The sequence below is a fragment of the Lissotriton vulgaris genome, chromosome 11 (genome assembly GCF_964263255.1).
Source record: "Lissotriton vulgaris chromosome 11, aLisVul1.2, whole genome shotgun sequence".
Lineage (NCBI taxonomy): Eukaryota > Metazoa > Chordata > Amphibia > Caudata > Salamandridae > Lissotriton > Lissotriton vulgaris.
In genome coordinates this window covers 960,483,320-960,627,498 of record NC_141699.1, presented here as the reverse complement: position 1 = coordinate 960,627,498, position 144,179 = coordinate 960,483,320, and the positions used below count along the sequence as shown (strand labels likewise).

The 144,179-nt window shown below is 45.2% G+C and overlaps 1 protein-coding gene across 2 annotated transcripts; it reads right to left on the bottom strand.

Annotated features, from left to right (window-relative positions):
• Positions 1–54,066: 54,066 nt before the first annotated feature.
• Positions 54,067–139,603, bottom strand: TIPARP (TCDD inducible poly(ADP-ribose) polymerase). 2 transcript variants are annotated; one of them, XM_086944126.1, is made up of 6 exons: positions 138,689–139,603; positions 128,380–129,362; positions 75,791–75,953; positions 65,997–66,178; positions 56,448–56,726; positions 54,067–54,772 (listed from the first exon to the last, which is right to left on the bottom strand). In XM_086944126.1, the coding sequence occupies exons 2-6, from the start codon at positions 129,327–129,329 to the stop codon at positions 54,325–54,327; spliced, it is 2,022 nt and encodes a 673-aa protein (XP_086800252.1). In that variant the 5' UTR covers positions 129,330–129,362; positions 138,689–139,603; the 3' UTR covers positions 54,067–54,324. The 2 variants fall into 2 exon arrangements, with proteins under 2 accessions (XP_086800252.1, XP_086800253.1); XM_086944127.1 differs by lacking the exon at positions 138,689–139,603 and adding an exon at positions 136,328–136,456.
• Positions 139,604–144,179: the final 4,576 nt, after the last annotated feature.

Below are 144,179 nucleotides of genomic sequence, written 5' to 3'. Positions count from 1 at the left end.
TTCCTCTTATGTCATGCTGTGCCCCTTAGGCGCTGTGAGATTTCAGAGTACTTCAATCTTTGTGATAAGTCTCTGGTTCTGGTTTTCAAACTCTTGTCACCCTATCCAGAAACATAGTGGCAGTGTCGAGGGCACACGTCCTAAAAAAAGAAGTGGGGGACTGACCTAGTCTGGCAGTATGTAAGTGACATCACGGTGCACAACATCACGGCGCATGACATCATGGCGCACAAGATGCGGAGCACGACATCACGCATGGCATCACAGGAATTGACATCATAGAAAGTGGCATCACAAGCCACGTCTTTACAGGAAGAGGAATCACAAGAAGTGACATCACATCTAAAGCCCTCACATATATGTTTAGCAGGTCTATCATGTGTACGTTTGAGCGCATTGCGAGGATAATAACACAGTGAGCAATGGAAGAAGATATGTGACTTCTACTCCTTGCAGTCCCCCAGTTTTATGTAACACATCCTGTACATTCATTTACAAACTTTTTTATTGTACATTTAACATGTACGTTTTGATGTAAAGCGCTCTGACACCCTGCATTGGAATGAGTAGTGCTATGCAAATAAAAATATTGGTACTTACATTATTTCAACACCTCCTCAAGGGAAGTAAGCTCTATATAAATGCAATTTGCTTTGTGTACATACTGGGAAAGACCAACATATCTGATATTCTTGCAGTGCATGCAAATCTCCTAAACAGGGACTAAACAAAGCGAAAAGGTACCTCTCTTAAGTTTGTTTGAAGAGCTAACAAGGTGTGAGGCTTTGTTTCCCCAACGCTTCATTTGCTTCAGGTGTGAGGCTTCTGACTGCTCCAAGCCAAGAGGCTCAAACAAAAGAAGGCCTGATGACCCCTCAAATTCGGCCTTTGTTATGGGCCCAGCAGACGTTTTAAATGAGAAAGCCCCGTCCCCGCCTGCACATTGTTGCTTGTTGCAGATGGAAAGCAGACAACGTGCAGGAACTGCTGAAAGTGTACCGGGACGAGTTCAGCACATTATTCAGTGGGGCCCAAATTCTTGGCAGGGTGGACGGTGTTCACCCAGTGAAAAAATTGGGTGGACACCGTCCACCTGCGTGCACCCCCGACTTGTGTCCTGGCAGTGTCTAACCAGTAAGGCACGCTGTATTGCAAGCTCTTAAATCCCACACAGGGCTTCACTCTGAGTTCTGCTGAAACTCATATTCGTGTGCAAAAGGAAAGAGTAAATTATTTGGCGAAAATAACACACATTGGATTGGATAACTTTTCCCCAATTCACACTTCACCGCAAAAAAACCTGATAAAATATTAATGCAGAATTTTGTTCATAGAGGCAGAACATGAGGTTATCAGTGACAAACTCTGATTCGTCACTTTATTTCTCATTCTAAGCTGAGAAATTCTGTATACGGCAGTCAGAAAACACCGCACCATGCTGCGGGTTCGCTATTTACTACAACAAAGACAGCAGAAATCACAATAAGCCACTCACCTTTAAGAGCACCAACAGCATCCTTTCACCCAAACCATAGTGGTTATGAATAACTCTCTGGTTATCAAGCACTTTAGTACACCTTTTAAAAATACATTTTCTATTTTATAATTTAATATTTTATAACTGTTCAGATGAGTAGCTCTTGGGCCTACTCACGGTTTAGACCAAGCCTTAACTGTTCACATTATGCCAGACACCAGTTGCAGCTGGTGCAGGTAAGCGCAGTGTAACATGGCTAGGCGGGGGGTGGGTTGTCAACAGAAGATGGGCTAGGTTTTTTTTTTTTAATTTAATTTTACCTATTAATTCATCTGCTGACGCCCTCCTCTGGCCCCGCCCTGCCTCACCACGCTTACCTGTGCCGGCCGCCACTGCCAGACACATTAGTCCTCCGCAAATAAACCTACTCATTAGAAGGTTGCTGTGTCCAATGGAGACACTGGTGGCAGAGCAGTGGGCATTGCACAGGAAAATAGCAACCAAATAAATCATCATGATGCATCTGATAATATGGACTGTGGCAGATGCTTTTCAAGCATACATAGTACGCACTGTTACTGCTATGCCAAGAGCAGTAACACAGATCCAAAGTGCCAGGTCCAATTGAAATAATTCCAATAACGTCAAACATGCCACAGCTGAAATTCTGCCTTTCTGAGAACACTGCCTAGATGAGATAGTACCCTCCAAAAGAACATCCTTTGATGAAAGAATGTTTGTTTTGCTACGAAAATAATACCAAAGGGAATTCGTATGTCCATGATTACTTAACATGCCACCAGATGCAATGTGCCCTATTGAATCGTTGAGACCCTTTCTACATGAATTCATGTGGGAACGAATAAAAAAGCACATTAACTGCGCCAGAGAATATTCATTGTACGTTATTGCATTTACATTTATTTACATTTACATTTATTGCGACAGAGAAAATTGGATAAGAATAACGTAAGAAAATGCCTCTCTGAATTTATCTAGACTGATGTGGGGCCTTAGTATTGAGCAAGGAATATCGGCATACCTTAATATTGCAGCCATAATAATTAAGGACACAAATATTGACAGCCAAGTACGAATTGGCTTTCTCAAATGGAGACGCTGCACTCCCGGAGGCTGCTTCTGCATTTACAAATGATTGATCGATCGATACGTGTTTACTAAACCAGCTTTTTACAGGCAAGGTACCACGATGCATTTCGACATGTTTGCCTTTATCAAGATTTAACGAATATGTATTGCAGAAGGGGCCCCGAGAGTACAGCGTCTCCATTTGAGAAATCAATATTCCAAGGGGTTCATCGTGGTCTTTTACCACCAATGCTGCACTGGCAGTCAGTGCGTTCCGCTTTTAGACACTTTGCTTTGTGAGAAATATATATTAATTTCTTCACATAGGCTGGTGGGAGGAACATGTCCTGCAAAGGGAACATCATGGCGCTTGGTGCAGACACTAAGGGGGCGATTCACAGAACTAACTTAAGACAAAATCCTAAACTTACTACTTTTGGTATTCACAGAAGGCATTTAGTAGTAGTAAAGTTAAGATTTTGTCTTAAGTTTGACTTAAGACAAACTTAAGACAAACTTAAGACAGTCTTAAGACAGACTTAAGACAAATGTAAGACAAAATCCTCACTTTACTACTACTAAATGCCTTCTGTGAATACCAAAAGTAGTACGTTTAGGATTTTGTCTTAAGTTAGTTCTGTGAATTGGGCCCATAGTGCAAACGTGGCGCTACATTGACGATATTTTTGTAATAGTGCATGGTACACGAGAAAAGGTGGAAGAATTCATTAACAAAATTAATGTCAATACTATGAATTTACAATTCACTGCCCATATTGACCATAACGTTGCTAACTTCTAAGACATCAAGGTCTATACCATCCATAACAAAACAGAGACATGTTTATACCGAAAGACCACCGTAGTGAACACCTTATTGCACGCTAAGAGCTTCCATCCCTCACATACCATTACTAGCCTCCCCTATGGTGAATATTTACGTACTCGCAGAGCGTGTAGTTCTGAATCTGATTTACCATTTCACCAAAATGCAGCCACACGGAGGTTCATAGAGAGAGGCTACAGCCCCATAAAACTTGAAATAGCAAAGAACAAAGCCAACAGCAAAGACAGACATATATTACTGAGAGGACTAGACCGCACAATGGGCCGGATGTAGGAGCCCTAATACCGGTCGGTAATGGCCGAATTCGGCCGTTACCGACCGGTATTAGGGTTTCCAGATGTAGGGGGCCTATATTTTACCGATTCTGTAAATTTACCGAATCGGTAAATTTACAGAATCGGTAAAATACCGAATCGGTATATTTACCGATTCGGAAAAACCACATGTAGGTGGCACTCCTAAGAGTGCCACAGGCCCTTAAGAATCGGTATTTTACCACCCAATCCTATTGGGTGGTAAAATACCGAATTCAGGTGTGCATGCACATCTGTGCATGCACACCTGTGCAATGTGACACACAGACATGCCCTTAGGGCATGTCTGTGTGCCACATGTCACACAAGCCTGTACTTGGGGTGCTAGAGGGTGTCAAAGTGACACCCCCTGCACCCTTGCAGGATTCGGTATTTACTGATTCGGTAAATACCGAATCGGTATTTCCCATTGATTCCTATGGGCTTCATGGCCCATAGGAATCAATGGGCAATACCGATTCGGTATTTACCGAATCAGTAAATACCGAATCATACAGATTCGGTAATTCTATAATTAGAATTACCTACATCTGCCCCCTTCCGATTTACCGACTCTTAAATACCGAATCGGTATGATTCGGTATTTAAGAGTCGGTAAATCGGAATTACCTACATCTGGCCCAATAAGTGCTGCATCCAATGATGAGACTGACAATAGCATACAAAATAGGGCTTCTTGTAGACTTATCACATCTTACAGTAGACAGGCCCAAGATATTAAATCTATTATAACTAAACAATGGCCTATAGTCTTGACTGATGCCACATTGAAACAAGTGCTTCCTGACAGGCCTACGTTCACTTTCCGCAGAGCGTATTCCATGTACAATGACCTAGCCAAAACCAGCCCTGAACTTGACAATAAGAACAGCTGGTTAGCTCCCAAAAGAGGATTCTACAAGTGCTGCTCTTGCCGCGCCTGTAAATTTGTTATAAACAGTACATCATACACCACGGCATTTTCAACAGAGAGCATTGAAATCGAAGGTCACTTCACGCGCAGAATGGAATACGCGGTCTGCATGTTACAATGCAAATGTGGACTACGTTATATAGGCAGCACCAAGTTGCAAGTATATGCCCATATCCAATCCAATCCAAAATTCTTTATTTGGCATTTTAGATTAACGCCATAAAAGTACAGATAAAAATGACAGTAATGTACAATTTAAAAAGGATACAGAAGCAATTACTCTTACAATTCATTGGGACCGTCTCCCCCCCCCCCACATATTAATCAAAATTATGGGGGTGTTTTACTCAAGGAGTCCCTCTAGTATCTCTTAGTTTTACTGCTAACCTTAGAAAGTTCATCACGGAAAGTAAGGTCAGGGGGTCTTGGACCATTTGCAAGTGCAACAGGGCCTCCTTCGCATGCCTGAATTTGGCCTTTTTCAGTAAGATTACTAAAAAACTGCGCCTGGGCAATGAATAAAATGGACATAGTAATACAAAATGAAGGGTATCCTGCGGAGATCGTTGATCGCAGCCGCAGGGACCCTTTGACTCAACTGAATTCGTAAAACCTGCCGGATCGGCTAATAAATGATGTAAAAAGTTGAGCCTAAAATGTGTGATTAAAAATCTGTCCTGGGCATTATGTATGAGGGCAAGGTAAGGTTCTATTCCTTCACAGGTCCTCACTAAGCCATGGGCATTGACTGTTTGCCCCCGTCCCTAACTTCTCTGGCTAAGGCTTTGTGTTTGAAAAACATCTCCTTAACCCTAACCTGATACCGACCTGGTATGCCGGTCGGCATCAGAAAAAGGTCCTTACATCCGATGTTTTCCAAAGCTCAATTTATGTACTTCACCCACGGGATATTCATTCCCCTATCTCTTCCCATGCAAGCCATAATTATTTGCTTGGTCAGCCTAGCTCCTGGGTTGACCCAGATCTTTCACCATGCTAGCAGGGGCCTGCTCTCCACCCTGTCTTCTATAAACGCTCCACCCAGTTCTTCATGTATGATATAAGAAGATACACACTGTGGGACTTTCAGGAGCCTTCTCAGATATTTGTTCTCCTCTATCTGCAGCTTGTCTACGTTAGTGATTCCCCACAGTTCTGCCCCGTACGCCGCTTTAGAGTGGCAAATTGAATTGTATAGAGTCATCATTTGCTCTGGCGACCATCGCCCTAGTCTGTGCACCTGAACTAGATATTAGCTTATTACATCGTTCCTCAATAAGTAATTTAAAATGTAAGCCCCTATGAAATAAAACGCCCAAGTACGAGAAAGACTGTACCTTCGCTAAGCTAAATGCGCCTATTCTATAGTTAAAAATAAATTCTGGGTTTGGTCCCCATCTCCACGACATACAACTTAGTCAAGTTGGCAGATAAATCGAAACTAGTCATAAAATCCACAAAACCGTCTATCAGTCGCTGTAGACCCAGTGGAGTGCGTGCCAACAAGACCGCGTCGTCTGCATAGAGCAGGACAGGGATTGCTCTGCTACCTATTTTGGGTGAGTCCAATTTTAAGCTTCTTAATGATTCTTCCAGGCCATTAATATACAGGGAGAACAGGAACGGGGCCAAAATACACCCCTGTCTTGCCCGCTAGTGCAAATGAAAGCCTCGCTGTTACCGCCATCAAGGTTGTACCTAACTTTGTCCGATGTATTCAAATGCAAAGCTCTCAGGATCTTAATAAGATCTTGGTCCGCCCCTAAGTTAGACATTAAGGCCCACAACTTCTCCCTGTTCACACAGTCGAAAGCTGCGGCCAGATCCATAAAGGCTAAGTAAACCGCTTCATTATTGGCAATGGTGTATTTCGCCACTAATAAATATAGGTTTAAGCATTGGTATGTTGTTGATCTATTGGCCCCAAATCCGTACTGAACATCAGTAAGGATATGGTGGTCCTCGGCCCAACTCATCAGGTGATTTAAGACGACTCGACCAAGCACCTTGGCAGTCACATCTATCAAGGAGATAGGGCGATAGCTTTGGGGGCTGTCTCTATTCCCCTTTTTAAAAATGGGCACTATTATGGCGGTTGACCATGAGCGGGGGAGCCCTGAAGCTATGGCAGCGTTTATTACTCTTGTTAGGACTGGCCACCATCGGTTCACCTTACTTAGGAAAAGATCCAGAGGGATCCCATCTGGTCCTAGAGCCTTATTTCGAGTTAGGCCCAGGATGCCAGCGGTAATCTCTTCAAGAGTAAATTCTAGCGCCACCTTCCACCTCCCTCCACCCTCCTCATTCTCCTATGTCTCGTTGTTTCCCCGATTATATATCCCTTTGAAGTGCTCCACCCACTGTTCAGGAAGCACATTGGATGCTATCTGTGAGCTATTTGTGTCTTGGAAGCAAGGATTATTAACTATCTTCCAGAAGGTGGACAGGTCTTTCCGTTCAGTCGCTTCTCTCAGGTCCCCCCACGTTTGAGTTTGGAGTGCGTTTTTGCGGCGCCTTACTGCCTGCTTGTAGGTCAGTCTGCAGCGCATAACCCTCTGTCTGTCCCTTTGCTTATGTTTAAGGGCTGCTCTTAGATTCCTCTGGGCTAATGAGCACCCTCTATCAAACCACTTGGGCTAATTTTTTCTCTTGCCCTGCCCTGTCGTCTGCATAAGGCCATCTATCAACCGCCCTATTTCTTCAAATGCCTTCACTAACGGGGGTCCTTCCGCTGCTATATCTAGGCACACCTCCAAGAGCTGTTTCCCCTCTTCCGCGAGGGACTTATAAAAGCTTTCTCCGTTAAGCCTAGACCATTTCAGGCGCCTGCCTTGATCCGTAACCTTCTCCTTATTTGTCCCCGCCCCGCTCCTTATAACCTTACTAACATTTGTCGCTGCCACTGACAGTGTTAGTGGGTTGTGGTCGCTTAAACCGCTCCACTCTATTGCAAATCCCAATAGCCACTTCTTAAACAGTTGGGACACTAGTATAAAATCAATCTATGAGCTACAACCCCTCCCTTTAAAGGTAGGGTTAACCTGCTTATTAGGTTCAATGGTCAATAAGTCCATTGAGTGTTCCATTGTGTGTCCTTCCATCACCCTGCCTTCCACCGTGTGCTTGAAGTCTACTCCCTCTTCTAAGCTGCATGAAGTCCAGTCTTCTGTGAAGGGTATCAAATTTGGGCACAGGTGACAGTTAAAATCCCAAGCTATTAGAAACAATGGAGCCGTTGCACCCTGGACCTGCTCTCTCAGTAAACTAAGTCTTTCATCCAGCTCTCTTGCTCTATATCCTCCCACATTATAAAAATTGACCAAAATTATATTGAGGTCCCTACTTTTAAACCGTAAACCTAACATGCAGTCCGAGTTCCAGTTTAGGTCAGTCCACACCCCTTCCAGACCCAAATCTACCAGCGTTAGGAGACCACCCCTTGCTCTTCCCGCCGTGGACTTGCTTGCTGGGGCCCCAAACGACTTATACCCAACTAGGTGAAAGTTGGTATGATCTACTTCCCAAGTTTCCTGCATACAGATTATTTTAAATCTGTTAATGTATTTGAGCCACTCCTGGTTTTGGAATTTGGCAGACAAACCTGCCACATTCCAAGATACTAGCCCGAAAGAGCTCCCATGACAGTGTGTAAGGGGGCGAGTGGGCATAATAGACCCATTACTGTTTTGGGTGCCCTCAGGCCTAGCTAGTTTTAGGTTGCACGAGGTCAACTGATTCTCTTTCAGAGAAGCACATTCCAAGTACTCCCCTGCTAGTGTTGTTGAATTTGGCTCCCTTTCTTGACCTAACTCCTCTCCATGTAGTCAGTCCACTTCGCTGAGGTGTCTTTCCCAACCAAGTGGCGCATATTTATTAGATAGCGGGAGCACTGGCCCTCCTCCTTCCCTCTGTGGGGCTGCCTGGCAGTCGTGTGTATTTCCTCCCACTGCAACTGTTTCCAGAAACTCACTCCTCTCTCCCTCAACCTCCCTCTCAGTCTGCCTGGCTGATCATTCCTCCCCCTATAGGTCTCAAAAGGCCCACGGTTAGACCTATAATCTGCTGGCCTGTGGAAATAACTTAAATCCTGCACCTGGATTTTGGATCGTGCACCTATCTAGGGGCCTTGGGTGACATAGTGCACTGCCTTTGGGTCTTTAAAATTAACAACAATCCAATCCCCCGCTATGTTTTTTGCCTATGTCCCACGCATCTCACTCTCCTTACAAAGAGAATCTTACAGTGAACATCTCGGGCAGTGGTCTATTGTTGTTTAACCAGATTATAGTTTTGTTTTTGAGTTGGTCATAAGGTTCCTCTGCACCCAATTCCAGTTCGGGGACCCCGGTCAGGACAGCAACATAAGGCGTACAATCTGGGGGTAAATCTAAATGGGGATACAATTTCTTTGCATTATTCCCTCCCCTATCAACATTACTTGATTCCCCCTGTGACCTGTGGGATTTGGGTTTCCACTGCCAGGGGTTCCCACCTGACTTGTCAGTCCCCAAAGATTGCACAACATGATCCACACTGGGTGGGGCAGTAAGGTTCGAACCGGATGCACCCTCCATTTCTCCCTCCCTTCCTGACTTCTTAGTATGACCACAGTTCGCTATTTTGTCGTTAACGCTACCCAGGGTGTGCATTATCAGTCCTTCCGCCTTCCCAAGTCTATTCTCAATTGCAGAGAGTCTTTCCATTAAGGGCTCCAAGCGAGATGTTAAGAGGGCCCCTATTTTTGGCCAGTACATTTCCTCGATCTGCAATAATCCAGTTGCGGTTTTAGTCTTATCCCTATTCGGGGCACTTTCTACAGACTGGGGTCCTTGTACGACTTTGATAGTTGAGGGGTCAGCATTAGGGGTCTCCTTCTGCGTGGTTTGGCTAGAGGTCCTAGGCTTCTTCCCTTTCTGCTGTGTGCCACCTTGTGTAGCTCCTCACTTCCTTTTCGAGGTGACCCCCTGCAAATGTTCAACTGATTGTCGGGGCTCTTCATGAACTGTTACCACCCCCATTACTGTGTTCATTGGCGATTTTGGCAGTATACTGCTGAGGATGCTGAGATTTCCTGTATACTTGTGTTCTCAGCCTGTGGAACGGTAACCAGAGCGATCTGACCACGATTTTCTGGCCAACACACATTCGTAATGGCCCCTAAAGATGATCTTTTGGAAAATACTGGGTCCATAGAAAGGCGTCGTTCCGTGAGGGCAATCACATGTGCAAGTACTGATGTGGCCCTCGTTATAAATTGATTGAGAGTCCCTGCAACGTACCCCGTTCCAACTGCTTTCCTCCCTCTTCCCTCTCTAGCTGTCATTATGAGTCAGAAAAAAGGGAAAACAATTCAATTTAGCACAAGGACAATGGTTCGGACCACTTACAGTACCGCCGATGATATAGGAAACCTTGCGGGGTGGCCCAGCCTCTACCTGGCTCTAACGGGCTCAAACGGGCCCGCCCTTGGCCCGTGCGCGTCCCGCTCCGCGGGAGGCGCCGCAGTGATTTAAGCGCCTCCGGGCGCTCTGGGACGACATCGACAGTATGCGCAGCCTCCGAGGTCCGGCAGCGTTCAGCTCCCCAGCAACAGGTTAGCCAGCACTAATTATGAGTTGTGTCCCACGCCGCAGGATGCGCCTCAGTGATTTAAGCGCCTCCGGGCGCTCTTGGACAAGGTCAACAGTATGCGCAGCCCAGGGGGTGCTGGTAAATGAAGTCCATGGTGTCCGTAGCAGCCGTCTCCCTCGGCGATAATGCGGCGAAAGAACCGGGTAAAATAAGCAGCCTCCGAGGTCCGGCAGCGTTCAGCTCCCCAGCAACAGGTTAGCCAGGACTAATTATAAGTTGTCCCCATATATAACAACACTTGCGGGCTATAGTCAATTTAGGCCCTGCATACCTTGTAGCGAGACATTTCAAGTTGGAACATGCTAATAATTTAAATTGTCTCCAATATTTTGTCTTAGACACAGTAACAATTCGCAAAAGAGGGGGAAATCTTGAAAAACGATTACGTCAATTAGAATCATGTTACATTATTGAACTTGACACCATGTACCCCCAGGGTTTAAATACAGGAGAAGATATACACAATTACTTGTAACAGATGATCAAGACTATACACACATGGTGGTTTCTGTATATACGTTACCAAGTCATACACAGTGTAGATCATTTGAGAGTGGAGTTTTTCTCCTCTATGTCCTAAAATAATGTATATAGATGTGCACATGATGTTATCAATAGCTATTATGTCACATTCTTATTACAACGTTTTGAAGGAGGCTCCCTAAGGTACGCTCCAGAAGGACAGGTCAGAACAGAATCAATTATTGACATTACAGTATTTCTGTATCTGCCACTTTTTATCATCAGATTTGTAACTTTTAGACACTAATAAGTTTTGTACTTTAGCACATATTTTGCACATAGGCATGGCACTTTGGAGCTAATGGACTGAGACCTAGTAGACCAATCTAACCACATGTGGTGGGAATACTTGCACTAAAATACATTTGCACTTGCGGTATTTACACCCGAAGTATACCAAAGAAACCATATTTATATATTTATTCTATTTATGTGGTTTTTTTTTTCAGTGATATTCAAGTTGGGGACAACCGTCAAGAACTATAGTAAAACAAACAAACCAGGCAAAGCAAAAATTGCTTGTACTCTATACAGCTTGTTTTTACATCATGTTATCTATTTAAGTACAAATCCGAAAATGAATGTTTGTTTGGAACATTTTGCACCAGCAGTATTTGCACATCTTATATTGGCACCAGAAATATATTTATGAAACTATATTTATTTATATATTCTATTTATATGGTTTTTAATCGGAGTCATCAATGAGGTCAAAATCTATTGAGGTTAACCGGAAGAAATGCATAGTTATCAGCATTTGTGCTACATATACCTTATTGTGTTTTATCTTCTGCTAACCTAAACCAAACAAATCAAAATGATTTATAAAATAATTTTCACAAATACTGTATTTATTTTAAGAAATGGCGTTGTCCAAAATCATTGTACTGTTGAAATATTGAAAACTACAGATTTTAGTATGTTTTCCAGCTCTATTGTAGTGTCACTAATGTGTCAGGTGATGGGTGGTGTTCACCCAATAAAATCACGAATTGAGCGTAACGCGATCATGTGATCAAGGGCCAGGAGGCCTGAAACACGTCATAAACTTTGGACTTATCTGTTAAACAAAGTATAAAATGTAATACTGGCACCAGCAAAGAAGTTGTCCGTTCGTATATATATATATATATATATATATATATATATATATATATATATATATATATATATATATATATATATATATATATATATATATATATCCTCACAGCTTGGTTCCCGGCTCCCGACTGAAGGACTGGGTTCTTTAAGACCCAGCGGTGCCAGGGCACAACACCTGAAACCTTCGTGGGTAACCTGCTCCGGCGTACGAATGACAGAGACACGGGACACTTCCTTCGGCGTCAAAGATTCAAGGTTTATTTACTGCAGGGAACACAGATATCACGACAAGTACAACTCGTGCAACTTGGGGAGACTGCTTCAAATTGGTTCTGTGGATCGCTCCTTTTATACAGTTTTTACCCATAGGACAACATGGTACACAAAGGTTTACAACCCGGTTCCCACCATTATCCCCCAGTGGGGTCGCTTTGGTCACTTTGATACACATAAGGTCCGGATCATAAGTGCGGAAACATTTGGCGGTTCCCAACTGTAGAAACCCATCTTCCCAACATTAGTGCATTCCAATCGGCAGTAAAACAGATCGAAATAGGAACAAAGACAGGTGCAGAGGAAGACGGAGACAGTGGGGAGATCCGAAAGGGTGTAAAAAGGGGAGGTATCGGGAAACACGAGATACAGGCATCAAAGGGACGTGCCTAATGAGATGCACGGCTGAGACAATAAACCGGTACGGCAAGATGAGCCTCAAGCGGGGCCATCTGCCTTACAGTATCATCCCCCTCGTCATAAAGACACTTACAAAGAACATGTGTCTTCCGCAAATATCTTGGGAGTCCCAGGGTCGCGAAGCGGACAGCGTCCGTTCGCTGGCTACTTGAGGGCAAGAGACAAAATGGATGCCGTATCTAAGATGGAACCCGTGGGTACAGATGAAAAACCCACCTAACAAACGAACGGTTTAAGTTAGCACAGCGAAACTGCGCACACTTACCAAACTCGTCATTTGCGGTTCACAGATACCAGACTCGACCATATTCGTGCGAGTCGAAAACACCACTGACAATTGTCACGGAACCTCAGACGCTCCTTTTGCCCTCATGTAGGCAAGCACTAGTCGGAATCATATTCGATATTCATCAGACCATCGAGATGTTGCTGTAGCATAGCTCTGTCCAACCGAGTCCCCTTGGTAACAGGTGGCTGTCTCATACACGTTGTAGCACAGAGGCCACATAAGGCAGGACCGCACTGCACACAAAGGCAACACGTGAACAGGAACACCACAACAACTCCGATGATCATCAGAATCTTCCAACCCCAAGTCGACATCAGGCCCCAAAACCATCCAAGTAGCGTCCAATCCCCTACATCCACGTGTATGGATTCGGAGATCTTATGCAACCTCCAGATGGCTTGATAGACAGTTGGAGCGTTATCTGGAATGAAAATGCAGCAGCTCGAATGGATCACCTTACATACCCCACCTCGATCTGCTAAGATGACATCTAAAACCATACGGTTTTGTAACGTCATAAGTCTCTCCGCCTGAAGTTCAGTGGTGATATTACCAAGGGCACTGGCAGTAATATTAGCTGTCGATTCTACCACTCGAGTCAACTGTCTCAGGTTCCTACTATTAACCATAGGTCCCCAAAACGGGAGGAAACCCTTGAAAAAGTCTCCTGCCTCTTGACCGGCAGTATCTTCTTCGCTAATTACGCCTCGCACAACTGGAGTCTTATGATAATCGGCATCTACAGTGAACGTCGGAGGCAACAGATTTGCAATAAAACATGAGCCCATGAAGTCAGCAGGCAACCATGCGTATACACGATCATAACAGATGAAATATGTACCCTTGGCAGCCAGAAACACAGGGGACGAGAACATAGGCAGAATGTAATTTTCAGTGCAAGCACTTGCTCCAAGTCGGGCTTGCGATCTTCGGCCACGACCCATAAGACAAAAATTACCAGTGTGGGGTACGACCCATATTGGAGGCGAGCTTTTAAGCTGCTTTTCACTGGTGAACACACTATATTCACCTCTGCTTAGGACCCTATAGGCTTGTACCTCTTCTTCGGGAATAAGCGAGGGATCATAGATATCGCTATCTAAATCCTCTATTGCTATCGACAAAGGTTTTTGATACGAGGTAGGACCAGAGTAGGGAGAACGTGGTTCTCGAATGGGGTGGAAACCCAGTGCGCTTCGAAACATTGTCTGAAATGCTCGAGCAGACCCTTGGGAACTATACGGTAACACCAGATATGGAATTCCCTTATCCGTAGTATGTGGCATCAACCCACACACCCAACAATTAGTAGTGTTAACCACTAACTGATGCTGATGAAGGAGCTGGATAAAGGAATTATTGCGGAATTCTACACGTCTAGCCTGTTCGTGTTCGGGTAACATATGAAAGGAATGAGGAGAAACGGTGGAGGTAAGTTTAGGGTCAAGGGTAGGAGTAGGTGTAGCAGTAGGTAAGAAGTAAGACATCGTGTAATACACCCCACCCGCCAATAATGCAGAAGCAGTCAAAAACAATACAAATAGTTGGAATATAAAACATTTGGTACGACTGAGTTGCTGCAGCTTGAATCTATGAGCCTGAGCTCCTTCCACATCCTTCAGCTTCGAGAATGCCATTCCCTATGACCGTCCGCAACGTTTCTTGACGCACTTCGTTCTGTGTAGCAATAGTCAATCCCTAGGAGTTCCTAGGAACCGACGGCCTTTAACCTAGCGTCAAAACCTACTATCCAGAAGGAAGTACGCGCGCGGCCCTACGGCCTTCAATGCACAATATATATATGTATGCAAAACAATGTCTCTCAGCTGTGGAAGCAAAAGTGTAAGGAACGAAGTTCAATGAATATGTACAAAATAATTACAATGGTACGAATGTTCAGAACTGATCACGGAAAACGGGATAATGCAGTTGTCAATACAGCAAAGCAGGATCTTTTATTAGTCTTTAGTGCTAGATCGCAAAAAGTATCGGGTTTTCCCAGGACGTGTCTGTTCGTCAAACAAAGGATCCGTTGAAGGGACAGCGTCCTGTTGATCAGCTGAATGTTTTGGTCTTGAGTCCTTCTCTGACGATTGTTCAACAGTGTCTCTCTGCTGCACTGAGGATTCTCCGACAGGTTGTGCGTCGCTAAAAGGTACAAACGCCGGCAATCCTTCGGTTTCAGTTGATGCAATGCCTTTCCTCACCCACGAGTCTGCTGGCAACGGAATGGGGACTTTCTTGGTGTGGGTGGCGTGCACCCAATTCTTCCGCCCCTCAAGACGAACTGCAGTTCTCGTGGCAAGGAGGACCTGATAGGGTCCAGTAAACCTCGGGTCCAAGTTGGTCTTGCGCGAAAAGTTCCGCGTCACCACCCAATCTCCGGGCTGGAGATGGTGGCCTGGACCCTCCGTCTGCGTCGGCAATGCTTCGTGAACCTGTTGGTGAATTAACCTCAGTTTAGCAGTCAAGTCATGAAGATAATCGATCAATATTGGGTACTCAAGATCACAGAAAATACCTGGCCTAGGAACCCCCCACACATTCGCAGGACGACCGAACACTATTTCATAGGGACTGAGCCCTACTCGGGAGTGTACAGTCGCCCTAGTTGACAGTAATGCTAAGGGTAAAGCGTCAGGCCACGAAAGACCAGTCGTAGCCTGAATCTTCGCTAGCTTTAGTTTAAGGGTGCCGTTATACCCTTCAACCAAACCAGCTGACTGGGGATGATTGGCGCTGTGGAATTTCTGATTAATTCCAAGGCCCTTACACACACTCTTCATCACACTACCCACAAACTCACTTCCGTTATCTGACCACACGACTCTAGGCATTCCATACCGAGGAAAATATTCCTTCAGTAGGATCTTCGCAGTAGACAAAGCAGTATTGTCTTTGAGAGGATAAGCCTCGATCCATCGAGAGAATGCGCAAACCACAACTAAAACGTATTTCAGGTTATTGCATCGCTCCATATGGATAAAGTCCAATTGAATCACCTCAAAGGGGCATGAAGGGGGAGCAAAACTGCCAGGAGGAGTTGGGGTTCCTTTGCCAGGATTGTACATCATACACACCATACAATTCTTCACCAGACGTTCAGCACATTTCGTGATACCATCATTCTTCCACACAGGAGACAACAATTTACAAATACCTTTTGAGCTAATATGTGCTAACCCATGCGCCATTGTCACAACGGCCAGCACATACGCATCCGGTAACATCCATCTTTTCTGATCAGACAAATCAATCCAACAACCATTCGCATCCAACTTTCCCGTACTTTCTTTCCACTTCGTCTTTTCAGTCTCGGTGGCCTCATTCTGAATTGCTTTCACACTCTCGATAGTGTCCTCACACATACTTGATTCTGTAGGCCACCTAACCGAACTCGTCACATACATTCGAGTGCTAAGGTTCCGGGCAGTCTCCTTAGCAGTTTCATCCGCAAACGCATTACCACGACGAACATCATCCGTCACCTTACGATGCGCACTACATTTAACAATCGCTACTTGCTTAGGCAACGTCAGTGCTTCCAAGAGATCATTCACAAGCTGGCCATGCTGAATCTTTGTACCATGCGATGTTAGAAAACCTCTCTCTCTCCACAACCGTCCAAAACTATGTGCGACGCCAAACGCATATTGGCTGTCGGTAAACACATTCACACGTTTCCCTTTCGCTAACACACACGCTCTAGTAAGAGCAATCAGCTCTGCAGCTTGGGCAGAATTCTGATTTAATCTTGCAGTCTCAACAACAGTATTCAACGTTACAACAGCATAAGCAGTAGTCACATCGCCATTCGGCAGCTTAAAGCATGACCCATCCACATACAATGTACCATCCGGATCGTCCAATGGGGTGTTTTTAAGGTCCACTCGACCCTTTGTTTCCTCTTCAGTCCTCAAGTAACAATCATGTTCTGCTACTACATCTGACTCTGTGCTAATTGGTAACAAGGTTGCCGGGTTCAGAACATTACAACGTTTTATTTGAATGTGGCTTGCCAACAGCGTCAACTCGTATCCAGACAACCTCGCACTCGTCAAGTGTTGAGTTTTTGTACGATTCAAAAGAGTATCGACTGCATGCGGAACCATCACCGTAAGCATATTATCCATAACCAGTCCTGCTGATTGTCGGATGGAGACCGCGGCTGCCGCTGTTGCTCTCAAGCAACTCGGCAATGCTCTAGCTACCGGGTCCAAGGTCGAGGAAAAATATGCACATGGACGTTGCTTACCGCCAAAAGGTTGCGTTAAGACACTCAACGCACAACCTTCCCTTTCGTGAACATATAATGTAAACGGCTTGCTGTAGTCGGGAGTACCTAACACAGGAGCCGAACATAATGAATCACGCAGTTCAGAAAAACTTTTCTGACATTCGTCCGTCCATGGTAAAGGAGTCGAAACATCCTTGCACGTAAGAGCCACTAATGGTTTCGCTAGCAATGAAAAATTCGGAATCCATTGCCTGCAGTATGACGTGATACCTAGAAAGGCACGCACATCTCTTTGGGTTGTTGGCACAGCCATGCGCGCAATTGCTGCAATTCTCTCTGGGGTCAACCTCCTTCCCTCCTTTGACAATAAGTGACCTAGATAGGTTACTTCTTGACAACAATATTGTAGTTTGGAAGGTGACACCTTGTGATTCAACTCACAGAGATGTTGCAGCAACGACACCGTAGCAATTTTGCAAATGTCCTGAGTATCAGCAGCCACCAATAAGTCGTCGACGTATTGGATTAAGGCCGCACCGACCGGCAACCTAAACGCATCCAGTTGACCCTTCAAGGCTTGACTGTAAATCGATGGACTTTCACAGTATCCCTGAGGAGCGCGTTTGAACCGGAAGCTGCGTCCACCAAGAGAGAAACCGAACAGGTCTCTGCTCTCCTCGGCAATCGGGATGCTGAAAAACGCATTTTTCAAATCAATCACCGAAAACCATGATGCAGAAGCTGGAATCAGAGTCAGTAGCGCCGTGATGTCAGGCACAACAGGGAATTGAGGAACCACAATTTTATTCACCTCCCGTAAATCGATAACAAAACGATAAACAGGCGGTTTCGAAGGATCAGTACGTTTTAGAATGGGCAGTACAGGGCTGTTGCACACGTTTCCCCGAGTCTCTTCAATAACATCCTTCTCGATCAGATCATAAATGATCGCTAACAGTGCTCGTTCACCATCAAGGGAGATACGATATTGGGGAATACGTGGCAATCGTATATTAGATTTCAACTGAACAACATATGGTGAGATATCAAGTAGGCCCACATCGTTGGGACCCGTCGCCCACAAAGACGCAGGAAGAGAATTCAATTCCGGTGGGAGCTTATCGAGGGACAAGTACATGGGAGAGACAACCCTCTCTCCTAACGTAAGCTTTACACCCGCAGGAGAACAATACAAAGTTGCATACAAACGTTTAAGCAAATCCAGGCCCAAAAGATTTTCACCACAACCCGTGGTTAAAATCAACGGAGCTTCTAGCTCACGTAGCCCAATTTTAAGGGGCAAAGGGCGCAAAACGGGATTGCTAACGGGGGCGCCAGAGAATCCAACGGAAACATTTGTTAAGCCAGACAAAGGTGCGCCAGGGAGTTTCGAATGCTTAATGGAACTTTTCGCTGCACCAGTGTCCAACAGAAAAGGCTCAACGACGCCCGATGTAGCAACTGCGACGTAAGGCCCTCTCTGATCAACCGGAACTGATACCACTCCCTCTCCTTGTCTTCGGCTGTCCTAGTAATTACTGTCGTCAGTTCCCTGATCGACGTAGTAATCGTCTACATTGTACTGCGCAGATCGTCCTTGCGACGATCCACGTTGATCAAAACAATTATCGGAATTCGATGAGTTATCTGAGCGATCGTTCTGAGCACCACGACCTCTACCACGTGGTGCCTGCTGCGAACCACCACGACCTCCTCTAGATGAGTTACCACTATTACGTTCGTTTAGAACAGGACAATTGAATTTAATGTGACCCTCTTGTCTACAATAAGCACATTGATTATATCCTAACGAGGATCTTTGGGAAGAGGAATCACTACGAGTTTGGGATCGGTTCGATTGCTGCTGTGATCTATTCTGTTGCGAATTATTCTGGTTCGAACGTGGAGGATACGCTTGCTGAAGCAGCACTTTAGTTTTTAGCTCTTTCGTCTTTTTATCAGCACGGTCGCTCTCTTCTTTCTCCCTATTCTCATAATATTGTGCGCTTTCTGAATTCTTTAATTTATTGCTCAAATCGGGCAGCAAGTTCGAAACAAATTTATCCACGAACAACCTTTGACCACCCTCAGTGCTCATATCCTGACCACTATGATCAATGAAAGCTTCCTCGAACCTCGTAAAGAAGTCGGAAACACTCTCGTCCTTCTTTTGCTTACAAGCTGACAATTTGTCCCAATTTACTCTCATAGCTGGCATAAGAGTTTTCATTAACGTTATTATTCTTTGAGGGAGAGCAGCAATCAACTGTTCAGGCTTAGCACCACCAACTTGCAACCCATCCGCCGCTATAATGGCCGCCCAATCTCCACCTAATTCGTTTGCGTGATTTTCCTGACGAATCTTAGCCCAAACTGGTTGAGGCACGACATTGCCAAACAGCATATCGATATCAGCAAGATTCATTATCGTAGCGTCTACGAGCTGCGATAATTCCTTGTAATACCCTGCAGGATTTTTGCGAGGGTCAGGCAAAGATTGCTTCACCTGTAACACTTCTGAGCGTTTCCATGGGAGATGTATCCATACTCTCTGGAAATGCAGCGGAACAATAGGAATAGCAGTAGCATCACCTGGCATCCATACTGGTGGGACTTCGCGCATAGGAAATTGGCCAGACTCATCTGTCCGTCTTTCAACATCTTCAACAAAAAGGGCTTGAGGTATAGGAGTGGGACGAAAAGATAACAATCGTTCAACGGCTCGTCGAACGTTGGTATCCACTATCAGTCCAGCCGAAAACTGAAGCTGTAAATCAGACAGCGCGGTCAGCACCTCGTCAGGTGCGTCGGCCGATATCTGATCACGAAGGACCTTACACATTTCCTCGAACACAAATCTTTGGGTTGGTATATTGAACTGACAAAATGTGTCGAGTACAATACGAGGTGGATTTCTAAGGGGGTGCGTCATCCAACCCATCGCCATATTATATAGCGAAGCACGTTCCCTATTACCTGGAAGCTGACTACGTCTCTGAGGACCATCGGAACCAGCGGACCCAAGAACAGGTCCGAGCGAATGAAAGAAGCTAGCCGCAAGAGGAGAATTGCGACTACGAGTAGGGGGAGAAGTATAGGACACAGGACTAACAAGTGAAGGAGTAGAAACAGAAACAACAGCAGGGGTTAATAGAGCAGGAGCAGTAGCGTGAGCAGGAGTATGTGGAAGCGGAGGAGCAGTAGGAATAGAAACAGACGAAGGAGCAGGAACAGTCGGAAGAACGGGTGCAGGTTGAGGAACAGGCAGAGGGAGAATAGGTGCAGGAACAGGTACAGGGGGAATCACAGGGGCTGTGGTACCCTGTACGTACGGAGGGGGCGATTTCATAAGATAGGACATTAAAGGATCCTCAACTGCCTCGTCCTTCTTTTCCGACTCCGTAGGCAAAGCAGGATAGCACTTATCTATAGTCATACGCTGTAATCTGTCAAACACTTCCTTTTCCCTAACCTCCTTATCATGCTGGAACTGCTCTGCTTTCTTTACAATGGTACCAGCACTATCTCTCTGATTTCGCTTAGTCTGTCTGATTTCTTTCTGTCGGGCTTCTTTACGCCACAACCGAAAGGCATCAAACATGGCCGGCCTTGACTTTTTCGCGAACAATTTAACCTCTAGATTATCTAAGATCGGGGCCTCGAAGCTACCATGCGGTGGCCAGCGAAGGTCACCATCTTTCTTCGTATATTTGATCCAGTATTCATTAAAAGTAATCGGGCCTAGACCATGCTTACTATACAGTTCATACGTGGGAGTTCCAACCGGAGGTATCGGACACGAGTCCTCCAGTCGGGAATCCGTACCACAAGGTCTGAAACAACTAAACAAAGTACTGCGACCAGGCATCTTGCACACTAGCCGAGTTTCACAAACTTCAAGGGTTACGGGATTTACCAAGTCCCAGCAAAGAACAAAACCCTCGGTTTTTGGCGGCTGCAGTCGTCAAACAACACAACAAAGTACGCTAGCAAAGTGTCACCGACAAAAACACTCACACAGCGTCAACAACAAAAAAACACTCGCTAAAGTGTCAACAACCAAGAACTCTGGGAGCGACCCACAAATACTTAACTCAAAGATCGATGGCGTCTCCAGGAAGGCCCGTCAATCGTCTCGCTATACCAAGGTCTACGCCAGGCGCCAAAACAGGTCTACAGTCAGGGCAGCAGTCCGTCGCAGCCGTCAGGAGGCGGGAATCTTCGCGGGAAAAGTCTTCGGGCCACTTATTTCGACAACAGGATCGATGAAGCGGGGTGCACCTTCCCTCGGAGATTTCACACGAAGTTCCTCACGATCGTCGGGCTTGGACCGGTACCACTGATGCAGCCTCACGTTGGGCGCCAACTGAAGGACTGGGTTCTTTAAGACCCAGCGGTGCCAGGGCACAACACCTGAAACCTTCGTGGGTAACCTGCTCCGGCGTACGAATGACAGAGACACGGGACACTTCCTTCGGCGTCAAAGATTCAAGGTTTATTTACTGCAGGGAACACAGATATCACGACAAGTACAACTCGTGCAACTTGGGGAGACTGCTTCAAATTGGTTCTGTGGATCGCTCCTTTTATACAGTTTTTACCCATAGGACAACATGGTACACAAAGGTTTACAACCCGGTTCCCACCATTATCCCCCAGTGGGGTCGCTTTGGTCACTTTGATACACATAAGGTCCGGATCATAAGTGCGGAAACATTTGGCGGTTCCCAACTGTAGAAACCCATCTTCCCAACATTAGTGCATTCCAATCGGCAGTAAAACAGATCGAAATAGGAACAAAGACAGGTGCAGAGGATGACGGAGACAGTGGGGAGATCCGAAAGGGTGTAAAAAGGGGAGGTATCGGGAAACACGAGATACAGGCATCAAAGGGACGTGCCTAATGAGATGCACGGCTGAGACAATAAACCGGTACGGCAAGATGAGCCTCAAGCGGGGCCATCTGCCTTACAGTATCATCCCCCTCGTCATAAAGACACTTACAAAGAACATGTGTCTTCCGCAAATATCTTGGGAGTCCCAGGGTCGCGAAGCGGACAGCGTCCGTTCGCTGGCTACTTGAGGGCAAGAGACAAAATGGATGCCGTATCTAAGATGGAACCCGTGGGTACAGATGAAAAACCCACCTAACAAACGAACGGTTTAAGTTAGCACAGCGAAACTGCGCACACTTACAAAACTCGTCATTTGCGGTTCACAGATACCAGACTCGACCATATTCGTGCGAGTCGAAAACACCACTGACAATTGTCACGGAACCTCACGGCTCAATGCAGCGCTCAGCGTGGGTGCGATCTCCTGCGGCTGAACCACGCCGCTTCGTATTTGCATACAACTCCTTCCAAGGAAGGAATAATGGGCCGCACTCCTGAAATGATGGTTTGACACTTTTTTTTTATTTTATGATTTTCATTAAATAAAGGGCTTTGTGGGCTTTATATATATATATGTATATATACATATATATATATATATATATATATATATATATATATATATATATATATATATATATATATATATATATATATATAGAGAGAGAGAGAGAGAGAGAGAGAGAGAGAGAGAGAGATAGATAGATAGATAGATAGATAGCTATATATACATATATATATATATATATATATATATATATATATATATATAGATATATATATATATATATATATATATATATATATATAGATATATATATATATATAGATATATATATATAGATATATAGATATAGATAGATATATACACATTACTCCAAAAGCACTTTTCTACCAAAAAAGGTGTGGCGCACACTTATCCGTGGCTTTCAAATTTGTTTTAAAAAATATAGATTACATCTGTTGCTACATTTTCTTTTGTAAAAATTGCATTTAATAACACATTCCAATTTGCTTCTCTCTGTTCCATTATCACGCTTTATTGATGTCATGTCCTGTTTTCTTCTTAGGTGGCCACTTGCATTTTGCTGAGAAATCACACTCTGCCACAAAGTAAATGATAAGCGTGTGTGTGATAGCGTATTCGAAAGCTATAAACTCTGCATGAAGAGCGGTCTGCCAGCTGAGTGCCGGGGAGCCTGACAAGTGTAGTTTAAACTCGCAATAATGTTTCAATAAAGGGAAGAGCGAAATAAGGAAATTCTAAGACATTTGTGTATGGAATACCGGTTGGAGTGAAACATTGTATTTAATTAAAGATCACTTTACAACATATCGGGCAGAAAGCAATAAAGCGTGATAATGGAACAGAGAGAAGCAAAGAGGAATGTGTTATTAAATGACATGTTTACAAAAGGAAATGTAGCAACAGATGTAAGGGCAGGAGCCTCCACAGGGAAAGGAGATGTGAAAAGTAAATTAAGGTCTTGGGAGAAATTGAGTCGGAAGGAAATCAACAAATCCTGGGAACTGATTACTTTAAAAAAATACCTGGAGGTACAACGTGTCCCTAGAGGACTGAGAATAATGCTCATGCCTAATAATCAGGACACAACAAATTAATTACCAAAGGAATGGGGAGAATTCATTTTAAGGTCTTCATTAGGCCTGATAGAAATTTTAGTAAAACATATTGAAATTGGCCTGGAATCTTTTTTAATTCAATTGAAGGAAACTGAAAAGGAGATATTGCAATTGAAACTATCTACAGAAATGAATACATTTAAGGAAGAATTGGAGGGCCGGATTGATAAGCATGAGGACATTGTAATGGAAAGAAAGCATACTAAAGTCATCAGAGACAGCAACGACTATGCTGAAGGTCGTATTTTTACGTTTGCGAGGAAGTTTGATGGCCTAAAGGAACAAAGAAGTAAATGAAGAAATGACTGAAGGCCTTCAAGCAAAGGACTCTGAGGGATATCTGACTCTAATGAACCTGGATGCGGGAGAAGGTGAATGCATCTCACTTCAAACTGCATGCAGTCAATCTGGAGCTGGCTCAAGTGAATAAAAGCCAAAATCAAAATTCTATCCTCAACTGGGCCCGGGAAACAAAATCAACCTATTCCAGGAGGCAGTAATTCAAGACCTATATAAATTGAAATGTCCCAAATTTGTTGACAACTTTACGAAGGATGAAAGAGAGGCCCTGAAAAGTCTATCAACGGACGTTCAAATTGAAATCAAGATAGCCGACAAGGGCGGAAACATAGTTATATGGGAACAAACGGCATATGTAATAGAGGCACATTGCCAATTAAGAGATACCCAATACTATGAAAAATTGAAGAAGAACCCAATGATGGAGATCAAAGGAATGATCGATGAAAAACCTCTACAATGGTCATCACAAGGACGGATTGATGAAATGGGAACGAAAATTCCTAACAGTCACACATCCGATAATGGCCACCATGTACTTTTTACCCAAACTCCACAAGGATCAAAAGAAACCACCGGTAAGACCAATCCTGTCCGCAAAGGGGTCCTTACTGGAACCATTGGAAGACTATACTTGAGACCATATGTAGCCCAGCTAAGTTCCTACATACAGGACACAAGTGATTTGTTGAGAGTATTGCAAAATACTCCGTGGCAGGCATCATATCATTTGGTAACGATGGACGTCATTTCCCTTTATACAAACATAGAGAATGACATGGGAAAACAAGCCTGTAATTACTTTCTGCAAGAGAGAAAGATGAAATACAATGATCACAACTAAATGTTGTTGGATTTGATTTCAATTGTCTTCCACCACAACGTATTTACTTTTGGAGAAGAACTATTCCGTCAAAACAGTGGAACCACAATGGTATTTTCCTTTAGTCCCAATTATGCGTGTTTAACGATGGGTTGGTGGGAGCAAGAAAGAGCATGGAGCGTAATAAATGACCAAGTAATAAACAAAATCGTCAGTTAGAAAAGATTCATTGACGATTTGTTAATAATCTGGGATGGAACAGTAGCAGAATTCCAGGAATACTTTCAAGCCATCAACAATTGCACAGAAAATCTGCAATTTACATACACAATAAGTAAAGAAAGAGTCGTATTCCTGGAAACAGAAATATATATTAAGGATAACCAGATCCCCACAACGCTACATAGAAAATCCACTGCAACAAATGCCACCCTAGAAGCGACCAGCTTTCACCAGAGCTCCCTAATATCCAGCATTCCATATTGAGAATTTTTTAGGAATTCGCAGGATTTGCAGCAAAGAAGAGGAGTGGTTGAAACAAAGTCAAAACACTGAAGAAACACTTGTGAGAAACACTTGTCTCTCACGGGCTGAGTGGTCGCTCCCAGTGTCCCTTGCAGACATCTGGTATCGTAGAGCTGCATTGCTTTGAAAATTGCCATATCATTTCGCCTGCTGTGTGCTTGATTACCGCTTTGCTTCATTTGCGCTTTGTTTATTTCATACTGCTGTTTTAGACTTTGTTAGCGCGTTTGCCTCTAGCGCTCCGCTGTGCTCCCCCCTCCGCCTCCATTTTGTTTGTTGTTGTCGTCCTCGTGTGCCCGCCCCGCCTCCCAGCTGAGCCGCCCTCGCCCCTCCCCCTCCACTATCCATATATGACAGTTCTTTCCGCGCGCAGCGTTCACGCGCAGCGACCGCGCCCAATCCGCGCCGAAGGTGCGCCAAAGGTAAGCCCGTGTACGCCCGTCCGCGCCTGTACCGCGCCCAGCGCCATACCCCCTGGTCCCCGTATTACCTACGATGCCACCACCCTCCTAGCCCTCAACCCCGGCCGCTCCACCAACTGCGTCCAAGCCGCTCCTGGACACACCCATGGACCTTTCTCATGCTACTCCTGCAAATTCATCGGTACCGTCACCAACTCCGCTACGCTCACACCTCAGATTCCCGACCCTAACCGCCTACAATGCATCCTTCTCAACACCCGATCGGTCCACAGGCACGCCATTGACCTATGGAATCTACTAGACACCATCTCTCCAGACGTCGCCTTCCTAACAGAAACATGGATGAACGCTTCCTCCGCCCCAGACATCACCATTGCCATCCCTGAAGACTATAAGATCACACGCAAGGACCGTACCGGCCACACAGGAGGAGGAATCGCTATCGTCCACAAAAAATCAATCCACATCTCAACCAGCTCTGAGGTCAATCTCGCCAACTCTGAACACCTTCACTTCCAGATCCACATCGACCCCAACACCACACTCAGAGGCACCCTCCTATACAGACCACCAGGACCCCGCGCACAATTCAGTGAAGACATCACGGACTTCATCACTCCACACGCGCTCCCCTCCAAAGATTACATCCTTCTGGGAGACCTCAACTTTCACCTTGAAAAGAACAACGACCGCAACACCACCACCCTCTTGGACAACCTCGCCAACCTCGGACTTAAACAACTGGTCACTTCCCCCACCCACATCGCAGGTCATACTCTCGACCCTATCTTCACCTCCAGCAATCACGTCTCCTTCAGCCACACTACGGCTCTCCTTTGGACTGACCACAGCTGCGTTCACTTTACCTACAACAAGCCTAAACCCATCAACCACCCCCAACCAACTCTGCAAAGAAACTGGAACAAAATCACCATCGACCAGATCTCCTCATCGCTCCTTCTAAACACCCCAGCCCACTCTTCTAACCCAGACCAAGCCGCCACCAACTTCACCCTATGGTTATCCAACAGCGCCGACATCCTAGCACCACTGAAAAAACGTCAAAGCAAACCTGGCAGCAAGAAGGCCTCATGGTTCAACGATGATCTTAAGAAGTCCAAGAAACTCTGCCGCTCCCTTGAAAAGGCCTGGAAAAAAGACCCAACCACTAGCACCAAGGACGCCTTCAAAAACGCCACCCGCATACACCACCAACTAATCCGAAAGGCCAAGAAAACAGCATTCAAGGATCGACTAGATAACAACGCCCACAACAGCAAGGAACTTTTCAACATCGTCAAGGAATTTACCAATCCCTCGGCCAACTCCAACGACATCACCCCCTCTCAAGCCCTCTGCGACTCCCTCGCTTCATTCTTCCACAACAAAATTGCAGACATCCACAACAGCTTCGACAACCAACCCGGAGACCAACCCACCCAACCATATGCTGAACATTCACCCCCCTTGAACACCCTTAACGACTGGAACCCAATCTCCACTGAGGACACCATCCGCCTGATGAACTCCATCCACTCAGGATCCCCCACAGACCCATGTCCTCACCACATCTTCAACAAAGCAGACTCCGTCATAGCACCGCACCTCCGAGACGTCATCAACTGCTCCTTCAACTCCGCCACCTTCCCGGAAAGCTGGAAACACGCTGAACTCAGCGCCCTCCTGAAAAAACCCACAGCGGACCCCACCGAACTCAAAAATTACCGCCCCATCTCGCTCCTTCCATTCCCGGCCAAAGTCATCGAGAAAGCTGTCAACAACCAGCTCGCCGCTTTCCTCGAAGCCAACAAATCCCTCGACTCCTCACAGTCTGGCTTCCGAGCAAAACACAGCACTGAGACCGCCCTCATCGCAGCAACAGACGACATTCGAACTCTACTGGACAATGGAGACACAGTCGCCCTCATCCTCCTCGACCTCTCTGCAGCCTTCGACACAGTCTGCCACAGCACCCTTTTACAACGCCTCAGAAACATCGGAATGCAAGGAAAAGCACTTGAATGGATCACCTCGTTCCTCACCGGAAGAACCCAGAGAGTCCGCCTTCCACCATTCAAGTCCGAGGCCACTGAAGTCATCTGTGGCGTACCACAAGGATCCTCACTCAGTCCCACCCTCTTCAACGTATACATGAGCCCCCTCGCGGCCATCGCCCGCCAACACAACCTCAACATCATCTCCTACGCGGATGACACTCAACTGATCCTTTCACTCACCAACGACCCTAGCACCGCCAAAACTAACCTACACGAAGGAATGAAAGAAGTTGCAGAATGGATGAAACACAGCCGTCTGAAACTGAACTCAGATAAAACAGAAGTCCTCATCTTAGGTACATCCCCCTCTGCATGGGACGACTCTTGGTGGCCGGAAGCCCTTGGAAAAGCACCCATCCCGACAGACCACGCACGGAACCTAGGCGTTATCCTGGATTCTTCACTTTCAATGAACAGACAAGTCAGCGCCGTCTCCTCATCCTGCTTCAACATTCTTCGCATGCTCAAAAAAACATTTCGCTGGATCCCCACCGAAACCAGGAAAACAGTCACCCACGCTCTGGTCACTAGCCGACTGGACTACGGAAACACCCTCTACGCAGGTACTACCGCTAAACTCCAGAAAAAACTCCAACGAATACAAAACGCCTCAGCCAGGATCATATTAGACATCCCGCGTAACGAACACATCTCTGGTCACCTGAAAAACCTCCACTGGCTACCCGTCAATAAGAGGATCACTTTCCGACTCCTAACCCACGCACACAAAGCACTCTACGAAATCGGACCAGAATGCCTCAACTCACGACTGTCCTTCTACACCCCCTCCCGCCAACTACGATCTTCCAGCCAAGCCCTCGCCACTGTACCTCGCATCAACAAGACCACCATGGGAGGTAGATCCTTCTCATACCTGGCAGCTAAAACATGGAACTCACTTCCCACTCACCTTCGCCTTACCCAGAACCACCTAGCATTCAGAAAGCAACTTAAAACGTGGATATTTGACAAGTAATCCTCCTCCCCTCCCTAAGCGCCTTGAGACCCTCTGGGTATGTAGTGCGCTATATAAATTTTATGACTTGACTTGACTTGACAAGAACGCTTCATCAGAAGAAAATACAAACCAAAGGTGGTAACAAAATGCTGGGAGAGGACCAACCAAAGAACACAAGAACACTACCTGGCGGTGAAAATACCAGAAGAAAAGAAAAAAGTGGAACAAATACAGATGATAACAGACTACGCCCAAGAAAGCCATCAAATAGAAAAAATCTTGAGGAAGAACTGGGAAAGTCTTCAATTGGATGCAACTGTGAAGAAAATAGTGGGGAATCTACCCTCAGTAACTTACAGAAGAGCCAAAAATCTTAAGGATCATATGATTCACAGTCATTTCAAGGGATAGAAAAAAGAAGACACATGGATAAAAACCAAAGGATTTGTAACATGTCACACTTGCAAAATGTGCCAAATTGCAAAACCTCTTGAGCCTAATGCAAAAGAGTCATCTTCTTCCTTAGTGGGTGTTAGTGCAACTCTGACAGATCTTCTACGGGAATGACCAGTGTCAGGTGTGTATGGTGACAAGGGAGCAAAGACCACTCTATTCGGGGACAAGCTGACAGTAAGAAAACTCACCACACTGGCCGTGGGAAATACGGCAACTAATCACTTGCAAAACGCAATACACTGTGTATGTAGTTGAATGTCCGTGCCCACAGAGGTACGTTGGAAGTACAATTTGTGAGCTGAAAAAAAGAATAATGGAACACTTAAGGGCAACAATCCATAAAGATCGAACGAATGCAATATCAAAGCATATGGAACAATTCCATCAAGGAGACTGGAAACAATTGAAATTCTACGGAATAGAGACAATTCCGAAGAGAGACCGCGGTAGTGATCGAGAAAAGACTCTTCGTCAAAAGGGATCGCGCTACATCTTAAATGTAAGAACATTAAATCCACATGGCTTAAAACAATCAGAGGAAATGTACATTCATCTGTGAAAAATATTTGTCCACTAATGAGTCTGGAGTAAACAAGGTTGAACAATACATAATTTTATTCACCCCACTGGAGGGGAGAAAACATGAGAGAATGTCTATAAAAAATACACACAAAAAATGGTGAACAACAAAGTTGTTATTGAAAAAGAAAAAAGAAACAAAAAAAGGGAAAAAGGTTTAAAATGAAATATGAACTAAGTATCTACATTTAAATAAATTAAGGATAGAAATCAATGTATTAATTAACCTACAGTGACTTAACACAAACCTCTAAGAAATGAAAACTAGGATTGGAAACAACAATTACCAAAATGCAAAGGGCCACCTAAGTAGAAAACAGGAAATGACATTGATATATTTTGAATATTTCGAGGGAGACTTGCTGAGGGGCCAGTTGATCGCGAACAAGGTGTTTGGCAACATCGAAAGACGTCGATCTGACAAGCCCACAAAGCCCTTTATTTAATGAAAATCATAAAATAAAAAAAAGTGTCAAACCATCATTTCAGGAGTGCGGCCCATTATTCCTTCCTTGGAAGGAGTTGTGTGCAAATACGAAGCGGCGTGGTTCAGCCGCAGGAGATCGCACCCACGCTGAGCGCTGCATTGAGCCGGGAGCCGGGAACCAAGCTGTGAGGATATATATATATATATGTATATATATATATATATATATATATATATATATATATATATATATATATATATATATATATTCTGTAATTATCCAAGCATTAACCGCCTCCGCCAGATCGAGAGTTGCGTCGTCACAGTAAGACTCCTTGGATCGAGTCTCTCTCACTCCATCATGCAAACGACCACGCCATGTGAGATTTATCAAAGTTTCTTTATTTGTGCTGGCAGTCGCCAGTAGGTAGTTATAGTTAGGATTGGCTACCATAGGAAATCCGCAACATTCTATTGGGAATAACTCTGGCGCCGGTTGAGGAATTTGTGTGTAATTTTTAAAAATTTTGGCCTGCTCTGCTGCGCTCCTTCCCTGGTAGTTTCGGGGGGATTCGAGAAGTGGGGGCTGAGAAAAAAGGGGGGTCCCAAAATGAGTTTTCTCCATGTTAATTTCCATAGGACGGTCTGACAAGTCTACAGCTCGAACCGCTGAAAGGAATTACGCCAAACTAGGCAAAATTGTAGGGACTGGTACCCAGATGTGCCTTTGCTATGTTTGGTGAAAATGAATCCAGTGATTTTTTTGAAAATTAACTTCATATACACATACATATCTATAGGTGCGCTGCGGGCGCTCACCGGTGCGCGTACCGGGGAGCGCACCCAGCGCGCTACGGGAGTGCGCGAGCGGAAAGCTGATTGGCTGTCGGGTGTCTGTCAACATTCTAAACAGTCCGGAGAGTTCGCCATCTTGTGTCTCTGTAGAATCGAGACACAAGAGGTGAAAATAAAAAGTGAGAAATGATTAAAAGGGGGCAGGGTAGACATCTCCTGACCCCCTAGGTTTTTTGAGGGGGGCCTAAAAAGACCCTGAAGGGCAAAAAAACTATTTTTATTTTTTTGGGAAATTTTCGCGGGGTAAGCGCTGGTTACGTTCCCAGGTGCGCTCTCCGGTACGCGCACCCTGAGCGCACCACAGGGTAAAACAGAGAAAGAAAATAAATAATACAGCTCTTTTTTGAGAATTGGAGGTAGTTCTAAAAAGAACTGTTTTTTTCTTCTTTTTTATGTTTTTTCAGAACAAAAACAAAAACAGGGCATGCAAAACTGCTCAACAGGAGCAAAAAAAGGGGAAAAATTAGGGCTGGGGAAGGCAGCGGTGTTCTTGCCTCTTGCGTGCAATGAGCTTGATGCTCTGCTCACCATAGCAAAGCAATTCATCGCATTTCTTGCACTTTATATTAATGTCACTAAAAACAGGTTGAATGTTCAGAATCATCTCCAATTTCGCTGCACGTCCTCTCCCTGATGTTGTCGCTCCTCCTGTAGATGTAGAGGCACCATCCCTTGGGGGATTACGTGCCAGGTCTCCGGCACTCTCCCGGGCATAGTTCTGGGGGTGCCTGCGTTGGACGTGGCGAATCATTGTTGAATTGCCAAAACTGTACTTCCTTCTTGGGTCTCCTTGGGAAAGCACAGTTTGGCAGATTTTGCATTCAACTTTGGGAGCATTCACCTTTTTTAATCCTTCAGGTATTGAAAAAAACTTCCAAATAAAATGCTCCTTGACCTTGGGCTGAGGTGGCTCTTCCTCAATGAAGCTATCTGAGTACTCACTACTGCTGGATGGTCTAGCTGCCATTCTTTGCACAAAATGGTAGGACAGAAAAAAAACAGGTCTTGCTGTCTCCAAAGTGAAAGAAGAAATGAAGGAAATGGGTCGGGTTTTCATTAGTTGTAAAAAAAACTGTTAACAACCAATGAAAAGAGTTATTTTAAGGTCACATGACTTGACGTGCTTACGCTGCGCACACCGAAGCGCTTCCGGGGGCGCTTACGCGGCACCAACATAAGCGCTTCCGGGGGCGCTTACGCGGCACGTACGTAGGCGCTTCCGGGGGCGCTTACGCGGGTGCTGATGCGGGGCGTCTAAATGATGTTTTGCTAACATTACGAAAATACATTTAAAGTTGTAATACGGGTATTTACAATCAAAAATACTACTTTTATAAGTATGCTACTGAATGTCTTGCATTATGATTTAGTTAAATACATACTTTTTTTTACGCACGAAGAAATGGCGCTCACGCTGCGCTCTCGGGTGAGCTTACCGGTGCGCGCACCCTGAGCGCCCCAAGACAATATGATAAAAAAAATTGAAAAATACATTGAAAAAAATATTCTTGTTAAAAAAAAATAATAATAATAATAGTTATAAAAAACAGGTAATAAAAAAAATCAGTTTAAAAATCGTAGGTTACAAACTCGATATACAAAGGAATTAGCTTTTAAAAAACCTTTGAAATTCACTGAAAAAAACATAGGTTTAACACTCGTTATAGTTAGGAATTAGCATTTAAAAAACCTTTGAAATTCACTGAAAAAAACAGAGGTTTAACACTCGTTATAGTTAGGAATTAGCATTTAAAAAACCTTTGAAATTCACTGAAAAAACCATAGGTTTAACACTCGTTATAGTTGGGAATAAGCATTTAAAAAACCTTTGAAATTCACTGAAAAAACCATAGGTTTAACACCAGTTATAGTTAGCTGGACATTTTACTCATACAAAACCATTGAAATTCCCACGTTATAGTTAGTTGGACTCACTATAACTTGCGCGCCCGCAATCCACTGCTGATGATGTCACATATTACATCATTGACCTGGTTCAAAACATCATAATCACTTCATTCCAATACTAACATTATAAAACCACATTTAAAATCACATGAGAATTAAAAAAAAAGTCTATGCCACGTGAGTTCATACAGACAATGTCCTTTGTCTTTCCATGCCACAATTTAATACTGCCAACATTTTTTGACCAAAACACCTTGTTATCTACCTCAATTTATACATCCAAGGTGATAGATGAACAGTTAAATCTGTGGCTGTGCTATGTGCGTCGACACGTTTAGAAGGTTCAATCCAATAACACCTTCTTTCTCAAGACCGTAGTTATTACTCCCGTTCTTATACAATATAAAATAGTGCTGCCGGGATACTCCCACCACTGTACTTGTGTCACCTACTTAGGCGTACTCGTACCTGTGTGCTTCTTTTTTTTAAATCAAAGTTCATTCAGTAGCAACATGTGGTATAAGTTTAAAATAGTCTCATTCCTCTGGACTGGCATTTGTTTTTATGAGGAGTTAAAATACAAATTGAATAAAGGGACTTAACTCCTAGGTTTTTCAAACACTCAGTAGTGTTCCACTATAAAAAAAACTTTCGTTTTTGGTGGCTGTTACGCACACTCTTCTGTCTGTATATATATATATATTCCATATGACAGAACCAAACGCTTGGAGGCCCTCTGACAGCACGTTTTTCCTTATTCAGCAAGACAGCATTCAACCACAGAATGGTAGGTACAGCAATAACTTCTGCCAAAAGTCCTGGCGCGTTTCAGGCTCCTCTCGCCTTTCTTCATGGGGATGGCTATAAGGAAAAGTAGCTCGCAAATCATGCAGCAAATAGTTAGTCCCGCCCAGTGGGCGTGTGCAGGCAATGCACTCTGGTTGTTGATGTCTTTGCAATATTGAACCTGTAGTACGGCCAGCTGCTATTGTTTCCTAGTTGTGTTTCTTTTTCCACAGTGAGTTGCTGCATCACGCCACACTGTAGAAATGTCGCTATACACCTTGCAGAAACCGCGATGTTCAATACAGCCCCGTACTCGTGACGGCGCTTAACCTGCTCATCCGCAGGGAGGGGCTCTCCGCGACCGTGGCAGGCCGCAATATAATCCATATGATAGAACCAAACACTTAAAGGCCCTCTCACAGCACGTTTTTCTTTATTCAGCAAGGCAGCATTTAACCACAGAATGGTAGGTTCAGAAATGACTTCTGCCAAAAGTCCCGACGCGTTTCAGGCTCCTCTCGCCTTTCTTCATGGGGATGGCTATGAGAAAAAGCAGCTTGCAGGTGTTATTAATCATGCAGCAAATAGTTAGTCCCGCCCAGTGGGCGTGTGCAGGCAATGCACTCTGGTTGTTGAAGTCTTTGCAATATTGAACCTGTAGTAGGGCCAGCTGCTATTGTTTCCTAGATGTGTTTCTTTTTCCACAGTGGGTTACTGCATCACGCCAAACTATAGAAATGTCGCTATACACCTTGCTGAAACCGCGATGTTCAATACAGCCCAGTATATATGTATAGATATATATATATCCAAAAGACTGCTTGCAAAGATCGGGTGCAGCGACGAATTCCCAGCCAGCACCAAGGAAGCAGACACAAGCCCAAAATATGTGCAAAAAGCAAGTAGCGTTTATTTTTTCATGAGTCCGCCATAACGCGTTTCACCACCGGAAAAATAAGGTTACAGTGATGTTATAGTTAGGCTCAGGTTTCACTCAAACAAAACCAGGGATTTGAGCACTTATAGTTAGCTAAGCTAACTATAATTTGCGCCCCGCAATGCACTACTTATGACCTCACAAATTACATCACTCATGACATATTCAGTGACATCACTCATGACATTTTAAATGACATCACCCAGTGACTGTGTTTTTAAAAACGTTATGAGTGTTAAAATATATATACAAAGGTGTATTGGTGACTCAGTGGGTGTATGAGTGCCGGTTTGGATGATTCATTGGGTGCATGCCTGACTGTATCAGTGAGTGATTGAGTCTCTCAGTGAATGTATGGGTGAGTGACTAGGTTCAGTGAATATCTATCAGTCTTTTGGTTGGTGTCTAAGTGACTGTATGGGTTGGTGAGTGGGTACTTGAGTGGCTGTATGGGTGATTGATTGGTTGTCTGAGTACCTGGATGGCTGTATTAGTGTCTGTGTGGGTGGGTGAGGAGGTCTGTGACTGCCTGCATGGATGAGTGAGTGGATGAGTGAATGGATGTATGGGTTAGTGAGTGCATCTGTGAGGGGATATTTGGGTGACTGTGTATATGGCTGTGTCGGTGAGTGAATGAATTGGTTAGTGGTATATAGTTGAGTAATTGCATATGTGAAAGGCAGTACAGGTGAGTGTTGGAGTACATGAGTGACTGTATGTATGTGAATGAGTAATTGTGAGAGTGGCTGTATGGGTGAGTGTGTGCTTGAGTCAGTGATTCTATAGTTGAGTGAGTATGTGTTAGTATCTGTATGAATAAGTGAGTGGGTGTGTGTGTATAATAGTGTAGATGAGTAAGTGGCTGTGTGATTGACTCTAGGGGTGAGTGAGTAGGTGTGTGATTAACTTTATGGGTGACTGACAGTGTGAGTGGCTGTATGGGTGTATGAGTGGCTATATCAGTGGCTGTATTAGTGACTGAGTTGGTGTATGGGTGACTGAGTAGACATGTGTGTGGACCTATGAAGCAGTGAGTGGGTGTGTAAGTACTGGTATGGGTGTGTCAATGGTTTTGAGAAGGGTAGTGTTGGAGTGGGTGTATGGAAGGTTATATTGGGGTGTGACTGGGTGGTTCAGAGATTCTGTGGATGATTCTAGGAAGCTGGCTCTGTATATACTATTCCAAATTAAGGTATAGGGTACACAGAGTCCAGGGAGTCCCCAGAGGTACCTCAGAGGCAAGATTTGACAAACACTAACAGCTCTCTTGTGGTAGTGTGGATGAGCAGTTAGGCTTAGCAGGAGGGTGTGTTAAGCATTTATTGTATTCACTCATTTAAAGCTGATGGCACACACTCAGAAACAGAATCCAGACTAATTAGGTAAGTATACAAAGATATACTTACATTTTATTTTGTATAACCAAGCAGGACTTGGCACAGGCAAGTAAGAAATACTTTCAAATGCAAGGCCATACACAGTAATGCAGTTGTGGATAGTATTGGAATCATTTACAGGTTTGTATTACTTTTAAAACAGGTCAAGATACAGGAAGATTACTTTTGGTTACTCTTGGATTACTTTTCAGTCCCTTTCAGTACTTGAGGTGATATGCCAAGAAATCATACACTAGTATTAGTTACTTACAGGTAAGTACTACAATTCTAAAGTTAAAGCAAAGTTACTTACTTTTCACACAAAACAGTAAGTCAACACAACTATTTAGGAACAAAACTCGTAAAGTTGGTCCCTTTGGGAAAAGAAGGTTATTGGTAGACGGCCTGCAAAAATAGTTTTTGGAGGTTAGAACCAAGGTTCTCCAAGGTTCAGGTAGGCACTCAAATGCACCACCAGTAGCACTAGCGTGGCCGGGTGCAGAGTGCAGGTTGCCAATGTTAACCAATGGGACTAGGGGGCACCTCGGATGGGGGCTGCTCACAGGCAGGCCACTTAGTCTCGGAAGCCAAGCTCCTAGGGTTAAGGTCAGGGCAAAGAGGGTCCCAGGTCAACACCATGTTCATAACACCAGCGGTGCAAGGGTGGCCGGATGGAGAGTGCCTAGGAGGGGTCGGGAGCCCAATACAATCCTATGGAGATTGCTGGTTTTGAATTTTGGCTCTGGTTCGGTCCAGGAAGCCTTCCGGGAGGACCAACAACTTGACAGGTAAGCTGGAGAGCCTGGGGAAAGTAGGTGCACCTCAAGTCCTCTTCTCCAGGATGCATGGTAGCCGGATGCAGGGGTGCTTTTTGAGGTCAGATTTCACCATACCTGGCCACTCCCGGTTCGGCTTCTACATGCAGAAGTTGCAGGCGACGTCTGGGAGTCATGGAGGGGTCAAGTCATGGTGGACTCTGACTCTGCAGTGTTGGTTCCGGGCATTTGGTCTCTTCATCCTTAGCAGGCTCAGAGCTTTTCTCTGTAGTTTCTGCTTAACAGAGCTGCTGTTTGTAGGAGATCCAGTCTTTGTTGAAGGCAGATAGTCCTTCCAGGGATTCTGGAGGCCGCTGCCTGCAGGACAAGTCAACTTTTGGCACAGGATCTCCAGAAACTGGAGATGGGCCAGTAGGGCTGGGGCCAAGTCTGTTCTTCTCTGTTGTCTCCTCTGCTGCGCGACTTCTTCCATCCTTCTGCTTTCTAGGTTGCAGGAATCTTTGGAGGCAAGGTTCAGGGTCCCCCTAAATACTCACTTTAGGGGTGTTTCAGGGGTGTGCAGTTCGGGACCAATGGCTCAATTCCTTGGGATGAGTATACCCCCTGTTATGCCACCCTTCAGTGGGAGGGGGTATGAGCCTATCTCTAATAGGCTGGGTCTCCTCAAGTTCTAGATGGAGGGGCCTCAGATGTGTGCTTCACCTCGCCTCCCCACCTGAGTGGTGGGGTTAGCAAGGCGGCCACACCTCTCCTCCTAACTTAGATTTCCAGGCGATTCTCCCGCCAAAAGTGGGGCATCAGAACTGGTGGGAGCCAGTTGCTGTGGGAAGCAAAATCCAGGAACAGCAAACAAAGGCGGCAGGCCTTTGAAACTTCCCCTTCGTGGATCCAGCCGATCCTGGGGGAGGAGGCATGACCCCTCAGCCCAGGATGTGCTTTGTTCCTGGATCCAGAGAGAGGAGGCCCTCTACCCAGGGGTCCAGAAACCTGCCTAGTGGCAGCAAATGGCAGGCGGTCATCAAGGAACCACACATGGGCTGGCCCTCTGTGTGAATTGTACATTAAATCCCACACTGGCATCAATGTGGGTTTAATGGGCTGAAAGGTTTGCTATCTAACTTCTCAGTTTTCAGTGAAGCCATTATGGAGCTGTGGAGTTTGTAATGACCAACTCCCGGACCATATACTCTTTATGGCTTTACTGCACTTACAATGTCTAAGAATTAACTTATACACTGTAGGGGTATAATGTTCATGTAACTGTACCCTCACCTGGGGCTTAGTGCACCCTGCTAGAGAGGCAGCTTACCTAGGCCACAGGCAGTGGTTTGCAGACCTGGTACACGTGGATGTGTGCATGTCAACTCTTCACTGTTCTGTGCACCAACACACGCAGTCTGCAAAGGCAGGGTGTGGAAGTTAAGCTGCACGAACCCTAAGGGTGGCACAATAAGTGCCGCAGCCCTTAGAGGTCTTCCCTGCTCACATCACCCTGGTATCTGCTGTACCTTTTACAAGGGGCTTACCTGGGACAGAGATGTGCCAATTGTGGGTACAAAGGTACAGTTTTGGGAAGGAGCACACGCCATGGGAACCCGATTGGCAGGAACCTAGGGCACATCAAGTCAAAGTGCATCAGAAACCTGGCAAAAAAGTTTGGGGTTGTAACTGCAACAGAAACCCACTTTCCTACACAGATGTTATCAGTGACGTCTTTTGAGATGTCATCATTAAGTCACTGACCATGTCATCATTGATGTTATATGTGAGGTCATAAGCAGTGCATCGCGGGGGCGCGAGTAATAATTATCTCAGCTAACTAGAACTGCTGACTTTCTCTGGTTTCTCAGTGATTTTCTAAGGTTTATTTTATTCCATTTCCTAACTATAACGTCCCTGTAACCTTTGTTGTTTCCAATGAACTTCTAAGGTTTTTTTTAAATGCTAACTCCTAACTGTAATGTTCCTGTAACCTTTGTTTTTTTCTGTGAATGTCTATATTTTTTTAACTAATAGTTGGGTTTGCAGAGTGGTGGAGAAAGGGGGCTGGTCCACCGACCAGCTCTCAGGAATCCCGCGGTGAAGGACTTACAGTAGACACCAAGTGGGAATCTTGGCCTCTAAGGTCCCTCACTGAAGTAAAGTGAACTTCATCCCCCAACCAGTAGTGCACCACGAGCCATGTTTGCTGAGTGGTGGAGAAAGGGGGTGTGGCCTCTTACCAATCCCACTGCGTGGGACTTATTGGAGATAACAGGAGAAGTAGTGGGCCCCCAAGGACGTTCTTGGGGCCAACTACCCCTCCTATTACCTCCAGTTAGTCCCACACAGCAGGATTGCCGAGACCTCATAGGAGTCCACAGCCCTTTCTCCACCACTCTGCAAATGCACCTCCAGGTGCTCTACTAGTAGGGGGTGAAGTACCTGTAGCTATTCAAGCTCCTAGGGGGCCAACTACCTCTCCTGTTACTACCAGCAAGTCCCACACATTGTGTTTTCCGAGAGGCTTTTGGTGGCCATGACCCCTTTCTCCACCCCTCTGCAAACGCGCCTCCTGGCAAACTACTAGTTGGGGGATGAAGTCCCCTTGGCTTTTGAGGGTCCTTGAGGGCCAACTACCCCCCACTGCTGCTTGGGGGAAGAAGCCCACTTTAGTTCTGAGGCTCTCAGGAAGTAAGAGGCCCTCATCCCCCCACCAACAGTGTGCTCAGAGGTGCGTTTGCAGTGTAGCGGAGAAAGGGGACTTGGCCTCTGACCACCTCTCAGCAATACAAAGAAAAGTCAAAGTACTATCCCTGGAAAAGATAGTTTACAGGAAGCTATCTCACTCACTCACACTATATACTACGGATGTTATTCAAGTCACTGGTCACAAACTAGTTTATACCGTTCACAGTCTTTTTATTAAAAAACATATGGATTAAAAATTCAGTGTGAAATCAAATCAATAATACTGAAAACATGTAAAATAAAAACATTTCATATTGTACAATAAGTTAAAAAGAATATTAAAACATAGTCATTTTTATACAGTGTATCAAGCAAGAAAAGAGAATACAGTTTCTAAATTATCAACATAATCCTATCATTGTTCACAAAAAAACATTGTTAAGGAAGACAAAACTGACAGATTCTTTCTAAAATGAAATTAAACCCCTACTCTAAAACAAACACCTCTTGTTGTTACGAATTGTAAGATACACCAGCCTATGCATTAATTCATACAGGTTTCCCGTATTGCAATGCGCAAAATATCGAGAATCTCCTAGGCTTGAATTCTAAGAGAAAAAGCGTTGGCGCGTTTCGGTGTATCGGCCCTTGGATATGGTCACACCTTCATCAGGACAGTTCAAAATCGTTTGGGGTTATAACAGGTATCCTTCCTTAAGACAGGATTCTGAATCTCCTGTATTGGGATTTGGACAGTATCCTCACACAACCAGACCCTCGAATTGGTCTGTTGGATAAATCCTCTAATAGATCGATTCGGGTGTTCACTCGCCCTTTGTATCGTAAAATGCCCTCCGGGTATGGGACTTCTGGGTTGTGTCCTCGTTGTGTTACATTCGTGGAACCCCTTCAGTTACATAGGGTATTCCCTTCCCCGTGGTTTTCCTTCTTTTACTTGGCCACCACTCGCCTCTTGATAACGGGTTGTGGATTGTAAGTATTCTAGTGGATCTTTTTTATCTTGAAACAGGGGCAGCCACGGGTACGTCCGGTCTCGTATTAGAGATCTCAAAAACAACTGAACGGATTTACACCAAGTCACAAAAAGCACGCTTTTTGGATCAACATCTAGCTTTCTGTCATATTTGGTTTAATTCCGTTCAGCAGTTCGGGCTGTAGTCCTGTCCAAAAATGAAAACTCCCCATAAACTTAACATGAGGAAAATTAGTTTGGGACCCACCCGCCAGCTTGACTGATCGCCCCGAAACTTTCAACACAGCAGCTGAAGGGACTTCATCCCCCCAACAAGCAGCACACCAGGAGACGTGTTTGCAGAGTGGTGGTGAAATGGGACGGGCCTCCAGACAAGTTGCCAGCTTTTTTCCCTATTTTTTAGGAAAGGGGCCAGGTGGATCCCCTTCACTGGGCCATATTGGACCCTGGGGATCCCATCCCCGGGGCCTGCCCCTTTGAATTTTTTTAGGAAAAAAGGGAGGGGCACACAGCCCCTCTCCCTGGTCGATTTCGACCCCCAAGAACCCCATCCCCCGGCCTTTAAAAATATATATATATATTTGAAAGAGAGGGGGCCCAAGCCTCCTGAGCCATTTTTAGCCAGAGGACTCCATCACTGGGGCCTGCCCCTTTATCTTATTGTTTCAATAAAAAGGTAGGGAGCCGTGCAGCCCCCCTCACATGTCATTTTCTGCCCAGGACACCCCATCCCCTGGGGTTTGCCCCTTTTTTAATATATTTGTAAGAGAAAAGGGAGGAGGGCCGCACCGCGCAGCCCCCCTCCCGAACTGGTATCGCCCCAGGGACCCTATCCCCCAGGGCCAGGCCTTTATTTCATTTTTTCAAAATGTGTAGGGGGCCCGCACGGCACCCCTCCCTGGGCCAACTTCGTCCCCAGTGACCCATTCCCCCGGCCTCTACGTTGGGGACCGCGGTGGAGCCTCAAGGCCCCGTGGTCCCAGCCTGTTCCCGCCACCTGCAAGAGCCGCATTGCTTTGGGATCCAGAGAGCTGCTGAACATGCAGCTCCCTGGATCCAAAAGCAATGTCTGTTTCCTGAAACAGACATGCTCTGCTTTCAGCACGCCGGAGCATTTTTGCTCTTGCTTGCTGAAAGCAGAGCAGGTTTGCTATGGTGGGAGCGGTGCACCCGCCACGCCATAGTAAACTGCAATGTCTCGGGGGTGGGCACCCTGGGACATTGCTGGGGGTGGTCCCCAGGGACATGTAGGGCTCCAAAACCGTGCAGTCCCACTCCTTTGTAAAGTAAGATCTGGGGAGTTGGTGGTTCCTGGGGCCGGAGTGTTCAACAGACTCCATTCATTACTGTATTTGTGCTCCAGGGAGGTGGCGCTCTCTAGGGCTGCCTTGAGGGGGCTGGAGACCCCCACATATTTGAGTCCTAGGAAGAGGGTGTTCCCCAGTGCTGCGGGGAAGCCATAGGGCCTCCCCCGCATTGTTGTTAAAAAAAATATTTAAAGTATGTACCCCGGGGAGGTGGTAGTCCCTGTGGCAGTGGGGGAACAGCAAAGCCGCCCCACATATAATTTACTTCCCCGGGGAGGTGGCAGTCCCCGGGCTGGGGGGAGGCCATAGGCCCTCCCTCGCATTACTTTTATTTAACATACCTGTCCTGGGAAGTTGCAGTCCCTGGGACAGCGGGGGAGCTGTGAGGCTCCCCGCATATATTATTGATACTGTCCTAGTGAGTTGGCTGTCCCCGGGGCTTTGAATCGCCTTAGAAGGGGGGCCCTGTTTGCCCCCTCCTACATTTGCACAATGACCCTAGGACCTGGCCCACCGAGGGGTTATTCCAAAGAAAACACAGAAGTGGCTATTATTTATTAACGGCGGGTGGGCCTACAAGTTCAACACGGTAAATCACTGTATAACAAACTCCGTATCTTTTATATTCTTTTTTTTAAAAAAGTCATTCTTAAACGTCACTTGGATTGTTCAATAGGGAACTGCACAATGCAATGTGGGAACTTTTATCTACTTAAAGTTGACCATTGATGTTATTTTTGCTCTTACAATGTGTATTGCTGTTGGCACTTCTTTTAGGGATGTTATTTTATATCCAAATAAAGATTATTATTATTATTAGAAGTGGCTATTTTTTTTTTGCTGTAGATTCGCGGATCCACCCGCAAGTCTGTATCAAAATTTTTCTTTGAAATGCTTTTTACCCCCTGTGGGGTCCCTGATGGACCACCTACCATATCTGGTGGGCTGGGGTATTCCTACCCTGCCCCCTTTTCTTTATTTGCCGCTTTTTCCTGGGACTACGCTTTAGGTCGAGTCCCAAGATGGCTGCCAACACTTCCCGGTTGAAGTGTTGGCAGCCTATTAAATTGCAAGGACTCATGTCCCCAGATATCTATATTGTTTGAAGTTAGAGATCTCAAAAACAACTGAACGGATTTACACCAAATCACAAAAAGCACGCTTTTTGGATCAACATCTAGCTTTCTGTCATATTTGGTTTAATTCCGTTCAGCAGTTCGGGCTGTAGTCCTGTCCAAAAATGAAAACTCCCCATAAACTTAACATGAGGAAAATTAGTTTGGGACCCGCCCGCCAGCTTGACTGATCGCCCCGAAACTTTCAACACAGTAGCTGAACCAAAAAAGGGAGTTTGTGAACATTTAATGAAGATTCATCAAGAGGCGCCAAAGTTATTGACAAAACAAAAAAAAAACATTATCTACAGAAACTTTGGTCCTAACTATAACTACTATATATATACGTCTCTTTCGGCGTCCCGTTTCGTTAACACCTCGTGCAGGGGCACCATCCAAGAACGAGAATGTCCAAATTCAGGTTTTCTTCTTTTTTTTTTCATGATTCCATGTTGAGGCTGTCACACAAAATTCTGTTCCATACTTTGTTTAGACCAACACATTTCGGTGATTGCCTTCTACTGGGTCTTGTCGGGTTCTGCAATGTGAACCATTTAATTCTATGTCCCTTCTCTGTTTTACTGACCCTCAAAACAACTAGAGAAACACTTCCCAAACATGATAACAGGGTTATCCTTCCACCATCTTGGTGTTCAGAGTCCCACATACTTCTGTTGCACTCCTATCCGTTATGTTTTCTACATTTTTTTATGTGTTTAGAAGCACCATGATAAATATTGAAATTTAAATCTTTTCAGTATTCTTATCTAACCAGTACACTTAAGAATGTTCTTGGAGCTTTTGTCCTATTGTTCGCCAGACTATGCCACATATGCCTACACAATTTTCATTATTGCTATGTCATTTTCCAATACATATTTAAAAGCAGATCCTTTAAAATTGGTTTCCCCATAAAAATTTCATTTTCTCATGAGAAACTAAATAAAATTCAGGCATCATTTTTAGAAATTCATGGGCAGGCCAGAGCAGCATAGTGGTTAAAGTGCAAGGTGTTTAAAGTGCCAGATGCAATATGGGTTCCATCACCTCTGGTATATTAGTTTCAATACTTTGCTTATTATCCAACTCTTGAATATTTCAAAACATTTCCTTCAAAATTGATCTTCCCAATATAATTTCATGTTCTATCAGAAGGCTTAATGAATTCATTCCTTTTTGGGAAATTCATGTTAAAACAATAACAGCATAGTAGTAAAAGTGCAAGATAAGTAGAGTACAAATTGTGACATAGATTTCATAACCTCCACTATTTTAATCAAGCAAACCCTATATTCATAGCTTAACACTGAGGTACCCAGGGCTCTTGATCGTAGTTGCTGTTGAGGAAAGTACTTTACTCATATTAAAGTACATAATGCTATGTTAATATTGCATAAGATTATGAAACCCAATATAAACAATGCTATTTCCGCCATCTTCCTATTAGAAATTAAGATGCAGTAAAGTCTATTCAAAGTGCACAGTGCAATACAATATCTACTATATATCTTTTTCTTCTTTTCTTTTTTCTCCTTTATCAAATTGTTGGTTGTTTTTTCAGGTGGTCTAATCCCCTCTTAAAGTGACACCTCTGTTTAAATACTATACCTCCGAGTAATACTCTTAAAAATAGTCCTAAGATTAGAACGTCTATGGAGTTCCTGCGATACAACTAAAAGATTACTATATACAATAAAAATGTATTAATTCAAAGGAAAAGGATTGAGAGAAAGAAAGTAGATTGAGAGAAGGGAGAAAGGGAGGTAAAGAGGGGGACAGAAAGGGGGGTAGAGGAAGAAAGGAGGGATGTGGGTTTTTACAGTTTTCAAGAGTTGTGCAAAATCTGAATGTGATCCATATTAATTTCTTCGCAATGCAATTGCCGCCATTCCAACATTATAGGTAGACAAACAGTTTTGCATCCATGTTGTGACCCCAAGGTATTTCTGTCCCGATCGAGAGTATCAAACGTGATTCTTGTCTCCTTAGTTCTTTTTCATGGTCACCTCCTCTTGGGTGTGCCCTCACATATTTGATACCCCAATAGTTAAATGTTGATAAGGATCATTTATGAGTTTGATAAACGTAACAGGCCATTGGGTAGTTCTTATCACCATTTTTTATCGCTCTCATATGTTGAAGGATTCTTAATTTCAAAATTGCTCTTGGTGCTACCAACATATAGTTTTTCGCAACCACATTTTAAATCATAGATGACATATTCTGTGTTGCATGTTATTCTTTCCTTAATTTGTACCACATGGCCTTCAGCTGTGCGATAACTCTTTCAATTCCGTCCATGTTTGAAGAAATTGCACTTTATAAAGTCCTCCATGTTCCTGATCAAACAATTCCCATATCCTTGCTGTTCTTGCTTGCCAACATAGTGACTTGAGCTTAAAATGTCTCCCAAAGATCTCACTTTTTTAGATGTTACTTGTGGTCCTTTCTCGAAAATTTCTCCAAGATTTTCATACTTTTTTAGGATGTGCCAATTATTTGTGAGAATTTTCTTAATGCTCAGCTGGGCCATATTACATTCCAGGTCCAGTCTCTTTACTGTTTTGCTGTTCTCTTCCGGATTATTTTCCGGGTACAAAGACTGTCCTCTCTTTTTTTTCTTTTGACCTTCTCCTGGCATTCTCCTGTACTGTCATTGAGTATCCACATTCTCTGAAGGTTCTCACCATCCTACACACTTCCTCATCATACAACTCTTCTGTTGAACAAACCCTCCTTGCTCTTAATATTTGGCTATATGAGATGCTCAATTTGAGGGTGCTGGGTGGCCACTATTCGCATGTAGGATGGAGTTGGTTGCTGTCGGTTTCCTATGGATATTGGTTGTAAATATGTTGTCCCTGACTGCCAACTCTACATCCAAGAAATTGCATGATTGACGACTCTGTATGTATGTAAATTGTAAATTAAAATCATTATGATTCAATCTTGTCAAAAAGAGTTCATATTCACTTTCACTACCTTCCCACAGAATGAATAATATTGTGGAGGAATCGGGTCCATAGTGCCACTTTCTTTGTAAATTGGTTGTTCTCATCAGCCCAGGATACCTCCTTCTCCCACTACCCCATGAATAAATCCGCCTAGGTGGGAGCGAAGGAGGTGCCCATCGCTGTCCCTTGTGCCGGCTGGTAAAATTTGCCATTAAAAAAATATTTAAATATATATATATATATTTTTTTGAAAGTAGGTAAATGTGGAGTTAAGAATAGTAAATGTATATCTCCCTATATTCACTTACTTTTTGATATTTTTGCCCTCACTACTACGACTAGGGTATTATAGTATAATGATATTCACTTCTCGATATTCCAGACTACAGCCCCTGGATTTAAACACCTGGATTTAAACACCTCCCTTGATTCTCTGTGCTGAAGACAATTCCCACTGAAATTCGAATGCCCTGATCTCGAACCTTGCTAGGATTTCTGTCGCAATACTGCAATTTTGTTTTTTTACATGTTTCGTTTTATTTACTTGTTTATGAAATAATAATATTTATGGCATAATAAAAAAAAGCGATCAGCCACTGGCTAAGAAGCTCACAGTGGTGCTTGGTTGTCCAATAGTTCCATTTGAGTCCTTCGTTACCTTAAGCCCATTATAAAATGGAGAGTTTGACAGTCAGACTCTTCCTGGTGTGATCGAACTTTATAAAAATATGTAGGGTGTGTGGTTATCTTGCAGGCACCTAGAAGTCAATTGAGCCATTGCTTTGACAAGCAGGATAAACCCAGTAGCAAATTTCAAAAAGTACCCTGGGTATTGCAAGAAAGGAAACTTCTCAGCATTAACCTGCAACCATACCAAACAGTACAAAGAACACATCACAAGATGTGAATGTCTGTCTTTTATGCTTCACTTCCAGCATCAACCATGGATTAGTAAGTATGACTCATGTTGATGTAAACCACAAGCCGTTCGGGCCGCGGATGTGAACGAATCAGGTTTACAGCGGGGAGTCGGGAAGGACGAAAATATCCTTACCGTGAAGAATACCTCTGCCGCAGTGCCCAGGGATAATTTTTAATTTCTTTTTAAAATTAGTAGGGTCTGGGAGTTCCAAGACTAGCCTACAACCAGGTAAAACCGTGAGTGTAACACTGTTTGCACATACATTCCCAAGGTTAGGGTATGCCTTAGGGTGCGTATACCGCCTGGGAAGCACACATTTTCTTTCGGTTCTGATGAAAGTTTAGCTAAAGTAGCATTTTCAAAGCAGAAACATGTCGACCTTTTAACCTACTTAGGACATATTTGACTCAAATTGACGGTCAATGATGTCCGATTCACTAGTTTTTAATAATGATGGTCTGACTCTTTATTAAAATTTACTTTCAGGACAGTCCGCCATTTTTTAACTTCACTTTCTAAACACTTACACTTCATATTTTGTTGAAACCTGCTCCGCTGTAGCACAGGCGTGGTAGCATACCAAGGAGACATTCGGTCTCCATGGTAAAAACCCTATGATGAAGCATGTCATCAACTATGTTGATGAGTAAGGGTTTTATGTGCAAACATTGAATGCTTCCTATCTAGTTAGTCATTCTCTTACGTCCTTCCTGTGTGTAAATCAGTATCTCATGAAACGTGTTGTTTTTGTCCAGGAATTATTCCCTTGGATATTGTAAACTTCTCCTCTCTTGTTACTCCTTTGTTGTTCTTTAGTAAACCACAAGCCCACAATAGCTAAGAATGCAAGGACCATCTTCATTAAATATGGTGGTGGGTTCAGAAGGAAGAAGATGGTCGCTATTGCAGGAACAAGTGTGAGGTATGTGATTCTTTGGAGTTCAAGAACCGCTGGAAATAAACAGTGAACATTTTTCACATGACATCAGTAAAAGTTGGTCACATTGCTAACCAGATGAAAGGTTTAAACAAGTATCCACTTGCAGGCAATGCCTGTAGGTCTAGCTGTAATTCACAAAGACTTGCAAAAACAAGCATGCAAAAATGCTCACTACTGCATGTCTGTTTGGCTCCACCTGAAGAGTGGCATATTTAATGATGATTTCACAACTAGTCTTTTGAGTGGTGTTGATAAAATATAAGTGAAATTTGGGAGAAAGGTTTGAACATGACATATAAACTCATGAGATGGGATAAAAAATATCAAAGTTGGTTTGAGGGAAATAAAGAGAACGACAACATGCAATATTGATCAGAATAAAACGAAAAAACAGGAACAGTTAATGTTTTGCTCTCAAAGAGTGTCATAATCACTCTCTGACCATCTGTACTAAATAAACATAATTTCGCTGCTCTACAGCTGAAATGTAAGGGGCAGGTAGGTTTGTGTTCTTCTCCTTCTCTATATACCGTTCACTTGTTCTATGGGCATAAACACTATCAGAATAATCCCTTGCAAAATAAACATATTATCCTAAATAAGCAGGCCTGTCATGGATTTATCTCACAAGAGCAAAGAAGAATAGTTGTAAAACTGGAGACAAACTCCTATTACCAATCACAAAGCAAATAGTAAAGTTTTGCACCACTACTTTAAACTGAAAATGGTAAAGATACTTTAAATAATCAATGGCTTAAGATAGCTGACCCAAAGGAACCAATGGAGCCATGGTGTTGACCCAGCGCCACAAATGGCTGAATGGGGCTAATGCAAAGTCCATTTTCTTAATGCTGATGACAAGAGTAGCGAGTTGTCACCACACCCAACCATACCGAGATTTGAAAAAGGAAGCAACAAGGTGGGCATTAATTGGCCAATGGAGTGCATCATCTAATAACACAATATACAAATTATTTCCATATGTGATATTTGTCTATTTAGAAACAGACAGCGATACCAGGAAATTCTGTCTAACCAGTCAGTCTTAATTCTATTGTGTGCAAAATTATGTTTACAAAAGTTATAATTACTGTCAACTCGTTGTTCAGGAGGCCTATATCTCATTCGCATTCTTCTCTGGGGGCCAATCCTTTAATTGCAGAGTCGATAATTCAGATGAGACCTAAAACAATGTGTTTCATGATTATTCAGGTGTGTCCAACTTATCCTGTGAGTTCTGTCTCAACATTTTTCGGTTTCCAAACTGGAGGTGAAACAGAGGTCAAACCATTCCTTTTGGAATTACATACAATCGGTAACAAAGCCTGATGCACCAGGGTTGTGTCCCCGCCTGACAAGGAAACTCTTTGTTTTCAGCGGTATGTACATTTGTTACATTAGTCACATAAAATGGACAGTGTGGGACGCGTTTTTCATTCAGGGCGGGAGAAGTAGTAAGACTTGCCAATTTTCACTATTTGCGGCAGAAATTAAAACCTGAGCCTTTATTTCTTTTTTTAAATCCAACCTTTCATTGATTGTGCTAATCAGTAATTTTAATATTTGAGGTAGGATGAAACTTGATCCTTTTTAAATAAAACAAATCTTTCATTGATTGTGCTGTCAGGGACTACTTTCACTCTCCCCGGTCCACCGCGAGCATTGCTTGTTTGCTGTGGAGGGAGATTCTTTCTGTCACTAGCCTAAATACTCACTTCCGGGTTTGGGTCAGCGCTCTAGTGCTCGAACGCTGGGACCCTTCAAAAGCCGGTGCTGGGTGATGCGCTGTGGACGCGTTTTTCATTCTGGGCGGGAGAAGAAGTAAGACTTGCCAATTTTCACTATTTGCGGCAAAAATTGAAACCTGAGCCTTTATTTCTTTTTTAAAATCCAACCTTTCATTGATTGTGCTAATCAGTAATTTTAATATTTGAGGCAGGATGAAAACTTGATCCTTTTTAAATAAAACGAACCTTTCATTGATTGTGCTGGTAGGGGCTACTTTCACTCTCCCCGATCCACCGCGAGCATTGCTCGTTTGCTGTGGAGGGAGATTCTTTCTGTCACTAGCCTAAATACTCACTTCCTGGATCGGGTCAGCGCTCTAGTGCTCAAACGCTGAGCCCCCATATAACCATGTGTTAGGCGACGCGCGCAGCGGGCGCGCCAAGGGCAAGCCCGTCTGTGCCCGTCCGCGCCTGGTCGCCGCCAGACCCCATACCCCCTACTTCTCTTCAAAGGGACGATATACAGGACCACAAACGTGTATATAAATATTCTAGGTCAGAGCTGTTTGACATTAGGAACACCACAGAGTATACTAAAGGTTATGGTGTCTGTACTACATGCACCAACCAGCTTCCTCCTACCATCGAGGGCAGCTTTGTATGTACTTAATGTAGATTTGAGAGTTCCCCTCCTCCCTCAAGATCGGAACTCTCGACCCTACAGCACAACGATTTTAGATACCATAAAACCAACTGGCATTGCTTTTTAGCGAGCGTCCGCTCGCTTCCTAAACATGCTATTAATATTTGGGATATACTCTCCACATCAAACCCAGATATAGGCTTCTTGATGGAGACTTGGTTGAGACCTACTTCGGCTCCTGACATCGCGGTTGCGATACCAGAGGGCTATCATATTCTAAAACTGGATCGGGCCCATAAAATGGGTGGTGGAGTCGCTATAATTTATAAAGACCCAATAAAGGCTATTGTTTTAGACAAATTTTGCTCTGATAATATTGAAATTTTAGTATTCAGGCTTGACTTCCATTCACAACCGAGCTGGAAGGGAGCTCTGGTATATCGCCCTCCAGGCCCAATTGCTAACTCCATCTCTAACCTATTGGATATTTTAGCACCTCATGTCATATCCTCAGATAAATTTATTCTCCTGGGTGATTTTAATATACATATAAACAACCAGGATGATTCTGATGCAATTCTCTACTCTAGGGAAATGTTGGCCCTTAATCTTACTATTAGGAATAATGCTCCTACACACAAAGCTGGCCACACTCTGGATCAGGTTCTCTCTAATTCATCAGATCTAGTTTACACCACCACCAACCCTTTAACATGGTCTGGTCATTTGATGGTCTCCTTTGACCTTCTTAATGTAAGGAAAGAGACAGTGAAGCCTGTTCCATCTAAAAGGACTTTTAGACACTGGCAGAAATTATCCCCTAGGATATTTAAAGAAATGATTATTAATATGCAGGCACCTACATCAGCTACAGTGGAGGATCATTTTGAGTCATTCCATCGTTCCATCAAAACCACTCTGGACACTCTAATTCCGGAGAAAGTGTCAAATATGATGATTGGTGGGGCTCAGAATACATGGTATACTCCAGAGCTAAAGGAAGAGAAATGTAAATGCAAAAAACTCGAACGCATATGGCGGCGCACCAAAGATGGCCTAAGCAAAGAGTGTTATAATACTGCTTTGCTTACTTACCATAAAAACATAAAAAAGGAACGCAAACATCAAATTACTGTGCAGTTGGAACAATCAGGAAACTCTCCTAAAATGCTTTTCCAGATCTTGAACACGTTTGTAAACCCTAAAACCTTAGATACTGAAGAAGAACCCACCCAATCTCTCTGTGATAATATCTCGGACTATTTCACTCAAAAAATAGAAGACATCTACAGTTAAATAGTCTCTCCACTTACACTCAAAGATGATGTTGATACCATCCAACCACCTATGCCAGAGGGACAGGGTGCTCTCAAAGAATTTCCTCTGTTATCAGCCCAAGACACAGAATTACTACTAAGATCAGCCAAGTCGGGTTCTCCCACCGACTTAATCCCCGCCAAGAATGCCAAAAAGTTGGCAGAAGAATTAGCTGAACCTCTTTGCTCTGTTATGAATCACTCCATTAAAGAAGGGAAACTACCCAATGCCTGGAAAGCTGCCCAAATTATGCCAATCCGTAAGAATACTAAGCTGGCCTCGGATGTTATCACTAATTACTGCCCTATTTCCCTGTTACCTCTATATAGCAAACTCTTGGAGAAACATGTGAACACCCATCTGTCAGCTTTACTGGAGTCCTCCAATTGTCTGGACCATTCTCAATCCGGCTTCCGGCCAAAATATGGTACAGAAATGGCTTTGGTGAAGGTAACAGATGATATAAGAATGCTAGCGGATGCAGGTCAAGCAGTGATTTTGGTACTGCTTGATCTGTCTGCTGCGTTCGACACCATATCTCACCAAATTTTGGTAGACAGACTCCATCTTGCAGGGGTTCAGGACTCGGCTCTGAATTGGATACAGGACTTTCTAACTGACAGGACCCAAACAGTCAATCTAGGACCTTTTCAATCTAAAATTAGCAATGTAACAAAGGGTGTGCCACAGGTTCCTTGTTTAATGTTTATGTCGCCCCTTTGGCTGGTCTGCTTAGGAAGATCGGATTTTTTCCCATCTCCTACGCAGACGACTCACAGCTGATCTTCACCTATAAAAAATGTACCCCTGATGTCCAGAAAGTGTTCTCCGAAGGCATGAATACCATCACCCTTTGGATGAAGAGAAATTTCTTGCAACTGAACACAGGGAAAACGGAGATCATGCTGTTTAAGGACGCCATCTCTAGATGGTCTCCTGGTTGGTGGCCTGAAGAATTAGAGGCAGCCCCTACCCCAAGGACTGAGGTTAAAAATCTAGTACATTTGCTTTCTCTTTCTTTTCTTTCTTGTCTAATAAAAAAGATTTGAACACAAAAAAAAATCTAGGAGTACTAGTCAATAGAGACCTCAATCTGGAGGGTCATATTGCAGCAGTTAAACGCTCTTGCTTTTATGCACTGAGCCTTCTTCGGAAGACATTCCATTTTCTTCCCATGAGCACACGTAAAATGCTAATCCATGCTTTAGTCCTGAGCCAACTGGACTACAGCATCCATTGTTGATATCTGCTAGGGAACATGATTTACAGAGTCTGCAGGTAGTACAGAACACTGCTGCTCGTTTGGGGACTAGTGCCCCCTATCGTACCCCGTCCCTTCCTCTCTTACACAGCCTACACTGGTTTCCAATCCGTAAGAGAATTTAGTTTAAAGTATGTTGCTTGGTATTTAAAGGCCTTAATTCTATGGGCCCAACATATTTGTCAGAAAAATTAGTCAAACACTCCCCTGAGCATTCGCTTCGATCTGAAGGTAAAAGCCTGCTTACTGTTCTTCGCATTAAGCAGACTAGATTAGGAGGCAAATCCTTCTCTTACCTGGCCCCTAAATTGTGGAACTCTCTCCCATTACACCTGCGTGAGGAAGCAAATTATCTGCCTTTTAGGAAAAAACTTAAGACCCAGCTTTTCTAACCTCCTTCCCCTGTGAAATACATTCTGATCCTAAGCGCAGAGATACCCCATTTGGGGTGAGTCAGGCGCTTTATAAATGCAATAAATAAAATAAAATAAAAATAAAATAAAGAAACTAATTGTCTGAAGGCTCCATAGAACATCACTCAAGTACAGTGTCACTGACACCTAAAAATTGCAACATTTTGAGAATACAGAGACAACAGCCAAAATGATTTGTAAAATTGAGATCTTGAACAAAGGTCTATGATTCACACTGTGAGAATTGCCTGATACTGTTCCGTGGGACTGCTGGAAAGCCTCTTTATTAAGAAAATCCCCTGATTTACCCTAGTCAAACAGCAGAATGCAACAGTAACAAAGCCATTAGATCTAACATCTGCCATTGAGGCGTAGACTTGGTGGCTTTCAAATTTATTTTTTCCAAGATGGACACCCAAGTGGGGCTTGAGAGAGAGAGCAATGATTAATAAAGAGAGAGATTGAGAAATAGGAGGGGGAGAAAAGTGAGAGAGGGAGGTAAAATAGTCCCTTGTGAACTGAAATGCAAGGTCCCGACATTAGAAGTGGAAGGACACAACTTATCAAATAACCAAAGTGAGGCGGAAATGCGCCTTCGATGGGACAACTCCAAGAATAGGAGAGAAAGCCATTTAATCAAGAGAATGGTATAAAGAAAGCTATTAAATCATTAGCAGGGGATGAACTCAAAGTTTGCAGTCTACAGTGCGCACAATAGCTCTGTTGCTAAGAGACAGCTTTAGCTTTCTGAAGGCAAGATCTAAAATGTATATATTTATTAAATTACTTTCTTTCCAATTTTTTTTTCTTTTTCGGCCAAAAAGGTGGTGAATTTAGAAATGTTGATATTTGAAATGCCTCCCATTGACATGGTTTTTTAATTGAAGTGATGAACAATAACCAGTCTCACCATCTCAAACCCAGCCAAACGGTGCACGCCAACAGATAAACTTACACCAAATCTTTTTCTTAAAACATGAATATTTACTAACATAAATAAAAACACTGTTTTATTAACAAAAGGCACACATTAAACGTTAAAACAATGGAAATATATTTACAATATGCACATATTAGAAAAGTGCACCATTGGTCATTGTTAAACTATCATATTGTACTAGCAACAATTTCTGAGTTAGATGAACCGCCGCAGGTATCGAACGCCGATTCCACATTCACGAAGCCGTTTTCAACCAAGAATTCAGCAGAATCAACCATTTTTCAAATGGAAACAGTGTTACCAACTTCTTCATATTGAATGACAAAGTAGGGAAAAGTCTGGTCGTCATTAAATATAACGAAAATCTGAGGCTCAAAGAAATTGTCCACACAGGAGTCATAGAGGTCGCTGGTTGTGATGCCTGGACTAAGTGGGGGAGGCCTCCGCATCGTGTGATTCCCAATTGTGTACCTTCCAGTCAGTACTTTAGCCAGAAACATGTAATGGATGCCCTTGGAGGAGCGCTTGGAAAAGTTGTGAGAGTAACTCGCTTTTTTAGCAAAGTAACTGCCTTGTCCTAACATGGTGGCGTGTTTGCCACAAACTCGAGGATCAAAGTTGTGCTTGCAGATGCTGTCCACTGCGTCCTGGGATGTCCCGTGGAATAAATGCCTTTCGTTCTGCATCTTAACCAGTCCCGTCATTTTCCTAGACATATATTCTTTTTTCCTAAGAAAGGGAAGAAAGGAAAATATTTTGTTTAGACATACAAGTGTTTCCACTTACTTCAAAAATGAACTGAAAAATACGGGGATTCTAGAAACAGTTGTACATTCAAATCCATGAATAGTAACAATGTTCTTTTTTTTATTTCTAGATGTGGAATTTCTAATGGACTCCCAAATTTTTAAAAGTTGGTCTGTTGTCTTTTAATAAGTAGAAGTTCTAGACAATGGAATTTGACCAGAATAAGAGCCTCACGGGTTATCGCGAGATAGTCTCTTTAAATATGCCTTGTGTGTATGGGTCTAGTAGAAGTGTTACGTTTTTTTTTTGTGGCCAGCACTATGGTATTCACAGTTATTTTCCCCTTGCACTGCATTCATGCCTCAAAACAAGAGTATTTGTTTTGTTATGTCCAATACCAAGATTCATAGCACAGCGTTACATTTATTTTTACTGGCCCAGCATAAATAAATACTAATAGATATATGTGCTTTGAAAACCCGAATAAAATCTGGGTTAACAGTTTCCCGCGAGTGCTGTGCCTTGTGTACCTAGCAGCAGTAATATATATATATATATATATTACGCATCAAGTTGTTTGTTTTAGTATGTCATATGTACAACGGAGATGGAACTTTGGTCTAATGTATCTTTAGCATTGTTCTTGATTTTTTTTGAAGTTACACTACTGTTCCTTTTCTGTATTTATCACTAGGATGTATTTTAGCAAAAATAACCTTAGTCAGACGAGGCTTCTGTAAGGGTCGTTTTAAGTGAATAAACAACGTTTATAAAAAAGCTTGATTGGTATGACATTTCAAAGTAATATTGTATTGTCTCTCGAAAATAAATATTAAAAAATATTGTGAAGAGGTTGAAAAACAATCCTTGTGATGCTGCATATCTTCCACAGAATAGGAACACAGTTTTAATTTGAAACTCCTTAGGGGTGCTTGTTTCAATGAACTGTTCGGCATCGTTTACACAAAACCACCCTAAACAGTTACGAAATATTCCTGAAATTATTACAATGTTTTTTTAAACACCCCTTAATGCAAATTTTTAATGATAGTGGCCATCACAAGGCAGAATAAACTGCCCACTGTTGCCAACTGGTTCTTGTTTATAGTGTAGGCTCGGCAAAAGGTGCACACCTTGTCTACCCATCCTCTGGGACGGCACTATAAAGGTCAACTCTGAATGCAGCGTTAACATCTGCATTATAGATCCTGTTGCAGTTGTACAATGTGGGTGAAAGAAGCCAAGGTTCTATGGAATGTAATATTTTCCCAGATACCAGTCCAGAGGTGAGACACAACCATGTTAAAAAGGATCGGTAAAACAGGTGTTATTTTCGGTAGAAATATGGGAAAGGTTGCACAGGGGCCACCCAGGATAAATGAAACAAACTGTTCTCTTCACCCAGCCCTGCATCATTATCAATCATAACCAATGGGTAATACAGAATCCTCCTTTCTTTGATGATGTCTGCTTGTGTTTTAAGGCCAATCTTTCTTTCTAAAAATAGTACTGTCCAATTCCTGATGTCTTTATTATTAACCCCTACAGGCTGTGGTTAAAAACACTGTTGAAGGCCACAAACGTTACTACTCTGTCAGCAGAGTTGTTTCCTGTAACTTTTACCTTGTAAACAACGCCAGAGGTTGCAATCACTCACCTCTTATACTTCTCCCAAAGGAAGAGGTTTTGCACTCGCAGAATCTTCAGAATGCGATACTTGGTCTCTGGTATGGTCTTGTGGAACAGATTGTAAACTGTCCTGAAGCTCTTATCTTCCTTGGGAACAGGCACTTGAAGGAAATCCAGGTGGGGGTCCACCATAGGGATCCAGGTTTCAGGGTAAACATTTGGTGTTGCGATGGCAGTGGGTGCTAGGGTTTGCAAACTTGTGGCTTCCACAGTGGTTTGGGCGAGAGGCGGGAGTGCACCAAGGGTCCTATGTTCGGAAAGAGGATAGAACAAGAGATTTTAGACATGTATCCATAACCATAGGCCAGTGCATCACAATTCATTATAATCAGATATCTGCTACCTCCTAAAGTAAACAATGAGATTAGCAAATGTGAGCTTCATTTATTTTCAATGTACATTTTAGGCCTTGATTCGTACATGTGATCTATGCCAGAATGCCAAAGACAAAAATACTGTGCCTCAGAACTATCATCATTCATAACCAATACTGAATCCCAGAATACTGTTAAAGTAAATACATGCATACATACATACACATACATACATATCTCGATTTGACTCACTTGCCTTCCCAATATTTTGTTTTCTCATATTATGGGTGAGACGTTTTTGAGCACAACATTTGAAACTCGATATTCTGGCATGTTTACCAGACTTGCAGCTACCTTTTCCAGTCAAACAAGCATCACGGCAACGAGATCCACTATTTAGGAGGCAACTGTATGTCAATTCCCACAAATCCCCACCGTCGGGTGCAAACACAGGGGACTGTTACTAAGAATAGCATCGAGGGAAGTAAAACATTTGGGAGCAGAGGCAATTGTGCTGCGCCTTTTTTCCACTTCTCCTATTCTGCTGCCTTGTGGAAAATGTTCCACTGTGCGCCCATGGTTTCCGGGGATTATCGGTAAATTGTGCATTGCGGGAGGTGGGGGGAGGGGCGGATGTCTAGGTGCGCGGAAAGGGGGCCGCATCCATTTACAACGTACATAATCAGTGTGAACAAATACCTACGTCACTCCAAGCCTGCCTCAGCCACTCCGTGCCACACAGCATATATAATGTGACAATAAAACACACCGTGAATCAACCGAGACTCTGGGGAGGCGGCAGGTGGGCAGTGAAACTGCACGCGCTGAGGCACTCGAAGCCTTGTGGTTTTTTTTTTCCAACCTGCGCCATTATGTTTTCAGTCACGCTCAACCCATTCCGCGCCCGCTCGCTCCAGGAGCATTTCAACAGTGTGCTGGGTCAGACTAACACGTTCTGAACCTGTGGGCGCCTCGCCACTTCCCCGAAAAGGGAAGAAGAAATAACTGCAGCTGCGCGCAGGAAATTGTTTTGCTGAAGTGTACTCGGCGAAATTATCAAAGGTCATTTGAAGATTGGGCACAGAGATTGAGCTTCATAAATACAAATTTAAAAAGCTGAAAGAAGAAAAATCAAGCAGGGAACCGAAGCCGGCAGGGCCTTCGTGACGATGGTGCCAAAAATATCCCTGTTCAGCAAGGTGGGACTGGAAACCAAACTCAGCCATGACAAAAATGTTCAGGCAAGACCCACACACTGCACCGAGGCTGTGCTAGAATGGGGCCATGATGGTCATGGCAGCCCGTCCTGCCCTAAAAGTCATTCTCTAGTCCGCAGCCACTCTGGACCGTGACATGGAAGAGTGGTAAAAATGGCCACTCTGGACCGGGACATGGAAAGTGGCACAATTGCCACTCTTGGCCAGGACATGGAAGAGTGGTAAAATGGCCACTCTGGACCAGGACATGGAATAGAGGTAAAATGGCCACTCTGGATCAGGACATGGAAGAGAGGTAAAATGGCCACTCTGGACCGCGACATGGAATAGAGGTAAAATGGCCACTCTGGATCAGGACATGGAAGAGAGGTAATGGCCACTCTGGACCGGGACATGAAAGAGAGGTAAAAATGGCCACTCTAGACCGGGACATGGAAGAGTGGTAATGCCCACTCTGGACCAGGACATGGAAGTGGTAAAATGGCCACTCTGGACCGAGACTTGGAAGAGTGGTAAAATCACCACTCTGGACCAGAACATGGAAGAGTGGTAAAATGGCCACTCTGGACCGGAACATGAAAGAGAGGTAAAATGGCCACTCTAGACCGGGACATGGAAGAGTGGTAAAATGGCCACTCTGGACCGGGACATGGAAGAGTGGTAAAATGGCCACTCTGGACCGGGACATGGAAGAGTGGTAATGCCCACTCTGGACCAGGACATGGAAGTGGTAAAATGGCCACTCTGGACCGAGACTTGGAAGAGTGGTAAAATCACCACTCTGGACCGGAACATGGAAGAGTGGTAAAATGGCCACTCTGGACCGGAACATGATATAGTTGTGAAACGGCCACTCTGGACTGGGACATGGAATAGTGGTAAAATAGCCACTCTGGACCGGGACATGGAATAGAGGTAAAATGGCCACTCTGGATCAGGACATGGAAGAGAGGTAATGGCCACTCTGGACCGGGACATGAAAGAGAGGTAAAATGGCCACTCTAGACCGGGACATGGAAGAGTGGTAATGCCCACTCTGGACCAGGACATGGAAGTAGTAAAATGGCCACTGTGGACCGAGACTTGGAAGAGTGGTAAAATCACCACTCTGCACCGGAACATGGAAGAGTGGTAAAATGGCCACTCTGGACCGGAACATGATATAGTTGTGAAATGGCCACTCTGGACTGGGACATGGAATAGTGGTAAAATAGCCACTCTGGACCGGGACATGAAATAGTGGTAAAATGGTCCCTATGGACGTGCTCTTCAGGCTGGAGTCTTTTCAAGTGGGCCACCGAATGGGTGCCTGCACAATCCCCCCACTTCTCGAACCCTCACACCCACATCTCCACAGTCGTGATCAGTGTCCTATTTGGGGGTAGGGTAGGTACAACATCCAAAGGAGAAGCAGATAAGGGGTCGGGTGAAGGAGTGAAGCAAGGTGGGGCAACTCTGAGGATTTTCAGCAGGAATCAGGCAGGGGAAAGTCAAAGTGGGTTATTTAGGGTTTTGTGAGATTGCAGGTCTGTTCTAAATCAGCACCACCGTTAACACACAACATTTAGAGGTGAGGGAACCTCCATGTTTACAATGATGGGGCCTCAGTTGGCTCAGGTGAGGGAACCCTTCGTTTGGTGATCTATTCACACTATGAAGTCGCAGAGACACCTAGATGTGGCTCAGTTTGCAGTGTATACTACGGAATATGAACAATAACTGAATCACTGGCTTCATCACCATAGGCGTTCTCGCACACACTCTTGATAAAGTGATCAGTGATGTAATCCTTTCTTGGCTCCTGTTGGTGGTCTGGCTGTCACATAGCGAGTGGCTTTTATGGTTCCTAAGTTAGTAGTAGGCAAGTTAGTCAGCAAAGCACAATACAAACACACCTATGACTGCGCTAAATGCTGAACCACAATATTAGGGCAAAGGCGGCAATCAAGAACTGCCATTGTATTTGTTTCCTAAGTGGGTAGAAAAAAATAAGCTTCCGCTCACCCTCAAGGCAAGATCACTTGTGAGGTAACTCCAGAGAAGGCAACAGCATCCATGCAGTGCTACTACACTCATGCAAGTCGGCTGCCTTGGATACAGCTAAAGTGCTGCTTCACTTGTGTAAGTGTGCTGCTTGGATATAGCTGAAGAGCTGCTACACTTGTGTAAGTGTGCTGTGTCTGATACAGCTGAAGTGCTGCTACACCAGTGCAAGTGTGCTGTGTCTGATACAGTTGCAGTGATGCACTTGTACAAGTGTGCTGCTCTGGATACAGCTGCAATGCGGCTACACTTGTGCAAGTGTGCAGCGTTGGATAAAGCAGCAGAGCTGCTACACTCGTGCAAGAGTGCTGCTTCCGATACAGCTGCAGTGCAGCTGCACCCTGGCAACTGTGTTGTTTTCGATACAGCTGCAGTGTGAATACACTTGTGCAAGTGTGCTGCTTTGAGTACAGCTGCAATGTGGCTTAACCTGTGCAAGTGTGCTGCTTAGAATACTGCTGCAATGCAGCTACACTCATGCAATTGTGCTGCTTTGGACACAACTGCAGTGTGGCTTCACTCATCCAAGTGTGCTGCTTTGGACAAATCTGTAGTGCTGCTACACTCATGCATGTGTGTTGCACTGGATGCAGCTGCATATTTTGGTAGCGCAAACCATGAATCAACCATTGAGGGTGTAAGTTTCTGTAGCAGGGTTGTATTGGCAAAGTTTTCACCTCCTTAATACCAGCTTAAAACTCAATTACATCAATAAGCAGCTGCAAGATGCGCCCTGTCAACCCGTGTTAAGGGCCATTCACTGTTCGCCAGCATATTACTACGGTTGTAGTCATTTTTAGCCCATTTGCAATAAAAACATTTTGTAAAAACCTGCGATTGTGTAGCAGCTAATGGATTGTGTGTTATGTTGGTTTTTTTTTAACATTTACGTCTGTATTTATCCATAATATATTTTTGGCCATCTTATTGGTATTTATCCATATTTTTGTGTTTTAAGAATAAATGGAGCTGGAAAATGGTGTATTACCACATTTATTGAACTGTTGGAAGTGCACTCAAACATGGAGGCCTGTCACGTTTTTAAAAAGTTAACCAGCCATGTATAACAAAAGACAACACTTACAGGTATATATTAGTGTTCTACTTTAAATATATGTTAATACATGCTGTATTCATGGAAATCTCATCCTGTTGTTTAACTCTCCATGCTGTCTATCTGCTCACCTGTTGCCTGGAATTCAGGAAAGACAGCATGGAGAATCTCGCACAAGAAGCACCATTTTCAGTAATTTTCCACTTTAAAAAATAAATACAGATAGAAAAAACATTGTTTTCTGTCTGTATTTATCCATAAAAATCACTAGAAACTGCAAAACGTAAACCTTAATTACGTGGCACAAATATAATTATGAAGACAATGAAGTTGATGCATAATCGCATTATTTCAGTGGCCTTGTTTTTACCATTTAAAAAATATGGATACTGCTAAGCATAAAAAAACTACAGCTTTCAAGTGTTTTAGCCCATTGTATAATAATTTAATCCAGTATGAATTATTCACTCTAGTGTACTACACACTGATGACAGTTTCAGGACATAATTAAACAGCATGCGACATTAATCAGATTACACATTCCAGTTCGTCTGAGTAAGCCACAGCAGGCCTCTTGGGAAGGCCGGCATCGCTATTGGGGTGGGGGTAGGGAGGGTGGGAGGAGAGGTTGAGGGTGGGCGGAGTAGAGGCAGGTTCGGCAACGGCCAGGGTCATATTGTACAGTTGGCATCGCTGGAGGTAGGGGCTCCAGTGAGGGTGCACCACCAGTGACACTGGAGGGGGGTGTTCTGACCAGGTGCAGAGCGGGCATCATTACAGTCGCGGGAACTGGTCTGGACTAAAATTGACATGTCCTGATGAGTCAACATGGATGATCATAATGACTTAATTGTAGATCGGGGCAGAACAGAAACATTTAAAATAAATTATCAATAAACCCACTGCTAAGGACTGCTGGTGGCCGCAACGGTGCGGGTTGCATGAGCCGCTGTGGTTAGGACTATATACTAACATGGTGGATGGACTATATACTAACATGGTGGATTGGTTGCCGCCAGACTGTGTTGGCACTGGACTGGTCACATTTCGCTTTTTTCAGGGCTAGGACATTTGCTGTGGAACACACAAAGGGCAGCCATCTCCTAAATCAATGCAGGGAAATTTAGACTCAAGAAAGATGCACATGCAAAGTGAATATATTAAGTGGTTTGGCCAGTGATCTTTACTCATGTACGTTGAAAATGCGTGACCCTTCAGGCGCACTGCGTACATCCCCTCAAAACAATATTCAGAATGTCATGGACTATGCAATGAGGCTGTAGATAGACACAGCAGTAATGCCATAGTCAGCTGGATGACTCTGTGATGTATATGGTGGTGACCGAGCTATGCAGTTATTTGCAGGACACGAGCGGTCCACAAGCCTTCCAGTTTTCAAGTGTTAGCAATTTGTGTATCATTCAACTCGGCAATGACACCCTCTGCTTTTTACGCCATTTACAAATCACAGAAGAGTGGGCTGAAGCAAGATATGAAAACAAGCTTGCTAAAAGTTGCAAAGAACCTATTGAGGAGGATCACTGAACTGTCGAATCCTTTGACTTCCTGATGTTGTCATTGTGAGTACAAACAGATGGCCAGATGTCTGCCTTTCGGAGTTAACACAACCATCGCTTCCAGCACGCACAAAAAAACCCACAGTGAAATGATCTAAATCTATTTAAACTTGGTGTAGGTCATTCACAGTTCTTTAAAGAAATAAGGGGGATATTTATTTTTTCACGCAACACAGCGTCATATTTACTGAGATTGGGCTGCTGCTACCATCATCTCCAGGGTTGGAGGTCTAATAGGGATCTTTTCTGCAAGGCACAGACTCACGCCATGGTGCAGAGGAGTGTTGTGGTTTCCGGAAGCACATCCCCTTTCAGCATCAAATCATGAGCCTACTGGAGGTATCCTGTTGCACTTCAGCACTGATGCAAAGCATAGATTTTTTAATTTTATTTTTTATTGTAAAGAAATGCGTACATTTTCACTTGCTAACACTTGCTTTAAAAAGCACGGGATATTTTCTGAAGCAAAGCCTGGCCTGGTTATCTTCGTAGATCGTCACGATTAGGACTTGTAATCGAGCCGGGTAGAAATTCGATTTTTAAAAAACCGTGGACGTGCCTCTGCGCAGGCCTCCGAACGCAAGCCTGAAAAGAGACTAGCTGGTGGGAAACGCCATTCCTGGACATGCTGAATATGACCGACATGAAACAGCTCTCGGTTTAGCCAACGAAAACACACGTGAAAGTGTGTTTCCGCGGCGATCTTTATCCCAGGCCCCACTTCCACATCTACATCGCCTAATGTGCGGTACCACTCGCGGACAATCCGCGCTCGGGCCGGGGAGCCCCCAGTGAACTCGCTTTTGATTGGCCCAGCGTGCTGGCCTGCCAGTCACACTAATGACTTCCACCCTTCCTCCTAGGGGACAATGTGTTCCTAACTACTGGACTCCAACAATAACGCTTCCAGCTGTGCCATGAGATCACGGAGATGGCATTTTTATTGGTTCTAATCAAAAAGGGCTCAAAAGCTGCACTCCGCTCGCGCGGCCTTTGATGCGTCAGCACGCCCCGCGACGCGGCGAAAACGTGGAGGGGCTGCGCTCAGAGTGTTCACGGGAACGGAGGAAATGCTTTTGAACTTTCCCTTCATGGATAATTGGAAACTCCTGGGAGGCACGAAACAGATTAGGAGAAACTCGCAGAGCCCACCAGCCCGATGAAACGGGAATGTCTGAAACGTGGGCAGTGCTTAATTTGTAAAATAATGATAAGGACCTGTACCCAATGTTTTGCTCGGATTTTACATCTCGAATGTCGGTGGGTTAGATCATTTAGATTCCACCTAATGCCTCTTTCCTCTAGCGCCAGACACTCCGTGCCCTTTTAATTCACTATTGCACTTCTTTTACATCCAGGCATTCTATCTTTGTGTTTGTTTTTCGGCCTTTCTCTTCCTCCTTTCCCTCTCATGGGTTTTCTGTCTTGTTCTGGGTCAAAGTCTGATGAGGTAAAATAAATCCCACCTGCACTACCGGCCACGCGGGATTAGGGCGCTGGTTACTTTTCATTTATAATCCGGTGTCTCTTTGCTGCAGCCCGGTTAAAAAATTAATAATTCAAGCGACGTTATGCTCTGCTGGTTTTAGAACATGATCTTTCATGTTCAACAGACGTGCACGGGGAAGGGGGGATTAATGGGTTTGAGGGTATATTCCATCATGAAGATATTGCTGCATTGATGTCATTTCGCATGAGAAGCCTGGACAAAATGTCAGCCTTTCCAGACAAATAGAAATCTTCTTTCTTACGCTGGCACCCTCCCGCCTCCCTTCTTCACCCCCCCCCCCCCCCCCCCACTCAACTACAGATCTGAGCTGCAGGGTGACAAAGATGAGGAAGATGCAGTCCTTTTGCCAGGCTTCGAAGTTTTAGAACCTTCTAGTGTTTTTATAATCACATCTCTTTTTAATACCCCTGTTTTAATGTATTATGCATTGCATCTTTTATGGTCTTAAAGACCGAAATAAAGAATTTTTGGATTGGATTGGAGTGAACTATGACCACGGTGACTGGAGTTATGCAATTTTGCAGCCATTATATTTCTCTCATAAATATCGATTATAATGCATAATCTGCAGATGGTGCAGAAAAAAACATTACTGAAAGCGCAGCAACACATGTTGCCAAGCAGTGCACGGCTCTTTGCTTGGGTTGACTGGTCAGTTTTTGATTTCTTGTTGCTGTATTTGGGTGTTAAACTGGTACCTATGAGGTGAAATCTTTTTTCCCCTGAAAGTGTTAAAGTGTAACAATGGCGATATAGTGAAGTCATACGATCAGAAATGTGTGCTGCATTACGCCACATAATGTTGCCAACCCTGCAGAATAATGTGGTACAACCTTGCCACGTAATTCCCAGACTAAGACTCAATCTTAGCTTACTATCCTTCTGGAAAGACTTAAAAAACTGCATCTGTTTAGTATTTTCCTCAATGACTAACTCTGCTTCTCCCCGCCCAGTTCTGAGCACCTCCTTCAAGATGGCTTCTTGTTACATCATTCCAGGTTTATGGGAAGTGCTCCGTTCTCCTTGTGGCTAGGCCTGTAGTTGACAAAATCCGCAAATAAGTAAGAAAAGGCTGCCTGAGCAGAAATGCACCTCAAAGGGATTAAGAAGAACCATCTTTTGGAGCAGTAATAATCCCCAAAAGCTCATCAGTTTGTGATTAAGGCAGGGCTGATCAATCCCACAGCTGTGCAAAAGCACTCCGCATTAACTTGCACGCAAACCTCTATCTCCTAAGACATTGCCTTCACACAAATGGATAAACTGCCGGAGCAAAGGTTTACAGGATGGGAACAAGGATGACCCACCAAGCCTTTCTGTAAACCCTCCCAGGGAGAACTTTCACAAGAAACCTCAGACTTATCTTTAATGCTTCCCTGTGCCCACTTAGAAAGTTAATTAAAGTTTCTATGCACAGAGGTAGAAAATGTCTGCCACTTGTTGCCACTGGCCTCCACAGACACTTTTCTTGGTCACTCCAAGTGTCTTGCTTATCTTCTACTACTAGGCTGAGACTGCCTTGGAATATCCGACCATCTGTTCCCATTGGAGCCCATAGAGTTAAAGATGATTAATGGTTTTATATATGTAAGCTCTCAAAGTAAATAGTATGACCATATTTTGCTTACTACTGGACCCTGTGGCTATTACGCTGGTGCTTTGTAGCTCCAACCATTTTCAACAAGCATATGAACTAGTTTAAAATACCAACAGCCAGCTTTCGGCAAATGATTCTCAAAGGCAATGCACAAGCCAATGATCAAGCAGCTATTAGTGACGTCATCACAAAGGTGAGTACTTACTGTAAATGGGGTGTTAGCATCACAGAAGAGCGGAAGAGCGGCCTCCTCTTAATCTCTCTTCGGAAGCACGCGTTCTGCTGGAAGCCGTCCTTGATGTTCAGGATGTACTGGTTGTGCCACGTCACAAAACGGACCTCATTCAACCCCCGGCAATTGGCCTCCTCGATCAGTCTCACAACGGGCTGTTTTGGATACAACAAATGTCGAGATTAAATCATGACATAGAAAGGAAATGTTTCGCCAACAACATAAAGGCACTAGTACAAGCACTGCTATAATAAACTAGTCCTTTGAGCTGTTTATCACATAGAAGGCACTGACTTGGTTTATTACTGGTGCTGTCGGTAGTGGTTTGATAATGGTGTTGTTGGTTGAATGCGGGGGAACTAAGTGAATGGAAGTTATAATGCCTTACATCTGTGTTTTCCACATGGAGTGTGTCTAGAAATACAGTAAAAATACCACAAAATGCTGGAAGGAAGTGCCAGCTACTATCAACGTTTTTTTTCTCCCGGAAATTTGTAAAAAGCAAAAATAAAACTGACCATGTGTTCCTTATAATTGTGTATTGTGTCTTTTTTGTAATCGTAAAAGTACATGCACTCGATTGGGCCACGACACAGCTTTGCAAGGAAAATTATCAATAATTTAGTCAACTACAGTTAGACATCGTGTAGAGAGATCTTGAACAAGAGTTGCGGATCAATATGTGCATCTCACCGTTTTGTCAAATGCAAGTTTTGTCAACTGCAGAATCTGTTCGTTTTGTAGTCAATGATTTCTGTTGCTTTTTGGACGTAATTTTAAGAAAACGTTCAACCATACTATGCTATCAGCTGTCTGGTTTTTGACACATCATTTTGACCCATAGGATATGTATACTGTGTCGTGTTGATTACGTTCCCAAAGGTACACTTAATATCAGGAAGCGACAATGTGCTAAGTCCTCAAGAAAAGAAACCATTGATGCTATGCTCCAATCTAGCCAAAACGAGGGTCCGCAACACAAAGCCTGTACCCCAGCTAGCTATATAAAAAGGTAAAGGTTGCGTGGGGTAAACAGAGGCTTGTCCTTCTTCGCTGTCAGCTTCAGACAAAGATCGTGGTGCCGATTCACAAAAGCATTTATGAGTACAGGAAGCAGCCCACAGGATTACTCATTTATGTACTCTTACATTTCTCTGTGATTCGGCCTTAAACGTTTGGGTGAGTTAGTAAAAGTGAAAAAAGGGCACAGACATTTCTATTTGTACTGCCTCTGAATACTTACTCACCATTCCTAGTTTTCAGAACAACTCACAAAGATATTTTAAGAGTACATAAAAGAGAACTAGAGGAGTACTACTTTGTCTGTTCCAAAATGCTTATGTGAATAGGCCCCAACGTCACCTCTAGGAGGCAGTGCTTAATTTGAGGCAGTGGTTTCCAGTGCTCTGCACCAGCACTTAATCATCAGGAAGCACTATTCATGAGCACTAATTAAGTGCACATTAATTTTTTGGAAGCATGTGGGGACTCGATCCTGTTTCCCCAGCTCCAAATTCGGCAATTCTGGCCATTATGCCACATCCTTTCCATACGTTCCTGGTTAGTAGTTGGTGGTAATAGGGGAAATTGGCTCATCAAGCTGCCTCCTGGCTAGAGCCCCAGCAGTTATTTTTTTTTTTTTTTTTTTTACAAATTAACCACTACTAGGTGGGCTCTGGCAGTTGATGTATTAAAGCATTCCTCGGAATCAAGAACTAAACCACCGTCTCCAGTGCACACGAGGTGAGGAACTTCATGTGGCTGTCACTATTTTCAGTACTCTATGGAACACTGCATTGAGTGGGCGATAATAACCAAAACCTGAGACAAACAACAGGATAAATATGTAAAAAGAAATGAAAAGTCCAACTGGTGCGACGTTATCCAGTCAAATAACCTGTTTACTAAACAGCTGGGCAGGAGATATATGGTGTGGACCAGTAACAGCGATTGATGCGATTCTTACACAACCGCCTCCGGCTTATGGTAGCTGTGTCGGGTACTCCGCAGCATGGCAAACATCTATCTAGGGCAGAGGTTGCTGTATCCTTACAGCCTCCTAGGACCGTTGACAGAGCTTAGTAGTAGGGTGTTGTACTGCATATCCTATTAGAAAACTTGGGGTAGTTGTGGTAGTGATATTACTAAGGGCGAGGCTAGACGAGCCCGCCTTTAGGGGCCGGCCCCCCGGCCCACGCACCCCATTCGAGCAGGGTAGCCGGTCGTTCACCCTATGGGTGGCGACCGGGTAGGGGAAGTCCTTCCGGGTTGGGTGGAGGCAGTGACGCGTTTCCGGCGCGGGCGGGGTCAGAGGCCGTGACCTATATAGGTCACTTTCACAATTGGGTCGGCCTCTTTCCTCGCCGGCGCCCAGACGTGCTCGCATCTTCCGCCCCCACCTCGTGCATCCCCAGGCTCGGTAGCCTGTTTTTGTTTAAATCTCCTCGTGCATCCCGATCGGTTAGCTTCCCCTGCCCCATAGTCACTACCGTCCCCTCTCCCACCGTGCGATCGGAGGATTGGAGCCGGCTGTACAGGAGGGCGTGAGAGGAGTGCGAGCCTGCCCGGGCGGAACGCGGAGAAAAGAGTCAGAGCGGCAGCGACCAGCGCGGCAGGTAAGGGGTGTAGCTCACGGGGGGCTGCGGACTTGGTTGGGCCTCGGGGTTCGCCTGGCATATCGTTATCCTTGCGGGTGCCCCTGGGGCCTGTTCAAGCTGTAGCGATCTTTTGTGGTTGTCCCCGCTGAGCGCTGATTTCACCCCCCCTTTGCCTGCCGCCTGGGGCGCGTGCCGCGAGGGGGGTAGGGGTAATTGGTCGGGTAATTTGAACGGGCGGGAAGGTTGTTTTTCCCGCGCGCGTTGGAAAGGAGCACTACTGTTTTTTCCGCGCGCGATAGAAAGGGGCACTGTTGTATATTACTGCAGCGGGCGAGTGGGGTTATCAATTTGAAAGAATATGCCGCCTAAGGGATTGCATCAGAAGCGGAAGGGGAAAGACCCAGAGGTGGCGCAGCTGCTTAAGGCGCTGCTCGCAAAGTTTGATGGTCCCGAGGAGAGTAGCGAGGGGGAGGATGAGGGGGAGCGTCCCGAGCCCGAGGTGGAGCCCGAGGTAGCCATAGAGCGTCCACGGAGGCCGGGGGTGCCCCCTAGGGCTGCTTTCCCTCCTTTGAACAAGAAGGCCAAGGTCCAGAAGCAAGGTGGGAGGGGTAAGAGCAAGAAAGCGGGTGGCCGGCCTTCAACGCATCCCAAAGAGGTGCCTCTAGAGCCCGAGGTCGTGATTATTCCACCCCCTAGGCAGCCGGTATTACCGCCAGCTGCACCTTGTAACCCCCTGGGCAATCCTGGGACCCCCCTCCCTACAGGCCCACCGGGGGATACGACTGGGGGGATTTTGGAGGAAATTCGTGGCGCTTTAGCGGCCCTTGCGCAGGCCCCAGTTACCGGGGGGGGGGGGACCACCACATGATAACGTAGCATCAGGGGCTCCCTTACCAGTCCCCCCTTCACCCTCCTTGCCAGTAGTTCCAGTACCGGTGTCTCCTCTCCCGGGGGGCGCAGCTTTGGGCCCGCTCACTGAGATATTGGGGGCACTTAAAGCATTGTCGGCATGTCCTAAGGAGCAGGGGAGTGGGGGGGTGGGGACTACGCCGGTGGCGGTAAACCCCCCTTCCACGTCTGGGACAGGAGGGGCCACCGCAGCAGTGGCGCCTTGGGCCCCAAGTACAGCTGAGGATCCCACTCTTAGCGAGATTAGGGCTCAATTGGCGTCACTGGTCAAAGAGCGGGGGGCCATTGGGCAGTTAGGTCAACATCCCAACCCATCAGGGACGGTCGGTCCCGTGTCTTCAGGAGGTAAGCTTGAGGGCCCGAGTGTTTTGTCTACTAGCGGGCTTACGGCCGGGGGGGGGCAAGGTTGTGTGTTATCTAAACCTGGCCGCTTAGCTACCCATGTACCACTAGAAACTAAGGAGAAGATTTGGAAAGGGGAATATATAGATTTGTTTTCTCTTATACGGCCAAAAAGGTGGGAGGCAGAGTGTAGGGATAAAGATGGTAAGGACAACGCTTCTAGGGAGAGGAGGCCGAGAGTGGAGGAGTCCATTACAAACTGGCTTTTTGGTTTTCAGGTTTTTATGACAGTTTTGATGGAAAAGAAGCCAGAGCTGGCTACGTCCTTGGTTTACTATCAGCATAAGATTTTGAAGGCGCATGCAACTCATGGGGGTTCTGCTTGGTTAGATTACGATAGGGACTTTAGATGGGAAAAGGTGCAGGATCCAGATATAGGGTGGGACCAGGTGGAGGTGAATGCTTGGCTTGAAAGCGTAAATGGTAACAAGTCAGCTGGGTTCCAGCCAGCCAGGCAGCCCTTTCGGACTTCGCAGGGGGGAGCCGGGGAAAAAAGAGGGACTTGTTGGGCCTTTAACAGAAAGTCATGTACGTGGCCACCGGATAAGTGTAAGTTCAAGCATGTGTGCTCCTATTGCGGGCACCCCTCCCACCCCGAGTTCAAGTGCATTAAAAAATCCAAGGAAAAGGGAGGCGGGAGTAAAGACATCAAGCCCCCACAGCCTTGAATTGCCCACTCCTGTAGACATTGGGAGACTGGTTTATTGGCTGAACCAGTATCCTGACCGGTCAGCAGCCGAATTATTATACCTAGGTTTCTCTGAAGGTTTCCGCATTCCAGCGCAGAATGTTCCCCCGGTTCATTACTGCAATAACTTACTGTCAGCGCGTGCTCAGCCAGCTGTGGTCAAGGCCAAAATTGGGAAAGAACTGGGTCTGGGGAGGGTTGCTGGCCCCTTTCTGACTCCCCCCCTACCTGGTTATGTGTGTTCTCCCTTAGGTGTGGTCCCCAAGAAGGACCCTGGTCAGTACAGGATGATACATAATCTGTCGGCACCCAAGGGGGCCTCAGTGAACGATGCAATTGACCCTGCCCTGTGTTCAGTTAATTATGCATCATTCGATGCCGCGCTGCAGAAGTTGAGGGACCTGGGCCCAGGAGCCATCATGGCAAAAACGGACATTGAATCTGCCTTTCGCCTTTTGCCAGTGCACCCGGAAGATTATCACTTGTTAGGTTTTCAGTTGGAGGGCAAGTTCTATTATGACCGGTGTATGCCTATGGGGTGTGCAGTGTCTTGCCGTTATTTTGAGACCTTTAGCTCAATGCTTCACTGGCTATTCTCATTTAGGTCTGGTTTTAAAGGAGTGGTGCATTATTTAGATGACTTTATGGTGATGGGGCCAGCGGCTTCTGCAGAATGTAAACAGGCTTTAGAACAGTTGGTGGCTATGTTTCTTGAGTTTAAGATACCCCTGGCCCCTGGTAAGACGGTTGGCCCGGCGACATGTATGTCTTTCTTGGGCATAGAGATAGACTCAGTGGCTGGCGAGTGCAGGTTGCCCCTTGACAAGGTACAGGCTTTTTCCCAGGCCATTGAGGGAGCATTGTCTTCTACCAAAGTGACTCTGCATCAGTTGCAGGTATTAGTTGGTCAGCTGAATTTCGCCCTGAGAATCATCCCTATGGGACGCCCGTTCTCCAGGTCTATTGCAAGAGCTATGGTAGGCCTGTCCCAGAAGCACCACAGGGTTCGCCTCAGGGCGGAGGTAAAAGATGACTTGAGAGTGTGGCTGAGTTTCCTGGCGAACTTTAATGGTTCTGTTGTCTGGCCAGCACCGGCAGTATCTAACAAGGAGCTGGGATTGTTCACGGATGCGGCTGGGAGCATCGGTTTTGGGGCAATCTTGGGCTCACGGTGGTGTGGGGCTGAATGGCCACGGGAATGGCATGAGAGTGGGCTGACTAGGAACATTGCCTTTTTAGAATTGTTCCCGATCTTGGTTGCAGTGAGCATATGGGCGGAGCACTTTAGGAACAGATGGGTGATCTTTTGGTCTGACAACATGGCAGTGGTGGAAGCGATTAACAGGCAAGGGGCTACGTGTGCATACGTGTTGAGATTGTTGAAACGGCTGGTGTTGGAATGTCTGAAGTTGAATTTGACGTTCAGGGCTGCACACATTCCTGGCGTTGATAACCACGCTGCTGATGCCTTATCTCGTTCCAAGTTACAGGAGTTCAGGAAGTTCCACCCAGGAGCGGAGGACGAGATGACAGTGTTTCCCCCATCACTGTGGAAGATTGGAGCCCCGCTCTAGCGGGGCTGGTAGGTGCCTCACTGAGTGACCGCACTCGGGCTGGGTATCAACAGTGTTTTTTGAATTACAGGTGCCTGGTTCAGGAGGCGGGCATTACAGACTGGTTTTCTAACCAAGCCATGTACTCTTTCTTGCAGCGCATCAGTGATCAGGGCAGGTCTCTCGCTTACGCTAGGGCTCATATTTCAGCAGTGGGGTTCTTTGCAAGATTAGCGGGTGCGCATGATCCTGGGTCATCCTTTGTAGTCAAGAAGGCTTTATCGGGTTGGGCCAGGCTGGAGGGGCCTAAACGGGATTGTAGACGCCCCCTGGATGTGAGGACTTTAGGGGATATCCTGAGGGTATTGCCTGTGCTATGCACCTCGGCATATGAGGGCAGGCTCTTTGCGGCAGTGTTTTCCTTGGCATTTTATGGTGCATTTCGCCTAGGAGAGATTGTAGGGGCGTCCCGTAATAATCAGGAGGGTGGGATCCAGTTTAAAAACACAAGGATTGAGCACGGTGACCTGGTGGTGATCCTTACGAAATCCAAGACTGACCAGGCGGGAAAGGGAGCAGTGATTCACTTGCGCCCTGCACTGGGAGCCCCGGTATGCCCGGTGGCCTCTATGCGGGAGTATTTAGCCTCGCGTCCTGTTGGGGGGTGGACAGCCTTGTTCATACATGAGAATGGAGAGTGCGTATCGCAGTTCCAATTCAAGGCGGTGTTTCGGGGGGCCTTAGCACATCTGGGCTTGGAGGGCGCAGGTTACTCTTCTCACTCATTTAGAATAGGGGCAGCAACGTTGGCGGCAGGGGCAGGGTTGTCATCTGAGAATGTTATGAAAGTGGGCCGCTGGACGTCCAATTGTTTCAAGCGTTACGTTCGCCCTGAATTACTGTGACGGAATATTTTGCCACTTCCTTCCTAACTTTTCTATTTCCTCTCTGATTAGTATGCCGGGTATGGTGGTCTGGGTGTTGGGTCACTCATTTGTGCGACGGGCGGCTGAGCATCTGCGGCGGCGTCGACTGAGGAAGCCTTCGAGTTTGGTCGGGGCTGAATTTCTATGGCATGGTGTGGGAGGAATGCGCATTCGGCATCTGAGGCGGCTCGTGGACGAGATCAAAGAACGCGAGGGACAGAAGTCCCCGGACTTAATCATACTCCATCTGGGCGGCAATGACATGGTGGACCGTGGACGCTTGGCAGTCAAGGAGGCGCTCCTCGCCGAATTCTCTTGGCTTGGTCACACCTTCCCACAGGCCAGGATTGCATGGTCATGCATGATTCCGAGGAAATGGTGGGGCAAGGACATCAGGGCTAGGGTTTTGAACATTTCAGTGAGACGTTTGAATGGTGAGTTGGCAAAACTGTGCTCAGCGAAGGGCCGCTTGCTGCACTTACCACACAAAATGATTTCTGGCCCGGCTATGTTTCACCATGATGGTGTGCACTTGTCAGACATTGGTATGGACGCATGGATCAATGGAATCTGGTCCTTTGTGCTGCATCTATTGGAAGGGGGGAAGGGCGACGGACCTATGGCCCCTAGTCGCCCTTGTGGCGGAAAAGAGACATTCAAACACTGATCCTGATAGATGGCATAGACGGGAGTCCACCTTTGAACACTCCCTTAGGCCAGCACTGAGGGGAGAGAGGGTAAGCTCTTCACAGGGGGATGGAGACCACCGGTTGGGGAGGCTAGGGCGACAGGTACGAGCCTCCTGGGTCCCTGGTCAACCTGGTGGAGGAGTGGTGGTGCCCTGGAAATGGCGGACAAGGTTACGAGGGCTGGGGCCCATCACTCTATGACGCAGGTGGGTTGCACCTCGCGTGGGCATCGCTTCCTGGGGAGAGCATAGCCAGAGGGCCCCTTGGTGCTGGGGGGATAATGTCATTCTGTGTGATTGTTGAACATGATAATGTACAGTTTTTATTCCAGTGTTTTGATTTGCAAGTTTTAATAACTTTAATAATAATACTTCGTCATGTTTATGTTGTGTGAATATTAAACATGGCCGTTCTTTGACACCCACCAAATCTCAAGTTTAATTATTGGGTGGGTGATGGGAGGGCGTGGAGCATGCTGGGGGATCCGGTCCCTATACTAAGGGCGAGGCTAGACGAGCCCGCCTTTAGGGGCCGGCCCCCCGGCCCACGCACCCCATTCGAGCAGGGTAGCCGGTCGTTCACCCTATGGGTGGCGACCGGGTAGGGGAAGTCCTTCCGGGTTGGGTGGAGGCAGTGACGCGTTTCCGGCGCGGGCGGGGTCAGAGGCCGTGACCTATATAGGTCACTTTCACAATTGGGTCGGCCTCTTTCCTCGCCGGCGCCCAGACGTGCTCGCATCTTCCGCCCCCACCTCGTGCATCCCCAGGCTCGGTAGCCTGTTTTTGTTTAAATCTCCCACCCACCCGTCCCTTAGCTAGGCAGTCCAAGAGGGTGTGGCGGAAAAGAGACATTCAAACACTGATCCTGATAGATGGCATAGACGGGAGTCCACCTTTGAACACTCCCTTAGGCCAGCACTGAGGGGAGAGAGGGTAAGCTCTTCACAGGGGGATGGAGACCACCGGTTGGGGAGGCTAGGGCGACAGGTACGAGCCTCCTGGGTCCCTGGTCAACCTGGTGGAGGAGTGGTGGTGCCCTGGAAATGGCGGACAAGGTTACGAGGGCTGGGGCCCATCACTCTATGACGCAGGTGGGTTGCACCTCGCGTGGGCATCGCTTCCTGGGGAGAGCATAGCCAGAGGGCCCCTTGGTGCTGGGGGGATAATGTCATTCTGTGTGATTGTTGAACATGATAATGTACAGTTTTTATTCCAGTGTTTTGATTTGCAAGTTTTAATAACTTTAATAATAATACTTCGTCATGTTTATGTTGTGTGAATATTAAACATGGCCGTTCTTTGACACCCACCAAATCTCAAGTTTAATTATTGGGTGGGTGATGGGAGGGCGTGGAGCATGCTGGGGGATCCGGTCCCTAACTGATTCCATGTTTCAAGACAAAACAGGAATATTGTCAGACAGGAGTGGCCAAGTGGCTCCTATCCACTGCCCCTATCTATATATTTTAATTTCTTTATTTGAATGGATTGGTAAATTATTGCACTCCTAATACCTCCAATAATAGAGGTTTACTGTCTCCCACAGTAGAGCAGTCCATCTTTTTGGACATAGTGTAAAATATACCATTGGACATTTTGGGTCCTGCAGTTCTTGAAACACGGATGGTAAAAGCATATTTCTTTGTAGCTGAAATTTGGACATCATTTAATAAATTGATTTTGTTGCAAGTGTATCTGCACTCTTATCACTGTGTTATGCAATATGGAAATATGTTTAATTCAGGGCTTTTCTGGAAAAGTGCCTACATTTTGCTGGAGCATAATTATTGTTTCTCTGACTAGTGTAGAGTAGAAGTGTGGGCCCGTTGGTGGCACACACACATGCAAGGTGGAGAAGAACACACAACAGCAGAACTTGTGAGAAAGCATGTAGGTTTTGAACTGTAATTCCACAACTGTGGAATTTTCAGTCTCATGGCAAGCACAATAATTACTGAATTTTTTTAGCAATAAACGTCTTGTTGCTGGAAAAGACTGGCTTACCTCTGAATATTCTCTCCAGCCAAAGTGGTCCCTACAGAAGTACTTCCATACAGTGTGGTAAGGGGTGCTGGCACAGGAAGGGGTTGCCAGCCGCCGGATTTGGTCGAACTCATCAGAATTGTAGATGGTCATGAAATTCAAGTCTGCTGAAAGGTCGTGTCCCCTGAAACGAAAGAAAAACAAGAATATATCTCTGTTAATGCATTGCTACTTGCTAGGCTAAGGTGAGAAATAGAAAACAGAGACTGCCCTATTCTTACTTGTATCATTTCATGAAAGAAAGACTGACTTTCAGAAGTAACTCCCCGATGCTCTCATAACCTGGTCCTTAATCAGGAAACAGAGAACCGCTTTCTGTCCCTAGGTTAATTCCCGATTTCCCAACCTACTGATCTAACTGCTGGTAAGAGGCAGTAGGGTTAAATTTCAGCTCTTTGATAGGCTGATCTGATAGCAGACTGCCTTAAGGGCGCCATCGTGTCAGACTTGGCACTTCCTCGTACCCACCATGGTAAACTGGTACTTGTAGTTCCATCAGTGACAGTGGAGCGGATCAAAACTTCAAGTCCCATAATGCTTTATTTAGTAAGTTTAGTTTAGCTCTTCACCTGGACCAACACTGGAAGGTGCTGGGTGAGGACAATGTTGGGGCTCTGAGAGGGGGGGTGATATTGGGGTGGTTCACAGGTTATCTCAGGGTCGTGTATGGAAACTTTTTCCTGCTAAGGAAGTGTCCAAGAAGTGGGAAATAACAGTGATCGACAGGGCAAAAGTTTTCATCTCACTTGCCAACGCAGCTTTCCACCCTACTGAAGCCAGTAGGTAAATGGAGTCCATTGGTAACAGTAATATCTCTTATTTACAGCACTTACAAACAGCAAACGTGTGGTATGAAGTGCTATATAAAAAGAATTATTATAGCTCCTGTAACACACAAACAAGGAGATATGGGCATGGCTGTTGGAATAAATAATAGAAATGCTTATTTATCTTGGCAAGGCAAGGAATTAAGAGGTGCCTACGGAGGGTGATAGGGGGTCCCTTTGTGATAATATACGGACGAAGTGCAAGAAAACAGCACTCTGTCCTATACCACAGGTATCTATGTGAAAAGTGAAGAAAACATGTCACTGTTTTTCAAGATCAATACTTTTACAGCAATATTATTTTATCAAAAATTGACATAAAAACGGTAAGCATGCACACATGTAGGAAAATGCCAAAATATTCAATAAATGCATGTACTGTAAACAGGAATTATTCTGTTAAGATTGTATCAGTTTTTCTCTTTTACGTATGAGGACTACACATCACAAATCACTATTTTAGTTGGTGTGGGTGTCATGACAACTGAAGTGCAGCAATAAGGTGATACAAAACAAAACATATATATAAAAACACATACACTTGTGAGGGTCTCTTGGCACCAAATGACATGTTAATGGTTACCCAACACAATGAAACTCTATTTTATCGACCGTATAAACATGAAAGTCTGAACATACACCCCTCTGACTAGAGGTTGTGCCACGAGGTCAAGCACATATCTCTGGAGCAGACACATTAATACACTGATGCTCAAGACCCGGATGTGAGAGATTGTGAAGGGATAATTGCTGTGCAGGACCCTTGAATACCCAGGTCTCGACTCATTCTCCGCCCGAAAAACATTGAGTTCAACTTTTGGTAAATTGAAAAATGCCCTTGCTGTCCTTCAGTGCCCATTGTCTGATCCAGGAAGAACAGATCAATGCCAGATTTTCAGGGTTTCAATACAATAACTACATCCAAAGAACCAGGCTTATTTACTTACTTAGACAATGCTTATCCTCCTAAATCTGTCATGGATCTAGGCCACCCTCAGGACCTGCAATGGTGTTTTCAACAGGGGATCAACTTTAAAGAAAACCGCTATTCCAAGCCCAAAGAGAAACTGGAACAAGGGGTGGAATAGAAATATGTCAAAGGAATTGAGAAAAGTAAAATGCAAATAAAACAAAGAGAGAAAAATAATATACAAAAAAAAGAAAGGATTGAAGATTCCTTGATGAGGCTCCAATTCTAACTTGCAGTTGCTGAACAATGTGGCCCTTTAAGCCATTGGCTCTCTTTGACCAGGCTTTTTTAGCCATTCGCTTGAGATCAGCCCAGTGGAGCATTCGTCTCTCACTTAAGGTATTGACTGGTTAGATGCATCCTTCTACCCCCACTCAAGTGCTTGGCGTGAACAGCATGAGGGATTACTTTACAACTGCAGCCCTCTCTGCTGGCCCTCTCCCGCTTGTTGGCTCCTTGCGTAGCACATTAAAGCCAGACCTATAGGCTTTGCCAATGATAGTTTGTTTCGTGTTTATTCTCTGATCGCCCCATTCAGTAACGCAATGCCAGGTGCGGTAGGACTTTTTGTCCCAGGTTCGAGGCGCTGTGGACTTGGATTATCCAGGAGAGACACACTGAAGCAGGCAAACTGTTCACATCACTTTGCTCAATATTTGTAATCAAGCTACCCAACAGGTGCAAGAATCAACAATTCCTTCTGATGATGAGAGGATATTATGGGGGAAGGGGTGTCAAGGATCAAAATGTGGCCTCGTCATTAACCACCTGCCGCTCATCTGCTGGAGCGGTGGTTCGTCGCATCACGAATCTGCATATGCAGTAAGGGAAAAAACTGGCAGAATATGAATGGAAAACTGATTTTATCGTTCTGAGCAGGTTTTTTCTTCTTCAGTTTTTTCCTGAACATTTCTCGCTGTCAAATTAGCGCGGTCATGTGCAGTCTTTCACTTAAGCACTTTCAAACAATATGAAGGAAAGATGAAAAGATTGAACGAGCGTGCACAAAGAGGCGAAATAAATAATGCAATCACAGTTCACATTTTTTCAAATTCACAAAGTTCCTGGACACATTTTCAGGCAGGGTGTCGGATGTATCAGAAGAGACGCATTGAATAACTACATGTCAATTCATCAAAGACAGGTGATTTTGTGGCAGCGTTAAGGCACATGACTCGACTCTTTGTCCCTTCTAACCTCCTTCCTTTGAGGGTTTTTTTTCCACATTCAATGCATAGACAAAGTGGCAGATTAGGTGTGCCTACAACTTAAAGGAGCACTAGTAAACCCAATATTTCTCGATTTTTGGTTTTTCAAAGCACATATTGTCGATTGAGGCATATAAGTAAAAAGAAAGTGTATTGCTGGTGCTCAAAAGCATTGGCAAAAAAGAGAAAAGTGCAAATACGTGTAAACACATATCATCGAGGAAGCACACTTAGGTATCATCGTGCTACAGCTAGCATCATGAAATATTTGCATGCATTCGTCACCACACATGCACGCGCGTCTTGACACAGCTGCCATTTCATTCGTTTGATATTTATTGACCATTCCAAGATGGCGGATGCCAGAGATCGAGCTGTAAATAAAAAAATATGAAATGTGCATGAAAGTGTGTTTTTCAAAAGGGGTGACCCAGCAGTCAATTGCAGCTGTCAGGCCTTTGATGAAAAAGAAGAAAATATAAAACTGATTCTATCAGAAGGAGACTGGAACAATGGTGGAGCATGCAGTGGTTGAAGGGTAAGTTAATGCTGCAGAGTAGTGAAAGAAATGGTGAACGGGATCAGGATGGGGGTGTACTGGAGAGAAGGGGGTTAAATAAAAAAACAAATCAAAGAAGCTGAGTGGGGAAATAGGGAGAAGCAGCAGACGAACTTTCAACATGGATAGTGTAGGAGGGATGGGAAGGGAGAAAGGTGAAATCAGAACAAAGGGCAGAAAGTTAGACAACACCTTTACTTACATGGAGCGCTAAAGGCCAACGTCAAAAGGAGTCTACTGAATGTGACTTGTGACATGATTCAAGTTATTAACACAATCCTGGGCACACGTATAGAATCAAAAGTTAATACACTTGTGTACAATGATGTAGTCGACACGGTGTTTTCTTAAGGGATGTTCATGTGAAAAACTACGCTAGCCGACACGTGTTATGTCAACAGGTCAATGCCTGTGACTCTTCAGGGCTTTGGAGCGCGCGGTGCGAGTATTCAAAGACCAAAGACCGGTGATAATTCGAACCCGGTTAGCGGGTTATCGGAAGCAGAGTGTGGCCGTCTGGTAATGGGGTAAAGGGAGGAATACGGTCGGTGCTCCGACTGACTCCTTCGGCGAGAGACGAGCAACGAGGTGGACCCTGAACCGCCAAGCTCCACTACACTACGGACATGAACATCTTTGCATAAAACATCCCTTAAGAAAACACTGGTGTCGACTACATCATTGTACACAAGTGTATTAACTTTTGTGTTTCTATACGTGTGCCCAGGATTGTGTTAATGTTTGTTTAGTGAAGGGCTTTTAGCTCTTTTCATGTTCAGGGGTTTTGGGTCTCCCTCTGACCTGGCAGCACCACATGCTTTTGTTCTCCTTTTGTCCACACTCGACAAGGTTACCTGTATGAGCGCCACTCTCCTGCTACCCTTAAACCCAATGCAGAATGATTCAAGTTATCCAGTCAAAAAGATTGTAATAAAGCTATGCACACTGCACTCAATCAGTCACCAACAACAAAGACTACAAGCTGTCTCCAGGCAAGACCTAAAAAGGTCTCTTCAGCTGAAGGTTACCCTGTTGCTTGATTCGAATCAGTATTAAAATATAGGTCTCTGGCAAAAGCTGGTTTGTGCTCTTATATCAGTATCCTTATACTATTGTAAGGTATAGCCAAGGGCAAAGTCGAGGTGATCTAAGTGTAGTGAAGGGCCTCTTTTAACCATTACTACCAAACAGTTCCTTGTTCCGTCAGGCTCTTTCTTGGTGGAACCCCAAAAATCACACTTTCCCAACTCCCCTATGGCCTCCTCATTGAACACATCACCTTACTCAAAACAGGTTTAAACTGTTTTGAGGACTCCAATGGATTGGCCAAAACAAGGTCAAAATCTGCAAAGCAGAATGCAAGAAACATTGCTTGTCTGCCTCCAACTAGGTAGGACAGGTATAAAACACAAAAAAGCAACAAGACCCTGTTCCTCTCGAAGAAGAGAGTGGTGGAATTTTTGGGTCCCGGGGGTGTCGTTCTCACCTCTGTTGTTGTGGTCTTATATGTGCAAGAAGAGATACCCTTGCAGTGAGGAATTGAGGCTCTGTGGCTTGGTATACTGCAGGTCCACTACAGCTTTTGACTGGCTGGTAATTGCAAATTATGGAAGGTCAACACTCATGTACCCTCCTCTAACCCTAATAGCTTATGTAATCATCCAAAGTCAAAAATGCATCAGCGTGCAAACGTTCATTACCCTAAACAATCAGACCTTTACAAGAAGGCCTGTTTTCTTGCTTAAACACAGAGAAGGTTGGCTTTGCAGGGTGAATCTTTTTTGGATTCACATGCTGTGCATTATTCCACTATCTAGTGGTTGGGTCTGGTATACCTTTCTTAATACTCTTTGCCTCTCCTTTTTCCTTTGTTGTTGGGTACTGTCTGTTCCCAATAAGTGGTATGTCTTCCCCTCTATGACATCATATATGCATATCGGAAGTAAATGCTTGCATTCCCTGCAACTGTTCTTGCATACCCTGCAACTGTTTTAACGTTCCCGGCAACAAGACTAATGTATCCTAGTCACAGCAATTTGTAATGTGCCTCGCTTGGATGGTGGCTAGGTCAGAGCACGTGAAATACTAAAAGAACTCCTGAAATTTTGTGCCATGGTGCTCTAAGGGATAAACATGCACTTTTCAAATACACATATTTGTTATGTTATAAATGTGTTACTACCCAAAGTAGGAGGGACTATATATATATATATATATATATATATATATATATATATATATATATATATATATATATATATATATATATATATATATATATATATATATATATATATATATATATATATCCTGAAGAAAAGCACACACTCCGGGGGAATATGTTAGGCAGATTAAATTTATTTCCAGTTACGTGTTTCGACTGAACAGTCTTGATCAAAGACTGCGCTCTACTTCAGGTTTTGCATCTAATCAAATTTGTCCGGTGTGCTTCGCCGGCACAGCACACCACCTACTAACGGGCCCGGAGATCGAAAGGAGCTCTTTGTTGAAGAATTTATATTAAACCCTTAGAAATTCGCTGAAAAAAACAATGGTTAAATTGACAGAGTTAGATGAAAATGTCAGTACCAACAACGTTTTGAAGGAAAAAACACAGACAATCATCAGTTATAGTAGTTAACTATAACTTGCACCCTGCCATACGTGCTTATGATCTTGCATATTACTTAATTCATTAAATGTTCTAAGACATCATTTAGGAGATCACTGATGACATCTCCATTTACATGATTGATGACATCACTGATGACATCATTCAATGAGTGAGTTTGTTTAATACTTTGTACGGTGGCAGGTAAGTATCAACCTAGTACATTATCTGATTTTGTACCTAGGTATTTACAGTGAACTGGTACTTACACCACAATCTTTTAGTAAAATTGACAAAAAATGTTTCCTATTGGCCGTATTGATCTTTGTTGGTAAACTTGACGCGCTGTAAAGTGAGAAGACCTCGGTGATACGTTTTTGGCTTCTGAAGTCAATGTGACTTCAAAATAAGGACCAAGAATCACCAAATATTATTAAAAGGGATTTTATTTTAGGGCACCAATCAATCCAGTATATAAACAGAATAAAAATAAGTTCCAAAAGTACAACAAAGCAGTAGGTAAGCTGAAATATATTAGTAGATTGAGCCGTAATAAAATGAGATACAGAATAGTGACAGACACAATAACATTGAAATAAATTAAAGTAAAAAGGTATTCCATAAAGTAACTTCTTTTCTCTCTTATGAACATAGATCGACTACAGGACTATCTATCATGTATTTCTATATGGGGAGCTTAGAAGCTGTCAGCATAATTTAGACTGCTGTTGTAGTCTTGGAAAAAGAAATACATGTGTAGCCTAAAGCTTCACACTTGCAGGAAAAGGTAAGCAGAGAGCTATGCCCATCTCCAAGTCTAGAAGGAGTCTGCCCCCCTAACTGTGGGAACACCTATTAAAATAACAAGAGTTTCTTTCAGAAGCATCCTTATCTCCTCCCCCACCAGGAACCGACCAAATCATTACTTGAGAGGAGCATCCGCACCCTCCCTTAAGTTTTCCATGGCATTGAAACTGGGACTGTAAACCGTAACCTTGAACACCCCCCCATCCTAGTACATAATCAACAGAAGGCTTTTTTTGAACATTAGTTCTCAATGTTCAGGGCCAAGTTCCTCACTTCAAGCCTCACTACCAACAGTCTAATACAAACAATGCTCCTTTCTCTAACTAAAGAGAAGCAAGATAATGCACCTGCAAAAAGAAAGAAAGAATGTACTGTCAAGGCTAAACCCATTTCAGTTGAGGCCTCTAGTCAGGCTACTCTAGCTTAGCAGTCAACATGAACTTTGAATATATTAATATACATAGACAAGTACATAAGTGCAAAACATGAATAAGCGAAGACGATTACATGTTTCAATGGAACATAAGTCCACTCGTATGTACACCTCTAATCCGTACGATGATTACATTTCATTAATACATTTAAATGCTTCACGCACACACTAAGGAAGTTAAAGGCACACATTGAATATACAATGTCATATATGAGTATATAATGGCAGAATTGTGACATATAAATGGTGGAGCCTAAATTCTGCTGCTACAGTATCAATATAGGCTACTGGGCAGAGAAGACGTAGCAATACATCACCAATATATTAATTATGTAGAGTGCATCCATCACTATACACACAATTCAGATGTTTGAGTGCTGTGGTAAGAAAACTATATGCATTAGCACTTGGCCCAAGGGTACAGCCACTCAGAATATCAGCACGCCAGGAATAGAGGATATATGTGTGTATATATATATATATGTGTATATATATGTGTATATATATATATATATATATATATATATATATATATATATATATATATATATATATATATATATATATATATATATATAAACTTATTTCTGGTTGGTGTGTTTTTCTTTCCTAGCAGCTACTACAGCTTGGTGGTGTGCGTTTCCGGTTAGGAGAGGAGCAGTAAAAGCCGAGTTGTGAATCCTTTATTTCAGAGTAAAAGTGCTGGCGCTCCCGGCAGCTGTGTTCTGAAGTCCTGGTAATCCCTCAACGGTGGCATAGGAGAAACAGCGGGACAAATGTGCTCGGAGGGCACAAAGTCAATAATGACATGATGTAACGTGTCTGAAACGCGCCATCTGCAAAAGGGCAGCGCTGTGCAAAATCTCAATTGCAGGCAGTGACCTGGAACATGAAGGCCTTCCTCTCACGCGATGGACTTTGGATGCTGGCGGTTTCCGTACCTGAGGCTCTATGGGACAAAGCAAGCCTTACCGACTCTGAAAGGTGGTGCGAAATGCCATTATGTCCACCGCTGAAATTAATGTATACTTCCCTATACTAATCCACCACTAATTCATTCTGGTTCAGGAGTGGCGTGCTACTCGCCGAAAAGTGCTTCGACGCCTCGTCAGAGGCAGTAAGTGCTATATAAGTACAATTACAATTATTGGTTGGTGAACCTTCCTATATGTGGGTCTGCAACATTTATATTCCACTGCAAACCTGCTCGGCCTTCACTTGCTGCACTGCAGTGGCTCCATAACCCTGACAAAATGTCCGCCTTACACAGAAATGTCTGATTTGATTGCAGGGCCTTGAAGTGGGCCCTTTGAACCTCGAGCGCGTGAGGCGTGAGAGTTAAAGTGAGGATTTGCATGAGAGACTCGGGAAGGACACGCGCTCCTTTCATGTGCTGCGCCGTGACCAGAGATTTCGCAATTAATTCCGCCCTTGCGATGGCACGTCTCCGGCTAACGAATCAATGACAATGCACCGGCAGCGGGGATAATCAGCGGAAAGGTACACTTAACTTTCAGGCTGTACTTGTTGGAGGATGGGCTGAACGAACATGCACGAACTGACTCATCCATGTATTGTATAAAAAAAAGAATAACGTGCTTTGTAAGTGACAAATGCTATTATCCACTGTAATGGTTACGAATAGATTTAATTCGGGATGAAAGCTTAGTTGACGTTTGCCAAGATTTGAACTCATGACCTACAAACAGGAACAGTGGTGGTTTTCAGTGCTCCAGACAAATGGGAGTTTTGCCAGCTGGAGTGCTCCCAGTATTGGGGGGGGGGGCACACCATTTTCTGCGTTATTTTCAGTAATTTCATAAAACCGCGCCCCAAGGCAGAAAGTCTTTGTGCACCTATGCGTGACTCTTTGAGCCATCTATCTTGTCAGCCACAGGACTCCTTATCCTGTGTAAACATAAGGGTAGGGTGACCTGATTTACCCACAGTTTCTTCTGTTTTAAGAATGTTCCTTTCCGGGGGAGGAGCCAAGATGGCGACCGGAGCAGACCTGTAGGCTGCCGGCTTCGCCAGCCTTCCAGCGCCGCACCGACATCCTGAAACGGATCCTGTGGCAAATTGGTGGTAGATTGCGTGCGGCGCTGTGCTGATCTCGGCGATGTTTCCCCGGACTCCCGACCTGCCCGGCGGCCGGAGATAGCCGCGGAACAGCCCGCGGCCCTGGACCCTACCTGCACGGCCCCTTCCTGCCGTGCCTTGCAGAGCCGCTGACGGCCGGAGTGCTCGGTCAGCGCCGGCTGCTTGACCATCGGCGAGACCCCCGCGATGCGCCCCCAGTCACAGGTCGCCTGAAATGACTTGAAGCGGGCAGGGAGAAGGGAGCGCTCTCAACGCTGCAGCACCCCTCCGGACCGGCTCCTTTGTTGGTGGCAGACGATACGTGGAGAGGCTTGCTCGGCCATATCTGTTTGTTCAGGATCGCCTGCCCCATGCATCTCCGCCCGGGGTTGCTACAGAGCTCCTGACCTGCCTTGTGTGCCTCACTGGCGCTCTGTATAGTGTTCCTCCACCATTGACTGGGCAAACGCTGGTACCTCGACTATCCTGATTCTACCCTGGAGCCTCGCCATAATGGCTTTGTTTGGTGCTTTGTATGGTGGAGGAGAGCGCCCGATCCCGTCAGTGACCCGTGCTGCCCCGCCTGAGGTGGGGTCCGAGTTTCCAGGGACCCAGGGACACGAGAGGCAGGGGCTACAGCCCGCACTTTCCCTTGACACCGTTCTGTCCGCCCTATGTGACCTCCGTGCGGATATGTGCCATAGCTACGGAAGATTGGGAGACAAGCTGGACGACATGGCGTCTGCGCTACGGCGGGAGTGTACTGCGCTGATCCCGCAGAGTTGCCACTCGTTTCCACCCGCATCCCACGAAGATACAGCGCTCCCTCCTGCCCGCTGGTCACCTGTGCCCGCTTCCGACCTTCTTGGCGCTCAATACCACCCACCTGACAACTCCGCCTGGGATACTTTGTTTCCCCCTTTCATGGAGAACGCTACATTATTGCCAGACTTACTATCGAGGGCGCCTTGGGACCTATCTACGGCATTACCGGTTTTATCGATGGCTCCAGTGTTGTGTTTTTTGACTTTGTTGCCTGAAAACTCATACTATCCTGATGCCTCGGCGGATCTCCATGCTACAGTCAACGAAATTCCTGGTGACTTTCGACGGCCATTTTGTGGTCTCACTTTACTTTCGTTCTTTCTTTCGCCATGTTGCTTCTTTGTTCTACAGTGGGCGGGCCTCTTTCGGGGAACGTGTCCGGGGGTTTATCCACGTTCGGGTCAGGGCTAGGCTGATTTCCTTATTTGCTTCATGGCTGGTTGGACCGGGTTTGGGATTGTTTTTATGTCCAGTTTCATCGAACGCTGCTAGTTGACGTCTCACCCCTATATCTGATTTACTGCCTGTTCGCTATCCTGACCTTGGGGTGGGGGATGTATCTGTGACTGGTGGGGACCGGGATTGCCTAGAATTGATCCTCCTCCTGTTTTATTTGTCTTTGAGAGTTGGTGATTGGAGTTTCCTTTTCTCACTCTCTATATTAGATGTTGTACCTTTTTCTTTTTCTCTTTCCTTTCTTTCTTTCTTGCTATATTTCGGGTTTATGGGGCGACAGACACACTGCTGGGGGGGGGGGGTAGGCCGTAGCCTCTGCATGCGTGTAGGGAGGGGGGTTAGTAGGTAGCTTCTAGTTATTATTTCTATGGTGCCTTATTTTATTCCTATTGTTGATTTTTCCTCTTGTCTGGGTCCATGTCTAGTTTACTAGAGGTTGGGTGGTGGCAGGCGACGGGTGGGACGTTTGCAGGGTCATCAAGTTGGCTTTAGAAATTGCTGCCATGCTGCCTGGGAGGGACTTGAATGGTGGGCCGATATCCTGTGAAGTGCATTATAGCTAATGTCATGCTCCTCCCGCATGGATCCTTACTTTTGCTTCTTCTTCTCTTGCGATTCTGGACAGTACGATTTGACTCAATGATTGCGTTAAAAAACTTTAAAATTAACCTTCACTGGTTCTGGGACACGGTACTACAGCAATTAATGTGTAACTCTTTACTGCTTGACTACAATGTTGGGGTACTACTGTGTCGCCGTAATGTCTGCACTGGTGCTTTAAAAGTTTTGTGGCCGGCCGGACGGTTGTAGGCCCGTATTTGTCCTTCTTTCATGCACAATAAAGGTTTTCAAAAATTTAAAAAAGAATGTTCCTTTCCGAAAATGACTGCCATCTAATCCTGCGCTGAAAACATAACGCAAGCCTCGCTCTCTGCTCCGTTGACCCTCTCTTAAGTGTGTTCAGTTTACTGAAACTTGCAGGGACAGATAGTTTAAAAAACTCAAAATAAAACCAAACTGGACTGTTACTGCAAATCTGGGATGCCTGGTCGCCCTACCAAGGTCCTGCAAGACCCCGTATATAAGTTATAGCCTCTCTTTGGCTATCATGGCAAACACAAATTGCGTATACATATATGCAGTGCAGGTGATGGCAGTGCGGCCCCCCGGGGGGAGCAAGGGAGACACCACCAACACTCTTTATGCTACGGATACAAGCTCACTTTATTATTAAGCTTACTTTATTGTGATAAAACTCAAAACAACACATCCTCATTCATTCACTTTGGAAACTGATAAACCCAGAACAACAAATAAATGCATATAATATTCCAACCCACCACTTTGGTTCCAACAACCCATCCCCACCCTTCACCCTTTACAAAATTCTGCAACGTGTAGGCCTTGCCCCATCTCCGGAACCTACCAGTCCCCTGAGAGGCCATTGGCGCATTCCTCCTATTCACTCAACAGGAAGGCCTAGATCTCAAATAATGCTACCTTATCTCATGTTACGAGTATTTCTCAAATGAAACAGCCTGGGAGAGCAAATCAGGTTTGGTACCTACATGCCCTGGTTTTGAGGATTCCATCACAGACTACAGTTCGGTGTTGTTTGAGTGAGTAGCAGGCAGCGTAAAATTATTTGTTTTATTTTGGATAGATGTATTTGTTGGTAGTGTCCATAGGTTTGGTTTAAATGTTTAGACGCAATCTAAGCTTTGCGGTTTTAAAACTTTTCGGCAAGTTTGTATGCTTGTTGCCTGGGCGTGTTGTTGCATGGTAAGTGCTGACGATGGGGCTTGGTGCTGTTGTAGGCGCAAGAGGTGCACCGCAAGCCTGCCCTCACCTTGATCAAGCTGGTTAACAGGGTAATGACCCCATTAACCTGCTTGCCAATACCTATATGCGCACTGACAAGAAGGGCTACTTGTCCGATTCCTTCCTCCAAGCCTGTTGCCAATGGGATGTGGAGGAAGCTGCCTCCCTACATACATGACCCATGTACTGCAAAGCCCACTATATGGAGATATTGTCCCAGGAAAAAATGAGGATGATTTCAACCACACACTCCTTGCGTCTTTTCACTTCCTAGTGATACTACCCACAAGGGTGTCACAGTGCCAACTCGGGCCCTGCCGTAGCGCATGGTCACCCAAGATATAAATGTGCTTTAGAGTTAAACAATAGTGTGGCACAAGGTCTTACATAGAATTGATAATTTGCTGAAGTAATATGTTTAAGAAAATCTAATTTAACAGGTCCTTGGAGATGGGGAGAAGAACGAAAGGGGAGAGAGGAAAAGAGAGTGGGAAGGAGAGTAAGGCGAGAGGAAGACTTGCCAAGGGAGTAGTAGACCCATCGAAGGGAGGGGGGGGGGGTGGAAGTAGAAGTCTATGGTGGGAGAAGAGGGAAGAGGAAAGTGACAAGTGCGAGGGCAGAGTAGGGCGACAATAACAATGTATCTTGAACTCTGTTGGGATACTAGCTTAGCTTAAATTGTATTCCAGTTGAGTTTTTTTTAAAAGTTTAGTTTAGTCTTTATGTTAGATTACTTGTTCTTTCCAGAGGGTTGCATCCAGAAATTACTTCATGACTTAGCATTTCACATGCCTCAAGTAAGTAGTGACTGTTGTTAATGCGACTTCAAAAGGAAGGACTCAGAAACAAGTTACATATTAGCACTACGGATAGAATGGGCCCCTTATTACGCTTCAGTTAACACACATTTTGTCCTCCGCTATTACAGTAGGAAAGTCCCCTCGTTGTGCTGCCGGTGAGCGATCAGTAGACCTTGTAAAATGTTCATTTAACCTACATTTTTCTCTTCCAACAAGCTCCTCTGTGCCACCTCATGAGACCGTCTTAAGGATGGATTTAAGGAACACAAGCACACCGTGGTAACCACCTCCTTAATCAGTGGTATCATTGCACTGAATCCATAGTAGTAGTAGGGAGCACACTATCTCCATCACCCCATTGCCCAAATTACACTACCATGAGGAACATATGATCTCTTATCTAGCTCATAAATAGGACCAACTGAGTTGTGAGATTTTCCAGCCAAAGCATTTTCAGTATAATTATGGATTTAGCACACTTGCCACATAATCCACAAACTGCTGGAGAATTTGGGCATTTCAAAAACAAATATAGGTCTGTAACGCAAATGGGTTGCAAAGGTACTTAACAAATATCCACTTGTGTATTCACAATTGCAGCCCCTTTGCAAATTACAACTGGTCATCGAAGTAGCTTTTTACTGGTTTGACGTCAAACTGGCACTACTGAGGTAAAACTTTTGTCCAGGCAATATTAATGTGGTACAACGACAAAACATCAAAATAATACTGCCACAAATGTACTGCATACAACCACACACCACTCTGCAGCGTTATCTTCAATTGCCACATAATTCCAGAGGCCGTTTTCCTAAACTACTGCACACAAATATAAGAAAAGCTGTTATTTTCGTGACCTTAAGGCTGCAGCATGGTAATAATAATGTACGGTTATCTCTTGACTACAGAGCGGAACGCTAACATTCTTATAAATACCATTCACGAGCATTTCCTGGCACTTCTAGGAGCTAACAAAAAAGCAGGTCAGGATGAACATTGTGTGCTACGCACCGTCCGATAACGCGTGAGCAGAACTCGGCTGCGTGTAGATCCCAGGCCACGTGAGGTAATTTGCCGTCGGCAAGGCTAAACCTTCTCGATAGGTCTGAGGCCCGGTTTCAACTCTCCGCGTGGCGCTGAAGCACATGACCTCTCGCCCACACCACACAAGTAAAGTGTTAAGGAAAGGCCAGCCACAGGCTCAAATAAATAAAATAAATCTTGTCTGCTACTCAGTCAACGCTGAACACAAACATGTCCTGCACCTGACCTCTGTCTGGCGTGTTAATTCTGCAATCGAAGCCCAAACAGACCTTGGCAAAGGTCTAGCATTGGCAAGCGAGTGTTTTTTTAATTTATTTATTTTGAAAACTCATATAATATGCTTTAAACATATGGAATTAATAACATTTAAAAAAGTATAATTGCTGCCGTCGAAAAGTTGAAATGCGTATGTTTGCAAAATAGAGTAGGTAAAAATACATATCGCACAAATAAATAAACAGCATGAAATGCGAACAGAAGTTAAAGGCGAGACAGGCCTATCAGCCTTGGCACTGAAGAGGGGCGTAGGTGCGCATGTGCAAGAGGAGTATGCCGTCACGTGCAGAGATGAGTACCGATAGCTGTTGTGGGCTGGCTGACCCTTGGCTGCATGGTGTAGGCTTTGGTGGGCAGAAGCAAAATGTGACTGACACTTCAACATACCAATGGACGATGAGGACGCGCACGCAATATTGTTATGATTTTTTGGCAAAACTTGAAACTTGCAATAACCTAAAACTACCTTTACTTTAGGCCAGACCTAAAAATAGCAACGGCAGTGATGCACATGAACAATCCCCTTCTTCTTCGTAGAACCCTAGAAAAGCAATTAAAAAGACTCATCACTTCCATCAGTTTGTCCAAAAGTGCACTCTATTTGTTCTTTCTGTTATTCTTTGAAAGAGGCTTCTACTATGCCTTTCGGTTACTTTACAGAACTACAAGCAACAACAGCTTGTGAGGGTGTAATGGGGGCCAATAGCACTCAATAGGTGATGGTGGATCCATTCTCATGTTCTCCATCACAATCTCCTGGCAATAAAATTAAGTTATTGATATGGACGAGATGGAAGAGCTTAGGGGCAGATTTATGAGGCCGTTGCGCCTCTTTGCGCCGTTATTGCGTCACTTTATTTGACGCAACTGCGGCGCAAACAATGCGCCCTATTTACAACGTGACGCATCTAGGAGATGCGTCACGTTGTAAAGCCCTGCGCCATAAGGAGGCGTTCCTGCGCAGGGGGGGGGGCGTTCCTGCGCAGGAACGCCTCCTGAAAGTGGCTGAGTGAAATCTATGAGATTTCACTCAGTCACTTTCAGGGCAATGGTGCGTCAAAACCCTGCGCCTGCTTATTGTGCACATGGTGTACCCCCGAGCCTTGCTGGAGCTGCGTCGCGCTTGCGACGCAACTCCAGCAATGCGCCACATTTCCGGCACAGATGCGTCACGCATCTGCCCCGTTTTTGCACCATGGGTGCCGTAGCTGTGGCGCACGTTAACTGGCGCATCCCTCGGGATGCGCCAGTTAACATAAATCTGCCCCTTAGTTTTTAGGCCCTCCCTGCATTCCATGTTGTTGTTCTCTGACCATTCATTGTAGTAGTATGAAATGAGGTCCCGACACAGACAATTCAGCGACGGTCCCCTAATATAGCATCCTGGCGGGAAGGTTCAGTGTTAAACTAAGGCACTATTTTGAGTAGGGGAACACCCTGTCGGATGGGTGTCTCCTCCATGGCTCGTCCCCACCCACCCATTCCCAATTCCATAGGAGTTGCAGGTGGTTACACCCCGATATTCGCAGTCAAGCCAAATTCAGTCAACTTCCAAAAACAAACAAAATTCATGGCATTCAATTATTTTGGCTTCTCAGTGTGTATGTGAAGCAGAATCTTTTTTTGTGACTGTATGATTTAATAATACGGTTTCTAAATGCTGAAGAAAACCTGCCCATCACAGGATTCACAACATAAAAAAAAACCAGGCCCTCAACACGAACCCTCCTATTTATTTGTAGCTTACGAACTTCATCATCCGCCTCTCCCACACGCTGGGAACCTAACAACCAATTAAATCTGACATTATGCGGCGTGTTTAATCAATGCAAAGTGCACAAACTCCCACGCCGATTCCGAGGCATGTTCCACACCATTATTATCTGTCTGTTCCCGAGAAAGCGAGGCCGCACGCGGAATGCAAGAATAGCACTGCCTTCAGGAATAGACTACGCGGAAACACCAAAAACAGAAACGGCGACTACTGAAAAACATTTCACCAGAAACCTGTACTTTTAGTTAATGCATCACTTCCGAGGTCGTAACTAGGCCAGAGCAAAATTTCTATTACGCCTGGCATAATGTCACATCATTTCAGTAATTTTATGTTACACTTGTTCCATGAAATTCCCAAAATGATGCAATTACGCCATGCCGCGCAATAATGCGCCATCTGCGGCAACAATTTAGTCTGAGCATACAGGAACAATGTGAACGACCAGAAAGCGAGCAGCTACTGTTTGCGGCACTTGCGTTTTTGTGTAGTTTTTAGTTCGAAATGAGTCCAAAATGGATGCGAGGACACATTGCACGATAAAATACTTTGCAAAATTACAGTTTTTCATGACTCTTTATTACACACGATGTTTCCATAATTTTTCATAATTGTGCAAATGCAAATTATGCAAATTTCTCATGCATGTCTAGTTGTAACAGCAAGTCTAGCAGATGCCCCTTGGTTTATCTCACCCACTGTTTGCTTTAATGCATACTCTTCGCCTTTGTTCCGCTAAGACTCATGGAAATAATTTTATGGGTCACAGTGAGCGAAGCCAGGGGAGTCACATGTTGGTCCACTAAGGGTTGTCCCTCACCAGACGGTCATTATTACACCTGATTCCATTATACATCAGTTGTATATAAATTCATATCGTGTTGATACCCTGATAATAATTCTTGGTTCCTAACTGGACCATCATTCCACACTCCAAGTCCAGCCATATTTACAGTTACCGGCCTGGCGAAGTTCAGATTTATCTATTTTCTGCTAGCAATCTCTACAGTCCCACCACTGCCAACCCTCTCTTCCGCACCTTGACCCTCGCTGGGACAGCATAGTGAACAAAAGACTCCCATCTAGTGTGCAAAAGGCAGCCTTAATGGAAGTCTGCACAATCCAACAGAGCTGCATAACCTATCTCCATTGTCGTCGCCAGTATTGTGCCCCGTAATTTAGGGCCACCTCAGGCCTATAGAGGCTCACCCAGTTGCGCAGGGGCAGGTCACGCAGCAGCGACAATGATGAGGCAGACACCAGTTTCTATGTCGGAAGTGACGTGCCCGAGCGCCCGTCCTCCTTTTATTGACCCCGCAGGCCACGCCTGGCCTGCGGATGTGTGAGTGTGTGATGTGCGTTCGGCAACTAGACGGTTGCCAGTATTACAGTGTCCACATGAAACCTAACCGAGACACCAATGCAAATCTACTCTTACACACTCCTCCCTTGCATGGACCCCACACTTGAGCTTACCGGCCTCTTTCACACACCAGGATACCATTCACTAATCCTCAACTCGTGAGACCTGCACACAAAAAAAAACTAACAGCCCCCTCCTGCTGCAAGTGCAACAAACGTACCGAACCCTACCAGCTCAATGGGCACTTCCAGCTGCTTGTGCATAAAACGTTTCTAAACAGCCATATCCTCACTTCCTGCGGCATACGTAAGAAGGTGCCCAGTCAGCTCTATTCTCACTTCCTGCTGCCCGTATAAGAACATACCCTACCAGCCCTTCAAGCTCTCGTCATACTCTCACACCTTTCTTGGATCTATTAGTCACTCACCATTCAGAGAGATCTAAAATTGGTTGCATCATTTAATGGCTGTGGTCCAAGTCCTGCTTCAGGACACCAAAGACAACTGTCATTCAATGCAGACTACATTCTGGACCTAAAATGCTTTCCGCATGGTGCCTTTGCTTCGAGTGGGTCTCCTATAGCACCTAAAAGAAAAGCCATGTAGGTAGAAACTTAGGTATATCAATGCATCTCCAAGCAGCACAAATAGACAAGGACCACGAAATGGAGTTACTAGGTTATCACGCAATGAGAATCGCGGGGCATCGGTCTGAAATGTACATGGGACTACAGATCTTCTAAACAACAAGGTCAAAAAGAAATGATGCCAAGGTCAAATATTCTAACTTTCGTGAGGTCTCTCCATAAAGAGTCAAGAATCGGGCAAATGGAATAACTGTGACCAACTGGTTTGTGTAAGTGAGTAGGGAAGGCTGAATGCTAGGGTGATCCAGTGGCCCAGGGAGGTAGGGTGCTCCCCATACTTGCCATGAGATCACAGTTTCTCTCAAACAAGTGCTTCAACGTGGGTGCAAGAAGATTATCTCAAAGACAGGCATGTGGAGATTGAAGCAGTACCACGAAGAGAGAGGAAAATGGCAGCACTGCGTCACTTTGCTCACGGGGCCAGTGAGTGCGTGCTGAGTCACCCCTTTTAAGAGTAAAATAGAAGCTGTAAAGATCGAACCAGAGGAACTAGAAGACTCACTGCACGTGGCTACTGACTCAAAGTAAAATATGTGCTCCCTTGTCCGGTTATACAAAACACCACAATTGTTGTCCAAAGACGAATAAAGCCAGTTTCTAAGCACTACTTGAACATCATGTTGGGATTGATGTTCGTGCTACCTTCTTATGTTGACTAAATTGCCATCAGATATACAAAACATTTTTCACACACCTCAAACAGTTCGAGCCCAATCTAGCACAAATCTATTTTGTGTGTGTGCAAGCGTGCGGGGGTCCCTATTGTTCCTACACAACATAAGTTTGGCCCCATGCCAGATAGCGAAGTCCCAACATTTAAATTGTCCAACGCAGCAAAGTCTGCTCCAGAACGGGCCTTAACGAATGCCTGTTAAGAAGTAGTCAAGATTCAGTGTAGTACTTCAGAATAGGTTTATTAATAACAGCCCCACACCGGTGGGGATGCGTGGGTCAGCAGAACATCAGTTGTGACAGATCGTCACAGGAGGTGAACTCAGGGGGGATGGAATGTTGGGGGAACCAATGGGAAAGGGAAGAACTCAGAGGGAGCTCACGCGCAGGGAGGAGAAGGTACCACGCGCTGGGGCACTGGGGGGTGACATAAGTGAGATGCAACACATCTTCCTCTCTTGAGGGTTTTGACAACTGTGCCACGGAATGTGGTAAACACAACATGTGAGTACATAAACTGGTGAACAATTAGTCACAGAAAAAGTCATCCAAGCGTTTAGGTCTTCGGAGGATTCTACCAAACCTTCCAGAGACCGCCGGTAAGTTAGGTGCACATTCGGTGTCAGAATGGGAATCATAGCTAGTTCTGCCAAACCTACCACTGAGCCTGTGACCGTCAGACGCAACTTCAGAGTCAGAATGTGGGTCATCGTGACTACTCCGATTGCATGTCGAAGTGCTGAGATTGACACCAACAGACTGATCTGTCGATTGACCATCATCTGAGTCAGAGTCAGGTTGGAGATCGTGTGTGATGTCATTTCTAGACAAGTTATTATCTTCAACACAAGACTTATCAACATCCACCCACAGATCATTGCTAACCGTAACATGTTGCTGTTGATTGTGAGCCTTGCCACCAGGATGATAATTTGCCAGTCTGCTCATGTGCCATACTTTTCCATCACTGAGTCTTGCCGCATTGTTAAACAATTCATCAATGTAAAGAGGGGCAGTGAATCTGCTTTCTCCTTTCTTTACCTGGGGGGTGACATAAGTGAGATGCAACAATGCCCTTCTATCCGATTTAAAGCGGACTCCATAACCTGCTCTCCACCCAGCTGGAAGGAGCGCCCCACCGCCACCCTCCTCCCCACCCACTGTCGCCCGACTTCGAATAAATCCTTGATCACGTGGCTGACATCTCTGGCTCCTCCAAGGCCTGGGACACAGGCACGGAGGTGCACGCCTCGCCCTCAGCCCTCTGTGTCATGAGGTAATGCAGTCTGAACAAAGCCCATTGTACTTTGGGAAGCTTGTCTGCTGTTTGTCAGAATACACTTCAGCAGCTGGAGGGTTAATTCTGTGACTACGCAATGACGCAGCGGTAAAGGGACAAAGCAAGTGCCAGTGATGGAGTGATGATGTACTGGAAATACCCCAAATCTGGACTTGCACCATACACTTGCTTCTTTTTTGTCCGTAAGCAGAACAATCATTGGCAAAGCCAACAAGTTTGGACTTTAAAAGCCTGTTTTTTTCACAACATATACAAAGTGGAGTACATTTTTAAATAGAAAGGCAACATGCGGCTGTTTAAAGGCGGCATGCAAACGTCTGCAAAACAAATAAACGAGTACAACATATCCCACCATAAAACTACATTTAAAACATATCATATCAGAAATGAAAGCCGAAATTGGACCACCAATGCAGTGGTCTACTTTTTAAGCGTACTTGCTCCGTGAGGGAAGTCAATGACTTAAGTTGCCCCATGTTGCCAGGCATGGGGGGAGAGAAGCAATACATGAATGACGCTAGAACAGACCAATGGACGAAGAGGGCTGAATAAAAGCTGCATGCATGTATAACACAACTTAACCAAGCTTTTTATAACAACTTCATAAGGATGAAAGACAGAATCTATCACACAGGATTAAATACTATGACCTGTAGGTTACCAGCACTGGTCCAAGCAGTAAGCCCCGTGCCCTGTGCCGCTGTGCTAATTAAAACAAAAAATCCTCCTTTCAACCTCTGGCCTATCCCTTCTCTCTACTATGAACCCCCAAACATCCTTCTCAAACGTTCCCCTCTTTTTTTTTTTAGCAGTGTCACCCAACTAACAGCCCCAAGAAGCCTCCGGGCATTCGTTGCGCTTTATAAGTTTTAAAATCAAATCAAATCAAATCAATCAAACAGGCAAACACGACCAATACGTAGAAAAACAACTTAATAGTCCCCCTTTCAAATAAATCCATTCCATTATTTTATCCCTACTCTAAACTCGACTAAAAAACAAGGTATCAAGAGCGCAAACCTAACACAACTACGGCACAAAGGAAAGCAAAGACTGATCTACTACACATTGCTTCAACGCCGGTCAGTGGTACCAAGCTCTATACAAATACAATTTACAATTACAACTTTATGCAGTAGCATGCAGTTTCCAAAAGGTCACTTTGATGAGGGGCAACGCTGATGATAAGGTGATAAAAGCGTAAAGGGTACCCGCTGCCCCTGTGCTGCTGTTCTGCTGAGAGGGACCCGCTTCTGTGTTTTTAGGTCTCGCCTGTCGATGCGCATGCGCATCGAGCAAGGCGAGAGTATTGCGAGTTATCCACACTTTATCTGCACTGCAAGGAATCGTGGCGATTCCTTGCAGTGCCCGTGACTTTTAAGGTCAATGCGCATGCGCATTAAGCTTATGCGCATGCGCATTGACCTTAAAAGTCACGGGCGCGTGCATGTCCCCTCTCCGCCCCCTCCCCCGTTCCGCCCCCTCCCCTGTTCCGCCCCCTCCCCTTCCCGCCGTGTCGCATTTCTCCTCCCCCCTCCCCTCTCTTCCCTCCGGCTTGTTTGTTGATTTGACCCGCTCCGCCCCCTCCCCTTCCCGCCGTGTCGCATTTCTCCTCCCCCCTCCCCTCTCTTCCCTCCGGCTTGTTGGAGCTGTGTACACACTCATTTCCTTCTGTCCACGTTTGATTCCATTTCGAAACAGCACATACATTTACACATACAAAGCATCTTATTTAAGCAGTCCCCTGGCACACATTTCCATATCTTCTGCTTGTGAGCAACGTTCTTGTTTGTTTATTTTACCCTTTTCCCATCTCTACCCGGTCGGAATCTCTTCCTCCTCTTCTCTCCTTCTGGAAGGGCCTCTCTCCGATGCCTTTCTCTTCTCTCTGTCTCGCCTCTTACCTACCCCGCTCGTCTCTACCGTTCTCGCCTGTGTCTCACACTCTCTCTCTCACACACACACACACGCACACACACACAGACTCTCCCTCTCTCTCGCTGCCTGTTTGCATGAACAATCCTTATTCCCCGAGCATGCTCCGTCTATTTATAGCGGGCTCCTCCCCCGGTTCTATTTCAGTCTTGCTGGGCCTTGCAGGCTGGTTGTTTGGCAGTAGCAGGGAGAGCCCTGGATGCCGGCCTCTACGTGCTTGTCTGGCGGTGAAGCCCCTGTTCGGTGGGGGCCCTCGCAGTGCCGCCTAAGGATGGCTCTTTGATATCCCCCCCCCCTCCCGCCCCGCCATCATGCCACACACACATCCCAGGCCTTCGCCAGTGGGAGGGACGATGCCCATCTAGATCCACCCACGGTGTCGCAGGATCTTGCCGTGGCAGTGACTTAGTGTCTGTCTGCACACAGCTGGACTACGCACCAGGGCAGCGCAGTCATGTCCCACCTTGTCTCTATCTCTTACTCGTGCTTCATGTGTCTTCCCCTCTTTTCTGTGTCTCCTACCTTTTCCTTTCCATTGTCTTTCTCTGTTTGCCGCCTTCTTAGCCTCTTTCTCGTCATTGTTCTCTTTGTCCTTTATTCCTGTTCTCTGTGTCGTGGTGCGTGCAGACGTGATCCCCGAGTGGATAGGAAGGTAAGACGAAACACACCCCCTGACTGATACAACGTGCAGGCATTGCGTGAAATACACTGACATCCTGATGTTTCGTTCTAACTTTGTATTGTGGCCTGCAAGACGCGCTCGTGTGGGATCCTTTGCTGTGACTACACTGAAGCGCGTGTCCTTTTCATCTCTCATCCTCCTATGCTCACCTCACATGCCCCCCTCTGCTGCCCTCTGTGGTTCACTCTTGTGTCCTTCTCCCCATGCTTACTGTTCTGTCATGAGCTTTTCTCCCCTACACCGTGCTGCTATCACTCCTCACACTCTGCCTTCTTCCTTTCATCATGTGCTTCTCTTGCCGCCCCTGTGTTGCCCCCCACCCCTGTGTTAGTCTACCTTGTGCACTGATTTCATCACCAGCTCTCCCCTCTCGGCCCCCTCCCCTGCCCGCCGTGTCGCAATTCTCCTCCCCCTCCCCGCTGCTTGGGCCTCCACCTCGGTTGGGAGCTTGACATCCCCCACTCCCAGCACGTCGTGCTTGTACTTGCTCACAAACTGCTCCATTTGCTTCACCTCGCCGGGGGACAACTCGTGGCATTTCGAGGGGTCCTAGTCGTGAGCTGGCAGCTGCTTCGCCAACTGTTTCTTCCTGTACTGCACGCCACCCGAGCAGGCCACCGGCAAGAGGGTGAAGGTGGAAAGTGCTCACAAGCCAGCGATGTTAAATGAATTACGTCAATTGTATTACATTACTGCAGTATAGTGCTTTCCAATCCTTTGAACGGCCAAAGTGTGTAATAAGCCAGCAGACTGCAACAAAGTGTGTTCTAGTACAAAATAACAAACAGCCACTGAAATTCAAGAGGTCTACGACTTGAGCGTGTTTCTATTAACGGAAATACAGAAATGTCATTCCCACACTCCAAATGCAGAAAGAGTACAGCAGAGTGACCTAACCGCACCTCAACATTAAAAACACAAATTCATTCATTCTCGCTCTCTCTCTCTCTCATATATTCACTCTCATTCTCTCTCTCCCTCCCTCTCTCCTTAAAGCTCTAGCCCGACCTAATACTTCGGGGACAACACTGTTATCCTGGGCTATCAGTTTAACTCCAGAAGGTTAAATTTGCTCGGTAGACCTGCAAAAAAACTGTGTGCTTACAAACAGGACACATCTCAGTATTTAGAAGGCTGCTGATTTTATTTTAAGCCAGCATTTAAGGTGTATTCAGAGCATGGGGAAAAATTCAAAGCCAAATCCACGCAACGCCACTCACTCACCCACGCAACGCCACTCACCCACGCAACGCCACTCACCCACGCAACGCCACTCACCCACGCAACGCCACTCACCCACGCAACGCCACTCACCCACGCAACGCCACTCATCCACGCAACGCCACTCATCCACGCAACGCCACTCACCCACGCAACGCCACTCACCCACGCAACGCCACTCACCCACGCAACGCCACTCACCCACGCAACGCCACTCACCCACGCAACCCCACTCACCCACGCAACCCCACTCACCCACGCAACCCCACTCACCCACGCAACCCCACTCACCCACGCAACCCCACTCACCCACGCAACCCCACTCACCCACGCAACCCCACTCACCCACGCAACCCCACTCATCCACGCAACCCCACTCACCCACGCAACGCCACTCACCCACGCAACGCCACTCACCCACGCAACGCCACTCACCCACGCAACGCCACTCACCCACGCAACGCCACTCACCCACGCAACGCCACTCACCCACGCAACGCCACTCACCCACGCAACCCCACTCACCCACGCAACCCCACTCACCCACGCAACCCCACTCACCCACGCAACCCCACTCATCCACGCAACCCCACTCATCCACGCAACCCCACTCATCCACGCAACCCCACTCATCCACGCAACGCCACTCATCCACGCAACGCCACTCATCCACGCAACGCCACTCATCCACGCAAGCCGCCACTCATCCACGCAACGCCACTCACCCACGCAAGCCGCCACTCACTCACCCACGCAAGCCGCCACTCACTCACCCACGCAAGCCGCCACTCACCCACGCAAGCCGCCACTCACCCACACTGTGCAGTGCACAATAGGTCTCAACACCTCACCATCACTAACACTCAACACCTCACCCTCACTAACTCTCAATACCACAATCACCCTTCCCCTCACTCACCCTCAATACCTCGCCCACACTAACACTAAAACACTCAATCGCCCTCACTCTTACTCTCACTCACACTCTACACCTCAGCCTCACGCTCAATAACGCACCCTCAACACCTCACCCTAACACCCTCAACACATCACCCCCTCAACATCACTCGCCATCACCCTTAAACACTCACCCTCAACACCTCACACCCTCACCCTCAAATCCTCACCCTCAACACCTCAACTTCACTCACTCAACACCTCACCCTCACTCACTCACCCTCAACACCTCACCCTCACTCACTCACACTCAATCACCCTCAACACCTCACCCTCAACACCTCACCCTCAACACCTCACCCTCAACACCTCACCCTCAACACCTCACCCTCAACACCTCACCCTCAACACCTCACCCTCAACACCTCATCCACCCTCACCCTCAGTTACCCTAAACATCAATCACCCTCAACTCCTCACTCACCCTCAGCACCTCACTCACCCTCAACACCTGACTCACCCTCACTCACCCTCACTCACCCTCACTCACCCTCACTCACCCTCACTCACCCTCAACCCCTCACTCACACTCACTCATCCTCACTCATCCTCAACACCTCACCCTCATCCACCCTCAACACCTCACCCTAACTCACAATAACACTCTCTCACCCTCACCCTCACTCACTCTCACTCAAACTCACCCTCAACACCTCACTCACCCTCAACACCTCACTCACACTTAACTTCTCACTCACCCCCACCCTCACTCACCCTCAACACCTCACCCTCACACAGTGCAATAGGTCTCGCAGGATTTTTAGTTAAAGCTTTTACATTTGCTTTTTGCTTTTTTGATTTGTAAATCTTTTGCATTGCCTACAAAAAAATAAAATGCTAAAGATTTACAACAAAAAATATATAAACAATTCTAAAAGCACTAACTCTAATGCTGCGAGACCTATTGCATTTCTAATGCTTGTTTACTGAGCAATGCCTTGGCGCCCTCATCCTGACAATGGAAAGCTGGCACTGGTCCAAACTGTAGGAAGGATGCTGCTGTCAGCACAACCCTGAGCTGAGCACCGTCAGCCATGATCAGTGACGCACAGTCAAGTCGCTGCCTGCCTGTGCTTCGGTGCTACATCATGTGAGCGCCAGACACCGGCAAGGCCGGAAGAGCTGGAACCCTATTCACAATTACAGGAGTAAGTCAGGGGTAGCACTGACTTTCTTATGGAATTCGGGTGTTAGTAAGGAGTACTAGAAGAGTAGTATTGATTATAATTTAATCTTTATGTCTTGGCCCTTGGGCTTTCCTCTAAATATCTTTCACGTATTACTGAGCTTTTCTGGTTTACGGCATGGTCATAAGTCAGGGACACTAGAATTATGCGATTGTGCAGCTGCAGCGTTTTCCGCATAGTTATGGATTTGCCGCGTTTGCCACTTAATCCATCATCTGCTGTATTTTATGCAGATTTTAACCAACAAAATTATTTTAAGCTCAATTAGTTAAAAAGTTACTAAAAACATGGCAACGCATGCTCCCGCGCAATGGAAGGTTCTTCACAAATGCCATCTTTTCGTATTTTATTTTTGTATTTTGTTGTGAAACAGGTACTAATGAACTGAACTCTTAACCCAGACAGTATTAACAAAATGTAAAAATGTAAAAATAATGAGGCAATACTATTGCAAATTGTGCGGCATTATGCCTCATAACTTGTCACTAAATGTATTTAACCATGCTGCATACTTTGGTCCTCCATTGCTGCATAATTCCAGTGGCTCTGGTCATAATATGCTGTTACCCATAGAGAAGATGTAACAAACTCACCATCTAACCTTAGTCGATCTCTGTTCCTGCGACATTCTGACAGGCACCTATGCATTTTGATAACTATGGCCGTACATAAACAGAGCATACATAAACAACATACATAAACGTGGCTATGCCTAGGCAAACAAATTACTTCTATGGGTTAGCACCTAGCATAATAGCATGTGAATGGAATATTCTCGTGTGGGGATGGAAGCCATGATCTTTCATGGACTCTCTGTCCACCCATGCGTGCTGCATTGGCTGTCAGCGGACCCGTGTATTTTCTTTCAAAATAATTAGTCTTAAATCATAAAGTGATCTATGCAAATGCTTCACAATTCCTTGTTCTACAATTTACTCCTTATAACCTTGGAAGGGCTTTGAGATCCTCTAATGAAACTCATATATTGGCACCAAAATGTACCAGAAAGAACGAGGAGGGCTTTCTCAGCTCTAGCAATTAAGGCCTGTAATACGTAACCATTAACTCACCTGCGTGTTTAATGGTATGAACCCTTCTAAAACGCATCATACTTCTGTAGACTTCAATAAAGTTACCCTACTTGCAGAGCTGCATCACTCTCCAACAATTCTTTTTCTATATTGAATTGAATCGCTGACCGTCTTAAACATCTGGATTCGCCCTCAATCGAGAGCCATCAGGTTGACAAGCGTGAGAATACAGGATAATTAAGAATGTTGATATCTTATCCCATTTACATGATCTAGTTTCCAAGAGAATGTGGTAGTAACCATTTTTGACTGGTTATCTGGAATGCTTGACAGAGTACTGTATAGTGTGGATTAACCTCTCAGCACAGAATCAAGTTACATATATATATACCTCTCGTGCGCACTTAACGCAGTGACCCTTTAAAGCTACATCACTGCATTCATAAAAACAGATGTCCTGCTTTTCACTTGTCTTGAAAAGAGCCACAAAATGAGGCCAGCAACCCTGTGAGTCTTTGAACAACCTTCAGTGCTGATGAACAGATGCTTTTCAAAGGGATCACCTTTTCCCCAGCTCGCGCTGGCTTTACAAGTCACGTGCTGGCGCGGTTACTGAGCAATGTGCAATATCTGCTTCGCATTTGTGAGATGATAAGACAAAAGCAAGCTATAAAGCGCAGATGTGGCTTTGATGTAATCAGCCACAGGTGCCTTGCAGGTGTTGTTTTCATATGGCACCGCATAGCCGAGAACACCCAGCTCACTTCCTCCTTCCACCGTTGCATCTCGGTCAAACCAGTCACATACTGTCCCCGTGGGCTGTCAACACACACCAACTCTTCAACCGATGCCACAGGGCATTTTGTTAGAAAACTGAGAGGAAGGGATTGTGGGCAAGCATAGGTGGAACGAATAAGAATTTAGGGCCAGGGTTTTGGCCCCATCATAAATTGACTTCTATCAGTCCGGCCTAACGCGCAGTGCTGAGGTGCACTCACTTCTAAGGTGCAGCACACTTGCATTTGCATCCCTTGGGCTGCAATTGTTCGCAATGCCCTAACCAATCTTTTCAGCTGGTGCATGTGCGGCACCTAAGTCCCGATCCGAAGAAGTAACAGTCCACCAGCTTCTTCACCTACAACCAGGGCCAGAATGGGAACAAAAATCAGCACTGGCACCAGGGTTGCAACCATCCCCACAATGCAGGAGGCCTCAACTGGAATTGGGCTGTGGGTACATGGCTGAGTCAAGGCAGCTTATTGTTCTGTGAAAGCAGCCCCTTCCTGCACCCTGCTGGAAATATTCCAGATTGGCAGAGCTCTGGCCACAACAGGGATTCTTCAACTTCACACTGTGAGATCCCATTGGACACTACTATGAAACCCACTCCTCCATATTTGGGTGAACCCATTACAGTAGGGTTGTCCATCCGAGATCATAGACATCCAGAACCATGTTTGTGGATATCCAGATAAGAAACATTCACAAGCAACTGATCCAAATACAATGAAAAAGGATCCAAATGCAAAGAAACTAATTTGAATGGTCAGTGATTTTACTGAAAAAGTGGCTTGGATCCGCACACCTTGGACCTATATTGTAAACCCTGCATTACAGCCCGGTGGTTACAGATCAATGGGGTTCAAGAACCCCCAACTAGAAGATTCTGACCAGTATCCCTTAAGACAGTATCACTGAATCCTTATGCCAATCCCGCATGGTAACATTCAGGAAGACATATTGTCTCACCATATCACCTCTCTTTTGGAAAAGAGAGCCCTGCAATCAAGACTTGTAAACACTCGTGCAGATTGTTATATTTGCGTAACTGGTCACTGAGGATTTTCATGAAACAAAATGGAGCTGGTTTTTGCTCAAGAGCATCAGTTGTTTTGTTGTTTGATATATGCACCTCTGCTCCAATGAGGAGCTGAGGGATCGGTAGGTTACCTGCAGTCAGTTGAGGTACCAGCTGCCATCTCAGTCCTAGACGGCAGTAGGCATGACTCAAGGGCAGATCTTCCACTACCTGCATTCTCCTTGGGTTTGAAACCATTTGCACGAAGACATCCTGGGAGATTGTACCTCTTGGCATGAAACATCCGGGCTCTGTATACCAAGAATGCAGGAGGACCTAATTCCTTTGGGTCAACCTGCTGAGGTGGTGTTCCACTTGCGTGAGGACTGTGTGGCCGGTGAGGATCCAACGAGAACATGGCAACAGCCCAACCGCACAGAAGCACAAGTACACTGCTGTGTTATTTACCTGGAAAACTGGTGCTTCCACATTCCATTATAGACAACATAGTAATACACCTGGGTAGTCCCTTTGTGTTCATGGTGACACCGATGTTCGTTCATTTTGTGTATAATTATGCTGTGCAATGCATTTTTAGTCTTTCACCTGCACTGATCTACTCAACTTAAGATACTTTTAACTAATTTTAGTATGATGATAATTTTTGTATTTTAGTTAATTTTGGTAAGATGCCTCCTATTGTTTAACAGATTGGGTGAATTTTTAGAAGGCTTCCAGTTTACCGTTTTTTACTGATTTTTACAGAAAAATACAGTCAGAAAACAATAGGTTTCTTATTTATATTTATTTTTAAAGGCGGAAAAAATCTGAAAAATTGTGCTTCTAGTGAATTGATTCTCAATGCTGTCTTTAGTGAATTCCAGGACAGCAGCTGGGCAGACAGCATGGGGAGTTGAAAAGCAGGTTGAGATTTCGCTAAATACAAGCATATGTTAACAAGATATTTGTAGTATAAAGCTGATATCTACCTGTGGGTGTAGTGTTTTGCTATATTTGGCTGCTTAATTTGCTATAAAGCGACAGGCATCGAAGTATGAGCCCATGTCTATCAGTTAAATAAAGGTGAAAATCTACCCCTTTATGACTGTTTATTCTCAAAACACAAAATAAATATAGATAAATAACAATAAGATGGCTAAAAATTAAACATGGATAAATACAGATGGAAATGTTACAAAATTAAATATCATCAAACTGGGAGCCTTAATTATTAGATTTTATATGTCCACATTTTATGAATAATTGTGCTGGTATTTTCCCACAAGTCCAGGAGAATCCTGAATGACTAAAACAGAGTTCTTCGAATGCAATATAGAAAATAAAAAAAGGGTGCACCTGAAAACATGTGGGTTCGTGCCTGCTCTGATGACGGCACATTTTTTGTAACAGCATGCACGGCCTTGATCTGTGCCTGAAGCAACCAATGAGTGGGCGCACATACCAGGACTGCGTAGTTCTTTACGCAATATAAGGAGGGGGAACCTGTAATCAACAGTGTTACCAAAGGCATCCACCCCTCTTCTAGACCTTGTTTATCAGAACCCCAACCCATACTGAAAGACGTAGTGCTAGTTCACTTTATTCATCCAACTGGACTAATGCGCCAGATTGCAATGGTCTGTAAAAGGAAAGCAATGTCTGTAAAAGGAAAGCAAAGATCTGTAAAAGGAAAGCACAGGTCCTGAAAATGGCTCTCCGATACCTGTGAGTTCTCAGGTCACCCGAAACATGAAGGGCGATGTATCGCGTTCGCGCACATGTTGTAACCTGGGACTCACTCAATATTTCATACATGGTGACAGTTCTCAACAATGTTGTCATGAGATACGACCAACCAATGAAAAGCTAGATCTCAAAAGGGTGCGTCATGAAAATGACAATGAAACATTGGCAGCTCTGGATTCATGAGCGTGATTTCCAAATAAAATTCAGGCAAAGTCTTAACAAATGAGATACATTGTATGCTGTTGCACTGTTTTGCATTATTTATATAATGCGTCATTTAGAGTTTTCATGCACATGACTTAGTCACGATTTTTTGTATGTTATTGCGTTTGATGCGCATGGTCGGAGGTCGCCTTGGGCACGTGGACAACATCCCGCTAGCATGTATGCAAAGAGTCCCCGTCCCCGTTCTAGAACACCAGGCAACAGCCGCCAAAGTCAATGATCGCTGTGCAGTGCAAGAGAATCTGCAACTGCCGTTACAAGAAGGACAGCGAATCTACCCCGGGTCCAAAACTGAATGTATGCCTCTCTTTGCTCTTAAGAGACGAAAAGTAAGATAACAGCCAGAAGGCCCTGTGTTCTACTGGACATGCGCGTTTCTGTGACGACATCATGACCCATATGTGCATTTGAAATATTCCATATCTGATTACCTCTTTAATTTTAAATTTAATTTCTAATTCGACTCAATGTGTGTCTATTTTGTCCAGTGTGTAAATTACCCATATCCATTTAAAAATACTATTCCACTTAATTCTTCTGTCGTTTTATTTATCTAAAATATCTCTAGAAGACTTTTTATTTGGAAAAATAATACTGATAGCTTTTGTCACACAATGCACTGATTACACACTGTTCTCCCATGAAAACCTGAGCATTCACGTCAGCGTAATAAACATAAACAGGTACCACCTGCCGGTGGCATGCTGCTGCTTTAATCGCCGGAGACCTTTGCACCTGCCTCGCCCAAGCACAAATGCACCTGCTTATCTATCTGCTGTCTTGGCAGGGAGCTCACCCCAGGACACCGACCTTCCCTGGCACACAGCCTTCCCTCCAGTCACACGCCCCGGATTGTGTCATTGTCTTTAGGGGTATTTATGACAGCGAGCCCCTGTGACGAAGGGTTCATCGGCTAGCAAAAAAATGGTCAGGGGTTCTGCCCACTTAACCCTCCCGTACCTGAGCAGGAGACATCCAAGGATGAGAAAGTAGCAACAAGGGGTACCGAAGGGATCAATCAAATTTTAATTCTCAAACAAGAAACAGTTAATTATCTTGTGAATCAAAAAGCAAACATAAAGAAAATATATATGTAAATTCATCAACACACATATGAGCGGACATCAAGGGAAGCACAACAACCGACAGTCTATATACAAAACATCACATATACATCATATACAAATATACAACACAGACTCGCTGTTTTAATGCATGAAAAAGGCCGCTTTTTTGAAACCGACGCCATTACCCCCTCCTTTAATCATGCCCCTCCCCTTACATTTTTAACTTGCACTTTGAAACGCCTATCCTGTTATTAAACTGTTGATCTTTATTCTCTTCCACTTTAACCTACATCTATTAACCTCTAACTATCTAAGTATCCTAAACCTTAACTTTTAACTTCTTACTTCCTCCATGTGTTACTTTATTGCCAACCATAATTGCCCTGATTCACCTATTTTCACAACAATATTATAATCTAGCAACAAAGTAACTGAAACCGCCAGCCGCCTTGCACCTGCTTAACGTGACAACATATATAAGCCATCTCCCCTTCAACAAAACCACCTATAGACTAAACTATCAGAAGGAAGCCCTTCCTATTGGGTGGGTGGGAGAAAAAAAAAATCTCCAATACTGTGCACCGGCCATTGGGTCACTCTGCTCAAAATGTTGGCCTGTGCAACTAAAAAGGCTGGCTAAATAGCCACCAGCCAGCCCCATTCCACAAAGCCCCAAAACAGCCCAGGCTGTCCCAAAAGCTAAAAAACCCCAGGGGCACACCTCCCTAGGTCTGCTGCTCCCCAAAGCCCAATGGCTGCCAAGCAGCCTCAAAACAAGTGTGATCAGAACAGTCGAAGGTTTTTGCCAGACCACACTTTGCATTCTGGGAAATCTAGTTTGGTTTACCCCATTGTAGAGATAAAGCCATAAGGCTGAGGACTAGCTTATGCAAGAGCTAGCTCTATTAGGGGGGGAATAACGCACAGCAGATGAAACCAGAAAAGATTCACGTTGAAAAAATAAATAAATACAATTATCTATTTATAGCAATATTTTTGAAGTTGGATGTTTCCCTGGGTTCACATGGACCACCCTGCCATTTGGGTGATTTGATGTCCTAGTAATCTCAAAGCACAAGCGAGTCCCCTGAAATGTTTAAATAGGCCTGTGGGTGAGGTGAGGGGCTGGAAGAAAGAGAAGAGAATATATAGCTACCCCCCGATATGAAATGGGGGTTACTGGTCGGCATGCACGCACTGGAACACCCAGTTATTTTAAATTAACACGCTAGCAGGTTAGTCTGCCGGGAGAGCTAGTGCCGACTTATTCTTTCTGAATAAATGAGATATATTAATTTCATTTGATGGAAAATCTGAGTGCTGAATGAAATGCCAAAACCTAATCACACATATATTTTTTAACATGCCACTGGATCAACCGAAAATTACTTTTCTTTGGAAAGTAATTCTCTTTGCCATCTGTAATTTAACATCTGCGGATTCTATCAGCGAACGGAGGGCGTATATTAAACAGCACTTCTACCAAATTAAATTATCAGCAGTTGATGGAAGAGATACAAGGATTAAGCTGGAGCAAGAAGTACAGAAAGCTAACCTTCTGCTAGAAAGGACGCAAATGCCTTCTAGAACGCATGCCCTACCACTGCTGCTGAAACGCATGTCCAGAACATACACATCCTTTGATTTACTCATTTGGCGACCGCCATAAGGACCGGTATGACCATATGTGGCATCCACCGAGTACAGGCAGAAGCTAGTGGATGAAGGCAGTGACAGAGAGAGAAACCAGCAGAAGTGCCGTACAGGGTACCACTTCCGGAGAGAGCATGTAGTGGTCACTAAAGGAGAAAGAGACTAGTGCTAGAGTGCAGTGGTATCAACACAAAATGATGCCCACTCGCAAAATGTGATGAGGGGCCCGTCAACTCCCAGATCGCAGAGATATTCATTGGTCTTGGGCTCAATGGAGAACCCCTGAGCGGTTGGGCCCACCTACACTGCAAGTGACTTGCTCAGGAAAGCAGAGTCATTTTCTCAAGAGTGTACCTGTTTCTTAGTCTATGCCATTGCAAGCAGTCTGCAAGGCATGCACGGGCATGGCTTTGGGAGGAGAAGGGTCCCCTCCAAAACAAGGAGTCAGCCCCACACACACAGTTACACCCCTACTAGAGTGGTACAAGCGCTCACTGACACAGAGAGATCCCTAGTGGGAGTGAGATACTTGTTGTTCTTGAGAGCGGAGCACAATTAAGCTTTTGGTACTGTGGTGAACGACACAATGAAACACCTGTATGAATGTGGTGCAGGAGGTCACAGAGACCTGTGGGGGTGTGGTATAGGTCGTCAGAAACAGAGGGAAGGTGGAAGGGAGGGACCGATACAGGTGGTCATTGAGACAGAGGGACCTGAGCGAGTGCACTACAGACGTTTATTGCAAGAGAGAGATAAACCTATGGAAATGTAGTGTAGGCGGCCACTGACGGAGGGGGAGACACCTGTGGGAATGTGCTATAGATGGTCATTCATCGAGAGAGAGGCACAAACAGACCTTTGGCGGTGTGGTACAGGTGGTCACTGACAGACAATGAGATCTGTGGGAGTGTGATACAGGTGGTCATTCAGAGAGCGAGGCAGAGACACTGAGGCTAGTGGAGTGTGGGAGATGTAGTCACTGACAGAGAGCAATTGGCGGAAGAGTGTAATGGGTCAATAACAACATATGCCACAGGGACCAGTGGGACTGTGCAATGTGTGGTCACTGACTGCGCGATCTGTGGGGATGTGCTATGGGTGATCACCGACAGAGGGACCAGTGGTAGTTTTGTTCAGGAGGTCAATGACAGAATGAAGCAGTGGGGGTGTGGTGCCCGTGGTATGGGCTGCATTCAAGGGCAAGGCAATGCATTTTTATAGCTGATAACAAGAGAGGTTCCTGGACTTGGATGCGTGCACTATCAACAACTGACCACAGTAAAGTATATTCTGTTTCTCCGTCTGGATTGCTTGCTTTCTAAATTTTCAAAACTACTAGCTTAGTGATTGTATGTCTGCCTTCATGTTCCCCTTGGTCACACACCATGAGTCATGTCATAGTACATGGTGCTGATTCACCAAAATGCCAAAAGTGTCAGAAGAGATTGATAGCATGTACCATTTGGCCAAGATGACTTTACAGGATTGATCCTTTGTACCTACCTTAAGCCTTTAAAATTCCCCTATTTCCTAGGGGAGTCTAGTGGAAGTATGGAAGTGGAGAACACATAATCTGTTGTCCACCCACATTTGATATCTTCCCAGTGGGAGTACCTGAGTGACCATATTGCCTTGTAATTGCGCTGTAATTTTGCAACACTTTTTGTGCAACTTATAGTGTGCCTTTGGCAGAGTCTCTACGCACTGTTCTGTGTCAGAGAGTGTGATATATAGGATAATATACAGCCAAAGGCACATTGTAAGGATATTGCAAGTCACCAAGGAGCTCGGGCCGAATGCATTAATGAACTCGGGGAACTTTTAGTTTGAATTGCAATTGGTGAGCCATGCAATGGATTTAAGGTTTCTGATTTTTCCGTGAAGGCCCAACCAAACATTCTGTTATTGCTGCACGTCAGCTGGTAGCAACCTCTCATTTAGTATGGCCCAAGAGGAAGCAGAAAATGTAGTTTGCCATGTGAGGAGCAAAAGAATCATGTGCAATGACAATCCACGTGCAACAGACCTGCCCTCTCCTCTGCGAGAGTCACACTGAGGCAGGCAGCAAACCGTTATCAGAGCTCTGAAGATGTGTCGGGCTCCCTCGTTCCATGGGCGAGGTCATGGAGAGAGGTGGGGGGGGGGGGGCAAGCAAAAGTAGTGGCAAGGGAGTCCCTCGTTCCATGGGAGGGGTCAAGGAGAGGGGGGGCAAGCAAAGTAGCAGCAGGGGGGGCAAGAGGAGCAGGACTGACGTCCCTGCTTGCGTTTGATACCTTATTACAACCGAATTGTTACATTTTTCTTATTGCTGGTGCATTAGGAGATCACGATGCGCCTGTAATAAAATAACAGGTGACAGTTTATAAAGACATTATTATCTCCCACCTATAAAAAGGACCTTTTTTTAAATTATGGTTATTGATACGGGGCTACCCCCATATCTAAGTGTTGTATGTAACAGGGGCTACTAACTTAATTTTTTATTGACAGGGAATGTACGGAATTGAGGCAGGATAGAACGCTGAAACAGACTTAACAGGACTCGAACTTGTGATGTAAAGTTCACCATCGACGTCAGCAGAGAGCGTTTAAATGAGGTATCCTGCTGATATCTCGTTAGAGTGATGCTGCGCTTATGGAGGGGACTAAAGGGCAGATTACACTAAAAAACATAACCGTTCTGTCACAAAAGGAAGGAAAGTGTAAAGATCGTCGACCCGAGAAAATATGTTCCCTAAAATATGATGCAATGTCGTTTTCATTGGGTCGGTACTAGTCTGACAATATGTGCCAAGAAACCAGTAAAAACTGCCACTTCTGACGGGGGCGCTATTATTCATCACGGCCTGCACTTTGCTTGCCCAACACAACCTTCACGCACGAGCCGCCGTGCTTTGCTCAGCAGTGAAGGCGCGTGCAAGGTCCCGTGGCGCGCGGTGAATGTACACAGCAGTGCACAGAGGCAGTGACTCAGGTGTGAGGCACAGGATGTGAAACCGGACGCCCCTTCGCGTGTGTCGACAGAAAGTTTCACAAACGGTAGGTCTTGGGAGCCCAGTACTTACATAGTGAAAAAAAATAATTCTATAATTCAACATGTTGCGGCAAAACAGTCATCCATCCCGCAGAGAGGCCTGGTAATGAGAAAACACCGGCAGAACAACCTTAGGTAGGTTGTGCCCTTGAGGGGAAACAAAGTTTGGTTGTCGACACTCGGGAATCAGGTAGCCCAGTGGGCTCCATCCCCACTGTTAATGCTGCTAGTGCAGCCGGACAGAGCCCACAACACAGGCCGGGTCTCTGCCTGCCCGACACACATGACAACCGAGCAGGGGCTGATAAGAGTGAGAAACTACCACTATATGGCCGCATATAGCACAACTGGGAGTAACCAGGCAACCAAAAGGCACTTCCGCACAAACACAGTGGTTGATATGCCAACACCTGCAGATCTTAGCAAATCCACAGACAAGAACACAGGCGAAAAACTCAGCTTGTTGCATTCAGATGGCCGCTCTAATTTATTTTTGGGGTCATTTCTCTATTGTATATGATATGCGCTACAGGGAAACTTTACCAATAGGTTAACAGCTTCATAATTGCATTTTATTGTAATTTCTCATCTGTTAAATGACGTAAGACACACGTACGTCAATAATATTACAAAAGTCTTTTATCTATGTATGTTTTAGTATTGTAAATTGGCGCACCACATTTCGCCTCGAGTCCACTTCAGAGTGTTAATTGACCAATAAACAGCAAAAAGCTAATGCAGGGATGAAAATGAAACAGGACGAGTTCCCAGTCTGAAGTCCAATTAGAGGAATGGTTCATTAAAGAAGTCTTTTCTTCTCATTAAATTTTAATAGCTAACAGATAAACCAGGCTACTTGAAAGTAGAGTTTAAGATCTGGAGTTGAAATTAAAGACAGCGTATGACTGACTACAATGCTAACTTGCATTACAGTAGTGCTTCACACCACCCTTTTACGATTTCTAAGCACTATAAACATCAAGCTAATATTACCCATTCAATGCTAGGGATAACCTCTAGCATAGTTCATGAGGGAGTAAGACTCTGGGGAGCAGCATACTGATTAAAAACGCATTCAGTGACGTGGCTGAGAGTAAGTATGTCCCAACAGGGAGTGAGACAATGGGGAGAAGAATGATACAAAAAAAAAACCAATACATCCAAATCTATGTCTGATCCCCACCACTGTCCCCAGTGAGTGAAACAACTGGAGCAGAAAGTTGAAGAACACACACACACACCCAGCCACTGGAAGAGGAGGCCAGATGAGCGACACTCTTCACCGTCTCCACCAAGGCCACCTGCCCGCCAGCCCCCGGGGCCATGTTACTTGGAGGATTTTAATGCGGATTAGATAATAGAGGCCATTGTCCCTAGATCTGAAGCCTCGCCGGAAGTCTCCTTCAAAGAGAGGCGGAATGGAATCACCCGCACTGCAAAGGTGACACCCCCCTAGCAACCCGGCAGTGGAACATCACCCGGAGGCAGGCGTCTGAATAGCTGAGGCTAGGGAACACGCTATCCGAGTCCTCGGATGACACCCTGCCATGCATCAGACATCCACCCTGGCAACCGTAGCTATACACATCAGCAAAATAATCAGGGCTTCACGTAAAGAGGGCATTTACAAGGATTCTTAGCTGTACGGCCCAGGCACCTCCTTCATTCGACAACAATCATCAGCCCTTATTGACTGGACCGGTGCTCTGGGTGTATTTAGCACACATCAAAGCGCAAGGATGTAATCTTCGTACACCTTGGGCAAACAAGCCTGCAGAGTCGCCTCTGCCTTTGATATACTCCGCTAACCTGGCTCTGAATGAGTCCCGCAGAATCTGTTGAAGTAAACAGCTCTGAGGAAGACTGTGAGCCATGGTAGCGCGTCTCAGTAGGTTACCCCAAGTGACCTGGTACTGTGTAATATGCGCTACATCCCCCGCCATACGTCGTATGACAAAAATATTGCATCCGCTACATTGGCTACCACTACATCGTCAAAGGAAGCAGATGTGGAGTTGAGAAGAGGAAATGTATACTTACCTTGACGATGTAGTAGATGTAATAATATTTTTTTTAGGCCTCGATATAGCGATATGCAACCCCGCTGTGGCATACCATGCTTCCAGGAGTATTAAGAAAGCATATCCCGCAGTAGCAGCTACTACCGCCATAAGAACCTTTGGTACTTTTGGCACTGCCCTGGTTAAGCCTTGTCTCAGGGGTCATGAAGGCCGCAGGAGCAGCTAACATCCTGTAGATTCCACTGCTTGCCCCTTCTATAATCCTGCAAAACGAAACACGGGACAACGGGAGGCTAATGGTGGGACATGGATCTATCCTGTGATGTCACTCCCACTCCCCCACCATTTTGTTCAATTGCAATCCACAAATTCTTCAAAGTTGGAGAAAGATAACAGAAGCAAACAGGAAGAGGACACATGTCCAGTGTTTCTGAATGACCACCAGGCCCGGTGTTGATCCCTGGCCGAGTGCCCCTGTGTGCAACGAGAACTAGAGTCAAACTATGATGAGTTCCAATCAGTCACAAAATTCACAGAACGCCCTCGACTTTTTACTTCTTTAAAACAAACACATGCCACTGACAATGTCAACGGTGATGGAGCGAAGAATGTATTTCCTGGCTGGTGGTGGCATAATGAATTGCTGGGTTGCCAGGCCCTACCGTCTTACTAGTCAATAACTTCATATGGTAGCCCAAGAATCTGTCACGCATGAGAGAAGCTGGCAATGAAATTGTTCTACAACAGGTGGCAACAACCACCATGTATACTGTGGCATTTGGGATATGATGACATCTGTATGGAATGGGATGACATTATTAATTTGTGCAATGGATATTACTTCAACATCAGATCTGGAGTCTAGAATATCAAAAAGTTTTCATGTAGTTAAAGTTTTCATGTTTTGTGGTGAAAGTAAAGCTACAAAGTATCTGAGAGAGGGGGGCAGTGTGGACACATCCCTTTGACTGGAATCTTAAGCCGTTGGTTTATTGCCTGTCATCATGTTCCTTCCTGAATTCAGGCACTCAGACCAACGGAAGCCCCAGAGGGAAAATCCGCAGAGAAAATCACGCACATAGCACCAGAGAGTCACCCTAAAAGATTATATGAAGATTCATGTAGAAAGTCTCCAAAAACCTCCGGATCCGTTTTGAGCCAAAATTAGAATGGATGCCTCTTTACAGCCAAGAGGAAAGGTCAGAGGTACCCAAATCTTAATTTTTTTCTTCTTCTTTTATCGAAAACTTGGCAGCGATGGGGGCATGAGAGAAAATAAAAACAAATAAAAATGAATCCGTCTGGTAAACTATAATGATGATAAGAAGAACCATACAAAGGAAAAATAAAAGTGCAGCGAAGCAGTTAAACTGAGCAGACATCACCAGTGTAATAAAGTCCCTTATCTATATGATGCTAGAGAACTGATCACGCCAGCATCTGGCAAAGTTCAGTCTCTGACACAAACATTATGCAGCGTATCCAAGAGAGAATTCCTGGTGTATCTAATCGATTTTACTGTGCAATGTTCATAACCATGGGATATTGCCAAATATGCTACATTAGGGCCTTTGAGGGGCGTAGCAGAAGCAGGGTGAACCTAGCTGGATGTTGATGGCTGTTTCCTTCTTGCATGACTCCATACAGATTTGTTTCATAGTTTTTAGGATAAAGGACAGTGCTGGACTGGCCATTCTTGCAGTCTGGCCCTGCCAGATGGGCCGGCCTAAGAGGCAAAGTGTGCGGGCTGGCTTTTTGGGTCCAATTAAAATTCCCCCCCAAAAAATTGGCACACACACTGGTCCTTCAAGTTGAGCCACCTGACTGCCCCAGACTGACAGACTACTGGAACGGCCAGTCCCACAAGGACCATACATCTTGATATTCCAATATCTTCACTCAAAGCTCGCTGTTAAGCGTAGAGACGTGTACTGTATGAGTCTAGAGGTGCAAGGAGACTATATTGCAAACGTAATAATGTATCAGGGTAATATCACATTCAGAACATCAAATTAACCACCTCATTACAGGATAAGTCTGTAGACAAGGAGATACGAATCGTGAATATACTTTCCTTGCAATGTAGTCAAGTCAAAACCACTGTATTAGATTGTTTAAAATCATAAAATTATGCTATACATATACAGAGACATTAAAAAATCTAATAAAAATCTATTGTACAAGATAAAAACGCAGTTCATAGTCAATTAAAATACATGATCAATCGTGCCCACCTTTAAGCAGTTGATAGGGATACAATTTCTATTATTGAGACGATTCAATTTCATTGTACAGCTTTCTGTCTATCCCTCTTGTTTCTAACAGACGCGGTAAGAAAGCTGGCAACACAAAACATAGTTACTGGGGATTCTAACAGTTGTAGTCATTGGGTCCAGGTAGTGGAAGCCGCGTTATTGTGGGTCAACATTATTAACCTAGATATAGCCACATACAACTGGAGTAACAGAGACCCGATCCGCCCAGGGACTATGGTCTAGCAGGAAAGAGTCATATCCTTTACCAATGACAGAAACGTCATCTATCTTGCTGGGCACTTTGCTTGGCTCCAGGGTAGAGAAACTGGTGCATTCTCAACTATTGTAACTGAGGAAAATATTTTTCACGTGATAGCAACAGGCTGATCTTCAGCCTGACATGCTTGGTGTGCAAATGCTGATGAGAAGTGGTGCTGATTTTATATGAATTCAACAAAACAAAGAAAGCAATACTATGCTCACTGGGTATTCGTGTATCACACTCAGAGCCTCAATTCTACATGCTTTGCTCATGAGGTTTACTCAATATGTCAAACTCATTTTAAAAACACTTGGCAAGTCCAAACTGCACCAAAGGCTTACTGACACACTATGTGGCTTGGTTAGCATTTTATAAAAGCTCAAAAACAACTAAATATTAATTGTTAACGGCTGAGTAGGGCAATTGTAATGTTCGCTTATTGATGTCAGAAAATGTGCTAGTACAGTAAGTGCTCACAAGACTGCAGAAAACTGAAAAATCAGCATTACCATTGCCAAACGTTTAATATACTGTTTTACCAGCTCAGAACAAACACATGCAAAAGCCAAGTACCATAATATGCTATTATTAGACACCAAGGTTTATAGGGTTAAAGCAAAGAACTGTTCTTGCGAAGAATCAGGATGAGGTTTGAGAGCGCTCTGAGCCAACATTCTAAAGGAATGTGCATTTACAGCAAATAGGCTGCCTGTTCTAATAACTTCAATTCAGAACATACTTGGCATGGACAGAACCACAAATCAAAAATATACTACACAAAAATAATGTCTGCACCATGTGCATTTCAATGATACTCACAACTGTATTTTGGGTATGACTAACTCCACATGCACTAGGGCCAACAAGCTATTATGTCAAACGAAAGTGGAGTAACATATTGTCTTTGCAAACTTGGAGAGTCCCCCAATTTTAGGTCACTGTCTGTTCCAAGACATATTGTGGACTTACCGAGAACATACAGCGGCTTGGAGCCAGTCTATTGCTTTACATTGGTTTCCTGTCACTCTCATATGGATGCTTTTTATTCATCATGACCCAGCATATCAGTCTTGTGTTTGTCCTTCCAATAGAGCACAGCATCTTTACCATCTCTTTTGACTGTCTGGCTTCTATGATTCGACTGCCTGCTTTTCAAGCACTACTTTTTTTTAGTTAAGCACTCCATGGGAGTGCATGTGTTTTCCAGCTGTCTCTCTCTAGTATTTCTCTCTCCCGCACTGTGCTGCTCTCTGTTGCCATTTTTCTTCCCGCCACCCTTAATGCTGTACTAGCCTTTTTGTACTTTCCCTTTTGCTTTCTCATCCTTCTGCTTCCTCCCCACACTCCATGTTGCTCTCTCGCCCATTGCTTATCCTCCTTTCACCTCACTCTGTGTTGCTTCTTGTGTAACTTAATTATTGACTGCACCCCCGCTCACCCTCCCCAGCTACTGCCTCTCCACAACAATTCAACCTTCGCTCATCCCAGAGGTTACCGAGTCCACAAAACACACTCAACGTAAGCTTATTTACACCCCCACTTGGCCTAATCCTGTAGCCTGGTTTACGTTCCAGGGAGGACCTGGTCTGGCACTTCCGGTTGGACTGTTCCCATGGGGTTAAGGGTCGTGACTGATTTGCAAATGACTAGGTCCAACTGGGGTGGCATGGTGGGTAAAAGAACAATGGCTTTAATCCCGATCTCTTGACAGGGGGTGAGTGTTTGAAAAGTTTCAGCACTCCGTCGATCATCTTTTTGTGTTTGCTATATCCGCCTTAAGTAGGGAAGAGTATGCCCAGACATGGGTCCCTTGCTCTCTGTGCCACAGGATTCAACCTATCATGGCTGATTAGGTGCGATACCCAGAAATAGGTACCAGGATGCTGGTTTCTGATCCAGGGAGGACCAGGTCTGGAAGTTTGGGCTGGACTGTTCCCAAGGGGAGCAGGGTCGAGACTGATTTGCATATGTCTGGGTCCAGACGGGTAGTACGGTGAGCAAAAGAACAATGGATTTAATCCAAATTTCTAGAGAGGGGGTGAGTGTTTGAAAACGTTTCAGCCCCCATTCATAATCTTTTTGTGTTTGCTATGTTTGCGCTACGTGGCCAAGTGTATGCCCAGACGTGAGTCCCTTGCTTGCTGTTCCACTGGATTCAAGCTAGCCTGACTGAAGAGGGGCGAGTCCCCGAAACTGTCCAGGATGCTTGCTTCCGGTCCAGGGAGGACCTGGCCTGGCAGTTGGGGCTGGACTGTTTCCATAAAGAATAGGGTCAAGACTGATTTGCATATGGCTGGGGTGGCATAATGAGCAAAAGTACAATGGATTTAACCCAGATCTCTTGGCTGGGGGTGAGTGTTTTGAAAGCTTCAGCACTCCGTCCATCATCTTATGTTTGCTGAGCTTCTTCCAAATGCCAATTCACAGGCAGCTACAGCAATATTAAATACACCAGAGACTGCTGAAACCAGCAGCTTCCCAAAGACCACGTTCACTTCTTGGGATTTAGAGAACAAAAAACAATTAGTGCTATTTGATATGTAAATAGCAACGCAAAAATGTACAAACAAGAACGAAAGGGTTTTTGTTCATTACGGCGAAGCTCTACAATTCGAAAACTCACTTCAAACATTTGTACGGCGCCCACATTTCTCTCAATGAGCCAAGGGATTTGTTTTAGACTCTCAAATCCAGCTGTGTATATCCAAGGCACACCAACGGTTACCAAGCGCCTTCTCTCGTCTAGCTAGTGCTGTTGGAGTTATCACAGGCCTTCTGTCATTGGCGCAGGGCAGAGAGTTTGTCTAATTCCAGCGTCCAAACAAACTAAACAAAAGCTGTCCGCGCGGCACGCAGATCCCATGAACAGCGTCTATAATCAATGTCATGATTAAATAGTCCGATCTAGGCCAGGAGACGCAAAGCGGTTCATTGAGCAAAGGTTTTTTCCCCCAATAAAAACTTGCTGACACATTTTGCCGAAATCCAGTATATGATTGCCACCCCTGGCTTATGCCTGAATTCTCGGGGTGAGCCATGAGTACTCTTGACTTACTCCTGCAAATCAGGAGTACTATAAGGGGGTCATAGCAAAACCTTTGTTAATCCGACCCAAAGCACTTTGTGTTAGGCATTGGCGTAGCCGCTGAGTCATGGGTACTAGGGCACGGATGAAAATGGACCCCTGGTCGATGTTTTAAATGTGAAATACACCAATAAACAGGGTTCAGTGGGGCCCTCTTGGCCCTGGTGGTACTGCACCTACTGCACCAATGAACTTGCAGTGACAGATTTATGAGCTACCCACAACTAGGAATGGTCAAACCAACAAAGGAGGCGTGAAGTAGAGAAAAGGGAATTTAGATTTAAAGAAAACTTGGCAACCTCGCAAAGTTTATGCACTTGACTTTGACAAGATTAAACAAAAAAAGATTTTGCGAAGCACTCTGCAATATTAGGTGCTGTGAAGGGAGAAAACACAGGAAAACAAACCGCACTTTAGGCAGAATTCACTATTAAGTCGTTTTTTTTTACTAGAAAATTGTTCACCAAAAGGTTTTCGGTTTGTGGGAATGTTCATCCATCAACAACTATTGCAAAGTTAACACATTTTCAAAGATCACTGAAGTGACTAGTTTGTAAGAACTGGAAAACTGTTGATGGTATAATTAAAAGTCAACCATCCTGGTTTTTTACATGCACTATGAATGTGTCACCCTCGATCATTTATTTGTATATCTTTTTTTATTTACATCTCGAGAACATCTCTGCTTCTGTATCCAGCTGTTTTTGATTATACGACTGCAGTTAAGAACTACATAAACTTTTTCCTTTTTTTTTTTTTTTTAAATCCAGGAGTGGCCCAAACCCAGAAAACAGCATCCGGTGGAAGCTTTGCAGCTGGGGGTTACCGCTCCGCCTGCCAAATCCTCCAAGATGCCTCCCTGTTCCGATGGACGCTTAACAAGCGACCCTGTCATCGCCTCTTCCGGGATTCCTTCCTGGCGGGTGGAAAACAAACCGCGTGTGTGCATTCTGACACGTACAGTCTTCCAGCGGCAAGGGCCGGCGGGGAAACAGCTCGGAGGGTCGGTCCTGCCTGTAAAATCCGACCCCAGCTCTCCAATTAGGCCGGAGGACTGAAAGCAAGGTCCCTGCTGCCCCGCGCCCTGCTCGACTCGCATCCGCACAATGCCTACATTATGGCCACACAGTGCAACAATGAGTCACCCTTCTGTGTAAATTGTGTTCACAACAAGAGGCATAAACAGCTCCCACCTGCTGGCGTGGCGGGCCGCCCCGGATCACGCACAGGGCCGAACAGACGTTTGCTTGTTGTGTGCGATCTGCCTAGATAGACCCGTAAAGCTAGTCCGACCACAAGAGATTAACAGCTTCGGCCAAAAATATGCGGTAACCATGCGAACCACGGGCTGCTCCGGCCTGTTTGTGCGCCTCTCAGCAAGGCCCAACATGCCGCTATCTGGAGCCTGTTGCCTGGAAACACAACATCGCTGTGGAACATACAGGAGGCCAAGCAGAAGTGACCATGAGGGAAACCACATAAAAAGCGCACTGGCATACGTCAAAAAGCCCAAAAAACAAACATTTGCTTGTCAAGAATTCAACAACAAAGCGGCCTGCCCGCCGGCGGAGCACACTTCTATGAATGAAAGCCTGAATATAGTATGAAACTGCCCATTCATGGAGTCCTTGGCAGTACTCTGTTAGATAGCTAAGCGAGTTCACGGTACAGGTTGACATTTGCAGCGAGCCGCAGTTCAAGAGGAGGAATCCCAACAGGGTCATGTCAACCTATCATCCTTCCGAGGTCAGTAGCTTTAGTACTAGTAACTAAGCCATTAGTAACAGCTGGTATTTGAAGCGCTTATAAAAGGCTGCATCAGGAGCTATTATTTTAAAAATATATATAATTTCAGGACTTTCCGTGGATTTTGGAGGCTTTCAGTATTTTTCTGGTAAATAAAACACTAAAGTGGTGTGCCACGTACACTAAAAATGAAATTTTACAACAATTTCTCCAATTCGTTCTCTTTTTAGCAAACACTGCCCCACATAATACATATATTTTGAAGCAATGTTGTTTGGAGTTTCCACAGCCTGAACTTTGATGCGACAAAGTGATAGTTGCATGTAAATTAGAACAGGATTCCCACAGTCACCCACCCCAACAGTGTTAACTGATACCTCCAAATCAGCACTGTATTAATACACAACACATTTCTGCTTATAGCTGTAAACATAGACCTCCCAATATGTGTGTAAAGTATCTCTCAGCAGACATACAGCAATAAGAAATCATTACAACCGCTGCCAAGGGATATAACTTATTTTAAAGGGTTTCTTCTACCTGCGCCACAGATGAGGGCCTATAATTGGGGAGATGGTCTTTAACAGCCGGTACCGCCAGCAGTTTGTTTCTATAGGATATGAGGCAATTAGAATATTCCTCACCTTGATATGAATCTTTAAATTAAACAGGAAGAAACATAAAGACAAGAGCCTTACACTGCCAGCAAAGGCCTATACCAGCCATTGTTGGCCCTCTTCCACTGCACTGTCTCCCATGGAGGTCTCGCCATTCTAGTGCTGGTATCAGGTGTTCTGTGACACGCCAGGGCAGATGATGGAGAAGCTGCTTATTAACACTGATTCCGTATGTCCCCACACCTTGAAGTCCTGCATTGGCTAACTGTGAAAAAGAGGATCCGATTCAAGCCACTGGTCTTGGCACATAAAGCCCTACATGGAAAGGGCACCATTTACCTTAGGAGGAGGCTATCACACTGTGCCCCTCCTAGGACATTATAGTCATCTTCTAGCCATTTAGCCACCATTGCCAAGGTCCACCGGGATAGAACCGGTGGTAGATCTTTCTCTCATCTTGGTGCCCAAGCCTGGAATCAACTCCCGCTGGCACTTCCGGCCACTTCGGACCTGTCCATTTTCAGGAAGAAACTAAAAACCTGGCTATTCAGCAAATTGAGTATTTCCGATCGGTTAGGTGTGCAGACTTCCTGTCAGCGCCGTGGCACTCTCTGGAGGAGCCGTGCACTCTACAAGTGCCGCTTTCATTCATTCATGGACACACATCCCTGAGACGCAACCAAACCCGGACAATTGGCCTCTATGGTAGTGCCATCTGAATATATAGCTATGAGCAACACAGGAAAGCTGGAACCACAGGAATAAGGAGAGGAGAGAGTCTGGAGGTGATGCCTGCAGAATACAAATGGATAAACAAAAGATGAAAGTGTATTTTTTGTTTTCAGCCTGGAATGGCCTGACTACGGTATTAACCAGTACAATTGACCACGCTTCATTTTTGACTCTTTCAGAATGGATCTAATGCTGATCTACCCTCTTGAAGCCGCGGCGTGAGGTTAAATATTTGCGGTACAGCGAGTCCGTAATTTCCTGCGTTTCAGACTTTTATTAAAGGCAAAGTTAAACCCGCGATTGATCATCCCTTCATGGTCTCTAAAATAAATGGAACCAAACTACCTCTGAATCAGGAAAGTTGCAGAAAACTGAACTCTTCAAGAAGTCATTTGCCGCAATTCGTTCCTCGGTGTATTGTGATCGTGGAATACAGGCAGACACTGCCACCTCATGCTGCTAGACCCTACCAACCTACTTTTTACTTAATATTGTTTTTCCATGCTTTCATACGTGTACAAAATTGCCATGAAACCATAAAATACATCAATACATCAGCCACTGTTGTTCGTATTTGGCTCTACTATGTCAGCAACAGTTGAATGGCAGATGGTCCTCCTCTATAAGCCTTTAAGAATGAGGAGAAATATAACAAGCATTGGCAAAGTCAATGGGTGATACTTATGTGAGAACTATTGGCTTTGACAATGTCTTTTAGCCATGCGGTGGAGCAGCATAGTTAAAAGTTAGCAAAAAGACGCTATGCCTGAGCGAGCGATGACCGCACCCAAAAACGTTTTTTTCTTATGGTAGGTGAGGACAACTCAGGCACCGGGAGGGAACATGGGAAGAAACAAGCAACCCAGACAACAGGATGGTGGGAGGGAATAAACACCAAGGACAATAGAAGAGGTGGAGTGGAAAAAACAACACAGACAATGGGAGGGAAAAAGCAGCATAAACGGGAGGGAACAAGCTACTAAGACGTTGGACAGGGGAACAACAACAATAATAATGATAGGGGATGAAGGAAGAAAAAGAATAGTACCTTAATCACAGCATAATTAGTTGAAGAACACTAATCAAAATGAAGCAATTAGTACTTGATCCATGCTCCATGGAAGGGAGAAACTAAAGTAGAGGAAGTGAACCTGGCATGCACTGGCCAATTAGGAGGAGGCAAATATGAGTGACAATGAAGCCAATGCATGGTAAGCAATGGGCAGACTTCAAGCCCCTTTTAGTAAACAAGATGTCTTACACATGACAGCTTATGCTCTGTTTCGGGCGAGATCTGAAAAGGGAACCCATATGCCAAATTAAGTAGAAAACTATAAAATAGCAGATGCCAAATGGCTACCGCCAGTTCAAAATCACAGAGCACAACATGCACAGCTAGTGAAATAGCCACATAAATCATGACAGGTCACATTTTACTGCAAGCTTAAGGGCCACTTGACTTGCAGTCCACTGAAGAACATAATGTTTCAAAAATGAAGACTGTGCTTTAACATTATTTGCTATTTTTTAAAGGACTGTGCAATGTATATGCTATTTTAGGATAGCCATGTCTGCTGACTTTTATAGTGCAGAGCCATATGTCTTTGAGAGCATCACGTTTACTTCTGGTGACTAAACAGTCCATAATGGTGAGACTGCATAGGTGACAACAGAATTTGGCACTAACATTTCCAGACTGAATCGACTGTGTGGTGCCTGTGCATCTGTGCATTCACATTAGGACTCTTAAAAAGCCAACCCTGGCCCCGACTGGCCAGTGCAACAATTACACATGTTGGTTCAGTCCCAATGGCTTGTTAACATCAGTGAAACTCCGAAGTGGCTACGCTACAACATGTGAAATCCCGAGATCAGAGCAAACTTGCGGACATACAAGTATACTCTATGCAATCTGTCCCAGCTAATACACATTTTCAGCAATGAGCCAAGGAAAGTCTTCCTCTTAAAGGGGCGGGACACAGTTCCCAACATTAGATTTCTAGTTGGAGTCTTGTTTAAAAAAATATATACCCAAGTCGTTTCATATAATGAGGCCAAGGTAACAGAAGGCGGGCGCACTCCGTGGTGGGCAAAGAGAAAGCAAGTGGTGTAAGACTAACCAGAAACAACAGGGGAATATTGGTCCAGACCCACCTGCAAACAAGGAGCATAGTGGCGCACAATGCAGACCGAGACAGGGTGTAGTGAGGTACCAGCCCCTACTGCAGGGACAAAGCAAAGTTGGGTCTGATCCAACAACTAAGAGGGAGTATATTTGGGTCATGCCGGACATCCAGAAGAGACATATCACGGTGGTGCCATACTAAAGACAAGCCAGAGCATAGAGCAGACACACTCAAGGAGTGAGAAGAGACCGTGCTTAGCGGGGCGGGCCGAACAGCAGATTCTGTGAATAGTGGTATAGAAAAAATCAATATTGTGGGCGGAGTCTTGCAAATTCTGCTAACAGACAAAATAGAAAGCATATATGATACAGAGGTCCTACACTTTTGACTGTAAAAATCCCCTAAAAATACTGCTTTAAAGGGATGCTTTTGCTGAATATTGCCACTCCACAGAAGTTTACTACTTGAAACAGAACAACGAGTGAAGTTCACCAGATCACGCCCAGACAGGACCAAATAGGGTGACCATCTTTACTTAGGTCATCAGTGACGCTGTTGCCACTTTTGGGTTTCTGTGTGATATTCTGATTTTTGTAGTCTTATTTTGCTTCAATTGAACAAAATAGACAAAAGTACCTGTAATCAATGATTATTAGATGAAAGACTCAGGGCTGGAGACAGTGTAGTGGAGAAGTGTGGCTCAGGGGTTAGAGGCGGCAGACCCGGAAGCTGAGATCGGCCCTCGACCAGGGTTCAATTCCCCGCCTCGGTGGGTCTTGGGCTCAAAAATTCCACGGACTCGATAATTCTCGCTCCGGTGCCTTCTCAACTCACGGGTTCACACTCTGCGACTCTGGGCAATAGCTTGCTTAATCTCCACAACGGCCCCTCGTGGCGGGATGCCTGGCTTTCACCTTGTGGATGCCCTGCCGGGGTTATCTCACAGGGGAATACCAGGACGGGTTCCCTAAGCAAGCGCCGGGAAACCCTTTGTGGGTAGCTGTGCGCTATATAAGCTCAAATACATTTACATACATTTACAATGTGATGTCCACCCAAAGACCACTACATACAGCATGATATACATGCACCCGTCTGAGAGCTGCATAAACAGACGACAATGTACACACATCAAGCACCAAGGTTCGCTCTGTACTGGAACAAGCGGGGTCACATCAGCGCTACATGAAAAGCACTCCACTGTTTCCCAGTAGAGCCTAGTATTAAAATAAATATTCTAATCACCATGCTCGTCGTAATCTGACGCTCTGGCCCAGGATATGTGCAGAATTAGATAGTACAGTATATCTCAAGAAGAAACCACTAAGCAAACTTCATGCTAACTTCTTGCAAACCAACTCTCAAAAGGATATAACTCAGGGAAGGCTGCAAAGTAGGGGCAGAACCCTTATAATACACATTTCTAAGCTATGGGATGCCATACCTCTCGCAAAAAGAGTAAATCCAATTATGCATTCTTTGGGAAAGTATTGAAAATACAATTTTCTAAAGACGCAACAAGGAACTCCGTAGGCAGCTTGTTGAAAGAAACTTGGTCCACTTAATATTTGAGTCCTCCTTATATTTCAACTACCCACAACAGCAATATTTGTCTCTGATAACCAGCTGTGTGTCATGGCCAAACAAGCCTGGGACTATACTTTCCACCTATGCATATAGGGCATGATTTATAGTTTGCGGAGAGGGTGTTCGGTCACAAATGTGGCAGAATACCCCTGTCCACTAAACCCCCTATCCACCCAGTCTAGAGCCAAACAGACAGTCGTCTTTCAAATGGTAGTGTCCCCTGCTCCCCTGTTGGGAAACTCACTCTGACGGGCCGAAAGAGTAGGGCCCTAAGAGTAGGGCCCTTTGGAGTAAGGCCATGAGACCGCCCGCCCCGTTTTGAGTGGATTGTTGTTTTTTTCTTCCCCGCCTGTCACTGCCAAGAAGTGCGTCTGGCAGAACCGTTGAGGACAAAAAAAATAGGACCCCACCACCCTGGGAAAAACTCCAGGAGTGTGGGCATCATTCGTTTTTTGTTTTTCAAAAACAAGCTCCCGCTTTGAGAGTTTAGTTTTGAAAGACAAAAAAATTAAGACAACGGCTGCCTGAAAGACAGCAACCACACTACACAGGCAGAGCTGACAGTGACCTATAAATATGGTGGCGGTAGTCCACCAGGGTAGTGGACGTCACGTCCTCTAAACCCCTGATGGTCGAGGGGCCACCTGCCAAACTTAAAGTCAGGCACTTAAGAGTTCCAAATGTATTATTGATCAGTTCTTGGTTCCAATCTTTTCATCCACAGTTCTTGGATAAGAGGGAAAAGTTGAATTGTGCTTAATATAAAACACTCAAATGAATGAATAATAGTCTGTGAAATGGCTTAGGCCTCTTATAAGCACCCGGAACTTTGAACTTTACAGCAGTTTCATCCGTGGTGTCTTTAACACCGGCCATAAGCCGTGCATGCTTGAATCATTCGTAGTGATGCTAAATATAATGTAGTGAAAAATAAGAGGATTGTTCAGCCTGGATCAAGCACATTCTGTTCTTTTTAAACAATTTATCTGTGTATGCAGTGGGAGAGTCAGTGATTGTGTGGCAAGTACTGAAAAGGGACGCTGTACAAGCTGGAAAGAATAGCTCTGCCTTATCACAGTTCATCATGTAGCCAGGATGGAGAGGGTACTTACTGATATTTCAGCTTGATTCTGTCGCTGTCTGGGTTGCAGTAGAGTCGCTCCAGGTGCTCCTGTGAGTCGTCGTTCACGCTCTGCCAGGCGCCGGTGGATCTACTTCGGACCTGCCAGTGGTAGGGGAGCACGGTGTGGTGCCTTGGGCAGTCCCTCCCGTGAAAACAAGTCCCCTCAAGGAAAGCCACACAGATTTCTATGCCCTCCCCCTGATGGATGTGATACTGCAGTTGGTTCAGAAGCTCAAAAAGAAGCAGAAGGGAAGCCTCCTCTGTTTGGCCTTGGAATAGTCCAGTGTTTGTGCTAGTACTGTGGGTTAAACTGCATTGTCCCAGGCAGCTGCCATCTTGGAACAGTCCCGCTGTGCAACGGTCTGTAGTCTTGTCTGGGCAGAACGAACTGGCAGCATTCGTTGGGCTCATTGGCAAGTGGGCATCTTGAAAAGGAGCATTGGCAGTACTAGCAGCAGTCGCATCAGACATTTCGGCCTGAAACACTTGGTCAGAAGACTCAATGAGGCCACACTGGTTATTTGAGGAGTCCTGGTCCTGCAACACAGAGGATAGGGGGTCTACCAGGGACCCGAGGCCTGGAGGCCCAGAGATCACTGCACTGGTTTGTGGGCAAGGAGATCCCTTTTTCCCAACTGGTTCACATAAATTGTTAGGGCTTGTGCCCTGGCTCCTGGGCACAAACACCCCATCTAGTGCACCGGCTCCTAACAAGCTTTTAAAGAATGGTTCTAAAGCCCGGAGGGTCTCCTTGTCCAGCCGTGCTTGGGCTTGCTTCTTTTTAAAGCAGGGCTTCAAGGGTGGGATCTTCTCGGTCAACCTCCGCTGATGGGGGAACGCATCTTCGGGAACCTGGGTGCACTTCATTACTGCACAGGGAGTCGTGCTGATGCAGGTAGCTGCTGGCTCCGACGCCATCAGGTGCAAGCTTTCCGCCATGGTGCTACAAATCCACAGCTGCGTAGAATGAACCTGTGGGGGGAACAAAATACAAAGCCTTAAAATTTCAAATATATGCAGACAAATGCAAACAAGACCACCCATATAAGGTGAATTACCTATAGACGACCACAAACAGCCATTTAAGTTGTTAAACAAAGCAACTATAGCCTACTGACTTCCAACTTTTTATCAAAGTGTAGTCTTCCACATCACCACGTGCACACAACTGGTGGCCTGTGGACCCCCATGCACTTATATAAGATCTCACAAGTACAGCAGTATATTAGACAATGATAAGTCCTCTTTCATGACAACAAACTTATAATTGGTCACTTTAGTGACATTTCTCCATCTGACAGACGTGCTCAACAGTAGGCATGGGAATGAGGGACACGGAAGCCAGGTGTGTCCTCAATTCATGCATCCTCATGAGGGAGGCTTGAGTTATGTATGGAACACGTCAGCCCAGTAGGCCACACACAACACATGTAAGCACCCTCTTTCTTCACTGTTTCATCTGCAACGTTTTTGCACGAGTTTGACACTAACAGAAGAACCCCGTACACTGCCCTTGTGAAGACTAGAATGTCTATATATTTAGTTTTCTTTAATAAATGTGTTTAGGTCTATTCTATTTTTTAGGGAATTGCCAGAGAATGTTTCAGTGAGTTTAGGAAGAGTAGAGGCCATGTCTATCGAAAGGTGGATAACAGGAGTTGAAATAAGTCAACACTCCAAGAATTGTTAGAGCTGTTTGCTGTGTTGCAGTACAAAAGAACGGGTTAAACAAAGAATGCACAGCAGACTGACCGAGGTGGACCTCATTTACCTCTAAAATTAGAAGGTACAGCTCGGATTTCGTAAATCCATGAACGTTTTACTCTGGCCCACAAAGTACGTTTTATTAAAAACAAAATCAACGAATATACTGAAAGCAAGAGACGCAGACTTGATGCTGTCAGGTGAATACTAACAGCAAAGCAGCAGGCGTGTGACCTTCCACTGACGGCCTCGGGATACTGGGGGCGGCGCAGCGCTTTGAAGTCACATATTCATAGCACAGAAGAATCCGAACCCTTGATGTCTGCTCAAAGGGTTAGGATATAGGGCCAGACAATGTACAGAAAGCGCTGCACAGGTCTTTGTAGGCAGTAAGCTTCTCGCACTACAAAGGTGGCCTTCGAGGCGCTCAAAGGGAGCAAATGAGCTCCAGAAAGAAGCGCGCCGGACCTCGAAGTGCATACATCTTAGAAGGAAAGCCCCGAAGGGGTCCTTAAAGGTAGGGGTGAAGATCACAGTGCTTTGAAGTTTGTGCTAGGACTGGTGGGCGCTCCATGGGAGCTGAGGGTGGGTACACAAAGAACTGCCAGAAATGTATGGTGGTCGCCCGGTGCCCTTTTGACACTCGCAGGGAGGAGGCCTGCACAGTGCAGGGCTTTGAAGTGCTACTAGCAGTGAATCCCTTTCACACACAGCCTCCGCGAAGACGACGGGGTCACGCAGAGTGCAGGAAGCCAGGCACAGCTTTGAAGCCGCATATTTCTTGCACTAAGGAGGTGGAGCCGTGGGCGTGGCCCAGAGAGGAATGTAGTGGGCTTTCCTCTCTCATAATTAACGCACCGCACTTTACGCCGTTCACGCTCCGAGGGGGCTGAAATGCGCAAGAAAATATGCACGAAGCGCTGGAGGTCACATACCTCCTGCACCAGGGGAGGCGGAGGCATTTTCCGCCGCTTCTTAAAGAGGCAGAGAATGCACAGAAAAACCGAGAGGGCACTCACTCAAAATGAGAGAGAGAGGAGAGAGAGAAAAAAAAAAAATATATATATATATATATATATATATATATATATATATATATATATATATATATATATATATATATATATATATATATATTCACAAAAAAAATGTAAAAGCCTTTCTTTAGTCACACACACTAATCTCTCCCTTTCACTGCCCCACCTAGTGCGTCACTTATGCACCTGCGGGAATTTCAAAGAAACCATGCTGCCCATCAACGGGTACCTGGCTATATGTTTATCAATGCGAGCCAACAGGCCTGTGACGCAACAAGCAACTTGCCTTTTTGGTTTTCCCTGAGAGATGACTCAGGCGGGGTTCGAGTCAAGCATTGAGCAAGAAGACACTTCAGCCCACAAACTTTTTACTTATGGCCAGATCAGAGGCTAGAACGCCAGGAGGAGTGGTATCCGCAAATTACCAAATCTCCTTCAAAGATGGCAAATAATGTTATGTTGGATAACCGCAGGCTAGGATGCGGTGTACAACTCTAACATAGCCGATTTAATCGTTCGGTGATCCATTTTTCTCAATCAGTGATGAAATAAAACCTGAATTTTTAAAACAAGGATCCCTCTTTCTTCTCAACATTAAAGAACTGCATCTACTTGGGAAACTCTGGGTTTACACCAGCTGAGGTTGCATATTCAGCTGGGCAACAGCTGGCATGATGTTTGCCACAGGTCCTCGTCACTGCTCAAGTTCTTCATGAGTACACTTGGCAGGATCCTGTGACGACTCCATACGCAATTCTTCTTTAATTTTCTCATTGGCCAGCTAAGGCAACAAAAATTTGTTGAGATATTGGACAAATCAATCACACAACTTTGTGGTGCTATTTGGGAACTAGTCCCTACATTTATTCTAATCTTTAATGAAATCTGTGGATTCAGGATGGAGTAGAATTAAGTTCTGTCACACTGTTAAAGCTAAAAACTTAAAGGTATGACAATTTAGCTGGCACAGTGGTTTGATCCCAGTTTGGCTAAATTTAAATCTGGAGGATGAGCCAATGAAAAATGCTTTTGGGCGACAATAATTTGGCCACCCCAACCGCATATCAATTGCTACGCACCACATTCAGGTCTTCTTCTGCCATTTCTTCTGGAGGTTTCAACCTCAATTTACAGTTAGTGTGCCTGACCAGAGAAATTAATAGTGGTCACTTGTGACTTAAAAAGCTGACCACAGACCCTGAAAATCTGTCCAGTTACAGGCCCATTCCTTGGCAAGATTAGAGCGAGGCTGGTGAATTGTTTCACTATTCAAATCAGGTTGGATTCCAACCACACTAAGGGATTTGAATGGTGGAGGTAGCACCACAGTTAACTCAGGCTTACGAAGGATAATATAGTCCCAGCACATATTTTTACTTGATTAAATACCTTTAAAGCTGCTGAGTATCCTGTCCTGCTCAATGTGACTGAAAGAGACAAAATAGTCTCAGATCTGTCTTTGATTCAGTTTTATTTGTTGGGTTACTCCTATTCAGCCGTGATCAGCCATTTTTGTATCTTATCCAGCTATATTCCATGTGGTGCACCACAAGTTCACTCTGTGTCATCCATCTTCTTTCATATTTCATCTAGGATGTCATGGTCACTAAATTGCATTTTTGTGTTACACTGGTGACACATAGGTACTGACTGATTGACAGCATCACTTCAAGGTGGGTTTGTGTTCATTTTTTTGTGGGCCTGTGACTCGATAGGCAGTCACTGGCTGACTAAGCTCGGTTAAATCAAACGCGATGGAGTTTGGGGGCAGAAATAACTTGTGATCATATCAGAACGGATGGAGGAACTGAGGGTTTGCTCTATTTGCTCTTATGCATCTCAGACCCTTGAGAGTGAAATAAACTTTTTCTCTGGAGCATGTTTTCACCAGAAACCATATCCTTATGAATATTACTTATTCTTCAGCTAAGAAGGTAAAACTTCAGCAGTTTCAACTGTGATACACTAGTGTATTGATTTTGCAAAGCCATGACAATGTATCTCCTGAACAAATTTCAACTTGTTGAAACTTCCTTAACTGGGCTAGGTATGGATGTAAGGAATCCCAGCTAATTTCCATCACATTTTGAGCTCCGCACAGGTACCTAAAGCTTTTGTAGCGTGTTAGCTACTGCCCAGAAGACTGATATGGGACCTGCAACAGTATCTCTGAATGCAAAATTGCAGTTCTGTCACAATACTGGTGTGCTTCATTCTGCTCATCAGAAGCTACTTGTGAGTTCAGGGCCAGGAGCAAAATGAGGGACAGCCGTGCCTTTTCTACTATGGTACTCTCATAACGGAACTTCCTTCTGCATAGTATTATGAGGGAGCAACAGCCCTTAACTTTTAAAAAGACAATAAAACCCTACCTCTGCCCTAAAGAGTCATCTGCACATTGGTGCTTTCAGTTACTATAGTGCAAAGAACACGCCGGGCTGCCAAGAGAGACTTGTGTGTCCACCATCAACCACAGAGCTTTTTTGTGCCTCGGCAGGCTCCTCGTCACAAAAATGAAGTGAAGACACTTCATTTTTGTGCGCGAATATCTCCAAAAGTTGGTAATAGGAGATAGCGATGTTAGCGACTGTTTCCAGTCGCTAACATCTTGGCACACCCACTTTGCATGTCATTAGTGATAAATATCACTGACATGCAAAGTGGGGCCCAAGATGGTTGCTATCTCCTACTAGCTGTCGCTAACTGGTGTTAGCGACAGCTAGGTAATAGGGAGATACACTTTTAAAGTCGAGCCTCACTGAATATTTCCATGCACATGGATGTGGTTCTTCCTGGTTGGTCAACACCAACTGACGAGCTTGGAATCCCGCAGAAGGGACACAAAACACACACAAAGTGCAATGATAACATAATGCAGGTATGTGATTGTGAAAGCCACGTGAGAGACTTTCCCAGAAATATCATTATGTGCTTAATCATAACAAAACATGAAGGTGCGGAAAGAAAGGAACTGATATTAGCACATCTCGTGGCACTTAAAAGTGGCGTAACTCCTCACTTCCGGAGCTACCTCAGTGCGGAGCCACACAATGCATCCTCCCAGTTCGCCCGAATACTGCTTTTGAGTTTTCTGGATCCAGTCAGGTGCCTGAGGGAATATTGACATGGAAGGGAATCTGCAGTTAGCTAGAGTATCTACCAGAAAGAGCGTCACCGAAGACAAGTAACTCGTTCACTATGCAATGGTCATCGTTAGAGTTAGAAAAAAATAGCAATGAACAAACCTGATCTGCCATTGTTCAGTGGGGGGCCAGGTGTTTGCTGGCAGAAAGATGACTTTTTGGTCAAGGTGCATTTCTAAAATGGCCACAGAAAGTTGGACATTGAGTTTCTGAATCCAAATTCTTCGGTTTTCTCCAATACCACTGTTTAAATATTGTGATCCATGAATTGCACTGGATTTGGACAGAATATCCTTTACAAAAAGTGACTTAACATATGTATGAATAGCATTAGCTCACCGCCACACACCAGAACTCTGGCACGTATACCATAACCCTGTGTTTTGGTTATTGTTCACTTTCCAGACTTTCATACTAGCACAGAGAAATGCAAAGCTCTCATTATGGTTTGCATACATTTTCAGCCGTTTTGCAAGGCTAAGTGTACACAACACAGGTATTTAAAATGGGTTTCCCATTTGTTTGCATAAGTCCCAACCTCAGGCAAAATGTCAGCTCATCAACATTCTGTGTATACAGGGTGGTCTGAATGCAAATGTCCACCTTTTCAGTTATACTTCATTTGTAAGCATACTGGTTCTCACTCAAAACCCTTTCCTTTTGTGAGAGATTCAAATGATCTCTTGCAAACTTTATCACGCACCCAGCTGCAAACACCAGTCCCCTCTCCTAAACACAGCCTGCCTCATATGAAATCCTCCTCCTCACTGTTACATAACCTGTCTGAAACATAATCGTCTCTCACAGCAGGTCATAAGAATCCTCCTGTCTCTCTCAGTCCCAGACACTGTCCCCTATCTAAGCCCTAGAACATCCCGGCTTATTAAATACAAACAGGTCCGGTCTGTTCCACAGGGCTTGCGCTGACGTCTCTTGTGACATCAGCGATCTTGCTGCAGGCATTTGCCCTGCCTCATGTCAGTACACACAGAACATTAGCCACACCAGGCACATTTTTTTTTCCCATCTCACAAACACGCTATCGCATCAGTGCATCTAGCAGTGAAAAGGTATTATGAAAGCAGTACGGCTTAAGGGGACAGAGTGAAGACATTTCCATATGGCATACCAGGGGTAGAGACGGGAAGCACGTTCCCAACATCCTATACAGTGTGCATCAGGAATGTATCAGTGTTCTTTCTTTCAATAACAGGTTGAGCCTATTTTTTGTGGAATTATTTTGTGAATCTCCATTGCAGATTCACAATTCTTTGAACTATCAATAGAGACAGCTGCAGATTCGGAGAAGGGCTCTGAAATGCTGTTTTTGTTGTATTTTATGTGGGATTCCATGGAATTCCAAATCATAATAAAATACATTGAATTGTGTTTACCAGTGGAGAAGGGCTCTACCTACCCATCACAATCTCATGATAGTTTCCATTTCTCTAAACAATCGCAAAAAAACACCATGATCTACAATAAAAAAATACATAACTTATTTGAGACACTCAATCCCATTATACCTATGAGTGCACAAGGCAACTGAGGTTGCCTAGCTGGAGACTCTGGCTCTTGCCTTCTTGACTGAAGAATAATACATCTCTCTCTAGCTGTGAGAAGTAGTGTTTTCCTTTCCAAACACAGTCACAACTTTACCAATGCAAAACCGCACTAGGCCGTACAGACACACAACCTTTTTATGAGTTAAAAACACAGTCATGCTATGCGTTAGAGACACACAATTATGCAATGTGTTACAGACATAAAATTCTCCTATATGTTATCTTCACACAATCCCAAACTGCTTTACAGACACACCACTGAGATGCCTTTTAAACACACACACACACAATTATACTGTGGCTTACAGGGGCGCATGTGTTTTAAAAGCACAACATCACACCCTATCTAACAAAGCAGAGAATAAAAGTCAGATCTTTGCACATACACAGCCACGTTCCCCGTATTACAGACACGACCATACGGGCTCATTTACATACGGCAATTCATTGCCCAACACATACATCCTTATGGACGTGAGGCCACTTACCTCCACTCTCACTCATCTGGCGCACGACAAAGCCTCACGAGCGGCCAGCTCACAGCTCTCATTTCCTCTAGTGTACTGGAGGGCGGACAGGAGACGCGCTCACTTCCGGGATGAACTCTTGGCCCGCCGCCGTCCCATCCCCAGAGCTCCCCTGTGCGGTCACGCGCTGGGCGGCTCGCGCCGGGTGCGCTCCCCAGCTGTCGTGAGAGGCTCACGTGCCGCGCTTTTGTTTCCCAGCACGCAGCCGCCTCCAGAGCACGCAGAGGCCCGAGGTCACGCACCCGCGACACCCAGCCCTGCTCTGCACAGTATCACTCTGTCTCCCGAACACACCCATCCTTTCATGCTCACATGCACGCTTCTCTTTCTCAACACACACGCACGCACGCACGAAAAGAGCCACAAGGCCGCCTCCCCGCGCTGGGTCACACGTTAACCCGCTCTGCACCACCGCGCGCTGGCACGCGAGGAGTTTCACAGACCCGGGTCACGCAACGCCCCGCTCGCGGCCCAGATGTGCGCGTGACTAGGGGGAGTTGGAAGGGGCGCACTCATTTCTTCTGGGACTCAAAGTTTTGGCTTCTGCAGTTAGACGTGCAGAGCTACCAAAAAAGGGTCTGGTTGGCAGCCCTGTCAGAGTTTCAGAGGTTGACAGGCAGATGTAATAACTTTAGTAGTCCTCGTCCAGCGCTACAACTCCTCCTCAGGGCTACTTAGCGCTACATAAATGCAATTACTAAAACTGCCCTGTTTGGAATTTGTGAAAATATACCGAGTAAATAATTCCAGAAAAAGAAACTACTGCGATGTGTAGTTTAAGATGTGCCTTCCACATGACATGACATTATTGCGCACCCCAGGCCCCTCCAGATGTCTCGGGCGCTGTGCTGTCCTTCCTACCAGTACCTGCAACGCTCTGGCTGCACTCAGACCGGGGTTGGGGGCAGCGATGGGAGCTGGCTCTGCGGAGTACGCGCTATCTCTCACCACCCGGATCTCTCACGTAGGTGAAACCCGACTCTCAACAAACACTGCTATCCACCCCTGGCGTGAGGGGGGCCCCCAGCACCCAGGGAAGGGAATGCGTGTGAATCACTAATGTCCCCATTTGTGGCAGCCTCTGAGGGGGGAGGGGGCAGTTCAATCTAGGAAACATCTACATATAAATAGCATTCATTTTAACAATGTGATTTCATCTCAACAATGAGCACACACAACTTATTCTGCATATCTAGATGTCAATATACATATGTCATGCCCTTATTTTGCAGAGTTCAAGACAAACCTAAGTAAATTACGAAGAGATGGTCCATCAATGCAAACAGAGAAAACATAAATTTTGTGGTGCGCCCCAATATTTAGTGCCTCGCAGCGCAGTGTGTGTTAGTACGTTGGTCTACGAGGTGAGAATTGAAAAAAAGCACAATAACTCACATTTCCTCTTCTAGCTGACACTTAGGTGTGATCGCTTCGGCAGCACATGTACTCAAATGGGAGGTGACACTTAGGTAATATGAATAAATAAAGATCGACTTCATCCAAGGGGACGGTGTGTCCAGATTTCTAAACTGTACAGCGCAGAAACTAAAAACCCGGTTACAGTTGGAACCCCCATAACCATGTGTGATCCTGAGCAAAACTCTATTGTGAAAACCCACAAATCTTTTCTGCAAGAGTGGAGCGCGTCTTGGGGAAACTTGGGCTTTACACTCAAGTCAGGAGTAAAGGCATTTTCGGCAAGGACGCCTTGAGCATGAGTGTAGCAGCGCATGCGCAACTTCTACGAATAATATAGCGCTCCATCGACCACTTCTTAGTTTTCTATACGCTATGCATAGCTGTTATTACAATTACACTGTTTTTGTGCTACTCAATTTTTAAGAGCATCTCAGACTGACTTTGGGATGCAAAGGGTTAAAATGTACAGCCGGTGGACGCCGCTAGACACGCACCGGGTTGTAAAGACTCGCAGACTCCAGCCATGGCTCTTTCTTTTGAACGTGAATGGATTTGTACAGGAAACATGTGGATTCGCTCATCGCTGGGTTAAAATACAGATGTGCCGAGTCCACTCTGGGGGTAAGCCCCCTCAGGATATAAATGTAACGTTTAAAAAAAAGTTATTTCCCTATAATACATTGGTGTACGGCGATTGTGAGGGGAAACAAATTGTGTGTGTGTGTGTATATATATATATATATATATATATATATATATATATATATATATATATATATATATATATATATATATATATATATATATATATATATATATATATATATATATCGAAAGCAGAGCCAACACATTAACAATCAGAGCGGTCTGAAACACTGGAGCAAATGCGGCATCGTACATTACCTGACTACGGGCTCGCTGGGAGCACAGGGGAAGGCATGATGCCCCTAGCGCTTGGTAACCCCAGTCCGGGGTGTATGTCTCATGCACGGAGTCTCCTTCCCCGAGCTGGAGGTGGTGGGGGTGCCGCAGGCCAGACCTCCACTGCCCGGGATACGCCGTGGAGCGCCTCTCCCTGGCCAGCCGCTCTCCTCCCTGGGTTTACGCCGGGAGGTGCTTCGATCTGCCAAGCGCTTCCTTCCCAGGTGTGGGCGCAGGCTGCCCCGGCTCTCTGTGGGACGACTTGTCTCTCCTTGGGTTAGAACTGGAAGGGTGGCATGTGGACAAACACGCTGGAGGTGCCCTTCTGGTTGAGCGACCCCCTCTCGGAGGTGTGTGCAGCAGGTTGGATTGGAGGTCTCCACGAGTACACTTCTGCAGCAGATCGGAATGGCTTTTGTGCAGGTTCGTGGTGCACTAGACTTGTGTGCAGCAGCAGGCAGGGAAGGTTATTTGTGCACTAGCTTCTTGTGCACGGGGGAGTGTGCACCAGCAGGTCCGGACAGCTCTTTCGGCACCAGCTTCTTGTGCACTGCAGGTCGGGAGGGCTCTTTGTGCACCAGCTTCTTGTGCACAGCCCTGGGTTGTGAGCACCGGCCGGCAGCGGAGACCCGGGACCCTGTGTGTGACCTGAGGCAGCAGCCGGCTGGGGCAGCTCTCGTCAGCCGTCTCCCTCTGCGTCTGCAGGGCTGCACTCAGGAAGGTGTCTCGTCTCTCCACGACCTGCTGGTGTGTTCGTGACAAACCACCCATCCTTCCCTCCCTCCCCCACCTCCTCCTCCGCAGCGCTCAGTGCCGAGAGAGGGGGCGGGGGCTCCGCTCTCACGTTGCACTTGGGTGTTTTAAATGTTGCTTCCAGTAACCACTCCGAGGGCAGCGGCACGACTCGGGGCGGAGCTGGAGACACCTCACGGTACCAGGAAGTGATGCTCTGGCCGGTTATATGTGGATCGGGAGGGAAGGGCAGTCTGGCTGACATGTTTTCCCTCTGCTGCGCCTGCTATAAACCTATGGCCGTTGGGAAGAGGCTCTGCTGCTCTCTAGTGGACGAAGCCTGGAAGCAGGTCTCAGTGCTACATGGGGGCCACAGATACATTACTGTGATTTTAAACAGGGTGGCACCTATCAGCAGTGCAGCAGGTGCAGCTGTACCGGAGCCCAGGAGTCTGAGACCCTTTCTACAGCTGAAGTGGTTTTTTTTCACTACCAAACCTTGAGGAGCCCAGATTCCTTCCTTGCATAAGGGTCTATTTCGTCTTTTCTACTTTCAATTTTTTTTAAACATTTTTATATAGTGCAAACTTGATACAAAGGTATTGGAGCGCTTTACATGAGAACCAATTGTAATGCACAAGGGCGCATTCAGGTTTTTAGGTCGAGCCTGGGCAGCGCATGCCCTGCGGCATGCTGTATTGGTATATGCAATAGAAGCCCCGCCCATTCTCCACCCATATTTGTCATTGGCTTGTGTCATTGCCCTTCGTAAATGCTGGCTTCTGATTCATTAATTGGCTTGTTAATCCCTCCATAGTGTCACCTCCCATAAGGACTGGCCCTTTTACTTCAGTTGTTACACGGTACGTCTTTTTTAGTCTGTAAGCACTATTTTCTTTAATGAATTTCTCTTACTGCAGGAACGACATGCTTTCCTGTAGATTATAGTTCCAAACAACGGCGGACACAGTGACCACACTATCCTGTGGTGTTCCCTTGTTATGGATAGCAAACAGTCAATCTGATTTGAGTGTGCACAAGACTGGTCCAGCACTTGCCGTTGTTGACTGCCAACTGCTGTGCAGACAAATAAAGAAGTCAAACTTTTGGAGCGGTGCACCACTCGGTATTGAGACCAGTAGTAGTCAAGTAATAAGATATCACAGAAGCGGACAGCTCTCCATACCGCCCATTCGACAGATACAGCGCAGACCGGCCCTTACCAAGGAGGCCAGCGCAGCCCGTTCTACCAACCCTGCACCTTCGTTTCCTCACCAGGGAACGTGGACAATATGCCCTGAAGAAGTTCATTCCCATGAACGAAACGCGTTGGCTGGCAATTTTTTTTGTAAATAAAGGATTGTTCAAGACTTTAACATCACAAGACTCATTGATTACTTTACTACTGGTCTCAATACCGAGTGGTGCACCGCTCCAAAAGTTTGACTACGACATGCTTTCCTGCAACATTCAGCCCTCCAAGCCGGCTTTTACTTTCCAAGCAGCCTGGGACCATGGCGCCCGCTTCTTTGACTAGGTCTTGCATTTACAAGAGTTTAAGCTATTGCCATTGTAAATGACAATACCTTTTATTTCTGTGTTAATTAGCAAAACAGATAAATGAAAGGCATTGTCATTTACAATGCCAATAGCTTAAACTTTCGCAAATGTAAGACCTATTGAATTGCAAAATCTTTTTTTTTTAGGCACCAATTGATTTATCCAGACTCACAGGATGTTGACCCAATGCCCTGCAGACTCAGACCTGCTACTCCAGTTCCAAAACCGGCAGTTGGCCACAACCTCTTTGCTTGATTATAAAATAATTTTTATTCCAGATGTGGCTGAATTTACTTCTGTAATTATACAAGGAAGTTCTTACATTACGTTTGCATAGTTTTGCTCCATGCAGCCTGTTTTGGGCATTCCATTGCAGGACTACTCTGTACCCGACTAAGTGCATCAGCGCTCACAAACATGCAAGTTTCGTTCATTTAGATTATTATTCTTGTGATGGTCAAGTGTAAATCTATATGCAGAGCAGGGTAGCGGTGCTGGAACGATTTTAAGAGTGGAGGCGCTGTCATCAATTTTATAAAAAGTACAGTTGATGGACAGAATACTGAACTATGTCAAACATTCAACCTAGTAAAGTGAATTGGGCATAGATCCATAGTTCTTTTTGCTCCCCATGCCATTCCAGTTTAAATCCAGCCATATGCAAATCACTCTTGACCCTGCTCCCCACTGGAACAGTCTAGCCCGAACAGCGAGGCCAGGCCCTCCCTGGTTAGTAAACAAACATCATGGGACAGGTTTTGGGGTATCATCCTTCATCAGCCAGGCCAGCTTGACTCCAGTGGCATGGAGAGAATGGGACACGGGACCCACATCTCGGCATACCCATCCCACTTGGGGTGACAAATGCAAAAATAACAATGAATAGACAGAATGCTGATTAATGACAAACATTCACCCCAGTACAGAGATCTGGGCCTAAATCCATCGTTTTTGTGCTCCCCATGCCATTCCATCCATCATCTCTGTGTCTTTTGCTTTCTTACCCTAGCCATATGCAACCCAGTCTGGACTCTGCTCCCCATGGGAACATTCCAGCCTAAACTGCCAGGCCAGGTCCTCCCTGGACGGGAAACAAGCATTGTGGGACCGGTTTCGGGGTACCCCTTCTCATCAGCCCGGCTAGGTTGACTCCAGTATCATGGAGATCACACGACCCATGTCTGAGCATAAACAGCCCACTTGCAGTGACAATGCAAAAAGAAAACTTGCTGGACAGAATGCTGAACAATGTTAAACATTCACCCCAGTACAGCGATCTGGGCCTAAATCCATAGTTGTTTTGCCCCCCATGCATTCCATCAATCATCTGTATCTCTTTTGCTTTCTTACCGTAAGTGCGCCACATATGCCCAGACATGGGTCTCGGCTTCACTGTGCCACTGGATTCAAGCTAACCTGGCCGAGGAGGGGTAATACCCCGAAACCAGTCCCAAGATGCTTGTTTCTGCTCCATAGAGGACCTGGCTTGGCAGTTTGGGCCTGACTGTTCCCATGTGGAGCAGGGTCAAGACCGATTTGCAAACAACTGTGTCTAAACTAGGGTGGCATGGTAAGCAAAAGAATGATGGATTTAATTCAGACCTCTTTACTGGAGGTGAATGTTTGATTTGTTCTGCATTCCGTCCATCGTCTGTGTGTCTTTTGCCATCAATTTTACATCACTGAAGTATTAGAGATTTTGAAAAATCCAAGCAGGAGCGGCCGATGTTGGAGTTTAGTGGCGGGGTGGGCAGGAAGAGGGCATAGGAGTCGCATGGGGAGAGAGGGGCAAAATAAAAAAAACAATAATGAAAAAAACTTATTCGCAGCCTGCCATGTCACTCTCATCTGCTCTTCTCCAGGTCGCACAGGCTCCCAGAATGCCCTTTGGCCAATCCTAAAGCTAGTCTCATACATGAGAGCTGCTTCAGGATTGGCCTGAGCACCGTCAATATGTGCTCCAGGACAAACTGCGCCTGTGCCTGCTCTCCCCAACCTAGCTGCATTGCTGGGTTGGAGAGAGTTTTCATTGCGCATGATGGTTTGGCCAGCCTGAGACAGCTGGCCAAACCATCATACACAGTGAAGGGAGTGCACAGACCACTTCCCTCAGTGCCTGTCACTCCCAGGCCCCGCCCCTAAGACTCGGCACGAAAAAGGAAAAAAGAAACGTTGCTTAATATTGTTTTATTTTTCCTTTCCTGACGTTTTTGGGGGGTGAACCTCCTCGCCATGGCGGAGGAGCCACCGCTGAATCCAAGCGTCACGCAAAGAGCAACTGTAGCAAATGAGCCACGCTCATTCTGAAAGAGAGTGGTAAAGGTGCAGTATGTCGTTTGCGGTGCATTTAGGAGCACACTATTGCGAATATATTACTGAGGCATGGGTTAGCAGCATACTGTCATTTACAGAATGGCTATTCTCCTTTGAAAGGGCCACTACATTTGCCAAGGATATATTGTGTGGCTATTGGGTTTCAGAAAATGTGTCCTTTGCACATCAACACGTGTTTTGAGGGAGGGAGACTGTACATGGTCTTCGTGGATCTGAGGTCAGCCTTTGACCTAGTTCCAAGAGGGAAACTTTGGGAGGTTCTGCAGAAGCTAGGAGTGCCCCCCCACCTCCTTAGCATTATCATCAGGCTGCACGAAAACAACTATGCACAAGTGAGGTGTGGGAGGGATGGTAAGCTCTCGGGCAAATTTCCGGTCCGCCGAGGAGTCAGACAGGGCTGTGTCTTGGCGCCGACCCTGTTCTGCCTTTTCATCAACAGTGTCATTCAACATCTTGACACTGTTGAGGACAATGATGCCCCGGTTTTGGCAGGCAGGAGGGTTCCGGCAATTATGTTTGCTGACGATACCCTCCTGCTTTCCAAATCCCCCATGGGGATCCAGAGGGTTGTGAATGGTTTTGGCCTTTTCTGTCGTCAACATGGGTTGGAGGTCAACACAGATAAAACCAAGTTTATGATCTTCAATCCCCCTGCCAGAACCAGACCCAACCCAAAACTGGGGGAAGTTAGTCTTGAGAGGGTCTCGACCTTCATATATCTGGGGGTAACGCTACAAGAAAACTTAGCTTGGGACTGCCAGATAGCGAGATCAAGGCAGAAACTATCCCAGCTAGCAGGTGCACTCCTGAAGGTGGTAAATAAGTCCACCTTCAAGCCTGTAAGCCC

Excerpts from the sequence above, each read along its gene's own strand:
- TIPARP (XM_086944126.1), bottom strand. The coding sequence starts at position 129,329 with ATGGCGGAAAGCTTGCACCTGATGGCGTCGGAGCCAGCAGCTACCTGC. Across the intron at positions 56,727-65,996 it reads ATGCTAACACCCCATTTACA|GACCCTTGGTGCACTCCCGC; the intron begins GTAAGTACTCAC and ends TTCCGAACATAG. Across the intron at positions 54,773-56,447 it reads CTTTGGGAGAAGTATAAGAG|GAAAAAAGAATATATGTCTA; the intron begins GTGAGTGATTGC and ends TCCCTTTCTTAG.